At 46.0% G+C, this 121,896-nt stretch overlaps 1 protein-coding gene across 2 annotated transcripts; it reads left to right on the top strand.

The window, feature by feature from the left end:
- The first annotated feature begins 6,799 nt into the window (after positions 1-6,799).
- LOC148505520 (rho GDP-dissociation inhibitor 2-like) lies at positions 6,800-119,354 on the top strand. Of its 2 annotated transcripts, none has more exons than XM_088448149.1 (6): positions 6,800-7,052; positions 73,898-74,077; positions 104,467-104,550; positions 111,563-111,639; positions 116,344-116,407; positions 118,727-119,354. In XM_088448149.1, the coding sequence occupies exons 2-6, from the start codon at positions 73,903-73,905 to the stop codon at positions 118,924-118,926; spliced, it is 600 nt and encodes a 199-aa protein (XP_088304275.1). In that variant the 5' UTR covers positions 6,800-7,052; positions 73,898-73,902; the 3' UTR covers positions 118,927-119,354. The 2 variants fall into 2 exon arrangements, with proteins under 2 accessions (XP_088304275.1, XP_088304274.1); XM_088448148.1 differs by lacking the exon at positions 6,800-7,052 and adding an exon at positions 46,702-47,093.
- The last annotated feature ends 2,542 nt before the right edge of the window (positions 119,355-121,896 follow it).

The following is a 121,896-nucleotide window of genomic DNA, read 5'->3' as shown; positions in this document are numbered from 1 at the left end:
AAATGCATATAAATATGACTGGTGCCTCTTTCTGGCTATGATGGCCTGACTTTGTTTAAAGCTGTGGATTCAATTACCCGCAAACTGTAGGTGCAATATGCCGTAAGAATCATACTTACGTTCATTGAGCATGGAAAGTTATCAATATTAGCTTAGCAATAAGAAACAAAAATCACACGGCAGGGCTTTCCTTTGATTTTATTTCACTTTTGTATTACAAGTAGTTACACAACTTTACTTTTTTGTTTCAGGTTTTGTACTGAGACTGAAAACTGCCTGGTTTGCAAAATGTTGTAAATGAATGTGGCCTATCTGCACAGAATATTGTGCATGCTTCTCATAATCCTATAGATTGTAAGCTTGCGAGCAGGGCCTTCCTACCTATATATCTGTCTGTTATTACCCAGTTTTGTTCTATTAATGTTCCAATTGTAAAGCGCAACGGAATATGCTGCGCTATATAAGAACATGTTAATAATGCTCCTAGACAGAGACAGAGGGAATGGATTAATCATCTTTGTGATCGGTATTAAAATCCGGGCCCATTGTTCTATTAAGAAGATTCTCATCTACCGAAATCAATAAATCCTATAAATATGAGCTTCCCTTGTAGCCAATTTTCAACACCTTATATGAAAAATGTAACTTATAGGTTTATTTACTAATGCCATTACAAATTGCCAATTTTGTGCATTTATTTCTGGCGGTTTAGCTTGGGGATGTAAAACAGGCAACAAAAGGCTTAAAATAGTTGGCTTGCAAATGTGCCACTTGGTAAGTAAATCCCTTAGTTAACTTATAGCTACAATCTGATTGGGTGCTATATGAACACGTCCACTTTTAGAAGTTCTAGTAAACCTCTCCCAACATCTCTCCCATTGGACGGAGCATCTGTGACATCACATTCACTGCTATCAGATTACACATTTGCCCTTTTGAGGGTACAAAGCCAGTCACATGACATCAGCAGAGCTTCTTTAGGACTTTAGCACTGTAACATTTGACAAATCCCCATTGTTCAGCGATTAATTCAGTCCAGTCAATATAAAATCACTATGGACACCAATAAACAAGCAAACAAAATCTCTGCAGTCAACAGTCTCTGCAATTCCAGGCTGTATCTTTGCCAGCTGATCCTTGTGATAAATGCCACACAAACTAACTCTTGTTACGGCTGGCTGTTGGTTTTGGAGACATACAGTACAAAGAAAACAACAGTTGAGAATATACTAAAATATGTATACTAAAGAAGAAAAAGGTGTTCCAAAAAGGGGCACTCACGGACTATTAATGTATGAAAACATATTGTTATGCAAATCTTTGACTGGTGACCCAAAATAATGGATCTTAAAAATTTACTTTTATTAAATCTCTTAAAATATTAGCGAAATATAAAGTGTCAAGTGTAAAAGTGCTTATAGTGTGAAACAAAACTAACATATAAATCAAATTAAAATGTCGTGTCCACTCACAGTCCAATAAATGGTCCTAATAAACAGTTATAATAACTCATAAATCAAGACCCCGTCACAGGGTGAATGCTCTGTCCCCCAATATATATCACTTCGTGATGAAGTTTAATCACACAATGGTGATCACAAAATTATCGAGTGATAAATAAATAAGTCCACTGAATTAATTTAAATATATATTTATAATCGTCCCTTTTCTCATCCACCAGACTTATAAGTACGATTAATCACAACATTCATTGATTAAATTAAATATTCATGTAACAACGTTGTGTCCAGCAATCTAGTGGGGGATCCTTAGCATCCAGTATAATATTCAAAATATGAGGGCTGTATGCTATGTGATTGAATATCGATCCAATCTTAAATGGGTATAATTGTAATTTGATCACCACAGTCCGTAGTCAACCTAATTTGTGCCAATATAAATGGTTTATAGTGAAAATAGTCACATAATTTGCCAAATTAATGTTGAACTATCTGTCAGGGTATATATAGCGTTATGCAGGAGGCAAGGGGGGACCATAAACCTCTCAGACTGTGTGACATTGAAGCAGCGGGGCTGCAGGCTGAGGAAGCCAGGACCTACTGTATACCTGGAGGATACAGGGAAGGCCACAAAGACTGTGAGAGACTTTATTGGCAGATTAGCTGCACCCTTATAGAGAGGGTTCAAGAAGCGAGTTAGACGCCCTAAATAGGGGCTAGGTTGTTTATTATTTTCTGTTTGTTTCCTGACTTTCCATGCTGGAAAGTAACGCATCATATATTTACTTGAAAGCTGTGTGTGGACCCTCATTAAGCACCTAAACACTGCACCAATCCACTCCCTGCCGAGCTAATTACCCCCAAGACATCATACTACATTTGAAGAATTAGAGACCTCGCCGGCCGGGGACTTGCCAGTGAAATACTAAATAAATCAATTGATCAAAAAGGTAAGCCCCCAGCTGCCCCCATCCCCATCTGCCGCTGTGCTATAGTTGTCAATTACACCCCCCTGCGGCCTCATTGCGTGCGACACTGCGCTGCACCAGCCCTTCTCTGTCCTTTTTTCAGTCAGTCTCTGCGGCCGCAGCCGCCTAGGAGGAGGGCATTCAGTATGAAATACCGCCGGCCTCATGTGGAAGGAAATCCCGATCGTCTGAAAGGAAAGTATGAACTAACCTAACTGTACCCCCTAACCCTCCTTTAGGGTGCTTAACCCTAACCTCCCCCCCTGTGCCTAACCATAATCCCCCCTCTAAGTGCCTAAACCTAACCCCCCCTTTCCTCGCTGCCTAAACCTAAGTCCCCCGGGGGGGTGCCTAACCCTCCCTCCCCCTAGCCTAACCCTAACCTCCCGGGGGGGGTGCCTAACCCTAAGTCCCCCCGGGAACCCTAAACCGCGGCTGTCCACACTCGACGCCCGGCATACCTTCGATCGGGATGCCGGGCGCCGGTCTCCCGGCCTAGATTAGTTATCCCACGCCGGGATTCTGTAGTCTAGATGCCGGCGGTCGGCATAGTGACCGCCGGCATCTTAAATGTATACCGGAGGAGGTTGTAAGTTGGAGAAATCCGTTTCAATGTATTTGTATAAACTGTATATTTCAGTTTCAGGGTACTTTATAGTTATCTATTTTTAATGTTTTTAATAAATACATGCATTAAAAGTGAATTAAAAATAGGACAAATGAGAATTATGGGAGCCGTACCGCCAGCCCAGTGCATTTGCACTTTTAGAACGCAGCGTGTCCCTATTTCTCAGACGCTAACATGCACGTATATATTTTAGATGCCCTAGGATCACTGTAAAATGTAGTTTTGGTTGCAATATCATAAGTTAAACTCCATGATATAAGATTACAGAGGGGTAAATTTACCAAGTGGCGACATGCAAAAGAAACAAAACACGGTAAAGCAGTGGCTACTTGCAAGAGCCACCTCTTAGTAGATTTACCCCCCTAGTGGTTGATTACCCCCGTCCCAAATGTCTGGCACATCCCAGATGCTGCTCTCTGCACCAACTTAGTGCCGCAGACAACATGGGGCCATCTTTGCTCCTTACTACCCAGACATGGGGGCATGGGGAACCCATGGAACACTGGTAAACTATATTCTGAGATGGGGTTTAATTTTCAATAGACAATTAGCCCTCAGCAATAAACTGTACTAGCTTTACTGCATGGTTAAATCCACCTTAAAATGTTATGTAAATAATTGTACAAAGAGGAACATAAATAAGGAACTTGTTTCCTTTCTGCCATTCATGACATTTTACCAACTAACATTAGAAGGTGCAGCTTGCAGCAAATTGTAGGAAATATAAATGTTGATCCTATTTAAGTATTTAATGTCCACATCCATAAATGTTAATATTAGCCTTAAAAATTCCAGTGGGGTTTCCACCTTTAGATGGCTTGTGCATGCTACCCTGCAACTATTACTAAATGCTTTGTAATTGGATCAATTGCAAACGGCTCAGTAGAGGATGAGGGATTGGTAAAGCGGTGTATTTGCTCAAAGCTGCAAGAAGACATGTACAGACCAATAATCTAAAGTTGCCTAAAGGTGTAATAATTATTTATCATTGCAGGAACTCCAATCTTTGGGCGGTATTCAATGGATTTAGCGCGTCCGATCTCCCGTCTAAAGCGACAGGAGATCGCGGGGTGCTATTCAATTGATGCCTGTTATCGCACTGATCGCGCCCATAGAGGTCGGGTTTAGCCGTGTAAAACGGCTACCCCCGACCAAAGTGCTGGGCGCGATCACGAAAAGTGCTGTTTGGGCGCCCAAACAGGTCATTTTTCGCCCATTTCAGCTCACACTTCCCTGGGGGTGCGAGCTGAAATGATGCGCCCGGCAGCTGATTGCGCCCGACAGAAACAAAATTGAATAGCTCCTGTCGGGCGCGTAGGGAGGTAAAACAATTGATTTCCGTCCTTTTGTTGTATCACAAATGTGTCAGAGATGTAGCAGGGTGATATACCGTTGTGTGCCAGCCCCGCCCCCAGAAAATGTGACGTCATGACATCACGAAGAGGGGGTCGGGCTGCCGACACTAGGAATGAGCAGAGTGCTCTTTACGTCTTAAGGACCTTCAGGGCAGCTCTGCAGCAATGACTTAAGCTTCCTAAGGGAGCTCCAGGTGGCTCTTTAGGCTGCAGGGCGCCATTCCAGGCATCCTGCAAGCCAAATATTAGTACCACAGTGGAGCGACTGTGCAGCCTCCTAGGCCCTGCGTCCTGATCAGCGGCACCAATCACCCACCCCTAATTACGACACTGATGTCAAAGCTCACTAGGGGCCCGATTCTCAGTTGGGATTAAAGCCAAAAAGCAAGTAACTTTACACCTGGACACACCTTGTTGCAGTACACGGGGTACAAATACACTTTTTTTTTTTTTTGCATGCAGGGTAAATACTGGCTACTTTTGCATGTAGACCACAAATACTGGGCAGCTTTACTTTTACACTGCAAACTAGATTTGAGCTAGAATAATCAGCTTCCAAATCTAAAAGGGTCCATACATCTGCGACGTCGGAGCCGGGAGATGAGGGATATTCAACACGTTGAAAGAATCTCAATTCCCTGATCCCGACCCAAAAATGGCGAGTTGGGGATTTTTAACATGTTGAATTTTCCTGTTCCCCCGTCGGATCGCGATCATCGATGTCAGAATCGGCAGAACGGGGAATCACGGCTCAGGTGACTGGGGAACTTAAACCTCTCTGCACATATTACATCTGCTCCACCTGCAGTGCAGCATGGTCTTACCAATGTACTAAGGCCCTCATTCAGAGCCGTACGCTCTGAGCAGAGCGCACGCTCTGAATGAGGGCCGTCCTCCATAAAAATGGAGCGTCCTCCTGGACGCTCGTATAGCTGTGGGTCACCACCCACAGCCTATACAAGCGTGCAGTTTGATGGCCGCGATGGTCTTGACCATCGCAACTGTGTGCCGGAGCCTGCGGTTGAGGTTTTCAACCGCAAGCCCCGGAGTGATTTTGGCTCTATCAGAGCCAAAATCACTCCCACTGACATCACTAGTGATGTCAGTGGGCCGGCTTCTGACGGGAGGCGTTCCCGTGGGAACGCCCCCGTCAGGGAGGCACACCCCCGGCACGCCCACCAAAGGGGGCGTGCTGTCAATCAACATCGACAGCACGCCCCCTTTGATCAGACACAACGAGCGAAGGACTTTCCTTCGCTCGTCGCGTCTGGCGCATGCGCACGACGGAGCTCCCTCCGTCGTGCGCATGCTCAGTGCAGACCATCGACCCACTTGCGAGCGGACAGCCGCTTGCGAGTGGGTCTGAATCAGGGCCTAAGTTACTTGCTCTTATTTGCTTTACTCCTAATTCGGAACCAGGCCCTATGAGTGTAGGTTGCCATAGACTGTGCTGGACCCCTGCATTGACCAAATTGACCACCTTTCCCCCTCCACAGGTATTTTCTACCTGTAAACACCATTATTAGAGGACTTCTATTCAAGCCAAAGTGAATTAATTCAACTCAAAATTAACCACAAAACTTGAGTTTATAATTGGTAGATTGTGATTTATCTAACACACTTTTCATTTTCGGGCGCATAAGGTTAACCCAAACCTTAACATAATAAGTTAATTTGCGACGTACAAAGGATGGTAAGTTTTGCACTAATGCACCTATCTGAACTGGCCAGCACTATTGAAGGTACATGAGGGGTCTAAGTACTAAGCATTGGAGAGAGATAAAGTGGATGGATATAAAGTACCAAACAAACAATCAGCTCCTGTCACTTTACAAGTTGTTTGAAAAATGAGTTAGGAGCTGATTGGTTGGTACTTTATCACCATCCACTTTGTCTCACTCCAAGTCTTAGTACATAGAACCCATAGTCACCTGTACTCGAGGTTAGGCACTAGGGGGAGGGTTAGGATGCGCGGGTGTGGGGAGGGGGGGGGGGGATTTAGGTTTACGCTGCGGGGAGGGAGGGGTAGGTTTAGGATACTTACCGACAGGTGTCAGTATCCTAACCCTGTTGGGATTCTGCCCTCCTGGATACTGAGAGCCGCCACCCCGTACCCAACCCAAGGACAGCAGCACCAAATTACAAAGTATATAAACAATGCAAACATAACAAAGTGCAAAGGACTACAGTACAGAACATATGATACAGACTAGATAGACATTGCTGCATATACAGTGCAATACCCACAAACAAAGTAGTTACTAGAAACACCGCAGAAGAAACTGAAGTACTGGGGGAAAGCAATGTAATCAGCATGTGTCATACAGGGCATGCTCAGTGGTAAGGTAGCAATAGAAAAAAAGAGAGAGAGAGAGAAAACCCCAACGAAGAGGAGCTCAGTGAATGGAAGTTTTGTTACAGCCCCTGCACTGACTTCCTGTCACCCAAGTTCCTGGTTGTAACACCAGCAACAGCAGCAGCCCACACCCCACACCCTGAGCCCGCACTGATTGGCTGCAGAGTGTCAGGCAGCCGGGCCACCCCAGACTAGTGCGCCTAAACTTCTATACTTCCCCTCTCCGCACTGCAGCCAGAGCTCAGCCCAGCCCGGCACCTTACCCAGGATCGTCCCCAGTAAGAGGTAAGTAGCTCCCGCACTGTGCGGGCTGCCGGGCATTGCACCAGAGAGATGGGTGCACTGACGGTGCATGGGGGGGGAAGGGGTGCAAGGTGTGGTTAGGGGCTTTGCACGTTGTTACATGTCAGTCACATATTTGCTGGGTGTGCTGCTCTCTGCATGGTTCCTATAGGGGCTGAGACTCCGAATGCCTTCAGTATTTCTATTATTGACCATAGTGTTATTTTTATTGCAACTATTGGGCTACTTAGTAAAGAAGTGAATGTTGCTTTCATGGAAAATGTGAGCTACTTCCCTCCAGTAGTGCTGCTGACTTCCTGAAAGTAACTTTTCAAAAGTTCCATTCAACTAGTGCTACTGACTATCAGCCATTGTGGGGCTGCTGCTGCCTCTCATTTGAAGAAGGTGTGGATGGATATTAGGGGTTAATCTGGCCACCCCTTTACCAGTTAAGGTGGGGACACACTAGATCAGATGTTCTCAAACTCTGTCCTCAGGACCCCACACAGGTCACATTTTCCAGGTGTCTCAGCAGCTGCACAGGTGTAGTCATTACTGGCTGACACAGTTTAAAAGATTCACAGGTGGAGCTAATTATTTCACTTGTGAATCTGTGAGGAGACCTGGAAAACATGCACTGTGTGGGGTCCTGAGAACCGAGTTTGAGAACCTGTGCACTAGATGAATGATGTCCCTTCAGCTCTCCCTGGCACTCCAGGACACGATATGGTACTTAAGGGTCCAACGATTTCCAGTGCGTCGTGTACGAGATTGGCAGATCTTACCTGCTGTAGACAAGATCTGAAGTTACGACGGACGACCCGCAGGTATGCCCATCGTTATCGTGAGAGGACAATCACAATTTGCACATATTTTATACACAATTTGTCGTTCTGATGTTGTTAAAATGTGTAGGCACCTTTACCCCCTCATTATTGCGCATACAGGACTGGAATATAATACATGTGCATGATTGACAGCTGCCTGTCATGTTTCTCTGAATTTGGCCACAATTTCTGCATGAATTTAAGATGAGCTCAATTTGGGATCAAAAACACCACCGTGTGTTAATATTCTGATTACTGATTAAAGGAAATACTGTATTTGACGTTTGTTCATAAGCCTTTATTTTGAAAGGTTCCAGTAAGTTTACTAAGCGCTTATGTTCTGCCAGCCGCCTCACAGGGGATCCAGTATAAATATACTTTGTTTTTCAAGTCGTTATTCTATAAGATATTGTAACTGTCTGCAGTAATGGGTGTAAACTGTGCAATTGCATAGCAGAGTTGTCTTGTTTTTCTAGTAAGCTCTCAACAGTAATACATTTTGGGGAGGACGGGGCCTGGTATATACTTCGACAATAGTACTGTATTGAATTTGGTTTTCACTATCCTGCCTAAAATTACATGACCCTCTGTTTGACAAAGTGTGGTATTTCTGGTAGTCTCTGCATCAGGGATGTTGAACCTCCTGCCTGGGGCCGTATAAGGCCCTGGGAATCCTTTGGTCTGGCCCTCTGAGCTTATTTCTGCTAGCCTCATCTGGCTAGCAGGGTTCCTAGAATGGCACCCTGCAGCCAGAATCTATGCAGCAGTGCCACCTGGAGCGTCCTTAGGGTGTTTCACACGGTCACACCGCTGCCCTTACAGCTCTCCCGAGCATTCTCAGTATGCTTCGGGCATTGCTATAATTACTGGCAATTGTGGCCCTGCCCCCGTGTGACATCACACTTAGGAGTTTAGCCTGCATCGGACATGAGAATAATGTTATACATATATATATCTCTCATAATGGCCCTCAGCGGAAAAAAGGTTTCCCACCCCTGCTCTACATTGTTGTTGTGTTTACCACTTGTAATGAAGTATTGGGGACAAATAGGGAATTAATCTATGTCTGGCGCACCAGTGATGGGGCAAGCCTTCGGAGACAGTGATTCGCCCATCGGACAATAACTCGGGCCAGTGTAGAAGCGAGTGGACCCTGCTGAAAAAACGACAGAGTCAGACTAATTGAAAGGCTGGATAATGTATCAGCATCAGCTAGTGCTATTATCTGAAGGATTAGTGATTATTTGTCAGGACTCGATAAGTTGCCATTTTAATGGCCTATCCAAAGTGTTGCTTCGAAAATGTAGGGGCAAGTTTACATACGTATCTTTCGATAGATTAAGGCCGGATACTCATTTGAACGGCGTGTATCCCAGCCGACCCGACGACATATCTGGCCTTACACACTACATGATCCGGTGTATGACCGCACAATAGAACCTTCCATCCTGCATTCACCTGCTTATGGTCGTCAGCGACATCATCCTATCTCGTGCAGCACATCAGATGGGACGACACAGCTGGCGACGCACTTGAATGCGAGATTGAAAGTACACACTGAGCGATATGGACGATATATCTTTCTGATCCGAGTCAGAATTATATATTGTCCAATATATATCGCCTGACATGTACCCGGCCTAATACTTTCCATAATTGGTCTCCATAGGGTCTTGGGGCATCTCTATAGCACTTCATAGACCCATTCTATTAACAGGAACTACGTTATTACGATCTAGGAAATACGTACTGTACATACTGTAAGTTTTTATGTTTTAGCCATGAGATAATCTTAAAAAAAAAAAGTATATAATTTGTTGTTGTCGATATTACAACTTCAATATTATTAGCCAATCATAGGGGGGGAATTCAATTTGCTAATAACTAACGGAAGCCCAATGGAGTTATTCAATTGTTGCTTCGATCGGGAATGAGTGCCGCATTTATCGCGCTGATCAATCCTAAATGTACCGGGTTTAGCCACCTTCCTTTCTAAAGTACTGTGTAGCGCACCCAAATGGCCGTCTTTTCAGGGATTTCCGCTCCCCGCCTCCGAGCGGTGCATACAGAAATCTGGGTGCCCACAGCATTCACGCCCGATTGGAGCAACAATTGAATAGTGCCCAAAAAAACAATTGAATCCCCCCCCCCCCCCGCCATAAAATTTTAAGAAGAGCATAAGTGTATAATGGTGGGAATAATAATTAATTATTTCTTACAAACCTTGGGGGAGATTTAACAAATCTTAAACAGAAAGTCGAGAAGTTACTCATTGGGCGGAATTCAATTCATTCCAGCCCCTATCGCGCCCGACGGAGCTATTCTATTCTTGCTCCTGTCGGGCGCGATCAGCTGCCAAGTGCTACATTTCAGCTCGCAGCCCCAGGGGGATGAGAGCTGAAATGTGCGAAAAGTTACATGTTTGGGCGCCCAAACATCACTTTTCGCGATCGCGCCCAGCACTTTGGTCGGGTTTAGCTGCTTTACGCGGCTAAACCTGACCTCTATGGGCGCGATCAGCGCGAAGAATGGCAGCAATTGAATAGCGGCCCGCGATCTCCTGTCACTTTAGACGGGAGATCCGGACCGCGTAATCAATTGAATTCCGTCCATAGCAACCAATCAACTTCTAACCGTCATTTCTACTTCAGGGTCCATAGGGTATCCACAGGATACCTTGGGGTATAGGTGTGACGTCAGTCGCAGGGCACCAAAGAGTTAAGCTTTCAGCCTCCCAGGATGCACTAGGTCCCCCTCCTATACCCCGCCCCCGGGCCAAGGCACCTCAGTTTAGTTTGGTGCCCGGCCGGCGTCGGGTGCACCTGTCGGAGTGGGGGCTAGAAGAGCCCCTGAAGCTTTCTTCAGTGCAGCTGTGGCTGCACATCTGGATGTACAGTATGGACAGTCAGTCCTGACGTCCATGCTGTCTTCCCTACACCCCCGACGGTACCAGAACGCCGGTACCGATCCGGGGATGCTGGTGAGCATCTGGGGTCACAGCTAGCGGTGACCCCAGATGTTCCGGACCATGGCCGGATCCAAGGGGGACAAAGGTAAGCAGCGGGGTCCCGCGGTGGGTCCCCGCTGGTCACATGGTCCTAAGTCCCCAGGCAGGGGGCTCCCTGGGGACTGGCTGCAGCGTGGAGCCAGGTACTGAACCTGCGCTTTCCACTACCCCCTGGGACAGCGGACCGCAGCAGAGCGGTAGCGCTGCGGCGTCCCAGGGGTTAAATGCATGCCAGGGGAGCGCGCCTTCCCTGTCTCACAGCCGGCGCCTCCCCCGCTGCACACAGCCCTCTCTGCACTGTGCTGACTGGTCCTGTGTCAGCGCTCCTCCCCCAGGCCAGCTTCTCTCTGCTCCTCGGCGGCCATCTTCTCTGCAACGCATGGTGAACGCTGCTGGAAGTCTGGAAGGAAGCATCGTGGTCTGGGTCCCCCCGCATACCTCTCCTCCGCTGTGGCTCAGGTCTGTGTATGCAGCGCTGTGTCCTACCAGGCCCTGTGTCTGTGTAGTTGAGTGATCAGCGCTGTTAGTGCAGGAATTGTTATTTCTCTGCATTGTATGTGACTGTGCTAGCGCTGCCTGTAACTTTTCTTCTCTAAACTGTCAGCTTTATTACTCTCCCTGTTCTTTCTGCTAAAGCCCTTGCGGTGCGGTGCTGCAGGGTGGTCTCTCGCCTATTTAATACTTAATGGGTGAGAGAGGTCACATACGTGGTGCCATCATGTCTGAAAGTGATTTTCCCCTCCGGCTACAGTGTACCACGTGCAAAGTACCGTTAGCGGAGGGGGAGGGTAGCGCGGAGGGCCTTTGCCGGCAGTGTTTGTCCATGGCGCGGCCTATTACGGTTACAGCACCGGTACAGGAGCCGCCCTGGGCTTGTTTCGCTCAGGCGTTAACAGCTTTAGTGGGCCAGTTAGCTCCGCAGCCCGCGTTTACTCCGATGGGTTTGTCCCAGCAGTCTGTGGTGTCGTCACCCATGCAGGGGTTCCCACGACAATTGGTGGTACCCCACAGTCTCCCTATTTCCCCGCTCCCGGGTTCTCAGGAGCCAGCGTGGGTTAACTCCCTGACGAGTTCTGTACAGCACTTGTCGGATGTGTTGCAAGGGGAGTCTGTGATGCGGCCTCATAAAAGGCCGGTGGCGTCTCTGTCCGCTCCTTATGAGGATGACGAAGGGACGTCTGATGATGGGGAGATTCTGGATCCTTACGATCAGGAACCTTTCCATACTAAGGACGCTGATGCTAAGTCCAAAGTATATATTCCTGGACTTATTCGGGCGGTCCGCACAGCCTTGGTGATTGAGGACGAAGTTCCCCCAGCGGCTAAATCTAAGTATGCCTTTTTCAAAGATGTGAAGGGTGATGCCACAGTCTTTCCTCTTTCGGGTCAGTTGGTGGACCATTTAGAGGAGGCGTGGAAACAACCTGGCAAAAGATACCAGCCGCAGAGACGCCTGGCGGTGGCTTATCCGTTCGCGGATAATTATTTTGCTAAGTAGGAATCCCCTCCACAGGTGGATTCTCACGTGACCCGTCTTGTCCGTAGTGCCACATTGCCGATGCCATCCATGTCCTCCCTTAAGGATGCTACGGACCGCAAGGTAGAAATCTGCCTGAAGTCCGCTTATTCCCTTGCAGGGGGGGCAGCACGGCCGGCTATGGCCATTTGCTGGGTTGCCAGAGCGATGGAGCGCTGGGCGGATTCATTAGAGGCTTCTTTTGAATCCGACTGTCCGGCCGAACAGGCGGAGTTGATTGGCAATCTCCGTGATTCAGCCACCTACATCAACGAGGCGGCTCTAGACATTAGTACTCTGGTGTCTAGAATTTCTTCAGCAGCGGTAGCTGCTCGTCGCACCTTGTGGCTGCGATCCTGGAAGGCGGACGCAGATTCCAAGAAAGGTCTGGAAGCGTTGCCGTTTACCGGAGAAGTTCTCTTCGGTCCGGATCTGGATAAGATTGTGGCCACGCTGGCGGCAGCCAAATCTGCTTGTCTCCCGTCGGCCGCTGCTCCTTCTGGTTCTGGACCATCGTCCTTTCGGTCATCTAGGGCCCAGGGCAGGCCCAAACCACAGTCGTTTCCTCGACAGGCTGGCCCTAAGAAATCGGTCAAGCCCCGGAAACAGGCATGGAGTACCAGACGTCCGGCCCCCAAGCCAGATGACAAGCCTGCGGCCTGACGGTCCGGGTCTCCCCTTGGGGGATCCCAGGGTGGGAGGCCGCCTGCTGCAGTTCTCCCGGTGTTGGTCGTTCACTACGACAGACACTTGGGTTCTGGAGGTGGTCTCCCACGGGTACGCCCTCTCCTTCCGGCACAGACCCCCGGCTCGATTCTTCACCACGGGTCTACCATCAGACCGGAACAAGGCTACGGAGCTGCGGAAGGTATTGCACACTATGCTCCAGGCTGGAGTTATAGTGCCTGTTCCATTCTCCCAGAGGGGCCAGGGTTTCTATTCAAATCTATTTTTGGTACAGAAACCCAATGGGTCATATCGTCCGATTCTCAACCTCAAAGCACTCAACAAGTCTTTGCGGGTCCCGAAGTTTCGGATGGAGATCCTACGGTCCATCATTCTGGCGCTGGAACCTGGGGACTACATGGTGTCATTGGACATACAGGACGCTTACCTGCATGTCCCTATTCTTTTGCGCCATCAACAGTTCCTTCGGTTTGCAATCCGCAGCGACCACTTCCAGTTTCGGGCGTTACCTTTTGGCCTGGCGACAGCACCATGTGTTTTCACCAAGGTGATGGCGGTCATGGCGGCTTCTCTGCGGCTGCAAGGAGTCCGCATGTTGCCGTACTTGGACGACCTGTTATTGGTGGCAGGATCTCCAGAGCTCCTGTTACACCACTTGGACCTGACCATTGCACTGCTGCAACGGCACGGCTGGCTAATCAACTGGCAGAAGTCCACTCTAATCCCGTCTCGGAGGATTCTACATCTTGGAGCCTTATTGGACTCGGGACAGCAAAGGATCTTCGTGACAAGATCTCTGCTTTACAGTCAAGGGTGCGCAGTTGTCTGCACAGCCGCCGGGTGTCCTTACACTCGGCGATGAGGTTACTATGCTCCATAGTGTCGGTGTTCGACATGGTGGAATACGCCCAGTTTCACTCCAGACCTCTGCAGCACCTGATCCTGTCCAAGTGGAACGGGCTGCCTCAGTCTCTGAAGTTCCAGACGATTGTGCTCACCCCGGAGGTTCGCCTGTCCCTTGCGTGGTGGTTAAAGACGACCCACCTCAACAAGGGACGTCCGTTCTGGGTTCCAAATTGGGTCCTGTTGACAATGGACGCCAGTCTTCGGGGCTGGGGAGCAGTTTCGGGTCCACACTTGTTCCAGGGCAGGTGGACGCCGACAGAAGCGGAGCTTCCAATAAATATCTTGGAACTCCGTGCGGTCTTCAATGCTCTCCTGCAGGCACAGCGGTTTCTCCAGGGTCACCCGGTGCAGGTCCAGTCGGACAATGCTACCACCGTGGCCTACATAAACAGGCAAGGAGGAACTCGCAGTCGGGCGGCTCTCGTAGAGGTCTCTCGGATCCTGGTTTGGGCGGAGCGCAATCTTCCGGCCATATCAGCGGTCTTCATCCCGGGAGTGCTAAATTGGGAGGCGGACTTTCTAAGTCGCCAGGACGTTCATCCAGGGGAATGGTCCCTGCACCCGGACGTTTTTCAACTACTGGTGGACAGGTGGGGTCTTCCAGAAATCGACCTCATGGCGTCCCGGCACAACAACAAGTTGCCGGTGTACGGGTCTCGCACAAGAGACGAAGGGGCGTCTCTGGTGGATGCTCTGTCCGTCCGGTGGACGTTCAGGTTCGCATACCTGTTCCCTCCGGTCTCCCTTCTTCCACGGGTAATCCGGAAATTCAAACAGGAAGGAGGGACGCTCCTGTTGATAGCTCCCGCGTGGCCCAGACGGCACTGGTTCTCAGACCTTCAGGGTCTGTCCGTGGACAGTCCTCTGGGGTTTACCGCTACGACCGGACCTTCTGTCTCAGGGTCCTTGTCTTCACCCGGACCTGACTCTGCTGTCTTTGACGGCGTGGCTGTTGAGACGGCCATGCTGAGGTCCTGGGGGTTTTCCAGCTCTGTGGTGCGTACCATGTTACGAGCTCGGAAACCGTCTTCTGCGAGGATATACCATCGCGTGTGGCATACGTTCTTCCAGTGGTGTCGACCGAGAGGTTATGCACCGCGGGAGTTTCGTCTGTCTCGGATTCTCTCCTTCCTGCAAGCGGGACTAGATCATGGGCTTCGCCTTGCTTCTTTGAAGGTACAGGTTTCGGCCCTATCTGTCTGGTTTCACCGTAGGATTGCTACAATCCCGGATGTGCGCACCTTTATGCAAGGTGTTCTCCGTATTCAGCCGCCCTTTGTTCCACCTGTGGCGCCTTGGGATTTGGCTGTGGTCCTGAGGGCTCTCCAAGGACCGCCGTTTGAACCACTGGGCTCAGTGGATATTAAATGGCTAACAGCTAAGACTGTTTTCCTTCTGGCCGTTGCTTCGGCCAGACGTGTTTCTGAGTTAGGGGCTCTTTCTTGTAGACCCCCTTTTCTTGGTTTTTCATGGGAACAGGGCAGTGCTCCGCTCTCGGCCCGAGTTTCTTCCCAAAGTTGTTTCCCAGTTTCATGTTAACGAGGAAATCGTTGTTCCGGCCTTTAACTCACCGGGTCTTTCCGTGGGTGAGGCCTCTTTGGATGTTGTGCGGGCCTTAAGGACTTATGTTGACCGCACTTCTTCGTTTAGGAAGTCGGACGCTTTGTTTGTCCTCTATGGCTTCTGTAAAGAGGGTTGGCCTGCTTCAAAGCAAACTTTGGCAGCCTGGATCCGTATGGCTATTTCTGAAGCTTATCTTCATGAAGGCCTACCGGTCCCTCCTTCTCTGAAGGCTCATTCCACTAGGTCTGTGGGTCCTTCGTGGGCAGCTCGACGTGGTGCCTCGGCAGTTCAGATCTGCAAGGCTGCTACGTGGTCTTCTGTCCATACCTTCGTGAGGTATTACAGGTTTGACACCTTCGCCTCTCAGGATGCTTCCTTCGGGCGGCGGATTCTCCTTTCTGCACAGGAGCGTCCCCACCCTTAAAGGATACTGCTTTGGGACATCCCCAAGGTATCCTGTGGATACCCTATGGACCCTGAAGTAGAAAATATGAGATATGGTAAGAACTTACCCTTGTTATCTCTATTTCTACGAAGTCCATAGGGTTCCACAGGACTCCCGCCCTGTCGCACCTGTGCTGCAGATGGGCTTTGCTCTGGTCACCGGTTTTCCATCTCCCTCTGGTGAGAATGTGATTCTTGTATGTGTCCAGATCTTTGTTCTCTCTCCTCCTTCTCCTCCTCCGGCCTATGGCTTGGTAACTAACTGAGGTGCCTTGGCCCGGGGGCGGGGTATAGGAGGGGGACCTAGTGCATCCTGGGAGGCTGAAAGCTTAACTCTTTGGTGCCCTGCGACTGACGTCACACCTATACCCCAAGGTATCCTGTGGAACCCTATGGACTTCGTAGAAATAGAGATAACAAGGGTAAGTTCTTACCATATCTCATATTTTTTCTAGCACAGCCTGTAAAATGATTGGTTGGTACTTTTATCTCTCCGCAGTTTACCTCTTTACATGATTTGATAAATTCCGCCCTCCCATATATGTTCTGCGCATTGCAATTGAGCACACTGTTAGTTTCAATATCCAGCTCCAAATATCCTGGAGAATTATAAACCTTCGGTGATCTCTGTACTATTTGGAGGTAATGCGGAAGGCCCCAGGTTCTCTGCTTCCCAGCATAATAGGTAGATGTCTGAAAAGTGCAGCTTGCCTATTGATTACGAAGCAGTGATCTCATTTAGTGGTTGTAGGTGATTTCATAGTCTGTATGTTTGGTTATTGGTATACTTTAGCCTTGTATTGTTAGAAGTTGTGCCCGTCTTTTCTGGCTGTTCTATCTTCTTAAAAGAACAAAAAAAAAAAACCACTGCTGGACCCAGAATAGCCTCTGCTTCTGTTTAATGTGGAAAATTTCTTAGAACTGTTTTATGTTAGTTTAGGAGTAAAAATCTGTGTGTGTGAAAGTGACGCTGAACTGATGCTTTAGTGTATACAATGGCTTTGTGTGGTCCCTTTTACTAGCTACCAGTTACTGCAGAGTTTGTCTATTCTCCCCAATAGTATCCAAATGTAGTAGTCCAGGGAGACAGTGTGTTTTTATGGCGACACTAGTTAGCAGCCCGTCAAATTGACGGGTCATTGTCGCGTCCACGAAAAGTTCAGTTTGAGCCATCAAACGGGTCACTTTTCGGGCTGCGAGTAAAAATGTCAGCGCTGGCGACTGTGCACGCCCGAACAGAGTAACAATTGAATTGCTCCGTCGGGCGCCATCTAGTGGCAGCTGGCGTGCAGCACACTGGAATTCCCCTCATACAGGTGAGGAGTGGCGTTAGCCTTTTAATTATAGATTTAATACTTGTAATGTTGTATGGCTGTGGTTCCCAAACGCTCTTGTATGACAGCACCCTTGAGTTTCAGCATTTTTGTTGCGGCACCCCATGGCTAAAAGTTTCTTATTGAGAAATTCAGCAAAAAATTATGAAATGAAGTAAATTGTGCTTACCTGTCATCTTTTGGTTCAATGGTGCCCTTCTGTTTGCCCACTTAATTTGTTTGGCAGGCACCAGCACTGGTTTTGCCTATCGCATTGACTATAAGTCATTGATGTTGGTACTGGACCACCTACCATGGCACCCAGTTTGGGAACAACTGTTTATGGAACTCGGTGCTTCCTCATTGGCTCTTTGCTTGACTGGCAGGTGTCAGAATATATAGTAGCAGTTTCAGGAGACCTGAGCATCACCATCACATTCCCTATGTTAGACCTTTTTCAAATCTTTGTGTAAAGTTGATGAACTGGGTGGGGCTAGAAGAAACTGTAGCCCCTTATGGTATTAACAGCACTAATGAGTATTTTACCCAAACCAACTCCTCCTACAAATCCTCGTGTTGGGCAGTTTGTAGTGGGCTTTCTGGAAAGACCAAGGTTAGTGGCTAATGCGCGTGGGATGAGCCACAGTGAGTGAGGGTAGGATTATAACATCGGCGTGTGCTGCACTTAAGGCGGGGAGGGGGTAATGATAGCAGGGTGTGGTGTAGTAAAGAGAGGGAGGGGATAATGATAGCAGGGTGTGATGTAGTGTGAAAAGAGGGAGGGGCTGATGACATGCAGGGGGCGCTGTAGTAGAGGTTGTGAACGAGGGGACTTTGCCAGCAGGGGGTGCAATAGTGAAGGTAGTGAGTGTAGGCTCTTTGCCAGCAGGGTTTGCTGCAGTGTGTGGCAGAAGACATTGCTTGCAATGGGGCTCGATTCAATTCAGCACGATGCTGAAAAGCCTCGGGAGGGAGCTCCTGAAACTATTCAATTCATAGCGCTGCTTGGTCCGGCAGTTGCCAGTTAAGTCTGAGAATGCCGGTTCTCGCGACTTAACTTGGGTGTTTAGGCACGAGAACCATCATTCTCCGACTAAAGTTCCGTCCGCGAGGCTATTAGCGCCGCGCTAAGCCGGGAAACAACCTTGCGCCCGTCTCTCGTAGGATTTCTCCTCGCATCCTCAGCAGGGTGCGAGAAGAAATCCTTCAGTCGGACCAAACAACGCGCTGAATTGAATAGCTATGGAAGCTCCCTCGATCCCATTGAGCCCTATAGTAAGGGAGGGTATTAAGTTGACAAGATAAAGGACATTGCCAGCAGGGGGTTCTGTAGTGAGGGAGGGGGGCATTGCCTGCAGGGGGTGTTGTAGTGAGGGAGGGGGGCATTGCCAGCAGGGGGTGCTGTAGCGAGGGACGGGATATTGCCGACAAGGGGTGCTGTTGTGAGGGACTGGACATTGCCAGCAGGGGGTGCTGTAGTTTGTGAGGGGACATTGCCAGCAGCAGGTGCTGTAGTGAGGCACGGAACATTGCCAGCTGGGTGTGTAGTATTAAAGGTAGGTGCGGATGAGGAATTTGAGGTTACACTTTTCCACAGTTACCTCAGAAACTCGTTCTCCTAGATTCCAGTAACTCGTTGTTTCACAATACTGGTGTTATAATATTATATCTGTACCTATCTGGCTCACTTCACTGCAGTCCATTTCAGTCAGGTGTGTTTTTAACAAGCAAGATAAGATACTGCCTGTTTTGTATGGTAACACATTTGATGACTGTTTAGCACTGGGATGGGCATTTCAGCATAAAATAAATCTGAACTCAGTGGGCGGAATTCAATTGATTCCTGCCCCCATCACGCCCGACGGAGCTATTCAATTCTTGCTCCTGTCGGGCACGATCAGCTGCCAGCGCTACATTTCAGCTCGCAGCCCCAGGGGGGTGAGAGCTGAAATGTGCGCATAGTGACATGTTTGGGCGCCCAAACATCACTTTTCGCGATCGCGCCCAGCACTTTGGTCGGGTTTAGGTGCTTTACGCGGCTAAGCCCGACCACTTTGGGCGCGATCAGCGCGAAAATCTGGAACAATTGCATAGCGGCCCGCGATCTCCTGTCACTTTAGACGGGAGATGCGGGCCGCGAAAACAATTGAATTCCGCCCACTGGATATATGGACAATTCATTACCCTGTAAGAAAATTCACAGGTGGTGGCGGAAAGCAATTGCAGCTAGTGTCCCTCTCCACTTCCAAAAATTCACTTCACTTGCAACTGTGGTCCCTCCAGCTGTTGTGAAACTAGAAGTCCCAGCCTGTGGCTGCAGAGTACTGAATGCTGGGACTTTTAGTTCCACAGCAGTTGGCGCTTAAGAACCCTATATATTACCTTTTAAATACTGTGACAGCCATATCTACTATTACAAATACTGTGTATCTGTTTTAGCCTCGCGACTCCTTCATGATAAGCTCACTTTTGGATGTTAGAATCTTCCTTTTTCTTTGTAAGCTGCCAGAATACCTGCGTGATCTGTCTTCTCACAGCCAGTGGCTCTCCAGCTGTTGTGAAACTACAAGTCTCAGCATGCTTTACCAAATGATCGGTGGCAGGGTATGCTGGGACTTGTAGTTTCACAACAGCTGGAGAGGCCTTGGCTACAGTAAAATATATATATTGGATAAAGATACTACAAGGCTTCATTGTTTGTGACAGGTCAGTTTCAGTATAAGGAAGTAGCTTGTGCGAAGGAATTTCCCCTACAAAACACCCAATAGCTTTGTATTACAAGGAAGATAAATATCTACAGTACATGTTAAGCTGAATACACATTAGACGGTATGTGTATGCGCCGATATCGTCATCGGCAGGGGTGTATACACACTAGCCGATGTTGACCAGCGACAGACGACGGTGGTGGGGAGGGGGTAGTGGGGCCATGCTGAATTCAGCAGCATGGCCTCGCTCACGATATCCCCAGATTGGGCTGCATGTACAGACGACAGGGGATATCGTAAACGACCAGCGGGAGCGGGCATCGTTTGTCGTTTATCGCATACACACTGGCCGATATTGTGAACAATATCGTAATTGTTCAAAATATCGGCAAGTGTGTGCACGGCATAAGTGTCTCTGAGCGTGTGCACGTAAACTAGCTCTCTAATTCCCTATTGAAATTTGCACAATAGTGATTGCAATGATACCATATAGGCCAATGGTTACCATACTGTGTGCCGTGGCACCCTGGGGTGCCTCGGGACACTTGTCTGAGGTTGGTGGTCCCTCACCAAGTCAAATTATTTATGGTCAATGTAATGTATATATGTGGACAAAAAGAAGCACAAACCTGTGCACCACCACATAACTGACCCTAAGGATGACATATAAGCACAATTCACTTCACTTTACTACATTTCTTTCAAATTGACTGAGGTACTGATTAAGTCACATGTGCTCAAGCATGGCTATCCTTAAATCCTGTACTGTAATGGCGGAGTTTGGGAACTTCCTATGTAATGCACCACCGTGGGCTAAGCCGTTCTTTATTAGGGGGGGAGGGGGGGCGATTACATTTTGCCGCATACCCCCCGCTGGGAGTCTATGTGAATAGGCGCCAGACGGAGCAATTCAATGGTTTCTCCGTTTGGGCGCCCATTGGCACTTACTGCGCCCACAAGCACTGGGTTTAGCCGCTTTGCTAGAGGAGGTTAGGGCGACCAAACTACAGTTTGGGCGCCCAAAAAACGGCACTTTAGGCACATTTCTTCTTGTGCTTCCGGAGAATGCGAGAAAAAATGTCACTGCCGCTGCTAATGGGCGTCTAAACAATTGAATTGCTCTGATAGACGCCCATTACTATAGATGGCCAGCGGGGGGCGCGTGGCACAATTGAGTCGCCACCTAGGTGTCTCACTTCACTAGGTCTTCCTGGGTGGATATAGGGACAGCTGACCCATCCTTATCTTTTGATCTTGTGTGAAGATCAATTATGAAAGAAATTTACAGGCGCTGATATTCTTTGTGGCTTTGAATATCTGCTACTGTAACATAATTTAAGCAAATGGTAAGTTTGATCCATCTAATTGCTATGGTCAACGCGGTGATGCCCGCTATGTGGAAGCTATCGCCAATCCCTCAGTTCAAATTCTGGTTTCTATATACTGTATAACAGCCTTTTCTGGGTACATCCTCCTTGTACAAGAACCCACCTATGCTTTCTCAAGTTTGGCGATCCATCCTGTAGATGGTGAATTCTCCTTATGTGGGATCTGGGATACTCCTCTGCCCATACAGAAAGTATAGTGAAAGTAATTGATCATAGATAATTTCATTTCCTGCGATAAGTTAAAACCGCATCTATACACAGGTGATTAAATATAATAAACATAAGTATTAAACTATTACATTGTGGACAGGGTACAGAATTATATTACCGCACCAACTAGAGACGATGAACAAACTGAGTAAAAATGGGTTGTCTTGTGTTACAAAGTTACATTTTTATACAAATTTTATTGATGCACCTGGATATGGAAAATTATTAAATAATTAAAGATATCACATTATATTGCTAAAATGGGGGGGCGAGTTTTCGTAGCTATTCAATTCAGCGCGCAGTTAAGTCCGACTTAAGTCGGCGATTGCCGGTTAGTGCGACTAAAGCTGGATATTTGGTTGCGCCAACCAGAATTCTCTGTCTAAAGTGCCGACCGCGAGGCTGCTAGCGCCGCGATAAGTCAGCAAACAGCCTTGCGGCCGGCACTTTAGTCGAATTTCTGATCGCACTCACATGAGGGTGCAAGAAGAGATCCTTTAGTCGGCCTACCGGCGCACTGAATTTAATTGCCCCCATGGGTAGTGAAGTAACTACTGGGGTAGACAACCTGTGGCATTCCAACTGCTGTCGAACTACACATCCCAGCATGTCCTGCCACAGGTTTAGCATTCCCTAACCGCAAAACTGTGGCAGGGCATGCTCAGTGTTCTCCCCAGGCTGTTTTTTGCAGGCGCTTCGCCCGGCAGAAACAGCCTGCCACCCGGCACTTTTCCCCGCTCATCCCCACGACCCCCGCTGTGGAACTCTGGCCTCTGAAGTGACCAGAGGCTAAAGAAGCCTCCGATCACTTCAGAGGTAAACGTTCCCAGTGATGCACTACGCGGGTGACGTCACCCGCGACATGAGGAGCCTGCCCCGCGCGCCTGCTGATCTAGTTAGATCCAGTCAGCGCGAGGCAGCGGCGAGCTGGAGAGCGGCCGAGCGGCCAGCAAGTAATGGTAATGGTAAGGGCTGGGGCCAGGACCAGTCTGGGGGCACTGCATATGGGGGCCAGCCTGGAAGCACTGCATAAGGGACACTTTAAACCTGGGGCACTGCATAAGGGGCCAGCCTGGGGGCACTATTTAAGCCTGGGGGCACTACATAGGGGCACTACTTCAGCCAAGAGGCACTGCATAAGGGCAAAACTAAACTACAGGGGGCAATGCATAAAGGGGAAAACTACAGGGGGCACTGTATAAAGGGCACAAATACAGGGGGCACTTTTGACTGAGAGCCAGTGGGGGAGCAGCCTGAGACATGTCGGGCTGGGTTGGTCTGGGAGATGCCCCTTTTCCCGGCGCGCATAATTGCGAAAGACCCCACCCAGCTGGAAAAAATTTATGGGGAGAACACTGATGCTGGGAGGTGTAGTTTCACAGCAGCTAGAGTAGCACAAATTGCCCACCCCTGTAGTGGGTAGTGAAGAAATTAGTGAGACAGTAGGGGGAATTCAATTCAGTGTGATGTTGAATAGCGACGGGAGGGAGCTCCCAAAGCTATTCAATACACTGCGCTGTTTGGGCGGGCTAAGGATTACTTCTCGCACCCCCCCTGGGGATACCAGGAGAAATCCGACCAAAGTGCCAGTCGCGCAGCTGTCTGCTTAGCGTGGCGCTAACAGCCGCACGCCCGGCACTTTGGTCAGAGAATGCCGGTTACCGCACCTTAACACCCTTGTTAAGGCGCAAGAACCGGCATTCTCCGACCACACAGCGCACTGAATTGAAAAGCTCCGGGAGCTCCCTCCCGACGCTATTCAATTCGCGTTGAATTGAATTGCCCCCAGTGTTAGCTAAAATGAGAGTAGATGGATGTATAGGTATCGGATGATTTGACAAGTACCCTAGTGAAAATATATTTAATATTCTGATCCCAAAATGATATGCTGCCTGTGCTGGGAAAGGAGGCGCACCGCAGAGATTCAGGGGAGGGATGAGAGAAGGCGCCTTTCCTCCATGTATTTTTGTGAAATCCTAAGTAACTTGACATTAAAAGATGGCAAATGAAAATCCTTTTCTGTGCTTGATGCTTTTTACAAAGAAAAACTGATGTTTGGCAATATTTTACAGTGTGAAAATGTTTACGGCAGACATCTAATGCGTTAACAGTTAAATAAATATCATGATCAATAAATTAGCATGAAAACCATGCGAGAAGTGCGATTTTCGCAAAATTTTCATAATTGCTGTGATGCATCTGCCCCTGGGTCTCTGGGTTGTTTTAAGAAGTTTCTCTAATAGATATATAGAGATATATCTCTATCTAATACATATACACTACCGTTCAAAAGTTTGGGGTCACCCAGAGAATTTCGTGTTTTACATGAAAACTGACTTTTATTTATCAAATGAGTTGCAAAATGAATAGAACATATAGTGAAGACATTGGCAAGGTTAGAAATAATGATTGTTATTTTAAATAATAATTTTGTTCTTCAAACTTTGCTTTCGTCAAAGAATGCTCCTTTTGCAGCAATTACAGCATTGCAGACCTTTGGCATTCTAGCTGTTCATTTGTTGAGGTAATCTGAAGAAATTTCACCCCACACTTCCTGAAGCACCTCCCACAAGTTGGATTGGCTTGATGGGCACTTCTTGCGTACCATACGGTCAAGCTGCTCCCACAACAGCTCAATGGGGTTGAGATCTGGTGACTGTGCTGGCCACTCCATTACAGACAGCGGGCCTGATTCAGAGCCGGACGCTCTGACAAGAGCGCTCGCTCTGAATCAGGGCCATCCTACCTAAAATTGTAAGACCATCGCGACCATCGGGCTTGTGATGAGACTCTGCGGTAGGGTCTCACTGCCGCAAGCCCTGGAGTGCTTTTGGCTCTATCAGAGCCAAAAGCACTCCCACTGACATCACTAGTGATGTCAGTGGAGCCTGCCCCAGACTGTAGGCGTTCCCATAGGAACGCCTCCGTCTGGGCAGCAACGCCCCCGGCACGCCCACCAAAGGGGGCGTGCTGTCACTCACCATCGACAGCACGCCCCCTTTGGTGCGAGACCCATAGCGACGGCTTGGCGTCGCTATGCGAGTCTCGCACATGCGCACGACGGAGTTCCCACCGCCGTGCGCATGCGCACTAGGGCACCATCGACCCGCTTGCGAGCGGGTATGAATCAGGCCCAGAATACCAGCTGCCTGCTTCTTCCCTAAATAGTTCTTGCATAATTTGTTGGTGTGCTTTGGGTCATTGTCCTGTTGGAGAAGGAAATTGGCTCCAATCAAGCGCTGTGCACAGGGTATGGCATGGCATTGCAAAATGGAGTGATAGCCTTCCTTATTCAAAATCCCTTGTACAAATCTCCCACTTTACCAGCACCAAAGCAGCCCCAGACCATCACATTACCTTACCATGGGCGGGATGTACTAAGGTTGCGGTGACCATTCTGCCAGTCACCGCAACCTTACTAATCGCATTTGTACTAACATATGCGATTAGTATCGCAAAGGACAGATCTTGCGATAAGAGCTGCCCTTTGTGAAGCAGCCGATGCCTGGTGACTGGGTCTCCGTGGGACCCCGTCCCTTCCGAGCCCCGGGAGCTTCCTGCTGGTCACATGTGCAGGTTGTCCTGGGCTCCTCCTCCTCCCTGCACCCGGAAGAAGATTAGGAGGAGGAGGATGATCCAGGAGGAGCGTGGGCCGGCGACCAAGGACAGCCGGTGAGTGGGGGCCAGCGCGGGTCGTCGGGTGTGGGGTCTGGTAAGAAGCCCATAGGCTTCTATAGGTTAATGCCAGGTTTTTCTGGCGTTACCCTCCACACCGAAAAAAGGGTGGGTGGGGTTTACATATGGAAATGCGGTAAAAACCAAGAAAACAGGGTTTTTACCGCATTTTTCCTTAAGTACATCCCGCCCCATGCTTGACATATGGCGTCAGGCACTCTTCCAGCATCTTTTCACATGTTCTGCGTCTCACAAATGTTCTTCTATGTGATCCAAACACCTCAAACTTCGATTCGTCTGTCCATAACACTTTTTTCCAATCTTCCTCTGTCCAATGTCTGTGTTCGTCTGCCCATATTAATCTTTTCCTTTTATTGGCCAGTCTCAGATATGACTTTTTCTTTGCCACTCTGCCTAGAAGGCCAACATCCCGGAGTCGCCTCTTCACTGCTGACGTTGACACTGGCGTTTTGTGGGTACCATTTAATGAAGCTGCCAGTTGAGGACTTGTGAGGAGTCTATTTCTCAAACTAAAGACTCTAATGTACTTGTCTACTTGCACAGTTGTGCACCAGGGCCTCCCACTTCTCTTTCTACTCTGGTTAGAGCCTGTTTGTTCTCTGAAGGGAGTAGTACACACCTATGTAGGAAATGTTCAGTTTTTTGGCAATCTCTCACATGGAATAGCCTTCATTTCTAAGAACAAGAATAGACTGTCGAGTTTCACATGAAAGTTCTCTTTTTCTGGCCATTTGGAGAGTATAATCGAACTCACAAATGTGATGCTCCAGATACTCAACTAGCTCAAAGGAAGGCCAGTTTTATAGCTTCTCTAACGAGCAAACCCGTTTTCAGCTGTGCTAACATAATTGCACAAGCATTTTCTAATCATCCATTAGTCTTCTAACGCGCTTGGCAAACACAATGTACCACTAGAACACTGGAGTGATGGTTGCTGGAAATGGGCCTCTATACACCTATGTAGATATTCTTTAAAAACCAGATGTTTGCAGCTAGTTTAGTAATTTACCACATTAACAATGTATAGTCTATTTCTGATAATTTAATGTTCTCTTAATTGAAAAAAAAAACAGTGCTTTTCTTTCAAAAATAAGGAAATTTCTAAGTGACCCCAAACTTTTGAACGGTTGTGTGTGTGTGTGTGTGTGTGTGTGTGTGTGTGTGTATATACATACATACATACATACATTTTTATTTTTTTTTGTTCATTTTATTGTTTTGTACTTCAAACTGCTATTAATAATAGCTTAAGTGTCATGTGAGAACTCCCCTCTTATCAGCATACTGGTTCTCTGTACAATCCTCGGTAATTAGCTTTAGTGCTGTACAATGTGTTTCTGATGAGAGAGTTGCAGGAGGGCATCCTAGAAAAACAAATAAGATTCCTTACAAAATTCAGTGCAAACTGTTCCTACTTTTACTTTTTAAACAACATGTGGGATTGAAGTAGCTCCTTCATACAAGCATATAGTTCTTCTTATCTTGGCCAGACTCTTGACAAAATAGCCTGTATTTTTTTTTTCTTCCCTGCAGCTGTCTCAGATGGAGCAGGAAGCTAGCCTAGGACATCTAGGGGGGGGGATTCAGTTGTTTTTGTGTGCCCGATTGCCCATCTAAACTGATGGGGCGATAGTCAATTGTTTCAACTGTTTGGGCATGTCTCGTTAAAATGGATGCGTAAAGCTACTAAGTCCTGCGAAACGCGCCCCAAAAGTTGGAGTTTTCGACTTTCTGCTCGCCACCTCAGGAGGCGGCATGCAGAGATCATGCATTCGCGCCTATCAGCAGAAACAATTGAATAGCTCCAACGGGTACACAAAGAAACCAGCTGCGCAAAAAAACAATTGAATCCCCTCCCTAGAGTATTGCCAAAGTCTTTTTGGAATACCTTTTTTAGGACTGCGCCAGAGTAATTTGGCATGGTGTGGGAGTGACCCAGGCAGTGGGTGGCTTGCGTGGTGAAGCAGATGGCACGGTAGAAAGTGTTTGTACCAGGATGTGATGGTCTGTTACTGTAGCACTTTTTCAGAGCCCAAGGTGGTCGTCTATACCAGTGCCTTAATGTAGCTATATAGACAGACCCATCGGGAGCTGAATCCTATTGGTCACTGTTGGTCCAGTAGCATGAAGACCATCCTATCAGACTCTCCACGGTCTTTGTGTCCAATCATATTTTCTGCCAATGCCCACTGACATGTGAGAGATGTTTGTATTGCTCTAGAATAGAACCAGTTCTGTTAGTATGTCCTTGATTGACACAACACCTTCCTTATTGATGTCTTCTCCAGTATGTTACATTTCCAGTTTGGTTTGTTATAAAAGTATAATTATTCATACATTTCACCCAGAGACGACTGTTTTCATACTTTAAACAAAGTAAAAAAAAAAAAAAATCCTCAGTAAGCTGATCATAAAACATTCTGCAATAAATACCTTCATTTACCCCTTTTATACCAAAGTCCCAAGTCTGACCTGGGATTTGGAACCCGTTTCCAACCCGGGACAGACGCTGATCACACCGGAGCTGGGTCAGCACTGACCCAGCTCTTCCAGCGCAGGTGAGCAGCGCTTCTTCCCCTCCTGCCCCCTCCCCGACCCGCTTACCTCACTCCGCTCTGGTCCAGAGGCAGAAAGGGCAGGTGGGGTGCGCTGGTCGGCCCGGCACTGGTTGGTGGCGACACTGAAGCCGCCCGATTGGATGGCATGCGGCACGATTTGGGTCATCGTGACCTGGATCGCGCCGTTTACACTGCAGGGTGACATGGGAACGACCCCTGGTCAACCCTGCAAACTACCAGAGTTGGATTCACCCGCTTCCCTGGACCCGGGTGGATCAATTTACAAAAATCCCAGGTTGATGTGCATTCGCGTGCATCAAACCCGGGATTTTCAGGTCTGTGTAAAAGGGGTATATGTGTCTGCTTGAATACTGTACAGTATTGGAGGCAGATGTGTCTGCATAGGAGCACAACACCAAACTGTCCCCATACAATGTATGGGACATGGCGCTTTTACTATTTAAGCAACTCCAGCAACTAAAAGTTTTCGGAGCTTGTCTTCTACAGCGAATGTCATCTTCAGATCGCGGCAGCAAGCGCTTTCCTATGGAGAGAGTTATATGAGGGCCTGCTTCACTACGGGTCGCAACTGCGATTGCAATAGTGATTATGCCCGCAGTCTGACTGCGGTAGTATGCTAATTCATTGCTATCACTATGCTGTCGCAGCACTACATAAGGACGCCCAGTTTACCTTACACACATCCGTAATCCTTAGCAAGACTGCGAAACCATCGGTAACATCGAGTACCATCGCAGCCTCACGCACACTTACACAAGCCCTGACCTTACTCTGGAATTGCTAACTTCATCCCACGCTATGAGTCCTCAGGCTGTGTAGGGCATTGCAGGGGATAATTTATGAGCGCCCCTGCAACGGTGTTCAAACGCACTGGCACCTCTGAGTGCTGCAGACTCCCGCCCATGCCCTCCCCCCCCCCCGTTACCTCCCACAAACGCCACTTCCTGTCAATCACTCTGGGATGGGTCTGTGTAGTCACTGTGATCGCAGTCCCGATTGCAGTGGCCGGTTCGCGCACTGTGGTACATGCGCATAACACAACAATCGGCCGATTGGGTGTGTAATCACAGTTGCGATTGGTAGTAAATCGGGACCTGACTGCGAAGATGGATCTCTCCATATCCCTCTGCTGCCCCCGGCCCCTTCAGTGCGCAAGCTCAGGAACACTGCAGGGGCAGAACCCGGCAGTGTAAAAATTACAGGGTCTTGCATGTACTGGGGCAGCCAGTTTAAAGTAAAATAAATTCTTGTGTATAGTTACTGGTAAATGCTTTTTACAGCGGTCGATATAAATGTCTAAGTTCTGGGATCTATATTTTGCTTGTCAACACTTTAATTGTCAACAAGCTAATTACATCTCATTAGGAATATATCTGGTGTTCACTCTATGGGGGAAATTCAGTTGTTTGCACAGACGGCTGTCAGTGATGGGTGCCCGATGGAGCAATTCAATTGTTTCTTCCGTTCGGAGCATTTCTGCTCACAGCCTCCTGGGGAAGTGTGCGATAAGTCCATGGTTTGGGGGCGCCCTAGAGCACGATAATTAATTGGTGCCCCAAAACAATGAAATTGCTATATTGGAAGCCCATTAATTAGCACGGCTAAAAAACATTTGAATCGCCCCCTAATGAGTCCAGCATTCCTCTCACTTTCAGTAACAGCGTTTTGCAGCAGGTACCCCCTCTGCATCATGATCCCCTCACTAATTAATAGTAATATCAGAGCACAGTATGATAAGTAAAACATGGTAATTATGAGTTCTACATTGGTCCACTAGTGCTGTTACATCTGCTACTACCCCCTACCCCCCCTTCCTCTACTTTCCTAAAATATGTGGGAATCCCAGTTGTGCACCTTTTGGTAAAGTAAAAAAATGTTTCTGCTCCGTGTCGAGTTATAACAGGTTTGTATGACTTGGTAGAGAAGGCCAATATCTCTCTGAATGCTATGTATTACTATGACTTTCCGAAAAAAAGTCCCTTTTAAAAGATGTTACATAAAGGTCTGATCTAAAACCTCTGCATGTCAGAGATTAAGGGGGTGATTCAATTGTGGCGCGCCCCCCCTGCTGGGCGTCTATACGAATAGATGCCCAGCAGGGGGCGCATGCCACAATTGAATCGCCCCCTAAACATCTGACAACATCCTAGCGAACAATTTATAGGAGACAACCAGTTTTATAACGTGAAGCTGGTTCCAGGATGACGCTGCAAAGTAAATAAATCTGTTTTGCATGTGAAGACATTGGCCTCTGTGTCTTCTCAGGAGAGAGTTGTTCTAGCAGCCGACGAACTACATATAACTTACTGCAACTGTCCGTTTGTACAGAAGATATGTCTGTGACCGATGTTGTTCAGACATGAGGTCGGCCCTGCATCACAGCCGATGCATCTAACAGATACATACAGTGCTGTGCAAAAGTTTTAGACAGGTGTGGGAAAAAATGCTGCAAAATAAGAATACTTTCAAAAATAGAAGTGTTTAATAGTTTATTTTTATCAATTAACAAAATGCAAAGTGAATGAACAGAAGAGAAATCTAAATCAAATCAATATTTGGTGTGCCCACCCTTTGCCTTCAAAACAGCATCACCCCACCAACACCCTATGTTCCTACCCACGCTGATGTGCCTCTATGAAAATGTAAAATATTAATGTGACTCCATTGTCTAATATAGGGCATGATTTAACTGGTTTCATTAAGGTTCAGGGACTATTTGCACTGCCCCCTCAGTGGTGGTGGACGTTAGGGGACCAGTGAGTATTGTAGCAGGCTCAAGGATTGGAACTGGAGATCAGCGTGGGGTCTATAGACTACATGCATAATAGTAAGATGAACCCCCTGATACCGCATATTGGAGGTTAGGTACAACAGTTACCATCAGTGTTAGGGCGACACTTCAGTGCCAGCACCTGTAATACTATGAACTAAGGTTGCTAAGCAGAGAAGGAACTGACTGTAATACCAACACCATCGCAGCAGGATCACTTACAGAGGATTACAGTATTGCATTAAATACAGACAAGTACTGTAGCTGGAGCAGTTTAAGAACTATTCTTCATATCCCGGGCAACGAAGGGTGCACCCTATTAACTATTTCAGCGCTGAACTAGCAGTGTATAAGACATGTAAAGTGTAGTAGTGTGAGGAAAACATTTTCCTAAAAAGGTGTATAGAAAAGTAACACAAGTTTGCAATTGTATTCTTGCTGTAAACTTATCCGTTTATCATACTGACGTGAGGTTTTTTGTATATATTTTAGAGATGTTAAGGGAATTGCAAAATTAGTCATTTGATAATTGCCACTAGAGAATACTTACCCATTTATAGTTTGCAGGTTCGAAGTCCAGAGTTCGCTAGTGATCTGCAGGTTCCTGAAAAATAAAATAAACATAAGAAAGGATTCACTATTGCCATCTTTATTGTTATACTATGTTGTCTGATTACATTGTGAATAAATTCATAATATAGGGTATCACACTGGTAGCAAACCAAGCTCTGCATACGGGTGAATATACTGATTTACATGCACGCGATGTGGGAGTGCGCATGCCAGCTCTCCATCCCACTCCGCACCAGGCCTCACGTCATTTGTGCCATTCTCTCATAATGCGAAGCTCGCACCAGCTCTAGACTTGTACATAAATGTGTTTACTAGTGATAAATAAAATTCCCTGCTTGCAGCACATGGCACATAATAAACCTCTGCGTGAAAATCATCCGCACAACGCTCTCTTAGCACCATAACTACTGGCAGGTTGGACCGCAGAGCCCTGTGCATCAGCCGCGTATGTCTGCACAATTGGGTTTTGCCGGTTGTTTTTCCAAATCGAACGCAACAACACAGGACTTGTGTGAATGAGCCTCGAAACCGAGGAAGCGTAACTGTAAGAAAAGAATATCTGCAGCTCCGCTAGCAAAACCATGAAATAAAAAAAAAACATCTGTGCAAAAAATGCTGTCGGCACAATCCGGCTCTTAGTTACGTGCTGCTAAAGACTGTTTAACTCCACAGTAATCATAATTTTGCGATGGTGCCACCTAGGGATGTGCGCCGGACCATTTTTGCCGGATTTGGTTCTAATTCGTCGTCCGGCTTTGGATTTGGATTTGCCAAACTGCGGTGACTGGCTTTGGATTTGGATTTGGATTTTTTTACAAAAATTGACAAAAAAAGCTAAAATCACATAAATTGGTCTTTTTTTTTCTTCCTAGTGTATTATTAACCTCAATAACATTAATTTCCAGTCAATTTAGACCATATCACAGCTTATAATATTGTTTTCAACATTATTGGCCAAAGGTTGCAGTGAGCTGACTGGTTACTAAGCGACAAAGCAGCGGCACAACGACACAGACACCACAGTATAAAGCACATCTATGACACATTGCCACACAGCAGTGGCAGAAATGAAAAGTAGTGCACCCACCCAGTGGGGTACGGCCAGCAGAGTCACAGTACTTGTTTACATAGTGGGCTACGGCCCTAGGAGTCACAGTGCACAATCTTATTAGCATTACACCGCACATAGGGCCTGATTCACATTACACCATAAAGTAGTGTCTCTTATTTATGTTACGACACACAGTAGTGCCCCTTTTACACAATGCCCACAGTAGTGACCCTTTTACACAATGCCCACAGTAGCGGTGTCCCTTACACAATGTCCCCCAGCAGTGGTGCCCCCTATGCAGTCCCCTTAGTAGTAGGGTCCACTATGCAGTGCCCCCAGTAGTATGCCCCCCATTAGCAGGCCCCCCCCAGTAGTATGCCCCCCCAGTAGTATGCCCCCCATTAGCATGCCACCCAGTAGTATGGCTCCCCCAGTAGTAGGCTGCCCCAGTAGCAGGCCCCCCCAGTAGTAGGCTGCCCCAGTAGTAGCCCCCCCCTGTAGTATGGGCCCCCCCTGTAGTAGGCTGCCCCAGTAGCAGCCCCCCCCAGTAGTAGTAAGCCCCCCCTGTAGTATGGCCCCCCCCAGTAGCAGGCCCCTCAGTAGTATGGCCCCCCCAGTAGCAGACCCCCCCAGTAGTATAGCCCCCCCCCAGTAGCAGGCCCCTCTGTAGTATGGCCCCCCAGTAGTATAGCCCCCCCCCCAGTAGCAGGCCCCTCTGTAGTATGGCCCCCCAGTAGTATGGCCCCCCCAGTAGCAGACCCCCCCCCCAGTAGCAGGCCCCTCTGTAGTATGGCCCCCCCCCAGTAGCAGGCCCCTCTGTAGTATGGCCCCCCCAGTAGTATAGCCCCCCCCGGTAGCAGACCCCCCCAGTAGTGCAGACCCCCCCCAGTAGCGCCCCCGGACCTTTGACAAGTAAAAAAATAAAAAAAATAAAACTTACCTGATTCCCCGCTCCCGCGCCGTCCGCTCTGTCACGCGCTGAGGAGGGAGCCAGAAGACGGAGCTCATGTGTGAGCTCCAGCCAGCTCCCTCCGTGCAGCAGCCAATGAGAGTCTGTGTGACTCTCATTGGCTGCTGTAACAAACACACAGCTGCCGCTGGCGGCTGTGTGTCTGTGTAGGGCAGAGCGCTATCACTGCGCTCTGCCCTACACGCGAGGAGACCTGATGTCGGATTCTCTAGTGAGAATCCGACATCAGGCGGCCGCCGTTCGGCCCCGAACGGGGATCCGAGTCAGGCGGTGAACACCCGTACAGGGTTCAGGTGGACTCGGATCCCCAATGTTCGGAGCGGTTCGGATTCCACAGAATCCGAACCGCTCATCTCTAGTGCCACCGTGTTCTGACTATTCGCCAATGCATGCTGTTAATTGTCTTTTTTTTTTATTATCCTGTGGAGATCAGCGTATGGAGATTCCAGAACAGAACATACTTTTCTTAGGATAGAACTTGTTATCCCTCCATTCCGGGGCCTCGCTATTTATATACATTCGTGATATGTATTTAATTATACATGGAAACAATGTCGGGGGCATCTGCAGCTCTCTCTATCCTCCGAAATAGAAAGAAAAAGCTGGTACAGTGATATTTTTATTATTGTTCGTATTGTTACTACGATTTGTGGCTGGCCTAACATCAGTATTTTTGGCACTGCATCAGGTAGCCATCGCTAATTTAAACTAACTTCCATGCTGCTAACCGGCTAATTATATGCCATGCCTTCTCTGGCACGGTCCTAGACTGTAATAATAACCCCCCCCGTCCCCCCCGAAAATCAGATGACTGCCCGGCTAATCCCTCAAACGATGATTCCTCTTTCTGAGTCACCATGGAACTGTATTGGATACATCCTAAAAGGGATATAGGAGGAGATATATCAAGGGGTGGAGAGAGATATAAAGTACCTACCAATCAGCTCCTAACTGTCATTTTTTTAAACACAGCCTGTAAAATGACAGACAGGAGCTGATAGGTTGGCAGTCACTTCATCTCTCTCCACTTTCTCTTTCTACGGCTTGACACATCCCTCCCATTGTATATACAGAAAAGGTCCCACTGTGAGTTTTCACGCATATAGAAGGCGATTCAATTGTTTTGCGCGCCCCCTGCTGAGCGTCCATATGAATATAGCGCCCGAAGGAGCAAATTCGATAGTTTCTTCATTTCGGCTCCCGTTAGTATTTAACGCGCCCAAAAGCAGTGGTTAGGGCGTCCAAACAATGGAGTTTGCACCTCCGGAGGCTGCGAGAAGAAATGTGCCCCCTCCATGGCTTTAGGCGTCCGAAGCGAGCGGCAAATGAATTGCTCCGTTGGGCGCCCAATCATACAGCCGCCCAGCGGGGGGTGCCCAAAACATTTGAGTCGCACCCAAATTGTCTCTCTGAGAGGTTTAATTAGGAAATAAGGACTTGTAACCTATATGTATGGAAATCTGTACGAATATGTAGCGCATAGCATCTGTGAGCTTGAGAATGGGATCCTGATACCAGATTTAAATGTTTGAATAAAATACTGTTAATCACTATAGAGCAGCTTCGTGTATCATCTCAGGGAAACAACACCACTGTGCCTTATGATATAAATACGTGGCTGAAAGCACAGAAGGAAGAGAAGTGTTCTGTTCTGTGTAGAAATGTTTACAAAGAGGAATAGTATCAGATATTGGATTCCCGTCGTCCACACGTATCTGGGGACAGCTGCTGCGCTGCTCGCTATTAATGCGCTTTCTTGGCAGCACTGGGCAGCATCTGGTAGCTGGCGCAGGAGAGCAGTCCTGGCACCAGAGATTTACATGTTTTAAGAAAATAAATCATGTGGAGTGGAGGGATGGTAAATCATGGCAGTGTCAAAAGAAACAATACGAACTGTCTCTGTTTATCCAAGAAATTGGCAATGAACTCAGTTACCGTTTACATCAAAGTAAAATGATTTCCGAGGTGACCTCATTACATGCCAGTGATTGCAGCTATGTAGCCTGCATGCTAAAGGTGGTGGCTGGCTGTGGGGGTAATTTTATTTTATTCTACAATTTAGTGTCTCAATTGATGTACTAGGGTGACATTTGCAAACCCCCTAAACTGCATGTGGTTTATGGTACACTAGTGGCGTTTTAGATGGGGGAGGGAGTACACATCTAGGAATGGCTGAGGGCAACACTGCGTAGCCCCCTTCCTGCTACCCCTTAACTGTGGGTACCAGAGTGAAGGGAATAACAACAACATTTTATGTATAATAAATATTAACAGTGCCCCCTGTATAATAATCCCATAAATGTGTATTTCTGTTCTGGCTATATTTCCTACAGCAAGAAAAATTCCCTTAAATATACATACATAGTCCCCTTTGTATTTTACATGTCTATTTTGTGGTGGTGTTTTTTGAGAACCTTTTAATTTTTTTTATAAATATGGAGACGTTTTGCTTAATCGCAAATCCTTGTATGGGTATTCTGTCTGGCATCAGCGTTTCCATCTACAAAAGGACTTCATCAGCAAGATAAAGCTTCTCCACGTCACAAGGTGATGGAAATCTTTATGGGCGAGTCAATTATTCATTTGCTCCCGGTTAAAGTGACCGGTAGCTTTTCAATTATTTTGGGCGACCAGCCCCGAGGCTGCACTTATCGCACATTTCTGCTCACACCCTCCTGTGGTGCAATCTGAAATCTGCTTAAAAAAGTAGGTGTTTAGGACCCGCTTGTGAGTGCCAGGGCGCACCTTAACTGCTGCAGAATGGTGCCACCCTTCGTCTGGTCGCGCAAACAATTGAATAGCTCCTGTTCACTTTAGAGGGGAGCTGCGAGAACCATAAGTAATTGGATAGCCCCCTTTTAAAGTCATCCATAAGTAGGATGGATAAGCCCATTTTATTGCAGGGGTCTCGCCAGTTGCCAGTCTTCAATCTAGCTGCCCACCTGTAGGATAAGATGGTATGAGTTTAGAAGTTCTCTGTGGCACAATTTTAGCACTGTGAGGAACAATTGGGGGCCGTTAGGCCGCCACCAGTCTCCTTTCTTTTACCAAGCTATGGAATTCTGACTCCGGTTCTACGCGTGCTGCCAGTGTGAAATGCGCCTAGGAAGCGGCCACACTGACGATAGTAAAAGCAAGCCTCGGTTTTTGTCATCTTCTGTTGAAAAAGGATCTTTATTAACATCGGCAGGCAAAAAGAATACCAACAAAAAGAATGGGGTGGTCCGCTGGTTCTCTGCCTGTAATGACACTCTGGGGCATGAAATAAAAGTTCTTCCAAACTCTGGCCAACAATATATGGACAGAACTTTTGTTTCAGAGTCTGTAAATATCGTTAGTACTTTGAACTGTTTACACCATAGTGCAGAAACCTAAATGAAGGTAAAATACAATTTAAATGTTTGTAAAATGCAAATGATTTAATTATGATTGCACCAACTACTTTTTTTATTTTTTTATTTATTTGTGTAAATTGAGCAGAATGTACTCTTGTGCAACTTGGCTCTAATCGGAAAGGCTACATCGATACACTCCCTGATAGTATTGTCTCTTTAGGCTGAATTTACCAGACACTTAATACTGTTATGTATAATAGCAAAGGAAAGCATTCAGGTGCTGCGTGCTCACACACACGAGCGCAAATTCACCCTGGTAATGATCAGATGTCATCGGAGGTTGGTCTGTGCAGTTTTTGGGCTGTTTTTAATCTTCCATCGGACAGCAAAGCAAGTTAATGAACATATCTCAAAAAATGACACTGACTTTTTTTCTATACATAAGATTTAACTTTGTATCCTTATGCTGGCCATACACTAGTACGACCAGCATAAGATGAGATTCATCTTAAGATTTCCATTGAACTCCCTGGCTGTCCCGTCTCAATATTGACAAACGATATTCATATGATCTCACGTATGATGCATCATACGTCCGAGCGGTGTCATTTGTTAAAAAAAAAACTGATGCACGTACGTGAGATCCATGATGCATGCATCGGTCTTTAATAAAATAAACACAGATGCAGGGATGGTTCAGTGAGAACCATCCGTGCATCTGTGAAAAACAAAAAAGAAAAAAGTTTTAAAAAAATTTTAAACGGCGTGCCCCCACCCTTTCCAGGGGCTGGTTCTGGAAAATACAGGGGGACCCTATGCATTTTTTTCCCCCTGTATTTCCAGAACCAGGACCGAATCGGAGCCCAGTGCTGGTTGCGCAGAATAGGGGGGACCCCCTACGTCGTTTGTCCCCTGTCTTTTGACAACCAAGGCTGGTTCTGACTAGCCCGGTGCTGTTTGTGCTTACGTGCGGGGGACCTATACGTCGTTTGTCTCCCATATGTTGCACAAACGGCACTGGGTAACTAAAAGCCCGGGGCTGGTTGCTCTTTGGCGGGGGGCACCCGTTTAAACTGAACCATCCCTGCATCTGTGTGTATTTTATTAAAGACAGATTCATGCATCACTGATCTCCCTGTGCACGCATCAGTCTTTTTTTTTTTTTTTTAACAAATGATGCCGCTCGGACGCCCGATGCATCACATGCGCCAATACATGTCACGATTGGCATACGATCATTATAGATGTGATGGGCTGCGCATCTGGACAAACGATACGTTTTAAGAGCTGCGGGAGCGCGCATCGGATCGTATCCTACCTTTTTATAAACCACACGATTTCCACACGATTCATCGTATGACGCGTCGCAAATCAGGCAGTTGGCCCAAAATTGCACTAGTGTATGGCCAGCTAAATTAAATGAAATGTTAAATGGAACTTTCTTGCATAACATGTAACAAATGATCAAGTTCTGAGCAGCAATACCATGAAGAAATCCATAATGCTATTATTGATTGACACTTGTGCTTATAGTGTTATACAACTACCATGGCAACCAAATTCACATGCATAGTGAGCAGAGGTGTGTTGGAACGCCCATTTGGGCTTTTTTTTTAATTGTTGTGATATCCTCCCCCTTCTTCTCCCCACTCTGCCACCAAATGACATGCATATAGGGGGATAAGCCAGAACAAACCCTATGAGACGCATGCGCGATATTCACTTCATTTACCATTTAAACTGAACCAAAAGCTTCTTGCATTTAATCCCTCGCAGACCTCTGAAAAGATGACTTCATAGTCTTTGAACCTTTCAGTTTCTATAGGGCCAACTTCCCCTGTGACTATTGCTTATCTGTTCAGTGGCCTACTTGTCTGATTAATTACCGACCATTAAGGTGAAGACTTCCTCAGTGTTATGTCTATTTATTAACCAAATTGTCTCTTATAGTCTGAGAATCGTAGTGCTGTTTTTTTTGTTTGCTTTTTCAATTTACTTTTTGTTCTTTAAAAAAAAAAAATATATATATATATACATACATACATACATACATTATAGTATATATTTTTTAACAAAAATTATTTACTCAATCTTAATTTTTGGATTTACCACATCTGCTTTTATTTTAATTTCCGTTTTAGTTATCTAACATGTCTGTACAGGAAAAGTTGCCTGTTGGTTAATAAAAACAAAATTTAAGAATAGTTTCAGTTGCTCCCAACTCTGTATTAGGACCTTGCCGATGGTAACCAAACCCATTACCTAAATATCGGTATAGCAGGCGGAATGCAAAAGCATCCAATCAGGACTGCTGAGACAATTTGTAACTCTCCCATTCTCAGTAAGTGAGTGCCTGCTTCTTGCTTCCACCCATGTTTCAGACCACACCCACGGGTCCGGTAGCCTGAATTTTAGGATAAATGTCATCACAGAACGGGACAATCCTGGACATATGTTTGTTAGATGTTGAATTTGACTTTTTAATAAGCACCTGGGATACCGGGTCCTGAAAACTAACTAACTGAGCCTTCAATGCTGCAGTGCCCCCAGCACCTCCCTCCATAACTTACCCCTCCGGGAAACCATCATCCCTAAGAACAAAAGACAGTTGGTAGAATGTGATCATCACGAGGATTCCGAGTTTGAATCTTTATTAAAATAAAATTTATGTAATTTCAGTCCAATTAAAACTACGTCTTAACATTTGTAACTGTATGAAATGGGACAAATATATTTACGGATTCTGAATGATTTAATTTCTTCATAAACAGTAGGTACATTGCGCCACCTAGGGGCCAGTTTAAGGTTTAGCAGGAAGCATTGCAGCTTCTGAGGTTGGAATAGTTTATTTTACTTAAGTTATTTATATAGTGCTGACATATATTACGCAACGCTTTACAGAGCATATCCAATCATTCCCACCAGGCACTGCCCCAGTGGAGCCTGCAATCTCTATTTCCTATCTCACACACACGTACACATGTGAATTTGTAATGGCTTTATACAGTGGTTCTCAAACTTTGTCTACAGGACCCCAAACTGTTCAAGTTTTCCAGGTCACCCAGCAGGTGCACAGGTGTATTCATTACTCAATGACACATTTTAAAAGAGCCACAGGTGGTGCTAAATGTGATTCTGGGTGGGATGTACTAAGCATCGCATCCGTGATGCGCTATATACCTTGAATATCGCAAAAGACAGCTTTCCAGATAAGAACTGCCCTTTGCGATGGCTCCAGACAGTGACTTCTGGGTTTAACACCCAGAGGTCCCTCTATCGTCCTTCGCCCACCGCGGGGGAAGATGGGAGGGATCCGTCCTGATTAGAAGCCCATAGACTTCCATTGGGTAATGCCATCTGAAGGTGGTCTTACCCATCGGGGCAAAGCATTCTGGTGCTTTGTACATATGGGGAATGCAGTAAAATCCCCGAAAACTGGATTTTAGGGGGTTTTACTATATTTTACCCTTTGGTACATCCCGCCCCCTGTGAGGTGACTTGGAAAACATGCCCTGTTTGGGGTCTTGAGGACCGAGCTTGAGAAGCTGTGGCTTAATATTTTACTTATTCTCTTTTATATAGTTTTTTATTTTCATTATTCCAGTTTAAAGTGGGTATAGAATAGGTGTGCAAGACTGATAACCAATCAGAAGCCACAATCCTCATATACATCCTTTCCTGTTATCTGTCAGTCCTGTATTGCAAACCAAGTTTGGGAGGAAGTTTTTGTAATGTGTAGGTGTTGGTGCAGATTTAAAGGGGAACTTCACATTTTGTTCAACTCCCTGAACTCCCCTGGTTTCCTAATGCTGGTGGCCAATTTAACTGAGCTTGCAGGAGCTGCAAACTTCAGGTAGCCACAGATTCTCCTCCCCCCTTGTCCCACTATCTGCCTAAAGCGTGTGGTGGAAGAGCCATGTAAAACAGAATGTCACTTACATATAACATTAGTCACATATCCCAGAATGCCCAACAGGAGTTGTAGCACTATGCATATCCCAGAATGCGCAGAAATAGAAGTGGTACTGTGCCATTGTGACATGTACCAGAATGCACATGGGGTAAATTTACCAATCAGATTCTAGCTATTATCTTCTAGAACGGGTGGGCAATAAGCCTTCCATCCAGCTGTTGTTGAGCTACACATCCCAACATGCCTTGCAACAATTTTATCATGGCCAAATGGCAAAACTGTGGCAGGGCATGCTGGTATGTGTAGTTCTACAACAGCTTGGGGCTGTTTATTGTCCACCCCTATTCTAGAAGGTGCTAGTTAAATGTTAAGTAGATCCTGATTGGTTGCTATGGGCAACATCTCCACTTCTAAAAACTCTCACTTTAGTAAATAGACCCCGTGGTGGCATTACGTGGCTGCCGTGCATCCCAGAATGCACAGTGGTAGAATTGGCACTATGCTGCTGTCACATATCTTAGTGAACAGAGTTATAGAATTGTTCATATATAAATATAATAAGGGTAAAATATGGTTATCTCTTCCTTTTTACTTTAAATATTCTCCCTGGCCAAATCACATATTCCTGAATAGTGCAGGATAGCTCTGCAAACAAACCACAAATACTGATCTGTTGGACATGTGCAGTGGGTATGCAGTTGGGAAGCCGGCGGACCTAATCCCGACAGCCGGCTTCCCGACTACTTTATCTCGGCGAGGGTTAAATGACAGGCGTCTAAATCTAGACGCCCGGCATCCCGATCGAAGTGATGCCGAGCGTAGGCAGCCACAGGGGGGGGGAGGGTTAGGTTTAGGGTTCCCGGGGGGGACTTAGGGTTAGGCATCCCCCCGGGAGGTTAGGGGAAGGGGGAGTTAGCGTTAGGCACCCCCAGGGGGACTTAGGGTTAGGCCCCCCCCAGGGACTTAGGTTTAGGCGGCGGGGAAGGGGGCTTTAGGTTTAGGCACTTAGAGGGGGGAGGTTAGGGTCAGTTAGGCATCACCTAAGGGAGGGTTAGGGGGTAGAAATAGGTACGTGAATACCTACCTTCGACGATTGGGATTTCCTCCTCTGCCGGGATGCCAGTGTCGGGATTCCAACCGCCGGGCAGGGGTCCGGCGGTAAATCATGCCGATTCCGTGCAGTGTGTGTATTTACAAATGTATTTGTTTGCATGGCACACCCAAGTTCTCCAACATGGACGTATCAATCGTGGCTATCCGACCAAGCGTGTAGACCGAGCATAGAGTCTGCCGGGCCTGGAAAGGCTCCTAAACCTGTTAAACTCAACAATTCCTTTTTTACGTGCAGTGTCTCCCTGTGATAATCCCGTTTTTACACAGCAGGAGGATTTCTACAGAAGCACGTTTGGAAATATGTGACATGTTATCAGATGAAAGCCCCTTTTTAAGGATTGTGTGTGTTTAGCCCCAAGCCACAGATTTCTATCAAGGCCTCCAGGTGTGAGAAGCAAGAGAGAGACTGAGGAATGTTATTGACCTAGAATATTTCGCCTGCCATGTAGATGTCCTGCCAAACAAATGGGCTGCTTCAGTGCAACAATTGAGGAGATTATAGGAGGTAATGATTGATTTTCAGCTGCTGGGGTGGAAAGTTAAACTGATAACTGCACAGTTGTGCACCCAGCTTTACTGTGGATATCGGGCCGTTCAGCCGATTTGCATATACAGAAGCTTTAGCCGATCACCGGCTTCAAAGTCTCTCCCCGAGGTCTTTACATGAACCTGTAACTTTCAGTTTTTATTGGGCATTCCTGTCATGGGCCACTTCACCTTAAGCAGCGTAAAGGACAGGGTCTCGCTTGGTTTGGTTTTAATTATTTTATTTATTATTTTTAATTGGAATACAATGATGTTAGCATGCTTTTACAATAACTAATGGAACTTCCGCTAGGTAGTAAAAATCTTGCTGAAGCAATTTCATTTCCAATATTGCTTTGTGGCTGTGAATAATGTAATTAAAAAAAAAATATGGTGCATTAGAGGATCAGCTGCTTTTTAAGGAGCTTCCTTTTTCGCTGTGCTGATTACAGATTATTTTTATGAAATGTTTCTGTTGCTTTGTGACTGTTTACGCTGCGGAGGTTAATGTTCCAGGTTATATCTCTGTTCTCCAGCGTAGTGCATATAGCTAGCCAGTATGCTGGGCCTGTTGACAAGTCTGTGCTAGTTAAGGAAGGAGGGGCGAGGGGCTGGCCCAACAATCAGTGGATGTATTAAATGGCTGTTAAGGTGCTGTGTTTCCACCAGATGACAGCATAAGAAACTCTGCATTCTGGCCAGACCAAATTGCAATATATATAGCACCTATCCTTGTGTATCAATGCCTGTTTCCCTATAGATTGTAAGCTTGCAAGCAGGGCCCTCTTACCTCTATGTCTGTCTGTTATTACCCTGTTTTGTTCTATCAATGTTTCCAATTGTAAAGCGCAACGGAATATGCTGCGCTATATAAGAAACTGTAAATAAATAAATAAATAAGAAAAATGAAGTTTGTAAATGGTTTAGATATGAATGTATAGGCTTCCTCCCTCCCTCCCTAGACTAGTTCCCTCCCTTTTTGGACCTGCTCCATTTAGGTAATACAGCTTTCCCCTGAAACTTATTGAGGCCATTTTGGGTTTGGGGGAGGTTTGGTCCCTATGAATTCCTTGTCAAAGGTAGCAGAAAGAGAATACTGTCGCATTGCATGTTGCTGAAGTCACAGTGACGTCGTCGGCTGACGATAGCTACGTGGAATACTTGTAGCCAGTGGCGGGTTTTGCCTAGGGGCTGCAGGAGTGCAGTGCCCCAGTAAAATCTGAGGCCCGCAGGGACTGCATAGACAGTGGCAGTGACTTGTCTTTGGAAACCATCACCTTCTCTCTTTTAACTTATCCCTCTCTCTTTCCCCTCTTCTACCTCCTAAGCGTAACATTGAGGCTATTGACACAGTTTCTTTTTCCTCCCTGCTGGACTCCCTTCTCTTCCCTGTCCTTTCTCTCTCCTGTCCTGAATAAGCCACTTTCCTGTAAGAAGCCTCCCTTACTGCTGCTCCTGACTCTGTTGCCCCGACGATCACTACTCACCCTCGCAGATCCACACCACAACCCTGGCATTCCAAATGCACCAGATACCTGCACGAACCGCTGAGTGACAGTGGAGGAAATCATGCTCTAGGGCAGACTTTCTCCATTTCAAATTTATGCTCTCATCCTACAGTGCTGCCCTTTTCCTCTCTAAGCAGTCATAGAACAGTCAAGAACCTCATCTCCTCCCAGTCCTCAAACCCCCAGCGTCTCTTCACCACTTTAAACTGCCTCCCCTCCTCGCTCTCTGCCCGTGACTTTGCCATCTTCTCAGCACTCTACTACCTTCTTTGCCTGACCACCGTCCCCATCCATCTTACCAACTCTTTCTCCCCTGTATTTGGAGAGGAAATCATGGCCCTATCCTTCAAACCACACATTCAGCACCTCTCGCGGTCCTGTCGACTCAAAAATATTTCCAGGATCAGGCCCTTTCGTATCTTGAATGCTACTAAAACCCTTATCCACTCACTGGTCATCTCCAGATTGGACTACTGTAACCTCTTCCTATCTGGCATCCCAGACAACTTCCTCTTGAAACGTTCTACATCTGCCTCCCCTCTCCTACAAGCCCTACACTGGCTCCCCTTCAGAACCCAATTCAAGGTTCTTAAACTCACTTACAAAGCCCTCACCCATTCCTCTCCCTTTACATCTCTGACCTCTTCTCCCTTCACCCTCCCACCCGCTCTCTTCGCTCGACAAATGCATGCTGCCTCTCCTGCCAACTGATTACTTCCCCCCACCCCTGCCTTCAGAATTTTGCTTGTGCTGCTCCCCACCTCTGGAAGCTCCCACCTCTCTACAAATCTTCAAACGGGCTCTCAAGGCCCACTACTTCATCAAATCCTTCCAGCTCTCATCCTAACCTTGCGGCTACCTGCTCCTTTCTCTCTGTCTACCCCATCTGTGTCACACCTGCTTGTCTGCCCCTCCCCTTTAGAATGTAAGCTCTCACAAACAGGGCCCTCTACCCTCTTGTGCTTCTCACTACTTATACTTTCATCTACTCCTTACCCACTAGGGCTCCTAACACTTAAGCCCTGTTGCTTATTTGAGTGCTCTGATCGCTAAAGCAGCAATGTATATAAACCTTGTCCTTGCCCTGCATTGTATTGTACTGTAAGTAACTGGTTTCTTCTTCACTTATTTGATTATGTAAGGCGCTGCAGAACTCTTGTGGCGCCATATAAATAAAGGGCCGCTGGCAGTGGTTCAGGTCGGTGGTTTCGGTAAGTGTAGGCCACACAGTAACAAACACATCGGCGCCGGATAGTACACTCGTGGCGGCTGTGTTTTTTTTTTTTTTTTTTTTCAGCAGCCAATGAGAGTCAGGCAGACTCTCGTAGGCTGCTACACTGACGGGCTGAGCTCGCTCATGATCCCCGCCTTCCGGCTCCCGCACTTTGTGAAAGGAGAGATGTAATGACATTTCCCCTATAGTGCGAGAGGGAGGACGGAGGAGCAGGCGGCAGGAGCGGGGATTTAGGTAAGTGTTTTGTGTGAATGTCTATGTGTTACATATGTAGGGGGCACTGTATAGGGGGGACCACTACTGGGAGCACTGTGTAGGGGGGACCACTACTGGGGTCACTGTATAAGGAGAACTACTGGGGGAATTGCATAGGACTGGGGCCACTACTGGGGGCGCTGTGTAAGAGCCACTGCATAGGGGGACCACTACTGGGGTCACTGTATAAGGGGAGCTACTGGGGGCACTGCATAGGGGGACCACTACTGGGGGCACTGCATAGGGGGACCACTACTGGGGGCATTGTATAAGGCCACTTCTGGGGGACATCGCATAAGGAGCACTACTACAGTGGGCATTGAAAGAGGGGCACTACTACTAGGGGCATTGCATAAGGGGCAATACTACTGGGGTCATTAAGGTTCATATGGAATGGAAAGGAATGTTCCCAGAGTGACGGGAAACAGTGGTGTCATGTTGACGGGCCCCCATTTTTTAGTGACCACGCCCCTTGTGGCATGTGGCCATGCCCACTTTTCCAGCACATACTGGGGAGGCCTCAGTTTTTTTTTTCTTTAACTTGCCCTGGGCTCCAAATACCCTAGTTACGCCACCGGCCTACAGCAGACTAAACTTAACCCTTATTGCCTCCCATTATTCTCGCCTGATCCAGCAAGAGCATTAGCAAGCCAGAGGCAAGGACCGCAGCAGCAGAAGAGGTTGAGAGAATTTGTGAGACATGCTCTCCCGCAGTTGTACCAAGCAGATAATTGCTCTGCCGAGCCGCGTGCTTACTTGCCAGGTCTATGGAGTGATCATCTTGTGTATACATCCCATGGAAAACATAGCTGTATATATGATAGATTACTTAACTGCAGTTATAACATTTTAAAGAATAGTCCTGTTCTCCATCCATTGTAATCCACCCGAATTATGGAGGAATGAAGTGGGGACAAGACAGGGGGCGTGCAGAAAGTACGAGACACTTGGGTAGCATGTCTAACCAGCCAATTAGATGGTCAGTTAGATTTTTAACAAAAATTTAAATTGGATAACGCCCCTAAGTAATTTCCTAGGCGCACCCCATAGAAGGCTACAATTGACCATGTGTTCCCCCTTTGTCTTGGCCGCTGATTTATCTATTGGGGTAGTATTGCCTGTTTTTTACAGTAATTTCATTAATAAAACATGCGCTGTAATGCTGTATTCTTATTTATTGTTAATTGCAATAGATTATTATTTATTATTATTATAATTGCAAGTACAGTGGTTGTAAATTTGCAGAGTGCTCCAACACGGCAGCTGTTATAGAGCAGACTGACAGGAGATTTGGTCCCACTGGTCCCCGGCTACAGATGTGACCGTCTCCCAGGCTCCCTCTGCAGCATCAGGCAGCCTGGTGTTTGTATTCTGGTGCGTGCGCTGCACAGAGAAGGATGAGATCATTGCAGTTGCAGGGATTGATAGAGATTGGGAGAGCTGCTCGGTGCATGCAGAAGGGAGGGGGGAGCAGAGGGGTGTATGTGTGTGTGTGAGGAGGTAGGGGGGGGGTGAATCACAACCAGCAAATCAATACCGTCTACAGCCCAGAATCCCATTATATTTTTTTTCCCATTACGTCTTCTCCTACCCTGCTCAGGTATTCCTCTGCGAAGGAAGATTTGTGAAGGCACCCTCTGCACTTTACCTTATATGATGGGTCTTTAAATATTATTTTTCTTTATTCCTTTTTTTTTTTTTTTTTAATAATAAACCTCCTATTCCGCTAAGGAGGAAGAGATTTCCATTCGTTCAGTACTTATATCTGTCGGTCTCGTGTGTGTATATTTCTGCTTTTTTTTTTTGTTTGTTTGTTTGTTTTATTTTGTTTTATTTGGATTTTGTTGTGCAATTGGACCATGTTTGGGAGCAAGTCAGACATGCTGGGGTTCGACGTCTGTGAATTTGGTGGCCAGCTGTTGGAACTTATGTGGCTGACAGTTTGTTACAGAGGTGAGCTTCTCTTTTCGGTGTATTGGTTAATGCAGAGAGGAAAGGTTTGGGTTGGGTTCTTCAATAGGGGAAATGTTCTTTTAATGAAAGTTTTTTTTTTTTCTTTTGGTTATACACATTTTTTGTGCCTCTTTATTTTAATTGCATTTATAGTATGTTTCGAGCAAGAAGTGTTACAGTTGCAGCATGGTTTTATTATAGGAGCTTAAATGCTAGTGTGCCTATTGCATTGTGATCTACCTAGCAAGTTCCTATTGTCACATGGAGTAAGTTGTATTAAAAAAGCTACATGAGACATTTTGCAAATGTAAACGATTTGGCAATTGAGATAGATATCTATCTATCTATCTATCTATCTATCTATCTATCTATCTATCTATCTATCTATCTCAATTGCCAAATATATATATCTGCCTTTTTGGTGGCAAAACAAAGTATTAAAATTTTTTTTATAACATTTTTGATTATTTTCATAAATTGTTGCCTTTGATGTGAGACCCAGGTGGGAGAGAGTTCGCAGCGGGGAGCAGAACTTTCTGGTTTAAGGTCATTGAGGAATATATTAGGTGGGGATTGGCTTTGGGCACAGTGTTTAGGGTGGGGGAGCTGTTTCTTTCTGCTTTGTATATTGGTTACAGTAAGCAAATGCTTGTGGAGCACTTCATGCCTTCTGCATTTGGTGAACTTATTGTGCAGTATGGTACCGGCTCGCCGACACCCCTTCCTTCCTGCAGAAGATAAATGATGTCATTACATGGTGGCTTTGCAATTCCCTATTCCAGAGAGCTATGGGAATTGTCACAATAAAAAACAAGCTGCATTAGTGAGAATATTGTCCTTTATGTCTAAGAGTGCAAACACATTTATTTTCATGCAAAAATGTAACCTCTTCTGTGCATGATGTTATTGTCCTGCTATGTAATCCTGCAATAGGTATGATTGCTTCTCTAGAATAGCCTGTTATTGGGAGCTACACCTGGGTGTCCTCTTGTTACTGTAAAAAAAAAAAAAAAAAAAGCATTTTTGTTTCCACTTTCTACAAAAAATGTATGACCTTATCTACAGCCTTGGTTAGCTGTAAGCCTCTAAGAGAGAGTGTAATACCGATGCATAAATGTAAAGTGTATTTGTCACAGATCCTTCTAACCCTTGGCCAGGTACACACTCTTTCTATGAAACCACGCCTCCACTTGATGAGGCCACACCCCTAACCTGATGGACCACTTCCATTTTGGGACTCTGAAAATTGTGTCTGTCCTTTCTTTTCCTTTTGGTACAAATGGTGAATTATATAGAAACTTATTCATGTCATAAGTTCATAAGTTGAAGCGCCAGGTTTGCACTAGGTGGTCCTTTTTTTTTTTTTATAATATAATTGAATGGCAATCAAAAGCAATTTGTCATATTTACACACAGGGTTGGTTTGTGTGTATACACTTTATCAAAGCTTTAGAGAAAATGTGACCCTGGCAGGAATACTGGTTGTACTCCCCACCCTCAAAATGGTAAATGCTCTGCGAGCAGCTAAGTGCAGTTTTGCGGGCCTCGTTAATATCCATGTGGTATGGCCTGAATGCCAGCCACATTTATTCCTCACTCTCCACTGCAGTGAGATAGGAGGTAAATTGCTGCATTAAATCCAGCTGCTGCTGCTGCAGACTGTACGTGTAGGATTCCCTCAGTGCCTCACAGAGCCTGATGTGCTATATTCCCTGGAACAGAGTACACTGCACATGTCTCCATACCTGCCATCTCGTTCAGCCTCCAGTATGATCATGCCTCGACAAATATGGTGCCTGGTCTGTCAGGCAGAGTCTTGTTTAGCGTCCAGATGGTGAGGCCAAGCCATGCCTGACCACTCGCAAAGTGTATCTAGTTACTGACTCTCATAGGCTCTCCCCCCCCCCCCCCCCCAGGTAAATTGTCCGCCATGTCCCACTAAGCAGATTTTGTTGGGGAGGCACAGGACGATTATTGCCCAGTTTGTCCCTTGTAACTCGGAGCGTGCTCTTTCCCTTGGTTTTTTCATATTTTTTTTTCTTGTTCAGTATAACCCATGCTGGAATCACCCCCCACAGCCAATTTATTATTGAAAATAGAAGAGGTAGAACTTTTTTATGAATATTTTTGACCTCTATTCAAAGTTTACCATAGAGCATCTTTGTCATTAAGGCACAATAAATACTTAATAGCATTTAAGAGAAAAATATATATATATAATTGTATTCATTTACCTTCTACTGTAGTAATGTTGACATAAAAAGTACATCCTGACTATGTACAGTCTTGTAACACAAGCTGCCAGAAACCAGCTACAGGAAATGCCCAATTTGAAGAACCACCATTGTTTTGTTCTTATTATTTATTTAACTTTCTCGTTGTGTATGATAAATGGTGCTCCAGCCAGTCCGCTCCCAACTGTCCTTTTTCAAACAGATGACTATTAGGAGCTGATTGGCTGGAGCACCATTATCATAAATGTGTTTTAAAACTTGTTTTACTTTAAGGAGAACTTTATAGCTTGCGGTGTTACATGATTTGGTATAAATTTGATATAATTATTTATTTATTTTTACTTATCACGGATGTGCCAATTGTCAGATATAATGAGGTTCCCAATGACTGCAATGGCAACGGTTGAAGGCCGCACTGCTCTCTATCTCTCTTTCATCCACTAGGGGACACTGGAGGCAATTACACTGAGGTATAGAGGTATAGATAGCTGGAGCTGGCACTTTAAATAATTTAGAAGTGTGAAGCTCCTCCCCCTCTATACCCCACCAGCCCCTCAGTTTAGAAAAAAGTGCAAGGGAGCTGGTTCACTACATGCTGTGCTCCAGCTGTGTGTGACTGTGTGTGTGTGTGTAATGGATGCAGTCAGGAAGCCGACCGTCGAAATGCTGACCGCAGGCTTCCCGACTGTCAAATCTCGGCAGGGTACTAATGACAGGCGTAGAAATCCCGACGCCTGTCATTATACCTGCGCCGGGAGCCTGACGCCCTGCATACTGAACGAAGGTAAGCTGGGCGGCTGGTGCGGTCAGCCGCGGGGGGGGATTAGGGTTAGCCACCCCCCCGGGAGGGTTAGACTAGGGGAAGGGGGGGTTTAGGGTTAGGCACCCTCGGGGGAGGTTAGGGTTAGGCTGTGGGGTTATGGGGTTAGGCACTAGGGGGGGAGGTTAGGCACCCCTAAAGGAGGGTTGGGGGGGAAGGGGAGAGTAGGGTTAGTAAATACATACCTTTTCAGCTATCGGGATCTTCACTGCTGCTCGTCTTCCGGCAGCGGGATTTGAACTGCCAGACATAGGTCTGGTGGGATTTGATACTGATCCCGTGTGTATAAAATATATATATATATATATTATAATTTTCTCTTTCATCCACTAGGGGACACTGGAGGTGCTTACACTGGGGTATATAACTGGAGCCGGCACTTGAAGCTTCTCCCCCTCTATGCCCCATCAACCCTCAGTTTAGAAAATGTGCCTACTAGGAGCTGGTCACAATTTGCTGTGCTCCAGCAACACATATATTTTATTTATTTAGGTTTTCTTTATTTTTACATCTTTTGACACTTTTAGGTACCCTTCGCCACCTCTCTAAAGGTGGGGTCCGGGTACCTGGCGCCCTGTCCTTTATAGGAGGCAGGAAGGAGTGCACAGCGCTTATATGAAAAGCACTGACAGCTCCTTACCGCCACAGCACATTTCACAACAGGAAGAAGAGAAGTGCTGACTGCTGCAGATAGCCTTTTATCGGGGATCACGCAGTGAGTAACCACCTGCGCATCCCCCGGCGCCCTGCCGCTGCTCAGCGGTTTTACATAATTAGAATGCTGGGCAGCTAATGCAGAGTGCTACAATCCTCCTGCTCTCCCTCTCCATCCTCCCGCTGGTAAGCGCGGCACCCGGCTCACCCTGGTGCGGAGCAGCTGATTAAGTGCGCTACAAGCGCGTCCACCTGCTCTCCTTCCTCCCGCCGGGCTCACCCTCTCACCGCTGTTACAGTAGCGCGGGGCAGCTGATAAGTGCGCTACAAGCGCGGCCAGGCGCCTGCTCTCCCTCCTCCCGCCCGACTCTCCCTCTCCCCGCTGTTACATGCGGGGCAGAGAGGCGGTAAGCGGTCCGCTGTACACTATGTGTGGCGCGGGGGGGGAGGGGGAGGTTAATGGCCACAGAAGCCTTGTAAGGAGGTTGTTAGCCCTTTAGGGCATAAAGAAGGGGCGGGGCGGAGCTTACAGGCAGCGCGGGTCTCTCTCCCCTACACGGCAAGCGGCTGTATAACAGCAGGGCTGCCGTTATTTCATACACAGCAGCTCATCCTGCATCTCTATAAAGGGGATTGCAAGAGACACAGAATGCTGGATTCCTTTGCTGCCATTCCTGTGCTGCAGGACAACATCCCATGATTACATCCATGGTAAAAAGGCTGTAAGTAACTGGGGTGTAAGTGCAGGGAAATCTGATCTGTGGGAGGGGGGTTTCTCCTCCTCTGTGTCCCACAGCTTTCTTGTTTTTATATGTCTGTGTCTTTTCTGTTTTATGCTGTGTTTCTCTGAGTAAAAGACTGTGTGTACCAAGTCCAACAGAACCAAGGCTTCTCAAAGGCTGTTTGTCTGTTCCAAGTGTAACAACAAACAAAACAAACCAAATACCACTGGTTCCACGTTATGTGATGCTTGTATAACAACGGATTCACAGATGGAGATTACTACCTCTCCTGCTCCGCCATGGGTCACTGACATGGTAGGAGTTATGTCAGATTTAACATCGGAGTTGGCTGAGGCGCGCAGGTCTCAAACTCCCTGGGTAGCTGACTTAACCAAGTCTCTAGACACCCTGGTTCAGGTGATGGGTACAGCGGTGCCTACACCCTCCACTTCCTACAAAAGCCCGTCTCAAAAGCGTACTCTAATGACTGTTCTCCAGTCAGAAGAGTCGGACGAAGAATTCCTCGCCACAGAGGATACCGTAGAGGGTGAATTGGAGGAAGTTTTACAAGAAATTATCAGTGGCCTGGAAACAATTCCAAATTTCAAGACCTGGGTTCAGATCCCACGTCCACTGACTATTTAATGTGTATCCAGAGATGGTGCAGAGGTAAAGCACCTGTTCTGTATCTGGGCGTAGTTTTCTGTCTAGCTTCCCTTTTCCATCATCCATGATGGAGAAGTGGGAAACACCTCCTCCTGTAGATGCATCTGTTTCCCGTCTCACTAAGAAAACAGCACTTCCGGTGCCGGGAGCTACTGTTTTAAAGGACACTTCGGATCAGAAGTAGTAGCCAACACTAAGATCTATATATACCGCAATGGGAGCTTAACTTAGTCCTACCCTTGTTACCGCCGGGGTTAACAAGGTTGTGGTTTGCTGGGCTGACCAGTTGATTTCAGGTTTTGACTCGGGTACTTCCAGAGCAGAATTACGTCTATTAGCAGAACACATCTGTGAGTCTGCAGTTTACTTGGGAGAAGCTTCAACGCAGAGCTCTGTGGTTGCGCGCGCTTGGCAGGCGGACGCAGAGTCCAAGTGTGCGGTTGAGGGTTTACCATTCACGGGTGAAATGCTTTTTTGCCCGGATTTGGACAAGTGGATATCCCAGGCCACGGGGGTAAGTCCTCTTTCCTCCTGTCTACTGCTCTAGATCCCAAAAGACCTTATACTGGACCTTCATTTCATTCCTTTCGAGCCCCTCATTCCTTTCATGGTAGAGCCAGAGGTGCTCTAACGCAACCGAGAGGAGGTAGAGGTCGTCCATACACGGTTGCACGTAGACCAGAGTCTAAACCAGCTGAGAAACAGGTGGCATGACTGTTTTCCGTCCCACCTGGGGTGTCCTGCGGTGGGAGCCCGCTTGCAAGAATTTCAAGTTCTACAGGAGACTATCAGGTCTCTTGTAGTGTCATCTGTGTTAGTTCCAGTTCCGGAGCATCCGTGAGGTATGGGGTTTTACTCAAGCCTGTTTGTAGTGCCCAAACCGAAGGGTGCGGTCAGACCCATCTTGAACCTTAAGTCCTTAAACCTGTATCTAAAGCTGTAGTTTCAAAATGGAATCTCTGCAGTCCGTTGTTGCGAGCTTGGAACCAGGGGAGTTCCTATTATCCCTGGATATCAAGGATGCTTATCTCCATGTTCCCATGGGAACCACACCAAGTTTTTCTGCATTTTGCCATATTGAAAGATCATTACCAGTTTCGGACATTGCCGTTCGGGTTATCCTCGGCTCCCCGCATATTCACCAAACTCATGTCAGTCATGATCGCTCTCCTTCGGTCATCAGGAGTGAACATAATCCATTATTTGGACGATCTGTTGCTCAAGGCTCCATCGGTATCTCTTTTATCAGATCAATCACAGAGTATTTTTTCTTTCAACAGACAAGGCCAGGGATATCCGGTGGTTAGTCCAGCTGGTCCTCAGACCAAAGAAGGTGTCAATGCTTCTTTGTCTGCGTCTCTTAGGAAAGATGGTAGCTGCTTTCGAGGCACTACAGTTCGGCCGGTTTCACTCCAGGGGTCAGGGTCTCATCTGCTTCTACAGCGACAGATCCGTCTGAGCCCGGTTACCAGAGTGGCCTTCTCTGGTGGACGAAATCCACCAATCTTTTAGTGGGCCGGAGATTCGGAGTGTGGAACTGGATCATCGTAACTACGGATGCCAGCCTCCGAGGATGGAGAGCAGTAGTCCTCGATTACCACTTTCAGGTTCAAGGGTCCCCTCTAGAACAGAAGTGGGCCATAAATGCTTTGGAACTCAGAGCGAACAATGCTCTGATAGAGGCAACAGAGTTTATACAGGGCTCATCCGCTAAGAGTTCAGTCCGACAACGCGACGGCAGTCGTTTTCATCAACGGCCAAGGAGGAACTCTGAGTCGCATGGCTATGCGAGAAGTAACTCAGATCCTCAGGTGGGCCGAGAACCAGTAAGTAATCCTGTCGGCGGTATTCATCCCGGGTGTGGACAACTGGGAAGCAGATTACCTAAGTCGACAGGATATCCAGAATGGAAGCTTCTTCCAGACGTGTTCAGCGCGCTGATACGTCGATGGGGATGTCCTCAGGTGAACCTCATGGCATCACGACTAAATTGTCAGCTCCCAGTATACGTGTCAAGAACTCGAGATCCGCAGGCGGAAGCAGTAGCCGCTCTGACAAGTCAGTGGTTCTACGAATTAGTTTACCTTTTTCCTCCGATTCCGCGTCTTCCTTGTCTTCTAAAAAGGGATAAACAAGAGACAGCCTCTCGTGGCTCAGAACTGGCCTCGGAAAAGTTGGTTCTCGGACCTTCGGTCCCTATTGAGAGGCGATCCGTGGTCCTTTCCTATGCGCCCGGATCTTCTACAGCAAGGTTTTTTTCATACACCCCAACTTAGCGCAACTGCGTTTAACAGGGTGGCTCTTTAAACCGATATCCTTAGACGCAGTGGCATCCCAGACGCGGTTATTCCCACCATGATACGTGCCAGGAAGCCAGTTTCGGCTGTGCATGATCATCGCTTCTGGCGTGCTTATATCTCATGGTGTTCGGGTCGGGGTCTTTCGTCTAGGACTTTTCGTTTTATCCACAGTTTCTGCTTTTCCTTTAGACAGGTCTGGATTCTGACCTTCGTCTAGGAACCTTAAAGATGCAAGTCTCTGACCTTTCCATTTTCCTTTCAAAGGAAATTGGCCTTCTTTCCTGAGATGCTGACGTTCTTTAAGGGGTCTTGCGCACGCAGCACCCTTTCGTACCTCCAATAGCTCCCTGGGATCTAAACTTAGTGCTTCTGTTTCCTCAGTCGCCCATGTTTGAACCTTTTGGAGAATGTTGATCTTAAGTACCTGTCTTGGTAGACTGTCCTCCTCCTGGCTCTCGATTCGGCTCGTAGAGTTTCAGAATGGGGGGCTATGTCTGATAAGCCACCTTACCTTGTGTTTCATGCTGATAGGGCGGAACTCCGGACCGTAGCCGCTTTCCTTCCCAATATTGTGTCGGCTTTTCATATCAATCAGCCTATTGTGGTACTGTCGTTGTTGGAGGACTCTGGTGGTTCTTCTGCCTTGATGTGGTTATGTTTAAGTCGCTTTTTGTCTTCTATGATGCAGTTCGGAGGGGTTGGCCATCGTCTAAGCAGACTTTGGCACATTGGATTCGGCTGACTATTCATCTGGCTTATGTTAGTGCCGACCGTTTGCCTCCTTCGTCCATTTCGGCTCATTCCACATGTTCTGTGGGTGTGTCATGGGCGGCCGGTAGAGGAGCCTCTTGGTCTTCAGTTCACACGTTTGTCAAGTTTTACAAATTTGATATGTTTGCTTCTTTGGCATCCCCGTTTGGCCGCCTAGTTCTGCAGGCGCCTCAGAGCGCTCCCGCCTGTGGGGGAAAAAACTTTGGGACATCCCCAGCGTAAGCACCTCCAGTGTCCCCTAGTGGATGAAAGAGAAAATGGGATTTTGGTACCTACCGGTAAATCCTTTTCTCTGATTCCACAGGGGACACTGGACGCCCACCTCTGCGCTCTTTGCCTGCCTGTTCGGCTTGTTCCGTATGTTCCGTATCCCTGGGGAGCCAATGAACGGAGGGAGCCGTTCATTGGCTGAGAGACGGGGGCTGACCTCTCTCAGCCAATGAACGCTCAGATACGGCTCTGCAAAGGCTAGAGCCGCATCTGAGTGTTTCATTCAGGAGGCAACAACCATCCTGGTTGTTTACCTAGTGCATGGATCGTGTAATTTCATTTTCTTGTTTTACCAAGACCATGGATGCCTACAGGGACAAGGGAACCACTCCAGGTAATGTAGGTGAGTATCTGTGAATGTATGTAATAAAATTTTATTTTCATGATGTATGAGTATTGTGGTTTTTTTTTAACATTTCTTTACAGGTGTACTACAGGTACCAGCCCAGCATGCTGGTACTTGTGGTTCTCCAAGTACCAGCATGTGGGGGAGGCTGCTGGGACCTGCAGTTCTACCTGTAAAGACAATGTTTGCTATTCTTTATTTACACTACACCACATAATCAACCCAACACCCACCGCCCAGGGGTGCTGAGGATAGCCCTGGGCCATCAGCCTGGGGTGCCCTGGAAAGGGGGACCCCTTCATTGGGGGGAGTCCCAGCTTCCCAGGGATCCCCGGCCTTGACTGACTAGCTGTCTGGGCTGATGCTGCGGTTGGGGAGGCCCGGTGAAAGGGCTCCCCTGGCTGTGGCATCAGCCCCCCGCTAGAAAAAGTCCAGTGCTGGTTCTGGTAAATACAGGGGCACCCTATTCATTTTTTTTCCCCTGTATTTCCAGGACCGGATCAGAGCCCAGTGCTGGTTGCATAGAATACGGGGGACCCCTACGTCGTTTGTCCCCCATATTTTGACTATCAGGGCTGGTTCTGACTAGCCCGGTGCTGGTTGTGCTTGAGTAGATTGTGTACGATCGATTGGGTGAACCTTGTACAGCTTTTGCTGCACATCGTTCACTTCAACTGCCGGAGAAATTTCAAGGGCGATTGCATACGATATCGCATCGTATGCAAATCGCACAGTGTATGGGGGCCATTAGAGTCAGGCAGGAGTGCACAGGGCTTACGTTAAAAGCTCCTGACAGCTCCTCTCCGCCACAAGTAGCATGGACCTCCTTCTACAAGGCAGTGCAAAGAGTATAAAACCCACCTGCGCGTTGCCCGCCGCCCCCTCCCCCCCTCCAGATGCCGTCAGGGAGCTGCATTACAGCGCGGCTCTCAGGAGTCCCCCACCTCCCGCTGGTCTGGGGAGCACAGCACTGGCATCACGATGCTGTATGGGCTGTGTGATGCTGCTGATTAAATGAAACCAAGTGCCTGTCTGCTTCTCTCCTCACTACAGGCTAAGTACAGGCATTGTTTACAGAAGACAGATTCTCCTGGCACCTGACATCCCTTCTACAACACCTTTCAAAGAGCTGTGAGTACACTGGGGTGCTATAAATGGCTGGTGCTGCAGGGAATCCAGTAATTTGGGAAGGGAGTGGTGTGAGTCTCCATCTGTGTCCCATTAGCCTTCTGTTTCTACTGTATATTTACTGATTCTGTGTGAGTGGCCTTTGTGTCTATAACATGACAGGCAGGGCCACCAAGGCTTCACAAAAAATGTTTGTTTCTCTAAGTGCAATAACAAACAAACACTGCCAAATGCTACTGGCTCCACACTGTGATGTTTGTACAGCAGTAGATCTGCCTATTGCTATCACTGCATGGCCTACTCCTCCATGGGACTCTGACCTAGCGGGAGTTATGGTGGACTTAACGTCAGAGTTGGCAGAGTCTAGTCGGTCACAACCCCCCTGGGCGACAGGATTAGCCAAATCAGTGGAAAGACTGGTAAATATTATGGGTCCCACTAGTAACATGCCCTCTACTTCCTATCAAAGGCCGTTACAAAAACGCCCACTGCCAACAGTACTCCAATCGGATGATTCGGACAAAGAACACCCCTCACAAGAAGAAAATGAGGAGGGTGAATTGGACGAGGGTTTGGAAGATGATGGGTCCGCACCGCCAGATTTAAAATCTGGTTCTCAGGGGGTGGAGCCCTTAAGCCGGGCCGTCAGACAGGTCCTTAATTTACCCAAGAACATAGTACCTGAAAATCAGGAGTTTGGTTTATTTGGTAAACAACAAAAAAAGTCTAGTTTTTCCCTTCTCGCAACAGCTTCAAGACCAACTTTCAATGGCTTGGAAGCAACCGGATAAGCGTTTCCAGATTCCACGACGCTTCACATCCAGCTATCCATTTCCATCATCTATGATGGAAAAGTGGGAAACACCTCCTCCAGTGGATGCGTCAGTCTCTTGTCTATCAAAGAAGACGACACTTCCAGTTCCTGGTGCTACGTCACTCAAGGACCCTTCGGATCGTAAGCTGGAAACTACTCTACGATCTGTGTACACTGTAGCGGGAGCACAACTCAGACCAATGCTTGTTAGCGCATGGGTTAACAAGGCTGTAGCCTGCTGGGCGGACCAGCTTATAACTGGTCTGGTCTCCGGTACGTCCAGAGCAGAGCGAAGACTGCTAGCAGAACACATCCATGAATCGGCAGTTTACCTAGGCGAGGCTTTCAAGGATATCAGCCAGATCAGTGCACGTATATCTGCTTCCGTTGGCAAGCGGACGTAGAAACCAAGCGGGTGGTTGAAGGTCTGCAGTTCCCTGGTGATATGGTTTTTGGTCCAGAACTGGACATATGGATATCCCAAGCCACTGGGGGGTAAGTCTACTTTCCTTCCTTCAACTGCCTCGACACCCATAAAGTCTTACACTGGTCCCTCGTTTCACTCTTTTCGTGCCCCGCAGCCCTTTCATGGTAGAGCAAGAGGTGCTTCCACGCAGGCAAGAGGTGGCAGAGGTAGAGGTCGCCCACAGACAGTTGCACGTCGACAGAAACAAAAGCCAGTTGTATAACAGGTGGCATGACTGTCTCCCGTCCCACCTGGGATCTCCTACGGTAGGAGCTCGATTTTCAACAGGCTTAGAACCAGACATCTTCGGATCCGTGGATTTGCAGATTACTCTCCATAGGGTACAAGATAGATTTTGAAGTTTCACCTCCAAATCGTTTCTCCACTACAGGTGTGCCGGTGTCGGCAGACAAGGCCAAGGTTCTGCAAGAGGCAATTCAGTCTTTGCTAAAATCAGCAGTGCTGGTTTCGGTTCCGGTACATCAACGGGGTCTGGGGTTCTACTCAAACCTTTTTGTGGTACACAAGCAGGATGGGTCTGTCAGGCCTGTCCTGAACACCAAGTCTTTAAATCAGTATCTGCTGGTTTATCACTTCAAGATGGAGTCGATTCAATCAGTCATTCCGAGCTTGGAACCGGCGGAGTTTCTAATTTCTCTGGATATAAAGAATGCGTTTCTACGTGTTCCGATTTGGGAACCGCATCAAGCTTTCCTGAGTGTTGCGATTTTGCACGAATACTATCCGTTTCGGGCATTGCCGTTCGGCTTATCCTCGGCGCCCCGTGTCTCCACCAAGGTCATGTCTGTCATGATTACACACCTTCGGACATCAGGTGTGACCATCATTCCTTACGTAGACGACCTGTTGATCAAGGCCCCATCGGAATCTCTTCTCTTGGACCATGCCTTACTGACATACAAGACTCTGGCGCAGCATGGCTGGATGATCAATTTAAAAAAATCCAACCTCATTCCGTCTCGGAGACTCGATCTTGGATACGAGGTTACAGCGGGTGTTCCTACCGGAAGAAAAAGCCCAGGACTTTGGGTACCAGTTCAGCTAGTCCTCAGACAGAAGAGGGTATCTTTACTGGTTTGTCTTAGTCTCTTGGGAAAGATGGTAGCTGCCTTCGAGGCACTACAATTCGAACGATTCCATTCCCGTGTGTTCCAGCTGGAGCTCCTAACAGAGGGGTCAGGGTCTCACTTACTGCTACATCGGATGATCTGGTTGGCCCCGACAACCAGGGTGTCTCTTCTCTGGTGGATGCAATCCAACAACCTCTTGGCGGGTTGAAGATTTGGAGTGTGGGATTGGATAATCGTGACAACGGACGCCAGTCTCCAAGGATGGGGAGTGGTGGTCCTAGATTATCAGTTTCAGGGACGTTGGTCTCCACACGAAAGACGGTGGCCCATAAATGTGTTGGAACTCAGAGCAATTTACAACGCTCTGCTCAAAGCCGCACACTTACTAAGATCTCATCCGGTGAGAGTTCAGCCAGACAATGCGACGGCCATTGCTTATATCGACAGGGTGGAACTTTGAAGTTGCATGGCAATGCGAGAAGTCACCCGGATTCTCAGGTGGGCCGAGAGTCAATCAGTGATCCTGTCGGCGATGTTCATCCCGGGAGTGGACAAATGGGAAGCAGATTATCTCAGTCGCCAGGATCTTCATCGCAGGGAATGGATGCTTCACCCAGACGTATTCCAAGCCTTGGTAAGTCATTGGGGTCGGCCTCAGGTGGACCTCATGGCATCTCGATTAAACAGTCAGCTATTGAGGTACGTGTCCAGAACTTGTGATCCGGCTGCAGTGGCAGTGGATGCGCTAACCGTTCCATGGACCTACGACATGGTTTACCTGTTTCCTTCAATTCCTCTTCCTCGTCTACTAAAGCGGATAAAACCTGAGTCGGCCTCGGTCATTCTCATGGCACCGGACTGGCCTCGGAGAAGTTCTGGGACTCTCTAAGCAGACTTGTTACAGATATATCCTGCGCGCTTAATATGTGAGTTAGCAGCTGTCCCGTTGAGTGTAATCAGATACCTGATTACCACTCTAATCATAGAAATAAAAGGGGGGATTTGGACGAGCTAGTGATTACGAATACAAATGAAATTAAAATGAAAGTATGGATAGATAAATGTTGGTAAAATAAAGAGTATAAATGTATATGGAAATGAAAAATATAACAACAATTACATGTATATAGGACCGGCAATTGCTAAGTATACAGTGGGCTGAATATGATACATTGAAACACAAGGATGTTCATAGCTCTTTCATTGAAAATATGTTGTGTTAGAAAAAATGGTAAGTCATTTGCGGCGGTCCCGTGTCTTGTACACTGAGAGCAGAGCAGCGGTCTTGTTACTCACCCTATCTCACCCTACTGGCGGCGCAGACCGGAGTCCGCTGGCGACTGTTGGGAACGGGTTGTAGCCGGTTGCGTGCTCTGCGTTGTGGCCGTCCTGCCGGAGTTGTTCCCGGCTATGTACCTTTTCTGGCTCTGTGTTACGAGCCAAAGTCCGGGGTTCCTGCTGCCGCTTACGCTCCTGCTGTCTCTCTGTGATGTCACACTGCCAGCTGTCTCCATAACAGATCCATGGATCCTTTCGTGCAACCCAACCTAGCGCAGCTGCGTTTAACAGGGTGGCTGTTGAGGCCGCTATCTTAAGACGCAAAAGCATCCCAGAATCTTTTATCCCCACTATGCTTCGTGCCAGAAAACTGGTTATGGCTGCGCATTACCACCGTATTTGGCGATCTTATGTGGCATGGTGTGACCGGGGCCTTCTGTCTAGGATTTTTCGTTTATCCAGGTTATTGCTTTTTCTTCAAACAGGGCTTAATGCTGGTCTCTGTTTGGAGTTATTAAAGGTGCAGATTTCTGCCTTTTCTATTTTCTTTCAATGCAAATTGGCCCTCATACCTGAGGGCAGACTTTTCTTCAGGGAGTATTGCAGGTGCAGCCACCTTTTATTCCTCCCATAGCTCCCTGGGACCTGAAATTGGTTCTTACGTTTCTTCAGTCTTCTGTGTTTGAGCCACTTGATGAGGTAGATATCAAGTATTTGGCTTGGAAGACAGGTCTCCTCCTGGCATTGGCTTTGGCCCGTCAGGTTTCGGAGTTGGGGGCCCTGTCTTGTAAGCCCCCGTACCTTATCTTTCATAATGCTAGGGCGGAGCTTCGGGCACAAACCACTTTCCTTCCGAAGGTTGTATCTGCCTTCCACATAAATCAGCCTTTTGTGGTGCCTTCCTTGGTTGAGGATTCTGGAGTATCCTCGACTCTGGATGTGGTTAGAGCTCTACGTGTCTATGTGGCTCGGTCAGCGTCTTTCCGTAAGACTGATTAGCTTTTTGTTCTGTATGATGCTTTTCGGAGGGGTTGGCCGGCGTCAAAATAGACGTTGGAGAGGTGGATTCAGCTGTCAGGCTTATGTTAGCAGCAATAGGCAACCTCCTCCTCCTTCTATTTCAGCGCATTCCACGTGCCCTGTGGGTACGTCATGGGCGGCACGTCTGGATGCCTCCACCATGCAATTGTGCCGTGCGGCTACTTGGTCCTCGGTACATACCTTTGTGAAGTTACACGTTTGCAGCCGCAGCTTCACGCTTTGGCTGCCTTGTTCTGCAGGCTCATCAGAGAGCTCCCATCCGTGGGGAAAACTTTGGGACATCCCCAGTGTAATAGCCTCCAGTGTCCCTAGTGGATGAAAGAGAAAATGGGATTTTGGTACTTACGGTAAATTATTTTCTCTGATTCCACAGGGGACACTGGACGCCCACCTCAGCGCTCTTCGCCTGCCTCCGTGTGTTTGTATGGTTCTTTTTGTTGTGTGATTTTTGCTTCTCTTTGCTCCTTTTGTTCTCCATCTCCTCTTAGTCTTTATTTTTCTAAACTGAGGGGCTGGTGTGACACAGAGGGGGAGGAGCTTCACACTTCTACATCATTTAAAGTGCCAGCTCCAGCTATCCACGCCGCTATACCCCAGTGTAATAGCCTCCAGTGTCCCCTGTGGAATCGGAGAAAAAGATTTACCGTAAGTCTCAAAATCCCATTTTTGTTGCCTGGCTTGTTTCAAGCAGTCAGAGTGGTCGTTGCTACCACTAACCCATGAATTCCCCATTAATATAAATTAAAACTTCACAGGGGAGGAGCTTCGATACCTGTTTGAGCAGAATGAAGGAGGAGTGCAATAAAGAGAGATTGTAGAAGGAAATTGTTGTTTTTTTTCCTCTCTGTTTAGGGTTAATTATACTTAAGTTTTCTTTAAAAGAAAAAAGTTAATGTACCAATGTAAGCATTTCGAGAGCCTCGTAACTATTTGTCAAATAACTTTAGACAACTCTAAGAACACAGCATTCCATATCAAAGTAGTAAACTTTGAATATAGAAATCTCTTGAAAGGTTGATTTAGTCTATTATAGTTCTAGAACCACAGTTGGCTGTAGACCCACGAACACATCCAAGTCACTATGTAATAGGCGTTCATACACTAATGAAAAGTTGTATTCAGTCTCCCTCGACCTGCAGATCCACATTTATATTATTTTTTTTTTATTTGGATCTCCACAGTCTTTATTAATCCATAAATCACTCCGTTTATCTTTTGTAAAGATCTTTCATCTTTTTTTTATTTTTTATTATTATTTATTGTGTACAGACTACCGGCTATGGAGATATCAAGCGGCTTCTCTGCCTTAGACGACAGATATAATAAGCAGATGTGGTTCTTGGGCGATGCAATCATTTGGCTGTGAAAGATATTTGGTCCTTCTTCCATAGTGCAGCAAATCTCTCTCTCCCTCTCCCTCTCCCTCTCCTCTCCTCTCCTCGTGGTACCAGCTGAGCGCTGTTGTAGCTAGATGTAATCTCCTCTTCATGTATTCATTCCGTTTGTCTGCTCTTGATTTGTGTGCGTATAGCTCCCTGTGAGGTTCTTAGTTGGGTGAAATGGCGGGCTTATCTCTTGGATTTCTACAAAGCGACTGAATATATTTTTCTCTCCGAGAACTGTCAGCAATATATACACTTTGCAGTATAACATGTGGTGGTGGTCACGTTCTGTTAAGCCTTAACATTATAAACTGGCGCACATGTATTTTTTTGTTTATTGCAAAAACCTGAAGAGGATTAGAACCTCTGACAAGTTTCATTTATTCCTGTTCGTGCCCTTCACTACATATGTTGCTTAAGCTGGGTACACACGTAAAGATTTTCTGTCCAACCATCCAACTAGTTGATTGGTTGGAATGAAAATCTGGTAACGTATGGGAGTAAATGATGATCAGCAATTTGCTCCTAAATGCCAGAAAACAGATGAAAATGGTCGTCAGACAAGTTTAAATGTTTGATCTAAACAATTTGTTCAAACAACGGTTTTGTCCATTTTCCGGTGTTTGGGAGCAAATTGCTGATTGTCATTTGCTTTCATTCCTTACCAGATTTTTCATTCCAGCCAATCAACTAGTTGGATGGTTGGACAGAAAATCTTTGTGTGTGCCCAGCTTTACAGGGGTATTCAATATGGGAGCGATAAGTCCGTTTTTGCGTTAATATCGGAGCTATGACTTCATTATCGGAGGTTTTACTTTTACACCGTATTCAATTTCAAAGACTTATCGCAGTTTTGAAAAGTCTGTGATAAAAAAACGGGGATAACTTTTCACCATTGAATAGGTGTCGAAAAAAAGTGCAGAATTGGGGTTTAGGGGTGCAGGCTTAAAAAAATAGCCTGCACCCTTGGGATTGACATTTAAAAAAGAACTGTCTCAAAAAAAATAAAAAATAAAAATAGGGACACCCCAAAAAATTAATTTAAAAATTGGGGTGAAAAAAAAAAAATGGGAAAAAATTGATTAACAATAAGGAAATAGGTTCAGGGCTATTCTGCAAGTATGCGGCAGGTGTTTTCTAGAATAGATTTATAGCGGCAGGTGCACAATTGCAGAATTTAAAAAAACTTACTTTAGGGACTTAAAAATATGCTAGTACCCATTTTCATGTACCCCAAATTTGATGGGACCACTTAAAAAAACGAAAAAAATAACCTAAGTGCTCTTCTGCAACACTTCTTCAATGTCGGGAAAAAAACACCTGCTGCGGCTATTTAAATCCCCGACTTTCATTTAAAGGCTAAAACAGGGGTACCCATAATGATCCCCCATGTTTTTACAACTTCAGGGGGGTTCTACAATTTTTTTTTCAAAAAATTCGTAACTTTACGCAAATCCAACTTCGGAGGATCCCGTTTTCGTTAATTTCATATTGAATACAGGGATAAGCGGGAGCGCGCCCGATACTTTAACGCAGGTAAAAACTCTGATATGAAACGTTAACTTCGACAGTGAAGTTAACGTTTCATATTGAATACCCCTCGTAGTCTTCATGTTTTTAACCAAAGTTTTTTAAATCATCTGGGTAGTCTCATTTTATGTTCTTTACCACTGGCCAAAGCTATCCCCAAAGCAATTCTGTGTCATATCCAAGGGCAGCAAAAGTGACCTCCTCTATCTAGATTAGATGATAAACATTTTGGTGAAAAACACAAAAGGAAGCTAGATAGTTTAAAAAAAAAATACTTTGGTAAAAGCTGTGTTTTTGTAGTGACATACAGGAAAATATTAAAGAGAAGCACAACTGATTCAATATAAAAAGTACAAACAGACCGTACAAGAGGATGAATGAGACCGTGAAATAATAAGACTGCAAAGTGAGTGACCATTAAAATGGTGGTACTCGATTACTCTGCCCTGGGGTGGGCGGACAGAGATGCTCACGGACCTATACCGTGAGAGGGAGCACACTGGAGGCAAGGATTGTGCATGGAGAGAACAAGAGGTTGGAGGGCCCTGCTTGTTAAAGCTTAAAGAGAGATAAAGTGAAGTAGTTGCCTAAAGCAGCCAATCGGCTTCTAATTATCATTTATCTAGAGCAGTCTGTGAAATGACAGAAGCTCATTGGTTGCTTTGGTCAACTTCTCTCTCTTTCTCTCTCATATTATTAAAGGTCGAATTTAATAGATTTTAAAATTGATCAAAATCGATTTTGTTATTTCTGGGGCCTAAATCACACATTCACTAACAGACATTTTTTTAATTTGGTTTTTAACTATTCATAAACGTGTGATTTAGCCCCAGAAACACATCAGTGGTGTTTATTTTAAAAAAAAAAATTTATTTTAAATCTCTTTATTTAGAAAAATGGAAAGCAAAAATATATAATAAACAAAAGCATACATAATAAAATTAGTAGTTTAAAAAAAAAAACCATACAAAAATATATTGTGTGCATGCTACAAAAGAGAAACAATCCACTTTAGTTTTTTATGTTTTTAGAAACTTTGCTACTAAAAACAAAACAGTAGCACTATAAAGGGGGAGGGGGGGGGCATAAAAGAAGGGGGGAGAAAATGTAAAGGCAATCACTGGTACAGATTATAATATACATAATATTTTACAAGCAACTAGGAGGCAAAAACCAAACTCCTGTGGAAAATGCAATAACTATATCTATTTCATACCGGGGATCTATCTTTGAAAATAGTGGTACCAGGGACCCCAGATATCATGGAACTTATCCACCTTGTCACGAAGCAAGGTTGTGACCTATTCCATATACCAAATCTTATCTTAAGTAAATATATTCCCAAGATTTGATACATCTCACCTCTAGGAAATAGCTATAACTGGGAGGTGAACTAGGAAGACATTTGGAGGAAGAAAATCTTTATTATACATCAGAGCAGGACCTAGTCGAAATGGCTGTATCCAAAAGCATAGGGGGCTTTCAATTAATTGAAAGTGGAAATGGTTCCCCCACCCAACCTTTTATCTGTATATTCTATGATCTTAGTAGACAGTCACATCTAGGAGCCCACAGGATCTGTAAGGAGCCGGACGAAATGGTGTACAATATTTTACAGCCTCTGTAGTCACAATGACTTAAGATGCCTATCCTATAATGGGAGATAACTTTTTAAAATTATTGTGGGGCTCCCATTACAACCCCCCAGCATGGCTCTACATTACTGTACAGGCACATGGCTAATGGCAGCACAAGTTATGGGGGTGCTCAATCACCCAATCAGCTGACTGTCATGCCCCTGATTCATTACACCACTCCCACTCCATGTAACACTATGGCCCCTTCCAGTAGACCAGAGTTTCCCAAACTCTGCTATTACAGTCCAGGTTTTAAGGATAGCCATGCTAGAGTCCAGATGGTTACATCAAATTGACTGAGGTACTAATGAATTCACCTGTGTTTAAACATGGATATCCCTAAAAGCAGGATTGTAATAGTGGAGTTTGGGGACCTACAGTAGACCATACCTTTTTTGGCCACCGTACCTGATGATGATCAATGGGGGCGTGGGAATTCTCAGTTCAAGTTATGACCTGTTTATATCATTTGGAGAACAAAAATAAACCACAAGCAGCCTATGGCACAACATACTGTACATGGTATTGTACATTAATCCATATAATTAGGCTTGCCATATAATATCTTGAATTCTGGACAAATGTGAAGTACACAGGTTCTGTGGCTGATTGTAATGGTGGAGTTTGGGGACCTACAGTAGACCATACCTTTTTTGGCCACCCTACCTGATGTCCATTGGGGGCGTGAGAATTCTCAATTCAAGCAATGACTTGTTTATATAGTTTGTAGAACAAAAATAAACCACAAGCAGCCTATGGCACAACATACGTGGTATTGTACATTAATCCATATAATTAGGCTTGCCATATAATACCTTGAATTTTGGACACACGTGAAGTACGCAGGTTCTGCGGCTGATTAAAACCAGTTGAGATGGTGACTTAGTCAGTTAGTCACAGAATCTGTGTAATTCATATGTGTATAGGAAAGATTCCTGAACGGCAAACCCTGAATATATACAATGTGAAGTGCTACCTGTTGAGACTTATTGCAGGCACAGAAACAGGCAAATCACTGATTATATATAAATACATTATGCAATAAAATTTTGCAATCAATAGAGGTTTTTAGCATAATCATCGCCAAGGTTATGGGCCTACCCACCATATCCAGGTAACCTCTATAGGGTAGGTCCCTAACATACTAGGGTTCAAATCCAGAGCGCAGGACACCCCTAAATCAGGGCAGCCGAGCCACCCCAGTGCATCGCTATAATAAGAAAAGTGAAATGTGAAGTAAGAAATGTAAGAGCAGCTATGGCTGCATAGAAAGGTGAAAAGACAAATATAATAAAAACAAACAGTACAGTGTTAAAATTGTGCAAAAAAGAAAGAATGTGTTATAATGCGATGCCTTGAAGCAGACCAACCAAAGCAATCCAGGGGACCCACGCCCCATAAATCAACCCAAAGTTGCACTACAGTATATAACTTGTAGAAATTACCTAAAATTGTGCCCATTACCAGCGTGCATACACAATACCAGACTCCATGCTTTTAAACCAGTAAGGGAGGGGTGCTAGTCCAGGCTATACACTCCATTTAATGTGCTTTATTGCACACCTGAAGGAAAGGTGACGCCTTCAGTCTGGACTAGCACCGCTCCCTTATTGATTTAAAAGCACCAGAATTGGTCCTGGCGGCTTCTGTGCTTTGTTTTTGTGCCTAAGAATGCAGCTACCACTCCTGTTAATAAATGTGAACATGCCGTGATTGGTACCTGAATGTGTTGCTCATAATGGGCTCTATTTATTAACATTATTTTTACTAAAATAAAGTGAAAAAGGGTGTTTTCACACCCTTTTCACATTATTTTAGTTTCACCTGTATTTATTACAGGGCAATTGGAGTAGAATTAGTAAAATTCTACTCCAACCCCCAGTATCACTTATTTTTAGTAAAGCAGATCGCATTTCCCATAATTGTAATGGGAAATGTGATCTGTGTGCAAGTTACTAAAAATAAATTGTAAAAAAATACCGGGGGAAGCCCTGTGATAATAACGCCACCTGGAGGTGGCGTTATCCAGGGTCTCCCCCGGTTACCGGGCTCCCACTCTGCTCTAACGGGGAGAGCAGAGGCGGGAGCCGGTACCAGTAATCAGCTATGTGGTCTAAAGAGACCGCAAGCTGATTGCTGTAAAAAAAAGAAAAAAAAAATTAAACATTTTTTTTTCACTTACCTGAATCCAGGGACCGGTGATCGGGCCTCCGGTGATGGCTCCTCTCCGGTCAGCTGGTCTCCCACAGTGCACTGGGGCCCGGTCATCAGGTGATCGGGCCCCAGTGCAGTATGGGAGATCACCTGATCGGGAAGTCCGGAGAAGACCACCGGAGGCCAGGAGGATGCAGGTAAGTGTAATGAAGGGAGGGGGGGTCTGCGATCGCGAGGGCGGGGCTTAGCGCCGGGGGGCGGGGCTTAGCGTCGGGGGGGGTTAGTAGCGGTGGTCGGTCGGTCGGCGCATGCGCGTGCTCTTAGTCGCGGTATTTTTTCCGAAAATACCGCGACTAGAGTGCGGATGGGATCCACAGGGACAGAGCTTTATCGCAAGCTCTGTCCCTGCAAGGGATTTATAGTAAATCCCTGTGATATTACCTGAATTCGCAATGCGAATTCACTCGGTAATATCACACTACAATCCGCATTCAATATGCGGATTGTAGTAAATAGAGCCCAATGTATCTGAAAGTACAGTACAATAAGCCCCAATTATGTTACGTTACATATTACACTTCTAACGAGCAATAAGAAGTGCTCTCAGGCCATGACCCTATATAGTGTGGTGCTCAGGCTACACTAGGCCGATCCTTCTTGGAGAGTCTGAGGCAGATGGGTGAATACAACAAAACTAATCACCAGTTGAGATTGATAGATGTGCAAGGTTCTTGTAGATCTTCGCTAACCTCATTTACAGATGACTAAAACAGGAGGGAATGGTTGTATTATTATTATTCAAAGAAAAACTAATGTCCATGACCAGTGCGTTGTATGTCAATTTACTAGTTTTTCAATTCAGACAACTTCTATTTCGCCAAGGTATACTATATTCCTTATTTGGGATTTTCCTTTAGTAACATTCTGGCAGCTGTATTAATAAAATGGGCTTTAGTATAATGTCTGCATATCTTTAGAATCTTGAAAGAAGACGACTTTATTCTGCTAAATAACCAATGTATAACATTATCATAATATTGTGCTGTTGCTAAGCAACCGCCTACTTGTCATTTGTCATGTGTCAGCTAGCGCACACTTCTGCTTTAAGTGGTCGAGCAATTTCTGTTATCTTCTAATTAGTTTTCCGCTACTCTCAGACTCCGTTCAGATCACTTTAAGTTTACAAAAAAAAAATCCTACCGTCAATAGATGTAATCTACAATTATCAAAGAAATCCCAGTGCACAGTAATGATGTATTCATCAGAGTGTGATCATTGTGGTTTATTGCTCATGCCGGAGTCATGAAACGTTCTTAATTTATGGGGGAGAATATGCTCTATATTTTGGGTTAACATAATAATGCACATCACATCTGATGAGAACAAATGTTGATGGATCAGGACGTGGGACCACACGGCATGAGATGGTCTTCTAGTTTCATTGTCCAGCTAGCCATGATACCGAAAGATTTAGGGCTGGTCCGCTGGTCCTTTTTGGTGACACCTAACTTCATTATATATATATATATATTTTCTTTTCCAAGAGTCCGGCACTCCGGATACTCATAAGCTCTGTGCTCTAGTGCCCTTCCTGAATAATGTGTATCATATAAGCAATGGACGGCACTTAGAGACTTGTGGTAAGAAAGAATTTCACAGAGACTGTCTGTGAAACATATCGACGTTTCGGAGGTCTGACCTCTTTAATCAAGACCTATACATGTAATGAATATTTGTTTGTGTTTTCTGCCGTCTCCTACTGCCGTTTTTTTTGGAGGATGTATTGAAGTATTCGGGCACAGGAGCAAGTTGTGGATTAACTATTGGAGTGCCGGCAGATTTGTGGAGAATGAAAATATATAATGATAGGAGCACTGGAGAAGTTAGGAGTTAGGGATGGTGTGTATACGAGTCCCAGATTCCTGTAATATATATTTTAACCCTCAGGAAAAGTCTGTTTTACAAACAGATCTGAGTGTCGGCTTTTGGTAAAAGCCGGAGAATGGGTCCTGGGGGTGTGGATGTGAGAGAGAAGGGAGGGCTCCATCCACAGGGCTGTTTCAGGTGTTAGGCCTTTCAGCCTGAGAGCAGGCTAATTAGGGATTTCACCTGGAAGTGGCTCAATATAGCTGCGTAAGAGTTTAGATGCAGTGTCTCACACACCCTGGGGAGAACAGACACACAAGTTTGTTCAGAGACACTGTGACCTTTTGAAAGTGCTGTTTGTGGTGAGGTAGTAGGCCTTGCCACTTGTAGAGAGGAAATTACCTGTCAAGTCAGTGCCCAGCCGGGCTAGGAGTTATTTTGTGTTTGGTTTATTTGTCTATTGGTATTGCACAATAAAACCTGGTGCCGACCAGCTTGCACGAAAACCCACGACTGGAGTGCTGTTTCCCAGCTGCTGTGTGTAAGGAGGTGTCCACCTACCCCAGGAGAGGGACCCCTACCCCGATCATATCAAAATAAATATATATAGTTTTCACTACCTGACCTGTTAGCTGTACACTGTTGCAGGGAAGCTGCCCTCCATTGGATATCTCCAGCTGAGGACAATAAGAAACATCAGGCTGGATAGGTCATTCATCATTTTGGCCTGAAAGTAAAAAATATATATTGTGTTACGAGAAGCCAATTACCTTAATCTAAGTGCTGTTTAAAGGACATACTATTTGCCATCCTGATTGAGGATTCAAGTTTAGGCTGGAAGTTCCTACATTTTTAATTAAACACCCCTGAAGAAGTAATTGTTGACGAAACGCGTTGGTGGACTTATTTCTGTGACCAAAAAGTGGGCTCAATGAGCTGTCAATGAGCTCGCTTCATTAAGGAGTGACAGCGAGTTAGTAATAATATCTAACCCACAATGGCCACGATATATGTGTGATGTAAGGTTTTTATTCTTTTTTACATTTATTTGTTTTAAATAAAACCAAATGTTAATAAAACAGACAGAAACGTATTGATTGTCATTGGGTGTACTCTGGTTGAGTGTATCATTGTAGAAACTGAAAGTGGATCGTTTCTTCAGCTTCATCCCTATTAAAAGGACATTAAAACCTAAAATATCAAGGGAAAATTTCAAACCTGCATAATTGGAGTTTGGCGCTCCCCAAGATCACCATTGCATAAAACCCTTGTGGTCCATACTGGCAAGAGACCGCACTTGGGGAAGCAGTCGCTACTAAATTAAATTTTTAACTAATCGTACTGTATGTTTTCTTATATTTGCATTTTAAGATAAATTGGTTGATGTAGCGTAATATAGGTATTTTATTGTGTGTGTGTGTATGTATATATATATATATAATAACCATACAGAGTGTCCGCACTTGCAGCACCAGAATCAACTTGGGGGTGCTCAATTAAGGACAAAACAGCCCATGAAATATAAAAAAATGAGAAGAATTGGCACTCACCAGGTAGCTGACAAGAAAATTGGTTTTTAATTACCCATCTTGAGGGAGAAAGTGCATAGAGCCATAAAGTGCAATAGTCATAGTCTACGTTTCGGTCCTATGTAGGACCTTCTTCAGGACATCACAGCAGACATGTTTCAGCTTGAAAACCTGTCTTTGGTTTTCAAGCTGAAACATGTCTGCTGTGATGTCCTGAAGAAGGTCCTACATAGGGACGAAACGTAGACTATGACTATTGCACTTTATGGCTCTATGCACTTTCTCCCTCAAGATGGGTAATTAAAAACCAATTTTCTTGTCAGCTACCTGGTGAGTGCCAATTCTTCTCATTTTTTATATATATATATATATATATATATATATATATATATATATATATATACATCCAAAACTGACCCGGCACTCACCAGTCCTCTCAGCCATGAAATAGCTCAGGTGCCTTCCAAAGGGATGTAATTTCCCCTAATGCATATGCAGACGTATAATGAATAAAGGTGGCACTCAGAGACTTCAATATGCGGTGAAACAAGCACCCACAGCGGGGATAGCTTTAATGTGACTTCATATCGACGTTTCGGGGATCGCGTCCCCTTTCTCAAGACAATATATATATTTTCACTCTAGCTCCGGCGGCAGGCAGGGCACCGGAGCTAGAGAGGGCACTTCCGCGCGCGCACCCAAAAACTGAGCGTGACCATTGAAAAGGGGGCATGTCTATAAGACGCGTCACCTTTTCGTCACTCTTGGGGGCGTGCCCGGCACTTACGGACACGCCGGGCAGCCCCCAAGCGCTGCTGACAGGTAGAATAGATGCCGGGCGCATGCGCCCTGCGTCTATTCACCGGCGGTGACCGGGTCACCGCACATTTCCCCACACGTGGGACACTGCGACCCGCGGGTGAAGACTGCATCCGGAGGCTGTCTTAGTGGTGTGCTGCGCAGTGAGGGCAGGGCACAGCGCCCCGCTAAAACAGCCTAGCGGGAACGCTATATATATAATAATTATAATAATATATGATGCAGTTCATTTACCGGCATCCGGAATGCCCGACGCTGTAAGCCCGACGCTGTACTAAAGATAGGAGTCTAAATGCCAACGCCTATCTTTAGTCAGATTCCCAAATCCCGACGCCCGGCAAGGGTAAGCAGGGACTGTTAGCCGCAGGGGGGAGGGTTAGTTTTAGGCACCCCCCTGGGGAGGGTTAGGGGAAGATGGGGGTTAGGGTTAGGCACCCCCTGGGGGGGTTAGGTTTAGGGTGCGGGAACAACAATACAGTCAAACAATTTCAATACTAAATTCATAAAAGGACAGTGCTAATCAAATCCCCTATTCTTTGAAGTAATTAAGTAGATCTTTTCGCTGCACCAACGTGGCACAATAAAGGCTGCGTGGAGGAAGCAGTTATCACAAGTTATATCAAGATGACAATACGTGTTGGTCAGGAGACTCTTAATAACAGTTCCGGGCTGGCTCAAGGGCAGGGCAGTATTTGCCCTAAACCAAATTCTCATTACTTCTTTTTTTTTTATTTTTTATTTTCTCTTAAAGGTTAACTTAAGCATAATGGCTAAATGGTCCAGTGATCTGACCAGTGATGTTGTTCTAACATTTTGTTACATTTCGGTAAAGCTCCGATTAAAGGATGGCTCTAACCAAATCAGTTTTTTTTTTTTTTTTCAGATTATTGTAACCATAAATACAGAATAATAATTTTGTGCTCTTTCCGGCCGGCAGCGGTTGGTCAGGGTAAACACTGTGGCATTGGCATATTGAAAAGGCGCTGCCAAATGCGGCAGAGTCTGCTGTAGGTCAAGGATAGAAGCGGAATACTAGTCCTAGTGCCGCCAGCAGGCATGAGGGCCACCTGACCGCAGCAGATGCCGGGGTCCCGCCAGATCAGGTGGATTACCAAAATACTCGAACGTTCTGTTTTGCATTTAGGTTTAACCTACCAAATTACTCCCAAAAATTAATGAACAAGGTTTGAAGTGGCTTTTTAGTGCATGTTAATTAATTAAAAGAAAAGCCGTATATAGAAATCCTGGCATATTTCTTTTTTTTTAACTATTTCCTGTAATTCCAGACATCATGGCTGACAAAGATGGAATTAAACCCATTGAAGATGATGCGGAAGATGAGGTTGACCTGAATTACAAGGCACCCGAGAAGAAGTCTTTACAGGAGATCCAGGAACTGGACAAAGATGACGAAAGCCTGATCAAATACAAGCAGACCCTGCTGGGTAGCTTGCCGACTAGCGTGGGTAAGTCTCACCATCACCTCTCGCGTGGGCTTCTAACTACGTTTTCATGAAACCACAATAAACCAGCTATTTTGGGGAAACGCAGGCGTCACACTATGGCTTTGAAGTAGTTTATGTGGCAATGTTTACACCCAGATATTACACAGCCTGTTACACAGATAACAGCACTGCATTTAAATGGGGTTATTCCTTAAAAATGGAGGTGCTCTTTAAAAATAAACTTGATGTCATGAATAGAATAATACTTAATATCCTTCTTAATTAAGGACTGATTCCACCTGGGAATGGAGAGGGCTTTAAAAGATCTATGTACTAAGCCTTGAAGGGAGATAAAGTACCAACCAATCGGCTCCTGCCACTTTACAGGCTGTGGGGTCTATTTACTAAGCCTTGGATGGCGATAAAGTACCAGCCAATCGGCTCCTAACTGCCATGTCATGGGCTGTGTTTGAAAAGTGACAGGAGCTGGTTGGCTGGTACTTTATCTCTGTCCACTTGAACTCCATCCAAGCCTTAGTAAATAGACTCCTGTGTTTGAAAAAAATTAGTTAGGAGCTGATTGGTTAGTACTTTATCTCCGTCCACTTTATCTCTCTACAAGGCGTATTACATAGAGCCCCTAGTTTTGTTTTGTAGCTTGCACTTGTCCTTGTTTCCATTGCAGTATTTGGAGAGTATTTCTCTAATTCTAAAGACCCCAACCACAATTAGTGGCATTATCTGTAATTAACCCCAAACAGTATTTGTGCATTGTTATAATTCAATGTATTGTAAAATATTTTGTTATACACAATGAGCGATATTCTCTGAAATGACAGTAACCTATTTTTAATGTCCATTATTTTAGTTCCATCTTTCTCTGAAGTGTCAAATTTGTCCTCATTTACCATTGTATGTGCTGTAAAATATGAGTGAACCAGTACTATGTTTTAAAGGAAGACCATGTTTTTAGTACAGGGTTAGGGGTGGCAGTTCAGCTTCTGTGGAACTACAGTTCCCAGCATGCCCTAACTGCAAAACAGTTGTAGGGAATGCTGGGAGGCGTAGTTCCAAAGCAGATGGGCTGCCACAGTAGCACTTTAGACAATATCCAGTATATATTTACATATATAAATAATTTAGATTTTTTTTTATTTTTTTTCCCCCAATTTATTCGGCCACCTTGCAATTAATTTAGACATAGCGAGAAATTATCGCATGTTCTCAGTGTCTGGAGAAGGAGCATTGATCGGTCTGTGAGCCTCTATTTCAGGACTTTCCCCTCCGTGTATATTCCTTTTTTATTTGTGGTCTTGGACGTTTGTGATCACACCATGTAATCCTTTGTGCAATGAGCTGATGATAAGCGTCAGTGTATCTGAAACAAAATCCAAACAAGCACCCTTCTCACTTCTGCCACCGCCGTGTGATGCGATTGGCCATCTGTGCTAGGTGCTGGCAGGTGAATAGTAACAAGGGTTCGGAGCGTATTCGTAGGTGGTGGCGGGCTGAACAGATGTGCCTTTTAGAGATGATTAATCGCGGTAGCTAAGCTCTAGGTACTTATCTGCAGATCCTTCCTTACCAGGAAGTCTGGAGAGAGTCTAATAGAAACCGGAGAGTGTGGGGGAGAATGAAGAGTTTAAACGGATTCAAGAGCGAAGTTCATTGTGAAACACGTTTCAGAGTTTGTTCTTATGCTGAGAGGCGCACACAGGAGCGTTAGGTGATGGCAGCGGCCGTCTATATCTGAAGGACCTGTGTAGTACTTGATTTAGAGCTGGGGAACTAACCTATGAAGTATCTCTTCCTGCATCTTTACTGGATTATTCAATGTGAACGAAGCTTTATTACTTGGCTATTTTTTTCAGCAATGCTGTAGTTCGGCCTCAGTACTGCAGCCCCATTTACCAGCATATAATGCAGCATTATTTCACAGATGTTTTACCCTATTTTACAGATAAGACACACATACACCGTGGCTTCGGTCGTGCCAAATAGACCCTCTCAGCGTGCCATTTACTAACATACGCCCAGTTACTGACATATGCTTTCTGTAAGCTATACAAACCAGTGTTTTTGTCCCCAAAGACTTTCAGCAGGTATCCAGTCACACGGTTGACATTTACCATGTCGACACTAGAAAGTCGCCATGATTCCACATGTCGACAGGCTCCAGGTCAACATCCTCAGACAATGTCAACATATGAAGTGAAATGACGATGGTTAGGCTTAGGTGCCGCCGGGAGGTTTAGGGTTAGTTGCGGGATGATGGGTGGGGGGTGGGTGTTGGGGGGGGAGGGTAGAGGGGTAGGGATAGCCTACTTACAGATCTTCATCTGTCGCCGTCGGGATTTCAACTGCCGAGCTTCCGTCCGGCAGTATTACATGCCCATTCCCCCTAGAGAATAGGAATATATTATGAGTATAGCATTTAACATCCTGAAAAATAGAAATTTTATTGTGTATTTGGGTAATACTGTAAGCGGGGACACTATGGGGGTCACTCACCTGAGCAGTGCCAGTGGGTATATTTCACCTCTCCTGGGGCACTGGGATTTCAGATCATCTTTTATTCCGGTCTAGCTTACAATACATCTGGGGATGTGTACTCTGCACGTACACCCACCTGGAGGGGATTTACACTTGGGCACATTGTATCCAGTGGCAGTGTGCAACTCCCCCTGTCCACGAGCTTCTAGGGAGAAGAGGCACAGACCCTTGATGTAGTCTGGAAGTCTAGGTTAGGATAATCTGATCTATACCTAGATCTACCATCTACAATACTTCCAGGAGGTCCATTCCAAGGCCAGGCAGTCCCTCTTGCCAAGAATGGCGTGACTGCAACAACAATGTATGATGACACAATAAATTGATGGCTAGGGGGTGGCCAGCCAAGTCCTTGGGCATCAGTCTCCTTTCCACATCTACTGAATCCCTCCAGGCTCCGGATTGAGACTGTGACGATTCCCGAGTTCATTCAAACTCGGCAAGTACCCACGTGAAGACCTCCACCTGATTCTTTCTCCTAGCTGGGTTTACTTTGCGGTCACTACAGCCACCCCTTCATCCAAGGGCTGATGGAGCAGCCCCCCAATGAATCACAGTGATGTGGGGCCATCAATACTCCGGTACCCTGCGATGGGATGGGACAGCTTGCAGCCCCTGGAGAGCTCCAGATCCCATTGGATCATTTTGGATTTAAGGTATACAATTTTTTTTTTTTAAATGGTACAATTCATACTTAAGGATATCTTTTATTAAATTCATTTTTCCAAATACATAATTTTTTTTTTATTTTTTAAATACATTAAAGTATGGAGAAAAATAATAATAATGACTTTACTGAGAGCATCAAACACTCACAGAAGGTAAAAATATTCATGCATATGGAAAATCCAGCCTGTTCTGACTTGCGCCTCTATCTCACCACTCTTTGCTGGTAACCCCTGGAAGTGGAAGCGGTCCAAGCCTGGTTTTCAATGCCGGTGATGTCACTTCCGCATACGTATTTGCAATCCTCTCAAACGCGTTTCGTCACTGGACTCCTCAGCTGTACACTATGGAAGCAGCCAGTATTTGTCAGACACCTGATTTGCTCAGGATGTTGCTAGTTACCAGTGAGTTAATGTGTTTGAGCTATTCTGAATATTGGTGCAGACCACAATACAGCTGGCTTGTCATTAGTCATTCCCAAATGGAAAAATAATAAATGAAAGTTAACAGTAGTCGTAGCCTGATCGCTGAACATAGAGGATGCGCGTTAGTCTTCCTCTGTCTCTCGGAGGTGGCTTTCGACCTCCTATACAGCATCTTGATGGATAATTAATTTGAACAAATCCTGTTATCCCTTCACAGTACAAAATGTCTTGAAGTCTTTTAAGTCCTAAAAGCTAACCTGGCCACCTGTCTCTCAGATTATTTGAGTGTTCTTTTTATTTTATTTTTTTTCCCCTTAGCTAATCCGTTTTTCTCCTCTCTTCCATATACCCGTCCTCTCTGTACTCCTGCTGTACTCTTCCCAGGTGTCCTCCTTTTACTTAACCGATATTCATGACAGAATTTAATATTTCCCACACCAAATGGTGTGTTTTTATCTGGTCCGAACTGCTTAGAAACTCAATGTTGTTTCACTCGTCACTGCATTTCTCCTACCAGCTACCTACAGTACGCCTCACAATTTGTCAATGGGCAGAACAGTCCTACAAAACGCAAATGGACTTGTTGTGAATATGCCAGATCAAAGCTGACCTTGTGTTTATACTCCCAACACCAGGAACCAAAGTATTTCTTTTTATCACTATACTCCAGCCTGATTGGCATCCGATACGGCAAAGCACAGAGGCGGCTATACTTGTGCCTGAAAGAAGACCATTGAGTTGACAAACTGAAGCCAATTTTATCCTCCCGTTTGGAGCTCTCCCAATGCCCTAGTTAAATTGTTCTGTAACTGACATCTTAGCCCAAAAAGTTTGTTTGAATATACACCACATCTCAGTAAGGTAGGTAAGAGAGGTTGTTCCCTGAATATATGGTGGACATGCGAACCCTTTTGGGAAGAGTGTGTTTCACTTAATCTCTTAACTTTTCAACTCTCAAATCGCGCTGGACCCTTGGCCACCTCTACTTCAGAGGAAGCTAATGGGTACATGTCCATATCAGTGTTTATGTCCTAAATATAGGAGCTGCCTGTCTTCTCCATCTTAAGTTTCACCGTAATGTATGGTGAGTACAGTGAATGGAAGTGATCCAGATTATCTTCGGTGAACTAACTGTATAAGTTCCAGGATATATAATAGAACTCGTGGGACCTGATGGCCGTCAGATCTCCCAACGTCCTGATTATTTTTGCTTCTATTGAATTCTTCTTTCCAACGGTGTATTCTTCTTTCCTTAATTTCCTCGGCAGCCTCTGCAGCAAGTGTACGGGTGGCGGCTGACCGCCCGTACACACAGCACAATGTGCCGATATATCTGCAGATATTTCGTCCATTGGCTGTGCTGCACAGCCGACGCGTGTCTGTGAACATCGTTCAATCACATTGTCTACACGATATATAGGCCGTTCAGTTGAAACTGTAGTTTCTGCATAATTTTATGAAAAACCGCGAACCAATAAATACATTTAAAAAAATAAATACTTTATTTTTTTTCTCCAACCCTTGAACAAAAATGCTCAAGGACTTCTCCACTTGTAGCTGTGCACTCTTCTGTCCTTTTATTTTATTTTGTCTGAGCTGGATGGTGGCTGCTGCGGTCATGCTGCTGGTCCTTCTGGCTCCTCGTCGTCTTGATGTGTGGGAGGCGAAGCTGGAAAGTAGGAGCCGGGGGCAGGAGTAGGAGCTGGGTAGCCGGGGGCAGGAGTAGGAACTGGGTAGCTGTGGAGCCGGGGGTCGAAGTATGGCAGTGCAGGCATGGCCAGGAGAAGGGGCTTGGTGCCGGGTATTAGATGTGGGCAGAACCACTTACAGGAGTGGTGGAGGGGAGCTGCGGACAGGAAGAGTAGGCAGGGACAGAAGGGGCTGGGTGCCACCGGGCACTAAAGGTGGAGAGGAGCCGCAGACCGGAGAAGGAGGCAGCTGGGTACCGGTTAATAGAGTTGGAGGGAAGACTGGGATTAGAGGCAGAGAACCGGGGACTGCTTGAGCCAGGCCCAGGCATGTCGCGGTACTCTGTCTTCATTTGCAGCAGGCATCTGGCTGGCAATTCAGTAACTGAGGCTGACTCTGAATGGCGACAGCCGCGCTGTCCTCAGAAAGCAGGCAGGGGAGGAGAGCGGCATAGAGAGGGGGCGGAGTCTCGCGTCTGCACTGTACTTCTGTATTTAATGGACGGACATTGCCTCTGGCCATAAACAACGCTGCGCAGACCATGCAGATAACAGCGGCCTGCTTAAGGTGCTAAAATTGGCACCGGCCTGGGAGGCATCTGTCACCCTGTCCTGGCTTCTGCTCTTTCATGTGAGCCAGGTCTCCACCTCCAAACAGCAGGAGAGGCGGCAGTAGACGACATTTCGGGCAGCTTTTGAAGGGGGTAGACGGCAATAGAGATGGCTAGTGAGTGAGTGTCTCAACACAATGACTCGAATCATTCAGATGTTCGAATGATTCGAGTCACTCGGCGATTGGTGTGTCGAGACACCCACCTCCCCTCGCCCCTCTGTCAGTGGGAGCTCCGCCCCCTACACTGCTGATCCGACCTGATCAAACTTCTGCACTGGCTCAGTGCAGAAGTATGAGCAGGTCGGATCAGAAGTGTAGGGGGCGGAGCTGTCAGTGACTCACTTGGAGTCGCGCTGCTCCTGCCAGGGCTTGGGGGGGAGTGCACTGACTCAGGAGAGTCAGTGCAGAAGCGAGATCTCCAGTGCTGGACTGCGGGGGGCGGAGCTGTCAGCGACTCACTCAGTCGCTGGCACCTCTGCTTACTACAGCTCTAAAGAGCCGTGTCCCAAGACGCTCAGCATCTCAGCTGACTCAGAAGCCAGAGATTGGCTGCAGCCGGGTGCCACCCATTCTAGAAAAGTGAGTCCCTAGTGCTCAATATCTGGTAAAATTCACTGGAGTGCTGTGTACACACTGTGCAATAATCAGACCGACCAGCTGAGAATTGGCCGACGAGACCGATTATTGCATCGTGTGTACCTATCTTTCATCGGCGTTGGCGGGTTTATCTAGCCCTATGTAACAAATAAAATATCACAAAAGTCCTGAGACTTCTGTTAATTTGGTAGACCAATTGAAAAAAAAAATAAAAGCCGTTTTTTTTTTCCTTTCCCTTAATGCATTGTCAGTCACGTCACGCCAACTGCAAATGTTTTATTTGATACATTTAGCTGGTCTAAAAGTCAGATAAATGTCAATATATCCGTAAGTGTTGCTTTAGCATTTAGACCTAAAAGCTGTAGACTGGATGGAAAAGGCATTTTCTGGAGGCCCAAACTATCCCAGTTACTTAAATACCACTAATCTGATATCTATTGTGAGCTGTGAGTGATGGAGCCAAGCCCATGTCTAATAAATTAAATTCTGATCCTACTGTCGCTTACAGAAAACCATTAAGAAATGTTTTCCCCTAATCAAATTACCCAGTAATGTTGCCTGCAAGTAATGGCCTTAAAGAGTTTGTATGTCTGTGTTATGTGATCTGCGCTCTGTCCATCCCGTAAGATGCCGATGATAAATATCATATTTTTACTAATTTACAAAGTTTTCGAGGCTGTCCTGAGGCCCCCATACATCTGCGATGGATTGGGGCAATTCCCCGTTTTGCAGATAATTGGGGTTAAAAAATCGGCAATATATGGTGTACACTAGGGGTGTGCACCGGCCACTTTTCGTGTTTTGTGTTTTGGATCTGGATCTTTCTTCGTGTTTTGGATCTGGATTGGTTTTGCCAAAACCACCCTTCCGTGTTTTGGGTTCTGGGTTTTGTGTTTTGGATCTGGATTTTTTCTTAAAAAATAAAAAAAAAACGCTAAAATCACATAAAATGGGCCTTTTTTTGTTCCTACGCTATTAATAACCCCAATAACATTAATTTCCACTCATTTCCACTCTATTCTGAACACCTCACACCTCACAATATTGTTTTTAGGCCAAAAGGTTGCACCGAGGTAGCTGGATGACTATGCTAAGCGACACAAGTGGGCGGCACAAACACGTGGCCCATCTAGGAGTGGCAGACAGGAAGCCAATCAGCGTTATGGTGCCCATTTGCATGTAGCACGAACCCGGGAGATCCGTGCTACATGCATCTGTGTGATTGGCACAGAGCAATGACAGGTCCGTGAGACTCGTCTGTGCTGCTGTGGTAAAAAAAAAAAAAAACCTGTGTAAAAAAAGAAAAAAATGGCGTGCACCCCCCCCCCCCCCCCAAAAAAGAGCAACCAGCCCCGGGCATTAGTAACCCAGTGCTGTGTGTGCTTAAATACAGGGGACAAACGACGTAGGGGTCCCCTGTACTTAAGCTAGTCAGAACCAGCGCTGGTTGCCAAAATACGGGGGACAAACGACGTAGGAGTCCCCCGTATTCTGCGCGACCAGCTCTGGGCTCTGATCCGGTCCTGGTTCTGGAAATACAGGGGACAAAAAATTAGTAGGGTTCCCCTGTATGTTCCAGAACCAGCACTGGACTTTTTCTAGCGGGGGGCTGATGCCACAGCCAGGGGAGCCCTTTCACCGGGCCCCCCAGCCGCAGCATCAGCCCTGACCGCTAGTCAGCCCAGGCCGGGGATCCATGGAGAGCTGGGGACCCCCCCAATAAAGGGGTCACCCTCTCCAGCGCACCCCAAGCCCAGGCTGATAGCCCGGGGCTATCCCCGCCACTCCTGGTGGCGGTGGGTGGCGGGTTGATTGTGTGGTGTGGTGTAAATAAAGAATATCAAACATTGTCTTTACAAGTAGAACTGCAAGTCCCAGCAAGCCTGCCCCGCATGCTGGTACTTGGAGAACCCCAAGTACCAGCATGCAGGGCATTAAGAGCCCACTAGTACCTGTAGTTCACCTGTAAAAAAAATGTTTAAAAAAACACAGGACACACACACTGTGACAGTATAAGTTTATTAAACATACATACACACACACACGTACACATACTCACCTATGTAACCTGTAGCATCGGTCCACTTGTCCGGTAAAGTATCCATAGGGGACCTGTGAAAAAAAACATGTGTGTGTATGTTTGATATTCTTTATTTACACCACACCACACAATCAACCCGCCACCAGGGGTGGCGGGGATAGCCCCGGGCTATCAGCCTGGGGTGCCCTGGAGAGGGTGACCCCTTTATTGGGGGGGTCCCCAGCTCTCCAGGGATCCCCCGGCCTGGGCTGACTAGTGGTCAGGGCTGATGCTGCGGCTGGGGGGCCCGGTGAAAGGGCTCCCCTGGCTGTGGCATCAGCCCCCCGCTAGAAAAAGTCCAGTGCTGGTTCTGGAACATACAGGGGAACCCTACTCATTTTTTTCCCCTGTATTTCCAGAACCAGGACCGGATCAGAGCCCAGAGCTGGTTGCGCAGAATACGGGGGACCCCTACGTCGTTTGTCCCCCGTATTTTGACAACCGGCTCTGGTTCTGACTAGCCCGGTGCTGGTTGTGCTTAAGTACAGGGGACCCCTACGTCGTTTGTCCCCCTGTATTTAAGCACACCCAGCACTGGGTCACTAATGCCCGGGGCTGGTTGCTCTTTTTTTTGGGGGTGGGGGGGCACGCCATTTTTTTCTTTTTTTACACAGGTTTTTGTGTGTTTTTTTTAACCACAGCAGCACAGACGGGTCTCACGGACCCGTCAGTGCTCTGTGTCAATGACACAGATGCAAGTAGCACGGATCTCCTGGTCCGTGCGTGCATCTGTGTCATTGAAATACACAGCAGCACAGACGGGTCTCACTGACCCATCTGTGCTCTGTGTCACTGTCAATCACACAGATGCATGTAGCACGGATCTCACGAGTCTGTGCTACATGCAAATGAGCACCATAATGCTGATTGGCTGAGAGCCATGACAGACGGCTCTGTCAGCCAATCAGCACTTTGCCCATTAAAGGCAAAGGCATTTTTTTTAAAATGGCCGCTCGAGGCAAAACCTCGAGATCCGACAGCAGATCTCGAGGTTTTGCCTCGGGAGAGGGATCCGGGGCAGACAGGGAGATTCGAGCTTGGGCTCGGATCGCCCCGGATCCCCGAAGTTCGGGTGGGTTCGGTTCTCAGGGAACCGAACCCGCTCATCCCTAGTGTACACCAATCGCCGATTCAGCAAAAAAACTGCTGGGGGGGGGGGGGGGGAGAATTACGACGACAGAGCATTGAAATCAGATAAGATGCTTGTGTAACCAACAAGACTGTTAATTGCAAAGTTAAATGTACCTGTGACACATTTATTACCTCAGTCCAGCATGGGAGGATCTGTAACATCCATTTGCTGTTTTATAAGGTTGTGCTTCTCTATCTTCCATCAAAGTGAGACTTTGTAATCCGGACATTCAAAAGGAGCAGAGCTGGCCCTCACCAATTTGATGCCCTAGGCAAGGTTTTGGCTGGTGCCCTCTAACACTGCCGCTAGTTCCGCCTCTTACCCATCACAGCATCCAACGCCCAGCAGCACAGATCACAGCAGCAGCCAGCAACACCCATCACTCCTCACCCATAGCAATCCTCATCCACAGAGCACTAAATAGAAGTTTCTTCTTCAGGGTCCATAGGCTCCACAGGGAGACCTTTGGGTATAGGTTGGGAACCAAATCCGGGCACCACGCTGTTAAAGCTTTCAGCTCCCAGGATGCATTGGGTCCACTCTCCCTATATCCCTGCCCCCGAGCCAGAGGCACCTCAGTTAGAATTGGTGCCCGGCCGGAGTCGGGTCACTGTTCTCACATAGGGGCTGCTTAACAGCCCCTAAAGTTATTTTCTCTTTCATCCACTAGGAGACACTGGAGGTGCTTATGCTGGGGTATAGAGGCGTGGATAACTGGAGCCGGCACTTTAAATAATTTAGAAGTGTGAAGCTCCTCCCCCTCTATGCCCCATCAGCCCTCAGTTTAGAAAATGTGCCCTAGGAGCTGGTCACATTATGCTGTGCTCCAGCAAGACACTTATTTATGTCTTTATTTTTATTTTATACATCTTTTACATTCCTATAGGTACCCTTCGCCACCTATCTGAAAGGTGGGGTCCGGGTATCTGGCGGATGAGTGCGCAGGGCTCATTACAAGAGAGCTCCTGACAGCTCCTTATCGCCACAGCTAAGTCTTCACACATGAAGAGAAGACTCTGCTGAAGGCCTCCGGGGACACGCATTGAGTAAAAGCCTGCGCATCCCCCGGCGCTGACACAGCATGCTGCGCTGTGTTAGGTGTGCATAGCGCAGTTAGACAGCGCTACAAATATCCCGCTGTCGGCGCTGCCCTGCGCTGTGTTAGGGAATACACAGCGCTACACGCGGTTGCTTGCTTCCCCCCTTTCCCAGTTGATACACGCGGGTAGCGCGGAGGGAGGGGGATGGGCCACATAGCAGCCGTAATGGAGCCCTTAGGGCATGAAGAAGGGGTGGGGCCTAATTAGCGCGGTCTCTATATGCGGCAAGCGCCTGTAAAAAACAGCGTGGCTGCCGTTTGTTAACTGTTAAATGCCTGCATCTCTCCCTTATACAGGAAGAGTGCAGCAGAACTGAAGGCTGGATTCTTTTGCTCCCCATTCCTGGCTACAGCAGCTACAAGTTAAGCACAGAAGGCTCTGGTACAGAGGCTGTGCATAATACACTGGGGGTGCAGGGAATCTGATCTGTGGGAAGGGAGTGGGGTGTATCTCCTCCTCTGTATCCCAAACCAGCTTTCTGTTTTTTTCTTTACTTCTGTGTATACTCTGTCCCTCTGTGTTGGTGACTGTGTGTATCCATGTCAAACAGAACAAAGGCTTCTCAAAAGATGTTTGTCTGTTACTATCCAAGCCTCATGTTGCTAGGTCCACGTTATGTGATGCTTGTATAGCAATTGATCCACCTGTGGCTAATACTGCCTCACCTGCGCCTCCATGGGCCGCTGACATGGTAGGAGTAATGACAGATTTAACGTCTGAGTTAGCTGAGGCACGGAAGTCTCAGCCTCCCTGGGTTGCTGGGCTAACCAAGTCTCTTGACACCCTGGTACAGGTTATGGGTACAGCTGTGTCCGCACCCTCCACTTCCTTACACGGACCGACACAAAAGCGTCCTTTATCGACTGTTCTCCAGTCAGAAGAGTCTGACGAGGAATTCCTCGCTACGGAAGAGGAAGGGGAATTGGAGGAAGCATTACAGGACGATACCCCTCTAGAGTTAGAGACCACCTCTCCCGGGGTGGAATCTCTAATTTTGGCGGTCAGAAAAATCCTTAACTTACCTGAGGATATTATTCCTGCATCCCAGGAGTGTGAATTATTTCATGAACAACCAAAGAGTTCGGCAGTTTTTCCGTTCTCACTGCATCTTCAACAACTGCTCTCAATGGCCTGGAAGCAACTAGATAAACGGTTCCAAATTCTGCGCCAGTTTCCTTCTAGCTACCCTTTTCCATCATCCAAGATGGAGAAGTGGGAAACACCCCTCCAGTAGATGCGTCCGTCTCCCGTCTTTCTAAAAAAAAACAGCACTCCCAGTACCGGGAGCTACAGTACTAAAAGATCCTTCGGATAGTAAATTGGAGACAACGCTAAGATCTATTTTATACCGCAGCGGGTGCTCAACTTAGGCCCATCCTTGTTACTGCTTGGGTTAACAAGGCGGTGGTTTGCTGGGCTGACCAGTTGATTACAGGTTTGGACTCGGGTACTTCTAGAGCAGAGTTACGCTTACTAGCAGAACACATCCGCGAGTCTGCAGTTTTCCTGGGAGAAGCGTCAAAAGATATCAGTCAGATTAGTGCTCGCATATCTGCATCTGCTATTTCGGACCGCAGAGCCCTCTGGTTGCGCGCCTGGCATGCGGACGCAGAATCCAAGCGTGCGGTGGAAGGTTTACCATTCAATGGCGACATGCTGTTTGGCCCGGAATTAGACAAATGGATATCCCAGGCCACGGGGGTTAAGTCTTCCTTCCTCCCGTCAACTGTACCGGCTCCCAGAAGATCGTACACTGGACCTTCCTTTCGTGCGACACATTCCTTTCGTGGTAGAGCCAGAGGTGCTCACTCCCAAGCAAGAGGCGGCAGAGGTAGAGGTCGCCCACACTCGGTTGCACGTAGACAGGAGCCTAAGCCAGCTGAGAAACGGGTGGCATGATGGTCTTCCGTCCCACCTGGGACCACCTACAGTGGGAGCCCGCCTGCAAAGATTTCAACAAGTTTGGAACCAGACATCTCCAGAGCCGTGGATCCGCAGACTAATTTCCCTGGGGTACTGAATAGACTTCGAGGTCCCCCCTCCACCTCGGTTCTTCACTACAAGTCTGCCAATACCTGCAGACAAGGCCAGGGTTCTACAGGAGGCTATCCAGTCTCTAGTAGTATCATCTGTGCTAGTCACGGTTCCAGAATATCAACGAGGTATGGGGTTTTACTCAAACCTGTTTGTAGTACCCAAACCGGATGGATCGGTTAGGCCCATCTTGAACCTCAATTCATTGAACCTGTATCTGAAGATGTATCGGTTCAAAATGGAGTCTCTGCAGTCCGTTATTGCAAGCTTGGAACCAGGAGAGTTCCTATTATCCATGGATATCAAGGATGCTTATCACCACGTTCCCATTTGGGAACCACACCAAGCCTTTCTGCGTTTCACCATATGGAAGAATCATTTATCAGTTTCGGGCATTGCCGTTCGGGTTATCTTCGGCTCCCCGCATCTTCACCAAACTTATGTCAGTCATGATTGCTCTCCTTCGGTCATCGGGAGTGAACATAATCCCTTATTTGGACGATCTGTTACTCAAGGCGCAGTCGGTATCTCTTCTTACAAGTCATGTCTTACTGACATATCAGACTCTAATCCAACATGGTTGGATAGTAAACTTCAAGAAATCAAATCTCAATCCATCCCAGAAGCTATGGTTTCTGGGCATGATCTTAGATACGGCATCACAGAGGATCTTTCTTCCAGTAGACAAAGCCTGGGATATCCGGTTGTTAGTTCAGCTAGTCCTCAGACCAAAGAGGGTGTCCCTCCTTCTTTGTCTGCATCTCCTGGGGAAGATGGTAGCGGCCTTCGAGGCAATACAGTTCGGGTGGTTCCACTCCAGGGTGTTTCAGCTGGACCTACTAACACAGGGGTCAGGGTCTCAGCTGCTCCTACATCGACAGATCCGTCTGAGCCCAGCTACCAGAGTGTCCCTTCTCTGGTCGACACAATCCAACAATCTTTTAGCGGGCTGGAGATTCGGAGTGTGGGACTGGATCATCGTAACAACGGATGCCAGCCTTAGAGTATGGGGAGCAGTAGTCCTCGATTATCATTTTCAGGGTCGATGGTCCCCTCTAGAACAAAACTGGACCATAAATGTGTTGGAACTCAGAGCGATCTACAATGCTCTGATAGAAGCAACAGAGTTTCTAAGAACTCGTCCGGTAAGAGTTCAGTCCGACAACGCGACGACCATCGCGTACATCAACCGCCAAGGAGGGACTCGGAGTCGCATGGCCATGCGAGAAGTAACTCAGATTCTCATGTGGGCCGAGAGCCAGTCAGTAATCCTGTCGGCGGTATTCATCCCGGGTGTGGACAACTGGGAAGCAGATTACCTAAGCCGACAGGATATCCACCCCGGGGAATGGAAGCTTCATCCAGACGTGTTCAACACGCTGATACGTCGATGGGGATGTCTTCAGGTGGACCTCATGGCGTCACGATTGAATCGTCAGCTCCCGGTATACGTGTCAAGAACTCGAGATCCGCAGGCAGTAGCAGTAGACGCTCTGACAGTTCCGTGGAACTACGACTTGGTTTACCTCTTTCTTACGATTCCAATTCTTCCTCGACTGCTAAAAAGGATAAAACACGAGTCGGCCTCTGTCTTTCTCATGGCTCCGAACTGGCCTCAGAGGAGTTGGTTCGCGGACCTTCGGTCCCTATTGTCAGACGATCCGTGGCCCCTTCCTCTGCGCCCGGATCTGCTACAGCAGGGTCCTTTAGTACACCCCAACCTAGCGCAACTGCGTTTAACAGGGTGGCTCTTGAAACCGATATCCTAAGACGCAGAGGAATCCCAGACTGTCATTCCCACCATGCTACGCGCCAGGAAACCAGTTTCGGCTGCGCATTATCACCGCATCTGGCGTTCTTATATCTCGTGGTGTTCCAGTCGGGATCTTCCATCTAGGAATTTTCGGTTGTCCCGGTTTCTGCTTTTTCTTCAGATGGGTCTTGATTCTGGCCTTCGTCTGGGAACTTTAAAGGTGCAGGTTTCTGCCCTTTCAATTTTCTTTCAACGGAAATTGGCCTTCATTCCTGAGGTGCAGACGTTTCTTCAGGGTGTCTTGCGTGTGCAGCCTCCTTTTGTACCTCCGATTGCTCCCTGGGACTTGAACTTAGTGCTTTTGTTTCTTCAGTCGTCCATGTTTGAACCTTTGGAAGAGGTTGATATTAAGTACTTGTCTTGGAAGACGGTCCTCCTCTTGGCTCTAGCTTCGGCTTGTAGAGTTTCAGAATTGGGTGCTCTGTCCTATAAGCCACCTTACCTTGTGTTTCATGCTGATAGGGCGGAACTCCGGACGGTAGCCGCCTTCCTTCCCAAGGTAGTGTCGGCTTTTCATATTAATCAGCCTATTGTGGTACCGTCTTTGGTGGAGGGCTCTGGTGGTTCTTCTACCTTGGATGTGGTTAGAGCTCTCCGCATCTATGTTGACAGGACTGCTTCCCTCCGTAAGTCTGAGTCACTTTTTGTTCTCTATGATGCGGTTCGGAGGGGCTGGCCAGCGTCTAAGCAGACTTTGGCACTTTGGATCCGACTGACTATTCATCTGGCTTATGTTGGTGCCGACCGCCGGCCTCCTTCGTCCATTTCGGCTCATTCCATACGTTCTGTGGGTGCGTCCTGGGTGGCCGGTAGGGGAGCCTCCACGTCACAATTGTGCCGTGCGGCCACTTGGTCTTCTGTACACATGTTTGTCAAGTTTTACAAATTTGATACGTTCGCGGTTTCGGCATCCCGTTTTGGCCGTCTTGTTCGGCAGGTCCCGCAGAGCGCTCCTGCCTGTGGGGAAAACTTTTTGGAACGTCCCCAGCGTAAGCACCTCCAATGTCCTCTAGTGGACGAAAGAGAAAATGGGATTTTGTTACCTACCAGTAAATCCTTTTCTCTGATTCCACAGTGGACACTGGACGCCCACCTCTGCGCTCTTAGCCTGCCTGTTCGGTTTGTTCCATATGTTGTATGTTTTGATTGTGTGTTCTCTCCCTTTTTACTCCGCTTGTTCTCCATCTCCTCTCGGTCTTCATTTTGTAAACTGAGGGCTGATGGGGCATAGAGGGGGAGGAGCTTCACACTTCTAAATTATTTGAAGTGCCGGCTCCAGTTATCCACGCCTCTATACTCCAGCGTAAGCACCTCCAGTGTCCCCTGTGGAATCAGAGAAAAGGATTTACCGGTAGGTACCAAAATCCCATTTTATTTTTATGATTTAATGATCGTTTCACTATCTCCAAGAGCGCGCAGCAACAGACTGTCCATTGGACGTCTGTGCTGCCGCTCTAGCACCCCGCCGGTCCCGCAATGCCAATACCAATCTGGGGATCTCGGCGGGACCCTGGGGTCTGTGCTAGCAGGGCCCTGCGGACTGTCCTGACTGCAGCCGGATTTACTGGGACAAGGTAAGGTGGGTCACCACTTGCGTGTGAGCAGTTACTGCCTCTGGTCTCAAGGGACAGACCGGAGGCGCTGAGGTGGACACAGGCCGCCCATACTCTGCGCTTCCACTAGACCACCAGGGACAATATCGGCGCGGGAAACCAGCGTCCTGGTTGTTAATAGTCAGCCAGGGGAGACAGCCTTCCCTGTTGTAGCGGCTGCTCCCCTCAGCTCACCGGGCCTTTCCAGTCTAAGGTCTGGCTTTGCTGAGCTGCTTCCTCCTTGGGCCACGCTCCCTCTGAGGTGTCTGGCAGCCATTTTTTCTCTATGGTGCATCGCAGATCTCCTAAGACGACATTTGGTCTAGTCCCCCTGCGTACCTCGCCTTTGGGTCAGTGTACACAGCGCTATATCCTTCCCAGACACTGAGTCTGGGCAGTTGATTGTAGTGCCATTTGCAACATATTGTATGTAATGTTTATATCTATTTATTATATATTTCTGCTAGCGCTGACTGTGCTTTTTCTCTCAACTTTCAATTTATATCTATCCATTTTCATTTACAATCTGCCCTAATACAAGTGTACTTGGGGTGGTTCTAAGACCTCACATACAGTCAGGTGCATAAATATTGGGACATTGACAGAATTTTCATATTTTGGCCTCTATTCACCACCACAATGGCTTTGAAATGAAACAAAAAGTAGGAGGCACATATAGAAACCGTTGTAATTCCTACACCGTTCACCTGATATGGATGTAATTACCCTCAAATTAAATCTGAAAGTCTGCAGTTAAAGCACATCTTGTTTGTTTCATTTCAAAGCCATTGTGGTGGTGAATAGAGGCCAAAATATGAAAATTCTGTCAATGTCCCAATATTTATGCACCTGACTGTATATATACTTATCAATAGTTGTGAGGTTGGTCACATACTGTTGCTTGCTGCACGTTGCCATATTTTAGGTGGAATTGTGTGTGTTGCATACGCTGATAGTGGGTCCCTGCTGCTAGTCCTAGGGTCAGTCAGGACCAATATGGCACTGCTTGATATTTCCACAATAATTGTTAGTCAGATATGTCTGACCAGGAAATGGAGCACTATACTGCACCCATTTTGCTATCCTGCAAGTCATGTGCTGCATGTGTGAATAAGGAGGATTTGACTCTGGAAGGGTTATGTATAAGGTGCCATCTGGTGCCGGGTCCCTTAACGGACCCCTTTGGGCGGTTTTCTCTCAGACCCCGGCCTCCATTGCGGATCGCCTGGTGGCCCCCACTGTTGTAACTCACTTGGGGTTACCTCAACATGCCATCCTTCCCTCTCAGGGTATCCCGCAGTTCTTGCAGTCTCCCCCTGTGACACAGACTGACAGACTGTTGCTCCCTACCAGGTTTTTTCGCAGTACATGCATCCCCTCAGGTACCACAACAGTCTGTCATTTCCCTTACAGGGATTACCAAGACAGCCACCCCAGGTGGATGTCTTTTCTTAGCTACGGCCTTTCAGACCATGCTAGAGAAGGACAAACCTAAGAAGGCGTCTAAATGCACTGTGATGTCTTCCCAGTCTGCACTGCTGTCTGACACAGATGGATCATCAGACTGGGAAGAGATGGATGTTGTGTCTGACTCAATTTCCCTTCATCACAAGGTGGATGGAGCCTAAATCAAGTATTAACATCCCTGCTTCGGTGTGGTCAGGTCCATCTTGGTTATAGAGGCTGACGAACCTGCACCTAATTCAAAACACCCTCAGTTTAAGCAAGTTAGAGTGTCTTCGGCTGTTTTCCTCCTCTCTGACCAGGGGGTGGATCACATGGCGGAGGTCTGGCAATTGCCTGGTAAGAGGTATCACAAAAGCGTTTGACCTCATGTTACCCATTCCCTGAGGGTTATTGCAAGTAATAGGAATCACCTCCTGCTGTGGATTCTCATGTTACTTGCTTGATAAAAAGCGCTACTACACCTCCCTTCCCTGAAGGATTCTGTGGATAGGAAGGTGGATGCTTGCCTGCAATCAATGTACTCTCTTTCAAGGGCTGTTGCCTGTCCACCCATGGCTATTGCATGGGTGGCTAACGCTATAGAGAGCTGGGCTGATGCATTTGAAGACTTTTTTATTTTTTTTTCCCTCCCCTCAGAAGCTTCAAGGGATCAGATGTCTTTTGTTGCTCACATTCAAGAGGCAGTTTCCTATGTTGGAGAAGCAACCTTGGATGCCAGTCTCCTGACCTCCAGGGTTTTGGCCACGACTGTATCTATCCGCCATACCCTGTGGCTGCACTCATGGAATGCGGATGTGGATTCCAAGAATGGGCCTCAAAGGTTTACCCTATAAAGGGGAGATCTTGTTTGGCCCTGACCTTGACAGGATTGTAGCAACACTGGTCGCAAACGGCATTTCTGCCTTCAGCTACTTCCACTACAAGGCCTCGGACTACATCTGTTAAGTCCATTTGTCCTCAAGGAAAGCCTAAAGGCCAGTCCTTTCCTAGGCAGTCGGCCTCTACGAGGGCCGCCATACCCAGAACCAAGCAGACCTGGAACACCAGACGCCCTGCTTCTTATCATGAGGGTAAACCCTCAGCCTGACGGGACAGGCCTTCATCTGGGGGATCCCAGAGTAAGATGCCGACTTCTTCAGTTTGCACAGTGCTGCTGTCAATTCACCACGGATGCTTGGGTAAGAGAAGGGGTCTCTCACGGGTACGCCCTCTCATTTCTCAGACTGCCTCCCCACCTGTTTTTCTACCTAGGCCCTCCTTCAGACCCGAACAAGGCCTTACAAATCCAGAAAGCAATACAGTCCTTGCTGTCAGCAGGGGTAATTATGCCAGTCCCACTATCTCAGCGAGAGACTGGTTATCATTCTGGTTCAGAAGCTGAATGGGTCTCATCGGCCTATCCTCAAGCTTGTATCCTTGAACAAATTCCTAAAGGTGCCAAAGTTCGGGGGAAACCCTACTCCATCATCCAAGCTATGGAGCCTGGGGACTTAATGGTATCGCTGGATATTCAGGACACATACCTGCATGTACCTATAGCGTCCTCTCCTCAGCGTTCTATCCGGTTGCTATACCATAGCAACACTTCCATTTTTCAGGCTCTGCCCTTTAGACTGTCCACAGCTCCTCCGGGGTTTACCAGAATTATGGCTAACATGACAGCCCACCTGCACAGGGTATCTGACTGCTACCGTATCTGGACATCCTCCTGCTCTTAGCAGGATCCCCAGAGGTGCTTCAAAACCATTTACAGCTAACCATTGCTTTCCTTCACAAGCATGGATGGTTAATCTACTGGAAAATGTCCTCCCTGAATCCCTCATGGAGAATGCTTCATCTTGGAGCTCTGCAGGATTCTCAGTATCGGAGAATCTTTCTGACGTCAGACATGATTTCCACTCTTCAACTACGAGTGCGCAAATGTCTCCACAGTCGACGAGTGTCCATCCACTCAGTAATGCAGGTTCTGGAATCTATGGTGTCCACCTTCGACATGATGGAATATGTTCCGTTCCATTCCAGGCCTTTGCAAAAACTGATCCTCTCCAGGTGGAACGGGTTTCTTCATCAGATCAATGTTCAGACGATGATGCTCTCCGGAGGTACGTCTGTCTCTCTCTGGGTGGCTATAGCCATCTCATCTAACCAAGGGTCGCCCCTTTTGGATCTCAGACTGGGTAATCCTTACAACGGACGCCAGTCTCTGGGGCTGGCGCGCAGTAACTGGTCTGCACTCTTTTCAGGGCCGTTGGACATCAGTCGAATCAACCTTTTCAATCAACATATTGGAACTTCGAGCCATCTACAGGGCCCTCAAACTGGCCCAGCACATACTGTACTTCACGGAAAACCTGTACAGGTTCAGTCCGACAGTGGCTTACGTCAAGGAGGCACTCGCAGTTGGGCAGCAATGACAGAAGTGTCACACATTCTGACATGGGCCGTGGGTCACCTCTCTGCCATCTCTGCAGTGTTCATTCCGGGAGTTCTCAATTGGAAAGCTGACTTCCTCAGCTGTCATGACGTGCATCCCGGGGACTGGTCTCTTCACAAAAGAGGTGTTTCAAATCCCAGTGAGCAGATGGGGCCTCCCAGAGGTGGCCCTCATGGCCTCCTGACACAATCACAAACTGCCGGTGTACGGGTCCAGAACTAAGCAACCTTCGGAGACGCATTGTCGGTGAAGTGGACCTTCCAATTTGCATACCTGTGCCCTCCGGTCTCCCTTCTTCCTTGAGTTCTTCGGAAGTTCAAACAAGATGGAGGTACTGTCCTGCTGGTGGCTCCAGCTTGACCCAGACGTCACTGGTACTTAGATTCTTGTAGTCTCTCCATCGACACTCCGTTCCTGCTGCCTCAACGTCCGGACCGGTCCGTCCTTGCCTTTCCCCGGACCTTGATCATCTGGCTTTGACTGCGTCCCTACTAAGGTCCAAAGGATTCTCTGGCTCTGTCATTATCAGGATGCTTAGAGCGCGTCAGCCTGCTTCTGCTGGGATCTACCACAGAGTGTGGCATACATTATTTCTAATGGTATTATACCAGTAGCTACGATCCTCAAGTGTTTAGGATTTCCAGAGTCCTGGCATTCATTCAAGCTGGATTGGGTCTAGCCCTCCGCCTGGCCTTCCTGACAATGCAGGTCTCTGCACTGTTAGTATGGTGCCAATGTAGAATTGCTCCACTCCCGGGTATGCAGACCTTCCTTCAGGGTGTTCTCTGGATTCTACCTCCCTTTGTCCCTCCTTGGGGCTCCTTGGGATTTGGCAGTAGTTTTTCGGGGCCTCCATTTAAACCACTAGTTTCGGTAGACCTTCTGTGGTCTAGGGTGGTTTCTAAGCTCCATATTATTCAGGAATTTATTGTACCGGCCTTTCAGTCACCAGTCCTCTCGGCAGATTAGGCTTCATTGGCTGTGGTCCGTGCTCTAAGGATTTACGTGGACCGTACCAGTTGCTTCCGGAAATCTGACTTCTTATTTGTGCTCTATGGATTTCACATGGAAGGATGGCCTGCCAGTGATCAAACATTGACTAGATGGCTTCGTATGACTATCTCAGAGGCTTACACACAGGAAGGCCTTCCTGTTCCGGTTTCTGTTAATGCTCATTCTGCTCTGTCTGTGGGTGGCTCGCCGTGGCACCTCGGCTGTTCAGCCTTGCAAGGCAGCCACGTGGTCTTCCATCCAGACCTTTTTAAGGTTCTACACATTCGATACCTTTGCCTCTCGGGATGCTTCCTTTGTGCGCCGGATTCTACTCTCAGCGCAGGAGCGTCCCCACCCTTAAAAGGACTGCTTTGGGACATTCCCAAGGTCTCCCTGTGGTGCCTATGGACCTGAAGAAGAAAATGAGTTACCTTTTGTTAACTCTTTCTTCGAAGTCCATAGGGTCCACAGGGCACCCGCTCTGACGCACCTGGCTTCATATGGGCTATGTTACTGGTCACAGGTTTCCCGTCTCCTTCTCGGTGAGTGTGGTTCTTGAGTGTTCCAGTCTTCTCTCTCTCTGTCTCTCTCTCTCTCTCTCTCTCTCTCTCTCTGTGTCTCTCTCTCTCTCTCTTTTTTTTCCTTCTCTGGCCTTTGACTACTTACAAACTGAGTTGGCTCGGGGGTAGGGTTATAGGGAGAATGAACCCTGAGAGCTTTAACTGCCTGGTGCCCGGATTTGGTTCCCAACCTATAACCCAAGGTCTACCTGTGGGCCCTATGGACTTCTAAGAAAGTTAACAAAGGTAAGTTCCTATCATAACACTCATTTTTTGTGCCCTGTGCTAAAGAGAGAATTGACGCTCCCATTGCCTATATTTAAAAATAGGGACAGCGCGTGCGAAGGGGCATGACCGCACGAGTAACCACACAGTAGTGCAACCTTATTCAAATTACATCACAGGATAGTGTCCCTTATTCACGTTGCGTCACACAATAGTGTCCCTTATTCAAATTACACGACACGTAATGTCTCTTATTCACGTGCCGCCACACATTAGTACTCCTTTACCTTATACACTTTACACCTCACAGTAGTGCCCCTTATTCACGTTACTTCACACACTAGTGTCTGTTATTCACATCACACCACACTGTATTGCTCCTTATTCACATTACACCACACAGTAGTGCCCTTTATACACGTTACACCACACAGTAGTGCACCTTGTTCATATAATGCCCCTTACACATTATGCCACACATTAGTAATGCTCTTATATACATAATGCCACACAGTAATGCCACTTACACAGTACGCTACACATTATTACACCCCAACTCCCTGCACAGCACTCACCCGGCCAATAAAACTAGTCACCTCAGCCTGCCTGGACTCTGCAAATATTGAAGCCACCATGTTTGCGCTCCTCACTCTATGCTCTGCTCGGCACTGTGTGTCTCCCTGCAGACAGGCTCAGCCTGCTGGACTGTCAAAGCCCATGGAAAGAGGAGCTGCTGTGGTTGGGAATGTGCAGCAACCCTCCTCCAGTGGCCATTTTTGTCTCTGCCCGCTGTCCCTGCTGCTGCTGGCTGTACGAGGTGCTGCCCAATTGGAGCTGAGCCAAGAGTTCAGATTGCAGTAGGGCAGCCAGAGCAGAGGTGCCGTCCGCCTGTCCTGGTCCTGATGCTGCCCGCTGTCCAGCTGGCCCTAGGCTTGGAATGCATTTGCCTAGTTTGCCTGTGCCTAGGGCCAGCTCTGAAAAGAAGGCTTGTACAGGCTCTCACACTTGAAAGTAATGTATATACTATTGAATTGAAGACTAGTAAAAGGACCTATTTTTGATTACTGATATTCTCAATGTTACGTTTTTCCCTAAAATCTGTACACCTGGGTGTATGAAGACATCCCTGTACTTTGTATGATCTTTCAGGGAATAACAGCAGTGTAACTATTCTGTAGTCTTCTTTTACAGGTAATAGGTCAGTTCCTATCCGTTAGTTGTAGGTCATTCATTTAGTGATGATTGACAGCTGTGTTATTAAAGATTTTGCACAGCAGTCATTTTAATCTGATGAAAGTCGTCCCTAATTTCTTCTGTACTCCCTGATGAGACTTCTTCTTTGCACTCGCGTAATAAATAATAGATGAGCTCTCTCTTCAGCTGATAGTAAAGTGAAAGCTGTTTCAAGCTCCTCTTTCCTAAAGAAATCTCCTGATGCAGCATATATATATATATATATATATCTTTTATTGACCTGAAATTGCTTTATTTGTCTTCTGTATAGCCGTACATATATCGTCTTTCTGTAAGGACCCGGGAATACTATGTAAGCACTAGCAATAAACAACCTATATCGATGTACAGATGTCATTCTTTGGGATAATTACAACAATGCCCTTTACAGGAAGTATGTGGTTTTTCAGAGGTGTAAAACTAAAACCCATTAGTCCTGGTGTATCCTTGATAACACGCTCTTTACTAGATCCCACGTGTTTCACTGTATCCAGGCTAGTGATGGCCATCGAAGGCTGTTCCATTGATGGTCGATGGCTTAAACCATCGGCAGAAAATCGTTGTTGGATTAGCCATCGATGGTTGAGTACTGTCAAGACCTCTGGCATCAGACAGGCACCACCGATGTTTGTTCAACATTGGGCGCCGCCATTGCTAGTGTGGCATCAATGCCATGCCATCGATAGTAGAAAAAAAAAAAAACACTTACCATTCGTCATAGACCACTCCTAATCCACGCTGATGGTTGGGGTACAAGGTGTTATACAGGCTGGGGGTGTGACCTTGGGCCCAGGCTGCTGGCTGGGGTACAAGGCAATATCCGGGCTGGGGGTGCAAGGCAGGACCCAGGTTGCCGTATGGGGTGGGACCCAGGCCATAAATGAAGAAATACGAAGTACAAGAAAACAAGCTTTTAAAAGCACAGGCAATGTTTTTGTCTGAAGCTATAAAAAAAAATAGAAAATTGGACTGTTAAGGTTGCCCACAGCCTTTAATTGACCCCACTGGCAAAGATTTTCTGATGACAACATTCATAGTCTTGACCAATTGTGTCATTGAGGTTACTGATGACATCACATAGAACAAATAAAACATTACATGTTTAGTCTTTGACCTGTATGATTGCATCAGCACTAACAGATATGATCACACACTTTACTAGATCCCACACATGCAATATCATAAATCATTTCAGTATTACTGAGCACATATACATTTTACATGTTCATCGCAGCTGGCAGTGAGTGTTTGCCAGCTCTGTGGTAGAAAGAGCAGAGGGAATGGGCTACTGAGCAGTGGGGGAGAGGTGATACTGTCAGATTAATCGTCCTTCATCCTGATTTCCCAAACCGTTCCTCCGGATGCTTCAGGCATTGCTGTAATCACCAGCGATTGTTGCCCTGCCCCCGTGTGATGTCACATGGAGGGGGTTTGGTCTGCACCAGGCCTGCGAAAAATGTTTTATATATATTAAAATGGCCCTCGGCAGAAAAAAGTTTCCCCACCCCTGGTTTAGAAGATAAGGTCAAGGTTAATCACAACTTGGTTTAACCAGGGTGACAATGACCGCCAGAGCAGGCTCTAGGCATATGCAAATTAGGCAAATCCCTTGAGCACTTGGAATGCCTAGGGTTATGCTTTCCAAGCCTAGGGCCAGCTCAGCTTGACAGCGGGCAACGGTGGGACCAGGACAGGCAGAAGGCGCCTCTGCTCTTGATGTCCCACCGCGATCAGAGCTCTCAGCTCAGCTCCGGCGGTAGCTCATGCAGCTAGCGGGAGCAGAGATAGTGGGGGCAGCGGCCAGTAACAAAAGCGCCACTGGAATCGGGCTGCAGGGCATGCCGCAGCACTGACCCCCCCCCCCCCCCCACTGGTCCAGCAGCCCCCCCCCCCCCCCCACTGGTCCTTTTGTGGAGTCCAGCAGCCTCGGGCATCAAACTGGTTAGGACCATCTCTAATGACCCCATCTGCAGATAATGTGTGGTCACAGGGCCTGATTCTGTAAGGATCGTAATTGCAAAGCTGCACTCGGGCTATAGATATATGATGTATGCAGGCAGGCTATAGATATATGATGTATGCAGGCAGGCTATAGGTATATGATGTATGCAGGCAGGCTATAGGTATATGATGTATGCAGGCAGGCTATAGGTATATGATGTATGCAGGCAGGCTATAGGTATATGATGTATGCAGGCTATATAGGTATATGATGTATGCACTCAGGCTATAGAAATATGATGTATGCACTCAGGCTATAGAAATATGATGTATGCATTCAGGCTATAGATATATGATGTATGCAGGCAGGCTATAGGTATATGATGTATGCACTTGGGCAGCTTTGCAATTGCGATCCTTGCAGATATGGTAATGCGGCAAGGGGCATCACTCCTCCTGTGCATTACTTAACCGAACTGCGGCGTTCAATGCAGTATCGGTTAATTTGCATACCATCGTCCGGCTGCGGTGACGCATAGGGTCCCGCAGCCGGCTGCCGAAGTTTAGAGGAAAAGACCATGAAATCTCCGTCGCCCAACTGAGATCCTGAACTCTTCCCTCCCCCCCCCAACGGCACCGACACGCCTCCATTTCGGTGTAACTGAGGCTGTCGTCGCCTTCTCCCCGCCCCCAAATTGCAGCAGACTCAGTCGCTGACGGTCTGCTGCCAGTTTGCAAGCGTACTCTCAGACCCGTTCTGCCCATGCGCAGATTCCCAAACATAGGGTGCACTGCTGAATCAGGCCCACAGAATGTAGACCGTGTTGACTGCGCACAGTGACTTTACTGTATATTGGCATTTTACATATATATTTATCGGCCACTACCTGCATTTTGACATGTATAAACACCCTAATTAGTGTATATAATTCCGCACTGTCATACACCGCCTTTGATCTGTATTCATTTTAGATGGTGGTCTAACTTGCACTTTCACTAGACTGATGGCTTTTGCCGCAGTACAATTAACCCCATTCCCCTCCATTGGATCTTCCTGTGAAGTGTAAGTTACTCACTGCATTAATGGTGCATAAGGAATGCTGCCCCCGTATGATCTATGAAACGCGCGAGTGTGAACACTGGTAATGTGAGTGGTTTTATGAGCATCCTAATTAGAAGGGGGAAAACGCTGAACAGAATCCCACAGCAGATGCTTCTCCTTGATTGAATAGCGTCTGTCCGTAGAGATGAATGGGCCAGTTCTGGGGATACATCGGAGCGGATTTTCCTTGCGAGCGCCCAGTACTAAGGCAGCTCCCAGCGTGGGCTTGGAACTCTGGGTAATACGTTAGTTCATGCATGTGTGCAGTTTGGTGATAAAGCAGAATTGAATGTTTTTGATCACGAGTGTCCTTGGGCAGAACGTGTTCTGCATAATGAGCACGGTGTGTGGGGTCCTTCGAGACCATAACTCCTAACATGGTTTAATAGGATGTTAATTTCCATCTTGCTGCCTTTTTTAATTTAAAATTTTATTTAATTCTCTGTCATTTCTAATGCAGACTATACAGGGAAATACTGCCTCAATTATAAGACTGGATGTTTACAACTGTTGCCGGCATTTTATACTTGAATTAATGTTTATTATACCATTGTTTTATTTATTTAATTTTTTTTCAAGAAGCCCGACATTGGGCCCGATACAGCACGGATCACAATTGCGATCGCAGCTGCGTAATCGCACGCAATGCAGCTGCGAAAATATGCTAATGTCTGCCACCGGTCAGCCAGTACAGAGACGCCCACTGCTGCTATCTCACATCCGTAATACCTCGCAGTCCTGCGTATACATCGGAGCACATCGGCCCGTCACACACAATTACAGCAGCTCTGACCCGTTCCAGAAATTTCAAGTCTCGTCGCACGCAGTGAGTACTCAGGCTGCCTAGGCAATCACAGGGGCTAATTTATGCACGCCCATGCAACAGTGTTCAAACGGACAGGCACGCCAGCGTTTCTGCAACCACTCCCCCCGTCACCACCCCCCAAATGCTCACGGCCTGTCACTCACTCTGCGATGGATTCCTGTCTGCGTGCGTAATCGCAGTGGGATCGCGGCGTGCGCTCAATGCGGTCCATGCACAGTACGCAACAATCGGCCGATTGTAATTGCTATCCGTGCTGAATCCGACCCATTGTCCTTTCCCGGTACCTGTAAGGGATACAGAGCTGTAATTGCCCCCTAGTGGCTAAAATGCTATGCAATTGCTGTAGTAATACATGGGTAGATGTAGGCTTTGTTCTTAAGTTGACAGGTTGTATGCCTGCAAAAAACAAAAAAGGATTAGCTGGACAGTGGTTCATTCATTAGCTGCAGGTCTTATATTTATTTAAAAAAAAAAAAAGTTTAGGATCCCCCATCAGCACAGAGTATATCAGGAGACAAGTGATGTGTCAGCGAGGACAGGGCTGCATGTGACAGGGGCAGTGATATGATGTGAGGTCCTTCATACGTCGACTATACCAGTTCTCCCACATTAAGCCATGTGATAGCTGTCTGGCTGTGCCCTCACTAATGTGGTGATGTAATGGGATTATCACACACAAAATAAGGGTTTAGGTACAAATGGACTCTATCCCCTATCCGTAATATGCGCACAAGCCTAAGGTTTGCCTGCCGAATGCTGACCTCTTGGTAACGCCTTTATATGAAGGCAATATAAAGCTTAGAGTAGCGATGGGCTTAGATAGATAGATATATATATATATATATAATTATATTATAGGTGGGAAAGATCCCTGAAACCTCTTCCTGTACAGTAAATCGGTGACCGGCTGCACATGTTCTTCACTGACCTCTGTGTTAATGAAAAATCTATTTGTTTATTGAATCATTTTTCTCTAAGTTTCTTGGCCGCTGGGACCAGAGAAAAGGTCACGAAGAGATAGATGATAACACGGACTGCGGAGAGCTTAGACCCTCCCTGTGTTCCTCGCTCATCTCCTTCTAAATCAGAGTCCCGGTCCCCCAGGCCATGAGTGTAATTATCAGATTAAACGCTGCAGGGACACCGGCATTATAGGGAAAAGGCTGGTGTGTCATAGACGTTGGTGATTTACATTTATAAGGGATGCCTGAGAGCATGAAACCTCCCTTCTAGCTGCCCAGTTGTAGGGATCAGTCCTGGAGCATACGGAGTTTTGCAGAGCGTAGTAAGGAAGGCTGTGTAATCATGGGAAGAGATGAGACAGGGATTCAGCAGCACAGGCATAGTTATAAATAAGTATAGTCGATACTGTCTAAGCCAGTCTCAAGGGGAGCTGATGCGGGTGTATAAAATGTATTCCATAAGTTGGGCGTGTGTGTGTGTGTGTGTGTTTTGTGTACCTATAATTATATTTGTCAAGATCATTCTGCTGTAAGCCATATAAGCAATGGCGTACTGCTAGCTCAGAGGCTGTACAGTATATCATAGACGCCATGAAACATTGGACCCACCTGGTTAAATCGTGTTGGAGAATTGGATATCAAATTGTCGGGTGACATCGCCTGTTTTTTGCAGATTTGAAATGTGTTGTAGAAAAAAAAAATTAATAAATAACTAGTTTTGGCACGTAGATGTTACTGTGCATCCTGGTGTGCGGTATATTTAACAATGCTAGGATTTGCATTTTCACCTCCGGGGGGAGATGTATCAAACGAGAGAGAGAGAGGGAGCGAGAGAGATCGATCCGCTTCTGTTACTTTTCAAATACAGCCTGTAAAATGTCAGTGAGATTGGTTGGTACTTTTTATTGCGCGCCAAGGTTTGACACATCGCCCCCTGAGGGTGTGCTCTTCTGATTCCTGCCTATAAAGCAGCCAGGCTGACTCTGATTCCTGCGCACCATTACCATGACCACCACTGGTTCCTGTGCACTATAACCATGGTAACAGCTGGTTCCTGTACACAATTACTGTGACAACCGCTGGTTCCAGTGCAATATTACTGTGGTAACCGCTGGTTCCTGTGCACAATTACCATGACCACCGCTGGTTCCTGTGTACTATTACAGTGACCACCGCTGGTTCCTGTACACAATTACCATGACCACCGCTGGTTCCTGTGTACTATTACTGTGACCACCGCTGATTCCTGTGTACTATTACTGTGACCACCGCTGGTTCCTATGTACTATTACTGTGGCCACCGCTGGTTCCTGTGTACTAATACTGTGACCACCGCTGGTTCCTGTGTACTATAACCATGGTAACTGCTGGTTCCTGTACACAATTACTGTGACAACCGCTGATTCTTGTGCAATATTACTGTGGTAATCGCTGGTTCCTGTACACAATTACAATGACCACCGCTGGTTCCTGTGTACTATTACCGTGACCACCGCTGGTTCCTGTGCACTACTATCGTGTAACCGCTGGTTCCTGTGCACCATTCATTACCTGGCTAGTCAGTGGTTACTGTCTGAAAAATATTATATACAGTTCTCTGCTAATAGATCACTCCAGCAGAGTTCTATATAACTACCAGTTCTATATAAAAGTACAATTAAATGACCTCTTTGCTTTTACATGTGGGCAGATGTACTAAGTTCTGGAAAGTGATCAGTTGGAGAGAGAGAAACTACCAGCTCCTAACTGTCATTTTTCAAACACAACCCGTAACATGGCAGTTAGGAGCTGAGTGGTTGGTAGTTTATCGCTTTCCAATTTATCACTTTCCCAGAGCTTACGTGTCTCCATCACCACCTCATCCTACCCTACAGGCGGAATTTCTTTGTTTTCTCATCAGAGGTTTGTTCAAAGGGGGGAGATAATGAGGGGAAGGGAGGAGGCGGAGCCAGCAAAGACGGCCCACTGCTGCCAGTTGTATGTAAAACCCCCTTTCTTCCACAGAAATGTCTCTATATGGAGATGACATATAAATGGATATTGAACACTTTACATTTCAGGACCAGTTAGAGATTATTTTGCTGAGATACAATGCACAAAAGATTTTCTACATAAAGTTTGTGGTTTAAATGACCATGGAATTGACAAGTCTTTCAGTTATGTTCAACAATGCATCAGTCCCAGGGGGAGACGGATCAAACCTTGGAGAGAGATAAAGTACCAACCAATCAGCTTCTAACTGTCATTCTTCCAAACACAGCTTAAATATATCTCTCAATAATTTTTTCCACTTTTAATAAACTGTCGTCTGTAATGTGTCACGTAGAAGAACACAATTCTCACTAACGCATGTATTCTGCATTATATTGTGTTTCAGATCCCACTGTCCCCAATGTGCAGGTCACCCAGATGGCGTTGATGTGCGGTGAAGCTCCGGGGCCCATCACTATGGATTTAAGAGGTAAAATGACTTTTGGTTAGATACTGAAAATCCAAATCGAATTGTCCGATTCCTTTTCCTCGTGCACTTTTCTAGCGTTCTTTTACACTACCGTTATGTCACCTAAAGGATTGTTTTGTAAAACAAATTTTAATTGAAGCATCAAGTGTCAAATAGATTGTAATGAACATAAGAGCAAGTGTTCATGGCAAAAAAAAGGATGACAATTAGTACAGTAACACGGGATTTATAGCATCATCCAGACAACAAAGGGAGGAACCGATAGGTCCATCACATATAGATTTAGTACAATAAAAAGTAAAGTGATATAACAAGTTTGAAAAACAGAAGAAAAACTGGGTAGCTCTCCATCCTCCCACGGTCCACTAAAAATGCATGTAAAATGGTTTTTAAAAATAAATAGTTCAAAATGAACAGAATCACACTAGTTGTTTCGTAGGGTCATTAGACCTAATGGGATTTTTATTGCATATATAAACCTATATTGGATCCATATGGTCAGTTTTGTAAATACCAGTCGTTTATTTTTTAGTTTATTTTTTGAGTCTCCTATATCCAAATATTCCGAAATATGGAATATTCCGAAATACGGAATATTCCGAAATACGGAATAATTTTGGCATGACTGAGATAATGAAACCTTTGATTTTTATTGGTTCAATGTACACAAACTTTGTCTAAGGCACAAATTATTAAAAATATTGTATAAAATTACCTTCAGGCTGTCTGTGTATGAAAAATAAATGAATTTCATTTCTGTACACAAACTTTGCTTGAGCCACAAAATTATTGAATATATTGTATAAAATTACCTACAGGCTGTGTGTCTAAGGTGTATATAACACATAAATGCATTCCGTGTGTACATTTGGGTTCCATTCCGAAGATATCTCATTATGGTATGCAAATATTCCAAAATACGGAATATTCCGTTATCCAAAATGCCCCTGGTCCCAAGCATTTTGGATATGGGAGACTCAACCTGTACTTGGTTAGCTGTACACTCTATCCAAGCATATCTAGTGATTCCTGGATTGGATGGATTTCATCAGTGGCAGGAAGGCTTATATGCAAGTACTCTAATATAAACCACACGTTGGGGCTTATGTAATAGGGTGCAAGCTTGCGTCGCTGCGAGAATACATGAGAGCGGTCCCATATTTTTAAAACTGCAATCATTTTAAAGTCAAACCCAAGCTGGTTTTGCCTTTTAAAATGGTCGCCACTTTAAAAATAGCGAACACTCGCATTTATTCCCACAGCGGAACAAGCTCTCGCACCCTATTACGCAAGCCCCTGCAATGTGATGTTGAGCATTTGGACTCGAGACAACCATTTTAGCTAATAATTAGTCGTCACCCTTCTACCTTTTATAAAGAGCACAGTCCATGGTGAGAATATGTACTTGACAACAAACCAATGATCAAATTCTTAGCGCTAATATAGATTATTAAACCACAAACCACATAAATTATAAGTTAATGAATAACCATCTATATGGGTGAATATTCTAATTAGAGTAGCAGATACAGACAGTGTGCCTGTGGTAGCACACTAAATTACACCTGGCGACCAGGTGTACCAAAGTATAAACAATAAACTGGAATATCTGCGCTATGAATAATTAGGAGAATTGATACAAGCAGATCACCACCAAGACAAGAATATGAAGAATATAAACAATTTAATATAATAAGTAAATAATTTGACCGGTCAAAATAGCAACAAACATAATACAATCACATACAATAGTTAATCACCTACAGTAATTGATAATAGACTTTTATCGATCAAACGTTTAAAGGATTACTAATTAATCCCAGATTGATCTCATGCTATTGCATGTTGAAGTTATAATTAGCGAAAGTCTGAATAAAATTAGACAGATCTGAAAAAATCGCTGGAGGAGGTGGATCAAAAATTGGAGAAAATAGATATATATAAAAAATAAATTTTTAAAAAACATAAATGTTATTCCATAGTGTCCGCATCTATTTAATGTTAGAAAATCTTCAGTCTCACCCGGTAAGATCAGCTGTGTAATAAGAATCACGGGTAACCTGTATCCTCACTTAAATAGGCATGTCACATCCACAACTCACAATCCTGTTCACGCAAATAAATAGTGTAACAGTGTCAGTCCGGCCAGTGTCAGATATCTTTGGACCCATCTGAAGTGTTTAATCGGCATCTACTATTTGATCCTGTCATCCCCTCACCGGCACGTGAGATTCGTGGTCCCGCTGGACAACAGCCGGCAATCAGGAGTTGAGGCAGGATTGAGACGCGGCCGGACTGACACTGTTACTCTGAATTGTAAGGAGCCGCTTACATCCCGTCTCTCCGGAGCCTCCTCCAATGCTCACAGCTATTTATTTGCGTGAACAGGATTGTGAGTTGTGGATGTGACATGCCTATTTAAGTGAGGATACAGGTTACCCGTGATTCTTATTACACAGCTGATCTTACCGGGTGAGACTGAAGATTTTCTAACATTAAATAGATGCGGACACTATGGAATAACATTTATGTTTTTTAAAAATTTATTTTTTATATATATCTATTTTCTACAATTTTTGATCCACCTCCTCCAGCGATTTTTTCAGATCTGTCTAATTTTATTCAGACTTTCGCTAATTATAACTTCAACATGCAATAGCATGAGATCAATCTGGGATTAATTAGTAATCCTCTAAACGTTTGATCGATAAAAGTCTATCAATTACTGTAGGTGATTAACTATTGTATGTGATTGTATTATGTTTGTTGCTATTTTGACCGGTCAAATTATTTACTTATTATATTAAATTGTTTATATTCTTCATATTCTTGTCTTGGTGGTGATCTGCTTGTATCAATTCTCCTAATTATTCGTTAGCGCAGATATTCCAGTTTATTGAGAATATGTACTTGGCCAGTTAAATGTATTTAAGGGGGCGCTTATTATTTTCAGAATAGTGCCAAAAAAAGTCTTTACATATTGCTAGACTTTGTGTTTCTTATCCTCCTCACTATTTTCTACTGGGACTCTGTCCTTCCCCCCCCAGTGACATCATATCCTGGCTCCAGTGACATCATACCCATTCTTTGCTGCAACTAAGCCATGATTTGAGCTGTTGTACTGTGAGCATTTTACCACACGTGATTATGTTACAGAGGGGTCTGGAACGAGGGACGGGGACTATTGAACAAAGAGGAGCGGCATTGTATCTCTTATGAAGATGTTCCCTAAATCAAGCAGTGACACCACCAGTAGTATTAAGCAAATGTTTCTAACAACTACGGTGCCCAATAGTAATTGGCTCAAGATTAGCGTTCTCGCACTGCGTGTCCAGTTACCGACCCAACCGCTCTGTCATGGCCTTGCCATTCCTTGATCCATCCGCTAGGCCAGTGGTAGCCAACTTCGGTCCTCGAGAGCTACTAACAGTTCACATTTTCCAGACCACCTAGCTGGTGCACAGGTGTAGTCATTACTCACTAACACATTTGAAAAAGATCCACAGGTGGAGCTAATTATTTCACTTGTGAGTCTGTGAAGAAACATAGAAAACATGCACTGTTGGTAGCTCTCGAGGACCAGGGTTGGCTGTCCCTGTGCTCGACTGAATGGCCAGATCTGGAACAATTTGTCTCCCTACGTGTGTGGCCTAATTGGATATGGAACCTGCTGCTCAGCACCTGAACCCAGCGGAATGGCTGACTTTTATATTTGTAGAGCTCTCCATCTGCAAAAATGTTACAATAAACGCAATCCATCTGTAAATATTTCCATTAAACTAGTACAAAAAGAGAGAGAGTACAAAAATTAAAAATACATTTAATAAAAGTTGCCTTGAAAGGAAATGGGTTGAGACGAGATTCTGGTAATCACTCTTTGCAAACTGTTATCCTGAGGCCTATGTACTATTCCATCACGTCAGGTCTGTGAATGAGTTTGCCCCGTTTGGGAAAAGTGAAGTCTTGGTTTTGTCATTATATTCTGCTGCAATGACAGGTCCTTAGTGATGTGCACCACATTCATTTAAGACTGATTAATCAGAGCTTCCAGCTATGTAGGTATGACGGGTTTAATTAGATCTGATCGGAGCTGGGGAATTATTGTCTGGATATGTTTAGTAAAAATATACCATATACATCCCACGGCCTATCCTGCATGTTGCACAGCAAATCTCAGGAGGGAGAGTTGCTTCAGTACATTAATATGGGGTGTACATTAAGCACTTATTAATACGTACTGTAACCCACTCATGATCTCCAATTGCCACATATGACTGTGAAATACTGAGCAGGTGCCCAGATTGAATGCGCAAACATGTTATATATCAAAGGCATTCATTTTCCATGACAACTAGAGCCTATTGTATTTGTTGGGGGATGGCTTTGGGGTACATTTACTAAAACCTTGTAAAAGGACAAGTAAAGGTGTTTCTTGTAGCAGCCAATCAGGCTGTAGCTATCATTTTTCTAGAGTGCCAAGTCCCAGCTGGTCTTGCTCGTTTTTGTGAAAGAGACTTGTGTCCGATTTTATGGTTTACTAAATTGGCTTAAAATGTAATATACGGAGTACGGCGTGGGCAAACTGAAAGGTTACACATGTAGAAAGCCTCCTGGGCAAATATGAGGTGGTGAGAGGACATCTAAGTCGAAATGGCAGAAAGACTTTCAGTAACTCGGGCCAATACAGATGGGTGACAAATCTGGAGAGGATGGGTGTCCTCCTCCTCTCCCATGATACTGGAATCCGAAGAAGCTGATTTGCAAAGAAATGTAGTATAAAATGATGAAAACAGAGGACCTACTACTGAGCTTTGTGGTTCTCCAACTGATAGAGGTATCTCAGAGGAGGTGGGTCCAGAGAACACTGAAAGAACGATTTAATAAGCAGGATGAGAACCAGGATAGGGCTGTGTCCTGAAGACCTAGTGGCCGTACTGTTTTTATATGAAAAGAGAGGGGTTGACAGTGTAAATTGCAAGTTGATGGAGATAAAGGGGTCTATTTACTAAGCCCCGGATGGAGATAAAGTGAAGGGAGATAATGTACCAGCCAACCAGCTCCTAACTGTCATTTTTCAAACAGTGTAACATGACCGTTAGGAGCTGATTGGCTGGTAGTTTATCACTCTCCAGAGCTTAGTACATCTCCCTTTAGACTTAGTAATGATTAAATAATTGACCACCTTAGTCAGTTCTGTGGACTGAAGTGGGTCCAATAAGTTGTCAGTGAATAATGTGTGTGATGTGGGTGTAATCAAGTCTCTCAAGTAGCTTGGAGGGGCTAGGGAGCTGCAAGATGGGACGGTAATTTGAGAGAGAGAATTGTGGGTTTTTATTTTTTTCAGAATAGGAGTAATCACCGCATGCTTGAATAGTGATGGGAATATACCAGCAGAGAGGGAGAGATTACAGATTTGTGTTCGGATGAGTATAGGCGACAGAACTCCTACTGATTTAATGAGGGTATAGGATAAAGAGTAAAGGTAGTAGAGTAGGATGATGAGAAGAGAGATACTTCATCTTCATTTGAGGGCTCAGGGAAGGAATGGAGCAGGTTGCTGGCTGAGGAAGAGCATACCATGTCAGAAAGTTACTGTCTAATCAATAAATTGTCTTCCTTTTGATTATAAAGTGTCTTTAAAACCAGCGCTGGTTTTATTTAAACACTTTGGGGGAGCCAGGGCACCAGTGGGTGCTAATAACAGAACACAATCTGTTCCGCTTCTTCAGGACAAGGGTACAGGTGGTAGAAAAGTCATATATTTTAATTACCTGCCAGAGCTGTAACTAGACGTTTTGGAGCCCTGTGCCAGAAATAGCATTGGCGCCCAATACGCTTCCCCCCCACCTCAAAAAAATTTTTTTAAATAGGGACATAATAAACGCACCCGAAAAAGGGCCAATGTCTCATGGGGATGGGCCAGGGAAGGGTATGCAATCGGGAAGCTGGCTGCCTAAATACCGGCAGCCGGCTTCCCGACTGTCATATCCCGGCAATGGTGAAATGCCTTTCCCCGACGCCGGGAGACCGGCGCCCGGCATCACGTTCGTAGTGATGCCAGGCGCCGCGAGCGGACAGCCGTGGGGGGGGAGGGTTAGGTTTAGGGCTCCCGGGGGGGACTTGGGGTTAGGCACCCCTCCAGGAGGGTTAGGTTTAGGCTACGGGGAGGGAGGGTTAGGGTTAGGCACCCCCCCGGGGGACTTAGGTTTAGGCAGTGGGGAAGGGGGTGGTTAGGGTTAGGGACTTAGAGGGGGGTTTAGGGTTAGGCACTTGGGGGGGAAGTTAGGGTTAGGCACCCCTAAGGAGGGTTAGGGTTAGGGGGGTTAGGTTAGGTTAGTATATACTTACCTGAGGACGATCGGGATTTCCAGCTCTGTCGGGCTTCCGCTGCTCGGGACTCTGCTCTTGTCGGGCTGCCATGCGGCCGGCGGTATTTCATACCAATTCCCAGGGAAGAGATAGGGGCAGCCAGGAGATGCTGGGGATAAAAGAAGAGGAAGCTACAAGTGAGAATGATAATAAACAGGAAAATTGACAGGCCCAAACAGCGCCCCCTGCCCTGCGGTGCCCTGTGCCATGGCAATGGTCGCACTACCCTAGTTACGGCCCTGTTACCGTCTAACATATTGCACAAAAAAAAAAAAACATTTTATCTACAAGCATTTACACAGAACATTTTCACCCATTGTGAAATAACATTGATTATGGCTACTCCCAGTCTGCAAAGGCTGGGATTGTACTGATGTAATAAACATAAATAAACCATTTAATTGGCTGCGCTTTTGTATTGCTACAAAGTAGCTCATCGACTTTGTGGAAGACCAGCGCTCTAGTGTCCTCTAGTGGTTTGATTACCTCATTTACAGAACTTGGCTGAAAACAAATCTATAGTGGGATGGGAGGAGAGCAAGGACTAATGCGAGATAGATGGATGAACATAAATTATTGGTATATGTGCGCATATTATCTGTAACCACAAGTTGTGCTTTAACTGTACATTTTTCATTTGCAGGTAACGTAGAGGCACTAAAGGAACAGACCTTCGTACTGAAGGAGAGTGTTTTCTACAAGGTTAAAATTACCTTTAAGGTAAATCTTAATTGTTTCATGACGTGCTGTAAATATTCCAGTTGACTCTCTTCACTGACTATTTGCTATTGAACTTTGCATACATTTGATCTTCGTTTAGTTGTGACCAAATTTATCCACTAACAAAAACTATTCTTCGCCCAATGCAATATTATTACCGCTCTTCCCAATTATTCTCCTCCCAATGCAGTATTATTACCGCTCTTCCCAATTATTCTCCTCCCAATGCAGTATTATTACCGCTCTTCCCAATTACTCTCCTCCCAATGCAGTATTATTACCCCTCTTCCCAATTATTCTCCTCCCAATGCAGTATTATTACCCCTCTTCCCAATTACTCTCCTCCCAATGCAGTATTATTACCCCTCTTCCCAATTATTCTCCTCCCAATGCAGTATTATTACCCCTCTTCCCAATTATTCTCCTCCCAATGCAGTATTATTACCCCTCTTCCCAATTATTCTCCTCCCAATGCAGTATTATTACCCCTCTTCCCAATTATTCTCCTCCCAATGCAGTATTATTACCCCTCTTCCCAATTATTCTCCTCCCAATGCAGTATTATTACCCCTCTTCCCAATTATTCTCCTCCCAATGCAGTATTATTACCCCTCTTCCCAATTATTCTCCTCCCAATGCAGTATTATTACCCCTCTTCCCAATTATTCTCCTCCCAATGCAGTATTATTACCCCTCTTCCCAATTATTCTCCTCCCAATGCAGTATATTATTACCCCTCTTCCCAATTATTCTCCTCCCAATGCAGTATATTATTACCCCTCTTCCCAATTATTCTCCTCCCAATGCAGTATATTATTACCCCTCTTCCCAATTATTCTCCTCCCAATGCAGTATATTATTACCCCTCTTCCCAATTATTCTCCTCCCAATGCAGTATATTATTACCCCTCTTCCCAATTATTCTCCTCCCAATGCAGTATTATTACCGCTCTTCCCAATTACTCTCCTCCCAATGCAGTATTATTACCCCTCTTCCCAATTATTCTCCTCCCAATGCAGTATTATTACCCCTCTTCCCAATTATTCTCCTCCCAATGCAGTATTATTACCCCTCTTCCCAATTATTCTCCTCCCAATGCAGTATTATTACCCCTCTTCCCAATTATTCTCCTCCCAATGCAGTATTATTACCCCTCTTCCCAATTATTCTCCTCCCAATGCAGTATTATTACCCCTCTTCCCAATTATTCTCCTCCCAATGCAGTATTATTACCCCTCTTCCCAATTATTCTCCTCCCAATGCAGTATTATTACCCCTCTTCCCAATTATTCTCCTCCCAATGCAGTATTATTACCCCTCTTCCCAATTATTCTCCTCCCAATGCAGTATTATTACCCCTCTTCCCAATTATTCTCCTCCCAATGCAGTATTATTACCCCTCTTCCCAATTATTCTCCTCCCAATGCAGTATTATTACCCCTCTTCCCAATTATTCTCCTCCCAATGCAGTATATTATTACCCCTCTTCCCAATTATTCTCCTCCCAATGCAGTATATTATTACCCCTCTTCCCAATTATTCTCCTCCCAATGCAGTATATTATTACCCCTCTTCCCAATTATTCTCCTCCCAATGCAGTATATTATTACCCCTCTTCCCAATTATTCTCCTCCCAATGCAGTATATTATTACCCCTCTTCCCAATTATTCTCCTCCCAATGCAGTATATTATTACCCCTCTTCCCAATTATTCTCCTCCCAATGCAGTATATTATTACCCCTCTTCCCAATTATTCTCCTCCCAATGCAGTATATTATTACCCCTCTTCCCAATTATTCTCCTCCCAATGCAGTATTATTACCCCTCTTCCCAATTATTCTCCTCCCAATGCAGTATATTATTACCCCTCTTCCCAATTATTCTCCTCCCAATGCAGTATTATTACCCCTCTTCCCAATTATTCTCCTCCCAATGCAGTATATTATTACCCCTCTTCCCAATTATTCTCCTCCCAATGCAGTATATTATTACCCCTCTTCCCAATTATTCTCCTCCCAATGCAGTATATTATTACCCCTCTTCCCAATTATTCTCCTCCCAATGCAGTATATTATTACCCCTCTTCCCAATTATTCTCCTCCCAATGCAGTATATTATTACCCCTCTTCCCAATTATTCTCCTCCCAATGCAGTATTACCCCTCTTCCCAATTATTCTCCTCCCAATGCAGTATTATTACCCCTCTTCCCAATTATTCTCCTCCCAATGCAGTATATTATTACCCCTCTTCCCAATTATTCTCCTCCCAATGCAGTATATTATTACCCCTCTTCCCAATTATTCTCCTCCCAATGCAGTATTATTACCCCTCTTCCCAATTATTCTCCTCCCAATGCAGTATATTATTACCCCTCTTCCCAATTATTCTCCTCCCAATGCAGTATATTATTACCCCTCTTCCCAATTATTCTCCTCCCAATGCAGTATATTATTACCCCTCTTCCCAATTATTCTCCTCCCAATGCAGTATATTATTACCCCTCTTCCCAATTATTCTCCTCCCAATGCAGTATATTATTACCCCTCTTCCCAATTATTCTCCTCCCAATGCAGTATATTATTACCCCTCTTCCCAATTATTCTCCTCCCAATGCAGTATTACCCCTCTTCCCAATTATTCTCCTCCCAATGCAGTATTATTACCCCTCTTCCCAATTATTCTCCTCCCAATGCAGTATTATTACCCCTCTTCCCAATTATTCTCCTCCCAATGCAGTATATTATTACCCCTCTTCCCAATTATTCTCCTCCCAATGCAGTATATTATTACCCCTCTTCCCAATTATTCTCCTCCCAATGCAGTATATTATTACCCCTCTTCCCAATTATTCTCCTCCCAATGCAGTATATTATTACCCCTCTTCCCAATTATTCTCCTCCCAATGCAGTATATTATTACCCCTCTTCCCAATTATTCTCCTCCCAATGCAGTATTACCCCTCTTCCCAATTATTCTCCTCCCAATGCAGTATTATTACCCCTCTTCCCAATGTGTTGTTTTGTGTGTGTGTGTTTCAATTGTGCAGCTGGATTTCCTTGCGCTTTAATCTTATAGGCAGCCAGTGCAGACCAAGCTGGGATGTTGGTTGCTTAATTATCGCATCAGCTATACCTGTGTGGAAGACTTTGCTTTCTGTGTACTTAAGCTGGGTACACGTCAGACCACAGGTTCTCATACTCTGTCCTCAGGACCCCAAACAGTGCATGTTTTCCAGGTCTCACAGAATCACAAGTGAAATAATTAGATCACCTGTGGATTTTGTAAAATGTGTCAGTGCGTAATAAATACACCTGTGCTCTGGCCAGGTGACCTGGAAAACGTGAACTGTGTGGAGTCCTGAGGACCGAATTTGAGAATGCAGTATTGGCCGATTTGCCAGTTTCCGACGGATCGGAGCGACAAATAGTCCACATCATTAAATGTGTATGCTCTCCCGCTCGTTGTTGTCTCATCTTAATTTAGGCCTGCAGTGCAACGCCAATCTGAAGATTCGATGAATGACACCTTGCTTGTATATGCGGTGGGTGAACGCGATATCGAGCGGTCGTATACCAGACCGTGTAGTGTGTACGGGCCGCCCTATATATCATGCGGTCGCATCGTGCGTCGTTGGCAACACACATCGTCTAATGTGTACCCAGCTTTAGAGTTCCTCATTTTACTCTGTTGCTTTTATTATTATTGTCCGTCCGTTTATTAAAAAGGTCTATAGCTTCCCTGTTTGTTTAGGCAAATCTTGACAGATTGACGGACAGGGGGTGTTCAGTGCCATACAGTGTGGCATATTATTGCATGTAAGCTGTTCCCAGCCAATCATATGCTGACTTTGTGTCAGGTGCGCAGCCATTGCCCCTAGCTAGGAAACACACGGAGCAGCGCTGCCCTATGCTACAGTACACCCCCCCCACCCTTTTGCTACCAATCCCGGTCAAAAGCCGGGATCGGCGTTTGAAGATTAGGGGCCGTATTCAATTAGCGTCGAAAAGCCGTGATCAGTGAAAAAGTATCGCCGATTGCGTCTTTTCGCCAGGCGGAAACTATTCGCCGTATTCAATTGCAAGGTATTTTCGCGTACGCGGAAAGTCAATACAAAAAAAGTTTTGCCTATGAATACCCGGCGGAATAAAGTGCAGAATTGCGGTTTTGGGATGCAAAGGTGGGAAAACCACTCTGCACCCTTTGGACAGCCCCCCAAAGGATAACTGTGTAAAAAAAAATGCAAAAAAAAAAGGGGAACACCCCAAAAAATTACTTTGAAAAAGGGGGTTATGCAGGCGTAAGGTGTCCTTTGCTCTTCCCGGCTAGTTTCTCAATATCGGCAGCGGCATCACATGTGGACAGATTGTCCCTAATTCCGGTCAGTCGGCGAACGGGGCGGCACAACCTGGCGACTGCGTGGACGGCATCGCCATCAAATTTCCACTCCCCACAGGCCCTTACCGTCCAGGCAGTGAGTTAGACATTAGAACGATGATACTTCTGTTAAATGTTTGTTGCATTTGTGCCTCCTAAATTTATCCTGCATCTGTGTACGGCGTAAATGGCGCCACGCACATTACTGTATATAATCAGCAAATTATCAGGTGTAAAAGGTTTTTTTTTTACATTTTGTTTACCGAGCTCTCAATGTTCCTGATAATTAACATTGAACTATTTATTCTTTTTATTTTGTGTTTCTAGGTAAACCATGAAATAGTTTCTGGATTGAAATACGTCCAGCACACCTTGAGGAAAGGAATTAGAGGTAACACGATCCAATGTGATGATCAAACTTCCTCTATCATTGGTGCCAGATATTCTGTGCTTCCACTGCCGGCCGGACAGACTTGTGATTTGTTTCGTTACTGATCACTTGCGGCCTAATTTTAACTTTTTTTAAATTATTATTATTGTCCACATACATCTATTCTTCGTGCGCTACAAGTCGCGTTACATATGACGCATGAGCACCTTATGACTGGGTAGTGCGTCTTTTTCCTTTAAATACCCCTTACTCGCACAGCGATGAGACTAGAACGCACAAGCAGCTTCAGATGATTAAAATGATATGCGGCATGCCTATATTCTGGCTGACTGGCTGCGGGTGTATGTGCATGCAAAATGCTACCTTACAGTGTCAGCGGCATTCCTCTGATCAATTGAATTAGCAGAGGCTGCTTGTGGCGTCCTACTCACATCGTGGTGCGAATAAGACGCATTTGAAGGGAGTCACGGCATGGTGCGACTAGAAGGGCTATATAACATGCCAGGAGGTTAGATGTGTGTGGGCACATCTGTATATTTGTCTTATTGTACGTCCTTTTAGGTTGATACTTGCGGGTAACGAGCATCATCGCAGTATTGATCATTTTATCACTATAGCCAGGACGGGTTATATTCTTACTCCCGCAGAACGTGACCTCAGCAAACAGAAGCTGTCAGGAGTAATGTGAAGCTATACTTGTATTTGTGATTATCTAATCTCTATTTAAGCGTTTAAACTTTTATAGGGCATTAATTTTCCAGATGAACGCATCTTGGGTTGTTTAAATGCCTCTTTAGCATAAAGTACATACTTTTCTATCCAAGAATAATTAAATGTATTGGTGTTGATTTTTAAATTGCTGCTACAAAAGATTGAGGTTTTAGCACCAAGATGATTTATGTAACTGAATACCAATGATAGTATGGAAGGATTTTCTATTTATTTTGGGTTTAATTTGTTTTTGTGTTTTTGGTTTTTTGGGGGGTTTTTTTTGGTTTTGTTGTTTTTTTCTTTTGTTGTTTGTTTTTTTTTTTCTTAATTTTTTATTTTTTTTTTGCAAGGTGTAATATTCTGACATTTTTATAACAGACACCTACATTCAGAGAGGTAGTGGGGGATGCAATACTAACGTAAAGCTTTGCAGCCCGAAAGTTTCTGCTACAGGGAAGAGCCCCGGATTTCGCAGAATGTTTTTGTTTGTTTTTGCAGTCAGCCTCCGCATCCCGTTAGGTATCCTGACATTGCCGCAGGTTCTACACTCTGCACTTGTGCTGTTCACTGCAGAAAAAACTCTGCTCCACCTGTAAATGTATTTTATTATTGATGAACCATGATCTAGCACACACATATTACACAGCGCTGCACAGGGAATATGTAGTCATTGACATCAGTTCCTGACCCAGCGGAGCTTACAATCTATATCACACACACGCATACGGATTTATTTATCTTTATCAGAATAAATATCCGACCAGTATGTTTTCGGCACTTGGCAGGAAATCGGACACCTACACAAACACAGGGAGAACACACAAACTCCACACAGATCGGGTTCTGCTGGCAATCCAAGCCATTATCTCAGTGCTGTGTTCCACCGTGATACCAACTATATCAACTATGGTGACTTATTTATAAAAAAATAAAAATAATAATGATGGGCCTGTGCTATTACTCCTTATCACAGCAAGAAGGAATGATCTGTTGTAGCTATTTACCTATGAGCTTGTGCCGAGACAGCAGCTCCGATAAAGAGTCAGCCCTGTTAATGAGCTATACAGTGTAATGAGGGAGAGCAGCTCCGATAAAGAGTCAGCCCTGTTAATGAGCTATACAGTGTAATGAGGGAGAGCAGCTCCGATAAAGTCAGCCCTGTTAATGAGCTATACAGTGTAATGATGGCTATCGCTTCGCTACAATTTCTGACACCCATAAGGGTCACGCGTGTGCAGTGTATGGAGCCTGCCGAGGGATCGCAAGACCGCTCTCCTGCGCTAATACCGCTATAGGGGCTCCTGTGTTAGGTTCTTGTTAAATAGTCCCAATACCTAAAACATGCGGAAACTGATGTTTTTGTGCGTTTTTTTTTTTTTTTTTTAAGGTAAAAGAGACTTCATAAATAGGTCTCCAAAACAGCAGTGTCCGACATTAGCTAAATATTGGTGACCCCTGGTCATTTTTGTCATATACTGATAAAAACCTTTTTCTAGTATGGGCTGCTCATTGACCTACTCTGCATGAGATGATGTATAGCGCATATGATTTTATAATAAAGTAATGTTTTAGCATAATTAACAAAACCTGTTCTGTTCCCTCCAACAGTTGATAAGGAAATGCACATGGTCGGCAGTTACGGGCCCAGGGCCGACGCTTACGAGTTTCTGACGCCTCTGGAAGAGGCTCCCAAAGGACTGCTTGTCCGAGGGACGTACCACATGAAGTCCTGGTTCACGGACGACGACAAAAGCAACCACTTGTCCTGGGAGTGGAACATCAATATAAAAAAGGAATGGAAGGACTAGACACGGAACCTCTGCTTCTCCATCATAATTAGGAGCAAATAATACCACATGCTCAATTTAAAAAAAAAAAACAATTGTACAAGATGTATCATGGTTTCTACATCTGTTTTCTAATAGTTACTTGTAGTTTGTAAAATAAACAAAACAAATTATCTGCAAACATGTAAAGACAGTATTTAATTAAAAGATAAATTTTACAATTTTTTGGGGACAATGTTAAGAGTGGGTTTGTCAATAAAGCTAGGTGACCATGCACATTTTTTTTATGTGATAGTAATCGTGTTACAATAATGTGTTTTTGGCATTTAACACCTCGGGGTCTTTATATTCCATATGCTTCACATGCTATGAAAGCTCACAAGTTGTTAACGATCACCAACCCCCTGTAAAAAATAAAAATAAAATAAATGTGTTTTTTCTTTTCAAAAGGAGTGTCTTTCAAACATATTACTTGGTGCCCTCACACACAGCCACAATCCTTATCATGGCGGGTCTCTTCTCATCAACCACTTAAGCTGGTACACACTATGGGGGAGGTTTAAGAGGCGAGGGAGCCTGTGTGCAGCCTCCGTGCGGGGCCCCCCTTCTCTCCAGCAGTACAATAGGCTCTAGCTTTGTGCCAGAATCTGCAGGTCTCCAGGAACATGGTGCCTGCGCTATGTTCCCAGAGACCTCTCTACTATGCATGTGCAAATCTCTGGGAAAATGGCCGCCAATGGATTTCTGTCTGCAGCACCAGCCGACAAAGGATTCCGGAGAGGTAAGTATAATTATATGGGTGTGCGGTGTAGAATCCAAGTGCACCCATTATAGATACCCCAATGGAGAGAGATAATGTACCAACCAATCGGCTCCTAACTGTATTTTCAAACTTAAAAACGAATTTGGAGCTGAGTGGTTGGTAATTTATCTCTCTTCACTTTCTCTCTCCAAAGCTTTGATAAATCTACCCCAATACGATATATTGTGCGGTTTTGCGACCCGCAACCAATCTGCATGACCATCATATAGTCAGTGTGTACAACCAATCTATCGTTTACATGCATTGTACATCGCATCATCCCATCTGACGTGTTGCACAACAGATGGGACGATGCAATTTATAATATTGTGCACATTGTGTACGTACAGTCACATGATATGTGGGACAATCGTACCTCTGGAGTCTAGCACTGCTCTTCATGATGATCGCATAGTGTGTACAGGAGCAACGATTAATTGGGTACGATCACTGGACATGATATATCGTGTCATCATTTCGAAGATTGCATAGTGCAGGGGTTCCCAACCACGGTCCTCAAGGCACCCTAACAGTCCAGGTTTTAAGGATAGCCATACTTGAGCACAGGTGACTTAATTAGTACCTCAGTTATTTTGATTTAACCATCTGTGCTCAAGCATGGATATCACTAAAACCAGGACTGTTAATTTGCCTTGAGGACCGAGGTTTGGAATCACTGGCCTAGTGTGTATGCTCAAAATCGTGTGTTCTGGGTTTGGATGATTGTAAGTAAAATTGGAAGGACCATCGCATCATGTTACAGCATTCAGGTGTGTGCCCAGCTTAATAGTATACACCGTACCAAACAACCTACCTAATTCACAACTAGCTGCGACCGGACTCCTTGGTTTTCATTGAAGATCCTGTAAGCTCCGGTGCCTACAGGAGGTGGAGCTAAGTATGAGACGCAAGGCAGGAGTACAGTGAGAGGTTATGCCTCAGTACAGGTGGTTGCAGAGGAGAGGAGGAGGAGGATTGGGTAATATAGACAGATTAGAGTTCTCCTTAAACATTTTGCTCTATGTCCCCTACAAGCAATGGGAGTTTGTCCTCAGGAATGGCGGGAAGGTCCCTGTGAATAATCGCCTGAGGACCTCTGGGTTAGGCTTCATGTCATATGTGAAACATAAAGTGGTGGTTCAAATTAGGGTAGGTTCTTTTTTAAGCCCTTATTTATAAAGTAGGTTTTCATTCAAGTTCTCCGCCCAAAATAATGTTGTATAAATGTATTTGGGAGCTTGTATTTATTTTTGGATTTCTCTTGTGGAGTAGATGACAGCTCCTTCATAGAAAGCGTTTTATAGTCCTGAGTGATCTGGCGGAATCAAACACAAGCTAACACTCTGTGTTGCCTAGATGCATGTAGGAGAAGAAGGGTCTTGCTTGGGTTATTCTGTTTGAGCTTTTTGACCATGTTGACGGCAAGCTGTGTGAAGTGGATTTTGTGGCTTAAGGCAAGGGAATACTCAGTCTTTCCACTACAACACTGGTTTTCGGACCTCAGGACCCCACACAGGTCACGTTTCCAGGTCACCCAGAAGGTGCGCAGGTGTACTAATTACTCACTGACACATTTTAAAAGATCCACAGGTGGAGATAATTATTACACTTGTGAATCTGTGAGGAAACCTGGAAAACATGTACTGTGTGGGGTTCTGAGGACAGAGTTTGAGAACCTGTGCACTACAACATTGTTAAAATAATAAAATTGCCCTTAAATCCTTATTGTACGGACTGTGTTATATAAACAGATCAAAACAGAGAAGACTCCATAATAACAGATAACTTGCAGGTGGTTACTGCAGTCAGTGAAGAAAGTTTAACCTAATTCGGGGGCCCACATTCGTTTTATTGGCTCCCTACTCGCACATTCATGGCACCAACACAAGTGCAGGCTTCAGTTACGCTCTCCAAAATATTTGCATCGTTTTCAGGTCATATTGTAAACCTGCTCAGGCAGATTAACTACAGACTGGTGATTGTGTCTGGCAATCTGTCCATCCCTAGGCGATTCAGGTACTCTGCCTGAGCGCCAATAGGTCAAATATATAGACCCGATTTAGTACTAGGCACACTATCAGATAATTGGGATGAGGGTTCCTTTTTCAATAATCTTGATTCCTGAAACAAAAAGTTGAGTCGGGTGAACGTCACGGTGGTCTGTATTGTGGGAGTCTTGTGGCACGTGC

Source organism: Taudactylus pleione, unplaced genomic scaffold, assembly GCF_031769625.1.
Source record: "Taudactylus pleione unplaced genomic scaffold, aTauple2 ptg000451l, whole genome shotgun sequence".
In the NCBI taxonomy this organism is placed as follows: domain Eukaryota; kingdom Metazoa; phylum Chordata; class Amphibia; order Anura; family Myobatrachidae; genus Taudactylus; species Taudactylus pleione.
This window is presented reverse-complemented; position numbering and strand designations above follow the sequence as displayed.

Excerpts from the sequence above, each read along its gene's own strand:
- LOC148505520 (XM_088448148.1), top strand. The coding sequence starts at position 47,000 with ATGTTTGGGAGCAAGTCAGACATGCTGGGGTTCGACGTCTGTGAATTT. Across the intron at positions 104,551-111,562 it reads CATCACTATGGATTTAAGAG|GTAACGTAGAGGCACTAAAG; the intron begins GTAAAATGACTT and ends TTTCATTTGCAG. Across the intron at positions 111,640-116,343 it reads AGGTTAAAATTACCTTTAAG|GTAAACCATGAAATAGTTTC; the intron begins GTAAATCTTAAT and ends TTGTGTTTCTAG.